Source organism: Anopheles funestus, chromosome X (assembly GCF_943734845.2).
Source record: "Anopheles funestus chromosome X, idAnoFuneDA-416_04, whole genome shotgun sequence".
Lineage (NCBI taxonomy): Eukaryota > Metazoa > Arthropoda > Insecta > Diptera > Culicidae > Anopheles > Anopheles funestus.
In genome coordinates, this window is record NC_064597.1 from 10,913,023 (window position 1) to 11,029,386 (window position 116,364).

Sequence of the window (116,364 nt, forward strand, 5' to 3'; positions counted from 1 at the left end):
GATCTTTATTCTGTCAATCAGCAGAACGAAGAGAATCTCTCTTGTCTACTGAAAAAGTTTCATTAGCTTATGCTGAGCCTTATATTTCCAAAATTTTACAGAGACAAAATATTGTCTCCCTAGAGAAAATTTGACCAAGAATTCTTTGACGAAGAGAAAAGAACATAAATAAAACATTTTCGTTAAAAACGATTGAAACTTTCATGAAGGAAAACGAAGCTCCTGAATATCGGTGGAGTTTGTCGGGATTACCTAAAAGTTGTAAGAATTTTAGACTATTTAAGAGAAGACATTTTTTGAGGCGAATGAAGCTTAGATATCAGAACCTTTTCAAATTAAATCATTTAACTAAATGCCACATGATCGAATCTGTCACCAAACCGTTAAGCGTCTGCGATGGGTTAAGAAACGCTGACACTAGGCTGTATCGAACTTAATTAAAGGCAATTTAAAGTAGAATTATAAAAAAGAACAAATTTAGTTGTAAGCAATGTTTAGGTATATAGGACGAATTATAAAAAAATAAATCAAGGTTAATTTGAAGCCTCATCGAAGAGGTTAGAACTCGTCGTCCTGACTCATTCTTGTTTTCGAACCGCCGACTTTCATCCGAAATACTTTCCTGACCGCCACGAGGCAAGGACCATGCCTATTTAAAGCGTTTTCCTACTAATGACAACAACAGCCCCATATACGCCTACATTTTCCACGCCAAAAATGTAAGACCGGATTTAAGAGAGGAGAGGAGAGGAGCGAAGAGTTTTTTTTCATTCGTGTCTCCAGCAGAAGCGAAGAGAGTGCGAAATATATGATCGGGCCGACCCCGCTTCGGCAATTATCGTTGTGTGGGTGTGTCGTGATAACGAAGCAGGAAGCGATAACGATCATTAGGAAAGGAGAAATTGTGATCGCAGTATCGATCGGTCAGCAATAGGTTAAAGTTATGAAAGAAAAGCACGCGGTACATTGACAATTTAGCAAAGCGTTGGTTTTTTTTATGAAAACAGTGATATCCTTTTTTTGAGTATATATTAGATATTAAGTGAAAAAGTGCAGATTTGTTGGTGGTTAAATTATTGCCGGCGTCGGCTTGAGTTTGTGGTAGCGTCACCTCTCCGTGAAGCTTGTTACCAAGTGTAAGTGAATAAAGAATGCCATTGTTTAAATGAAAAAAGGCCCAAAAATCATAAACAGTATTGTTTTTCTAAAGTAAATGCTAAATTTGATTTGCTCATTGCATTTTAAATCGATTTGATTTTCCTTTTTGTAAGGAAAACACTGTGTAAAGTTTGAAAAAACGATTGAAAATAGCGAAAGACGCTTAGAGTGCGTTTACCTTTTGTATGAACTCTTTTGTGATTGACTAATCCTCCATTGCAGTTTCGGAGCTAACGGTTTCGTGTTAAGTCGTGGTTAGTGGCGATAACACGATTTGTTCTATCTTTCGTGATTTGTTATCGTTGTGTGCGTGAGAGTAAGGAAATTTACAATCAAGTGCGTGTATTAATTATTGCAAATTATTTGTTTTGTGGAGTGAATTTTGTCAACGAGATGAAACCATGGCATAAACGTGCTCGGCTAATTCATAAAATTTCGAAAAAATATTAAAAAAAAACTTTTGGTAAATGTTGTGAAAAGTGCACAGAAAAAAAAAGTGGAAGTGTTGGTTGTTTTTTGGTGAAAAAAAGTGTCCATTTTGTAATATTTATTTCTCAATGAGCTTAGTGTTTATTTTGTGAAATTATTTATTAAGAAATGTGGCTATTTTAGGCCTCATTTTTTTAGTGGTGTTTAGCATTTAGCGCATTGAAGTGTGTATGTGTGTGGCTTTGTGCATAGAAAAAAGGAAATATTTGTTTTTTAATGAAAAAAAGTGATGTACTTTTCTCAATGAGCTTTATTTTAAAATGTGTATTTGTGTTAAATGTGTTGTGTATTTAAAAATGTGATCATTATAGGCGAGTGTTGTGTTTTAAAATGTGCCAAAGAGCATTGAAATGTGTACATGCTTTTGTGTAAAGAAAAAAAATGCAAGTGTTAGTTGTTTTTGGGTGAAAAAAAAGTTATGTCCATGAAATCGTGTATTAAAAAAATATTGCCATTGTTAGTGAATATTGTGTTTTTAATGTGCGAAAGTGTATTGAAGTATGTATATAAAAAAATGGAAAAGAAAATACTAGTGTATAAAACAAAAATGACCGCGAAGAAGCATCTTCTGAAGTAAATACTTTCCTGAGGTTTTTGGGAAGGAAAGTATCCTGCTTATAAACGATCGTTTAGCTGGGTAAGTAAACTACATTGAATTACTAAACATTTTTTAGAAAAAAACCATTACTTTTTCATGAACGAAAATTAAGTTCCTACGAAAGTGGAGTTTATTGCGATTTTCCAAAAGTTGTAATAATTTTAGACTATACAAGAAAGGCGATTTTTTTGGGCGAACGCGCCAAAGCTTATATGTATCTGATATAATTCGCCGAATTAATTACAATATAGGGTCGACCGGTGGTGCAAGTGATAAACGGCGGCGGTCCACACGGCCGGACCGGGTTCAAATCCCATCCGAACCGTTCCCCCGTAGCAAAGGCTGACTATCCGGCTACGTGGTAAAAATAAGTCTAGTAAGCCAGAAATGACCGGCGTGACCTTAGAGGTCGTTAAAAGCCAAGAAGAAGAAGAAGTATTATATAATATTAAAAAATATTTGTTTGTTTGGTTGTTTTTTTTATACATTTTTATTTATTTATTTATTTATTTATTTTTTAATCATTTGTTTGTTTATTTATTTATTTACTTATTTATTTTTTCGGGCGGGTCGGTGGTATATGTGTTAAACGGCGCCGGCCCACACGGCAGGACTGGTGTTCACATCCTATCCGGACCGTCTTCTCGTAGCAAGAAGTGACTATCCGGCTACGTGGTAAAATATGTCTTGATACGGCCAGGACGTTCTAACCGAGCAAAAAAAGGCGATTTTTTGGGGTGAATGAAGCATATATGTATCTGACATATAATTCGCCGAATTAATTACTATATAGGACCGATCTTCATTCTGTCAATCAGTCTATCGAAGAGAATAACTCCTGTAAACTGAAAGAGTCTCATAAGAAGATTATGATGGTTGTGAAGCTAAGCCCCCACGCTACCGTAACGAAGTAACCATAATCTATCAATGAGCTCTGTATGCTGGGCGATATTGAGAAAAGTTTGCCTTGTATCTCCAATATTGAGAAGAGTGGTCTTGTAATATTGGGTATTTAAACCATACCCAATATTGTCTCCAGAGAGTAAATTTGAGCAAGAATTCTTTGTCTCTTTTGGTAAATATCTCTTAAAACTATTATTGATTTTTCTATCCAATTACTGAAAACATTGGACTGGATATGAATTTAACCGGAATATGTAAAGCACACATTCCACACCTTGAAAGTGAACGCTTTGCAGTTAATCAGCACTTAATCGGTAATCCAAATGTAGTCCCCCATCTCGTGTGTCTACACACGAGAACATCTTACTCGGTGCATCAAAATCACCCAACATACGGGATGCCCTTCATTCACCGCATCGGTTTGAGCATGGTTCCACCAGATGTGGTGGATAAGAAGGAGTACACGGTACATCAACCGTCATCGTGATCGAGCCGGCATTTACACGTCTCCGTCTTTTCCATTGGAACCGGTGATTGGTGTGTGCCCCACGGGACGAAGGTACGGCATGCTACTACGGATTCCAATAAAATGCATTCTTCGCATGCTCACCGTGGCGTCTTCGTCGGTTTGCATGCTCGTGGCAGTTACCTATTACCTTGCTTTTCGTTCAGATTCATTCTTCGTGTTTCGATGTTTCGCATGCTGGAAGTGGGTTTAATTCTATTTAGGGCAGGTATTCGGATCACACCTTTGGATGACATTTGTATTCATCGTGTGTACCCATGCGGAGTGCAGAGTTGAGCCCGAGCTAGATATGGTTGATGTATATTGAAAAAAAAAGATAATCGTGGGATTGGCTTAATGGAATTAAAGCCAGAAATCAAGATTTAGTAAATAAGACATTATCGTTACATGCAGAACGCCTTCACAGGAAAGCATGCTTGATTGATAACTCTATTCATTAGATAAAACTTAACTCCATTGATTAGATTAGCATGTAGTTTTAAGCTACATTTATTGAAATTAACGATGCCTCACGACTCCGCTGGAAAAAAATATTTCCAATTGTTGAGGTTTGGTCAACATTTTTAAAACGCATTTTCCGAATGTTTTATGTTAATTAAAAAAAAATTCTTCGTTAAATTACAAGAAGCTTCCCAGCTTTATATTTTTCTCAAAAATTTAATTATTTAACCATCAGTATAATTAACGAAAAAAAGCATTTAAAAACTGATTAACGATGTGTGTAGTAAAAGTTTAAAATAATTAAACACTTTGCATTTAATCAGACATCAGGAATAATGCCTGTAGCATCGTTGTGAATAAAACTGTCGCTTTTCATAGCTATTAAGCAGCAAGAAGATTAAATAGCGTCAAAGTTTTGAACAAGTGTAAGTCTTCGCATAGCATGCTTGATTCTTACATGGTTCTTGGTTCGATTGAAACTACACGATTCACGGAACGCAACTGAAGAAGCCTAAACGTTGCTACTGGCAGCACCCAATTCAATAAAGAACCTTAAATGTCAAAGGTCTTGCTAGAAGCGAACGTACGAATCATCTCCCGGGACGTCTCGAACGTAGAGCCTTCGTGAGAAGTTGTCGTGCCGTGGGACCAAACCCCAGTTTAGGCTGCAGCAGTGAGCACCTGGGCTGGTGCAGACAGACTGGCAGCTGGAAAAGAAGGATTGGCAGATTCCATCCGACAACGGCACGATCGTCCTCCCTCCGAACACTGCCAGTCGGGAACGACCATTGGAAGGTCCTATAAATATCGCATCAGAACCAGTTGCCAGCATCCAGTGCATTCAAGGCATCCGAACAGCTTCTACGTCAATTCCTACCCGAATGTGTGTCTCGTAAGTTGTTCTAGCTTACTGTCAGAACTTCTCGCTCACCGTACCCGGCTCAGCTGTCAAACTGGTTCTACTGATCAACCGTCGCTGTCAGTTATCATGTCGATCAAGGTGCTAGTGTTGTTTGGAGTGATGCTGAGTGTGTGTGTGGTTTGTCTGCATGCGGCACCGCAGGCAGAGAAATATGAAGCTGTAAGTAGTACACCAAGTGATGTGTGAAACATTATAAGTAGTATAGTAACATTATAAGTAGTAGTGTAGTGTTTACTATAAAACAGTGGACAGATTCTTTCATTTCATAAATGAAGAGGAGTTAGTGAACTCCTAATGATCATCTGAACGGAATTGTGCAAATATAGGGTATCCCGCAATTTTTTGACACGTTCCCAAGGTTTTTTTGAACGCGTTCCAGAGATTTTTGATTTCGTCCCAAAATCCCCCATCCCGGGAGATGATACGAATTCAAAAATGTCTGAGACGCGTTCAAAAGATTCTGGAACGAATTCAAAAATTTCTGGGACGCGTTCAAAAGATTGTGGAACGAATTCAAAACTTTCTGGGACGCGTTCAAAAGATTCCGGAACGAATTCAAAACTTTCTGGGACGCTTTCAAAAGATTGTGGGACGAAACCAAAAATATCTGGGAAAGTGTCAAAAAATTGCGGAGATACCCTATACCAAACTAGAGTTTTGATTCATACTCGATTTTTTCCTCCTGTAGTACGAGTACAAGTACGAGGTGAAGGACCCCGAGAAGCAGCTATTTTTTGACAAAAACGAAGCAGGAGATACAGCTGGCAAGGTATGTGTGGTGATGTGTTTTGTCCTGACAGCTTAGTAAGACAATCGTATACTTGATTTTTTACCAGGTAACGGGACGATACTCCGTGTGGTTGCCAGACGGTCGCCTCATGACTATTAAGTACATCGTGGACAAGGAGGGTGGCTTCCAGCCGGAAGTCGATTTCCAGGACAATGCGAACCCACTCTCCGGTTAGTGACGATCGTTCCTTCATTTCGATACTATCAACCCTCGCCCCACAAAACCTCGTGTCGTGACGCTTGAAACGGATTGGTACTTGGATTCTACCTGGATTCTACCGGCTTACTGTAAGACGGTAGAAGGAGAGCATTTTAATTTATACTGTGAGTCGCTACGTTCACTATCGAACTAGATGTATAGGATATTGTAAATAAAGTTACCTTCTTAGTCGATCTGCCTGCAAGGTGTATAATGTTTCTCTCTTGCTCAATATTGTGTAGTTTATACAGTAAAACCCGAAAATTAATATCTGTCAGATAAGAGTTGGAGAACTAGACTATTTCCAGTTTTCTGCCTTTTATTTTTCATGTTATTTCAGCAAAGTTTGTTTAATCATAAAGTCATCAAAGCTTAGGTCTCTCCAATGGGGAAATTCTGAAAGGTTAATGCAGTCGCCTGTACCTTCCAACATTCGATAATATCTATTTCTAATTTAATTGTTCTGTACTAACCACCGGGCTACCCGGTGATGCATGTGATAAACGGCGCCGGTTCCACACGACAGGACCGGGGATCAAGTCTCACCCGGACTGAAACACCCGTAGCCAAGGACTGACTATCTGACTACGTGGTAAAAATAAATTTAGTAAGTCAGAAATAGACGACCAAGACCTCTTGAGCTTATAGTGTCACAAAAGACCAAGAACAAAGTGATCAAAAATCTCTCCATATGGAAAATCCGAAAAGTTTATATGACCTGCAATCGATCTTATCTGTTTGTAACCGTGCAAATAGACGTAGAGCGAAGCTTCTCGCCGCGACATACAAGCAAACTCATTTTTCGGCTATTTCACACGAGTTTTCTGATCAACTAATGTCCCGTACTAATAACTTATAGGTTGTACTCTAGCTCATATCGAACGTACTGATTTTTGGGATCATTTGTAATGCGTGGATAGCCTCCGATGAGTGCATCTTGGGCGCCGATGTACAGCGAGTTGTAAATTTTCCAGTACACATCGCGCACCTTCCGGGCCGGATGGAACAATCCCTGCAGCGTGTACTGCAGTATCTTGATCGGACCGAGCGCTACCCGCAGACCCTCGACCGCATCCATGAACGCCTGCACCAGATGGGGCGATGTTTCGAATATGTTCGGCCACACGTAGTTCAGCAGATGGATGAGCGCATCCTCACAACCGAACCCGTAAACACCGAGCGCCATGTGCTTGATCGCGGCACAGGCCGTCTGACGGTGGACTAGATCGCGATCCATCAGTGCGTCCTCCAGCAGCGGACAGACGGCGTAGATGTAATCCTTGCCCATCTCACCGATGTACTCGAACAGGAAGGACAGCGACTTGAGCACACCGTTCTGTACGTTCAGCTCCGGCACACGGTACTCGTTCATGAGGGCGGGCAGCACGGTGAATGGGCGACACGTTTCCGCCACGATTGCGATAGCAACGGTCGTGCAGACTCGGTTCTGACGCTCCTGCACCTTCAGATTGTTGAGCAGCGTCGCCAGCACATCGTGTGGACCGATTGCTTTTGCAATGTAACCGAACGTGTTCACCGTGGCACGACGGATCGCTTTCTTGTGTGCCTTTAGCAACTCCAGCAGCTCGAAGCAGATGCGCATCCACTCGCGAGCGGACACGTACTCCGGTCCACGATCCGCAATGCGTCCCACCAGATCGATGCAGTTCTCCTGCACCTTCTCATGTCGGTTCTTCAGGATGGGAGTCAGCCGGGGCAACAGATCCTTGATCGGCGGTGTCATCTTCGTCATACCGATCACGTTCACGATCGCCTTCAATGCGCCCAATATCGATCCGAGCACCTCCGGATATTCCTCGCCGAGGTACTCGTAAAGTACGACCCCGAGATGACCCATCAACTTCTCCTCCTGACACGTTTTCATCACCACAGCAATGCGCGAGATCAGATCGGCTGCCTGTTGGCGAACCTTGGCCGATTTGTTGTTGAGTCGCCAGAGGATAGTACCGCAGATTTGTGGTAGATACGGCTTGACGCGCTTGCTCAATTGATTCACAATCGTTCCGAACCCGTTCAACATCACCACATCTTCGGTCGTTTGCTCCTGGAACGCGTAAAGTATGCCATCGATTAGCTGCTCCTCGAGACGCGAATCAATATCGGCTGCACCGAGGTTCGCCATAATCTTTTCGATCGTTTCCATCACCATCTTGCGGTACTGCTCGTTCTCATCCTTCAGATCATCCACCACACGATTGATGATCTCGGATGCACCGACCTTGTTCGCAATTTCGACCGTTGTGTCGACCAATTGCCGATAGTTGCGTCGGTCCAGTGCCATACGATGGTTCCAGAAATGTTTAAAGAAATGCGGCAAGATCTCCTCCTTGATGTACTGTGCCTCGACACCGTCCGTTGCGCAGCACTGCTTCACCACCTTCAGCACAATCTTCTTCATCTCCTCGTCCGGTGACTGGAACTCGCGGATCAGAATCAACATCACCTCACGCGTGTAATAGTTCGCGTATTCTGCATCCATCAGCGGAATAAGATATCCAATAGCCTTCAGGAAGGCTGCCAAACCCTTGCCACGATGCGTCCTGATGCCCTTCCACAGCGGCTTCAGTACCGAATCAAACGATTCAATGCCGTACGGTGTGGCCGCTTCGGCCAATGCGGCCAACGCCAGTGCCGTAATAGTGCGCACCTTTTGCTGTTCGTCCACCAAACCATGCTCGATGATTTCGACCAGAGACTTCAGATGGGGCAAGATAGCGCAGCCCATCAGAATAGCTATCTGCTGCACGATTTTGATGCCGGTGTGACGCGCCTGCCACGATTTTTTGCTCTTGCAGACCGCCTTCAAGAACGGCAGCAGTGACGGAATGCCCAGTGCAGAAGCAACGACTGCAAATGCACGGGCCGTCGTATTACGCACGTACTCATCGATGTTGTCGATGTCGGGACGCATCGTCGAGATCATAGTGGCAAGTCCGGCCGCTTTTGCTAGGTTAGAAATGATTTCACGACCTTCCACGCGCGCGTAGTAATCCTCGTCGATCAGCAGTGGTTCGATCACAACCAGAATCTTGTGCACGTACGGACGGACCAGATCGTCCAGTTTGTACAGAATACGATCGATAACCTTCACCAGCAGATGTCGCTCCTGGTCCTCGAGTGTGGGGCTCATCAGCAGCGGCAGGATCTGGTTAAACAGGGGTCCCGCACCGAACTCGCGCGATTTGTCCGTAATCTGTCTGAGTGCCGCTTTGCGCATTGGAGGCGTGCCGTTCTTGATCTTCAACAAGAGCTTCATGATTTTGCGCTCCTTCTGCTCCTCCGGACTGAGCGAGTCTTCGTCCACCTCGACCAGCAGCTTATCGAAGTACTGTGCGTCCTCCGGCTTCATGAAGGGCAGATTTCCTTTTGGCTGGTTGTCCACGAACTTGGCCGATTTGTCCTCCGTTTGGATGAAAAAGGCGGCCGGTGTGCCGGCAATCGGAGTCGGTGTGGCAGTTAGCTTACGGGCCGGCGTTCGAATGGGAATGTAACCGGCCGGCGGGGGTAATATTTTGTATCCGGGCGGGAACATCACATCCAGCTCCTCGTCTGTAAACGGTCGGTTACGTTCGTCGATTTCCTTCTCCCAACGGTACGCTTGCAGTTGCTCCGGAGTCATGGAAGCAAGATGGCCCGGTGTCGGTGTTGCCATCGCCATTGCCTTGTGACCGACAGGCGTAGTTCCTCCTGGCGTGAGTAAGGGCGTTGCATGGCCTGGTGTCGTCGTACCGTGCGGCGTCGGTGTCATAGCAATCGATGGTGTCATGGCCGACGGGGTCGCATTGGACGGTGTTTCGTCCCAACGGGAACGGCGCTTCGAGGCGGGAGTGGTGGCATCGTGGAGCACCCCGTCGCTGGACACACGATCGGCACGGGGTGTTTCCGCCCACGAGTGTCCGGGTGTTTCACGTTCGGTTTTCGGCGTTTCATCCCATCGATTACGACGGGTTGACTTTTCTGCGGGCGTTTCCCGGCCTGGTGTGGTGGCTGCACCGGATATGTGAGCCGGTGTTGCATCCCAGATGCGCACGTTTGGAGTTGCACCGGGTGTTTCACTGCCTTTGTGTCCTGGTGTTTCGTCCCAGCGATGATCGGCAGGTGTTTTCTATAAAAATAATTAAAACAAGATGAAAGATGAACAATTTTGGCTACATTATGCAGCTCATAGCGGATCGCTCACTTACCTCAGCGTCCCACGTTGGAGTTGCTGGAACTGCGAGCTTTTTTGGTGCTACAAATTGCACATCGACTGCTTGATCCCACCTGCCACGCTTTTTCGCTTCAATCGGTGCCGGTTTCACTGCCTGTTCTGTCATATTAATTTTCAAAGATCCATTTTTCGCCTTTTCTTGGATTTTTTTGCGGAGCTGCACAAAGAAGAGAGAGAGATCGGCATCATTAGTCACTCACATTATACAAGGATATCGAAAATTTACAACTTACCTCCGCTTCTTCGCCTTTCAACATTTGCTCACGCATAATTTCCATATAAGAACGCGATCCGACATCTGGCGTTTTACCCCCTGGAAGTAGTTAATATGCGAAATACACATTCAAATTATCGATAGTGAACCTAGCTTAAACTTATACCATCGCCCAAATACATACCATCTGCGAACGGGTCTACTCGTTCTGGTGAAATGACTAATCTTCTCCGTTTTTGGCGATATTCATCTTCTTTTTCTGCAACCGTTGGTTTACGGCGTTCTGCAAATGGATCATAATCCTCGCCCTGTAAGCAAACGTTCGAAAGATTCGTTAATACCAACAAACTGTGTAAGACCTGCAACATCCGTCGTACCTGTCCCATCTCGTCCAGCAGCGCTGTTGGTGCCGTGTAGCCCATCGGACGATTGTTACGTCCGATGGGCATGCCTTCGTCCTCCTCATCGTCAATGTCATCATTTGGAGCGATCGATGTAACATATCCGTCGTATTTACTGCCCGTATCATCACCATCATAAAGCTCGCTATCGAAGTATCCTCTGTCGGCCAATCCTACCCCTTTATCCTTTACCGCTTCGGCGTTCAGCTCTTTCTTTTTTGCCTGCAAATCTCTGATATGAGACTCGATATCTACAACGGAACAAGATAATAGATATTTAGATCATCAGTTTCATTACACCGTTTCAGGCAGGTAAAGTTACAGTCCGGCAGCAGTTTCTTCAACATCCCTTAGATCCGCATCAAATCAAAACAAATAAACAAACAAATAAGGACGCCCAATGTTGGTAGGTCTACACACTGTCCACGTTCAGTAAAGTATTAATGGGAAGGGAAGAACCATTAAGCTGTATCTAGCAGCCCATGCAATATGTGAAATTCATAAATTGGACATGCCTACTGTATTTTGTTCTATGATTTTTATATTGCAATATGCCGCAATATGCGTGTTCCGGAACGATGACGAAGAAAGTGCACAAGGTGGCAGGACGCATCGGCACTAAAACGGGTGTAGCTTACCTTCGTGAGTTCTTGGATTGTTTTCCATTTTATTTTAAATATAACACTTTTAACTTATCAAACTATAAAACATGAAATATAAAATAAGTAATCACAAAAAACCTCGGAATTGTGTTCCAAGCTGTGTAGGGCTGCACGGTGATACACAGTCTGACAGTACACCTTTTACTCGTTGACAATGAGGCGAGCGGTAGCAATCAAATCAATTGCTAAAATCGGATGGATGGACACAAATATTTCGGTAGCAAAGCTGCCATCCTTTTTAAAATGTTAAAATGGAAGCTATTGAACATTCTCATTTTTACAATTGTTGGCCATTGAATGTGTTTCTGTAGAAACAAATTACCAAATGTGAAAACTAACCCAACTTTTGCTTCCACCTTATACACCGATGTTTGACAGCCAACGTGCGCCGCTGTATGTGAGTTATCCAACGTTTACAGTGCATACTCGAAGAGGCTAATGTAACCGTCGGATAATTCACATACAGCAACTCTCGTCAACTGTCAAACCAGTGTGACCAGAACTACCGATTTATCTGTATTCCTACCGATTTTTGATAAGCCTACCGATTCACAGACGAGCACCGTGAAACTACCGATTTTTCATGAGTTCTACCGAAAATCACTGATTTTTCTTAATATTACTGAAGAAGTCATAAATGTCATGAATGAAGTCAACAGACAATAAAAGACCGCAAATTTCTCTCGAGTTTTGTCTTTTTTTGTACCGCTGAGAAGGACAAAATTCACAACATTTCCACATTTCCTCACACGTTTTAGCTTACGCGAGAAGGCATACGTACGCAAGTATCTTGTTCGGAAAAGTGATGAAAATCGTGCGCTACCAAAGCCACCGCATTTGTTTTTCGAACAGTTTTATTAGTAAAATAGGAATGCGGTATAAACAAATAGACATGATAGACAAAATATACAAACTGACTGTTGGAAAAAGGCTCGCTTTCTCATCTCATATCACAGATCATTTGGCAACAGTTGCGTTTCACCCTCGGCGAGATGAATGAGCATCGCATATCACAGATCATTTGGCAACAGTTGCGTTTCACCCTCGGCCAGATGAATGAGCATCGCTTTGTACAGCAACAATATTCCAAGTTGCTTGCGCTTCTTCATTGGCCACGAAAGGCACGTCGAATAATAATCGCCCCGCTTCAGGTTAGTCAAATTTTGTAGCCCAAACGCGTCTATAATGGCGGCCTCACGTGTGTATGCCTCCGCCGGCATGATGTTGTGGAAGATGTGCAAACACACAACTCCCTTGCCAGCACACCAAATATCGATTATACGATTGAGCTTCCTGCTGTCAGCAGCGATTTGTTTGCGATTTAAAACCTTCCTGGTCTCGCAAAATTTGTTAACCTTTGTGACACATTCCTCTTCGCTACATCGAAACACAACTGTCTCTGCTGCAACCATCAAATCACCCACCTTTCGGTCACAATCGTCTTCCGACCGGCATTTCTTGTGATGGTAAAGCTTCATTGCATCGTACAGATGGCAGTAGGGTCGGCTACTTTTACCCTTACCGACGTAAAATACTGAGCTGAGGAAACGCTTCCATAGTTCGAGTGGCTCGAGAAGCGTTTGCTGTGCGGGCAGGTTGTTGCTTATGCGAGGATCAAGTAACAGATAAATAAAGCTCTTCTTTAGATGTCCCTCGCGGAAATTGCGAACCGCTTTAGCTGTGCTCGATTGAAATTCGGAGGCCATCTCCTGCTCCAGACACTGTTGCTCAACGATCCTTTTGAACATATCCTCTTTCCGTATCGTTGCCATCAACTCGACGGAGTAACCTAACAGAATAGCCGGTAAATATGTTAATGATTCGTGCAAAAATTAAATTAAACAAAAAGCTTACTTACATAGCTGGGTGTTCGAATCCGTCACAACGCCCGCGTTCCGGGCCAATCGTTCCGGATGGCGCTGGAATTTGACGAGCTTCCTTAGGTAAAGCTTTTTTGTACTTTTTGTAATTGGACCGGGAGCCTCACCGAAGGTGGTCAGTTCTGCACGCAATACATCCGTATCGTAATCCAGTGGAGGCAACGTAAGCGCGGTTGAAACACTAGTTAACGACGCAGTTCTTCCCGTTACTGATGGCGGATAGTTTAGTTTTTGTGCTGAGATAATTTCACGACCGTCTTCCGAGATCGCCCGAATCGACGCAGTGTTGGTCATTTTCTTCTCCCGAAACATCACACCCGCCTCATCGTCTGTGTGAATGTACTCTTCACTGATCTGTATGACGACTGTGTCCCCTGCCGCATCCAATTCTCCCTTACACTCGTCCAATTCAGGTACAGACGGATCATTTTCAGTTTTAGTTTCCAAACCTTCCAAGGTTGCCTCCGGATTGTTCATCTGGTCTGGTGCAGTCACGAACGTTTCGTCAATGATCGATTCCGCGTTCTCCGAGAAGCTGTTCAAAATCCTAGCGATGTCATCTAACCGTCGGCTTACTCGGGTTCTTTCCTTCATTTCCGTGATCTTTTCCCGCCAAGATTCTATGAAGGACGTTCTTCTACCCGTAGGCTCACTATCTCTTGCAAAGTTCTGCAAATTACCCTTGGTTAGTTCAAAAAGGTTCGTACTATTGGGAACTTCTACGGTACAATCTGGCTGCTGTTCAACTCGGTTCTCTGTGGCGGAGGGGAAAGATTCGTTGGAAGGCATAATGATCGCTTCTGCTGGTAGAATGTTTTCCACATTGCTATTGATGTCTTCGGAAAACAATGTTTTAAATCGATCCTTCCGCCGGTGCGTAATGTTCACGTAGTACGGACTGGTAGCGTCAAAATTGTAGTGAATTTTATTTGGGGTGAAGGCACGCTCTTCAAGCACCTTTAGGGAAGTTGCTGGATTAAGTAGAGTTGCCGGCAGCAAAAGATTGTTTTGATTCAGCTGCCGTTGCTGTTCGAGCAAGAGCTGTTGCCGCTTACGCTCCATCTTCTTTTCAAATACGTGGTTCTGTATCACCTCCAGCGCTTCGTAATGACCCTCGTCGATAGCATGCTGAATCGGTGTACGGCCTTCCTCGTCCTGTAGTTCCACATTGCCGCCCGCTTTCAGGAGCATTCGCAGGATTGTAACGCGCCCAAGATTGCAGGCCACATGAAGTGGGGTTAGCAACTGTTCGACCGTCGGCAGATTGGCGTCACCACCGTGCTCCAACATTAGCGCGGTGGCTGTTGCGGCAAACGATTCATCGTCCGCTCCGATCACTAGATGCATCGGTGCTACATCTTTGGCCAGCACGATCGTGTTCGGATTTGCACTGTGTTTAACGAGCAGTAGTTGCACGCCCGCAATGTTGGCATCTTCGATGGCGTCCAACATGCACAGCGCAAGATATTTCTCCGAACGCGACATAGCTTAGTGTTATCACTGTTTTCTTTTTAACAAACGCACACAAAACACCAACCAAACAAAATAACGGTAACGAAAATAACGAAAATGGCTGCTCTTATTTGGCTGCTACAAAAACGATAAATTCAAAATGACGGCGACCCAAAGTGGTTGTGCAAAGTGATCAGTGTGACCAGAACTACCGATTTATCTATATTCCTACCGATTTTTGATAAGCCTACCGATTCACAGACGAGCACCGTGAAACTTCCGATTTTTTTAAGAATCCTACCGAAAATCACAGATTGTCTACAGACAATCAAAAACTGCATATTTCTCCCGAGTTTTGGCCCGAGTTGTTACCGATTAATTTTTTAGCTTTCCTACCGATAACGAGGAAAACAATCTAGTCACACTGTGTCGAACATCGATGTATAAGGTGGAAGCAAAAGTTGGGTTAGTTTTCACATTTGGTAATTTGTTTCTACAGAAACACATTCAATGGCCAACAATTGTAAAAATGAGAATATATAATAGTTTCCATTTTAACATTTTAAACAGTATGGCAGCGTTGCTACCGAAATATTTGTGTCCATCCATCCGATTTTAGCAATTGATTTGATTGCTACCGCTCGCCTCATTGTCAACGAGTAAAAGGTGTACTGTCAGACTGTGTATCACCGTGCAGCCCTACACAGCTTGGAACACAATTCCGAGGTTTTTTGTGATTACTTATTTTATATTTCATGTTTTATAGTTTGATAAGTTAAAAGTGTTATATTTAAAATAAAATGGAAAACAATCCAAGAACTCACGAAGGTAAGCTACGCCCGTTTTAGTGCCGATGCGTCCTGCCACCTTGTGCACTTTCTTCGTCATCGTTCCGGAACACGCATATTGCGGCATATTGCAATATAAAAATCATAGAACAAAATACAGTAGGCATGTCCAATTTATGAATTTCACATATTGCATGGGCTGCTAGATACAGCTTAATGGTTCTTCCCTTCCCATTAATACTTTACTGAACGTGGACAGTGTGTAGACCTACCAACATTGGGCGTCCTTATTTGTTTGTTTATTTGTTTTGATTTGATGCGGATCTAAGGGATGTTGAAGAAACTGCTGCCGGACTGTAACTTTACCTGCCTGAAACGGTGTAATGAAACTGATAAGCTAAATATCTATTATTTTGTTCCGTTGTAGATATCGAGTCTCATATCAGAGATTTGCAGGCAAAAAAGAAAGAGCTGAACGCCGAAGCGGTAAAGGATAAAGGGGTAGGTTTGGCCGACAGAGGATACTTCGATAGCGAGCTTTATGATGGTGATGATACGGGCAGTAAATACGACGGATATGTTACATCGATCGCTCCAAATGATGACATTGACGATGAGGAGGACGAAGGCATGCCCATCGGACGTAACAATCGTCCGATGGGCTACACGGCACCAACAGCGCTGCTGGACGAGATGGGACAGGTAAGATGGCTGTTACAGGTCTTACACAGTTTGTTGGTATTAACGAATCTTTCGAACGTTTGCTTACAGGGCGAGGATTATGATCCATTTGCAGAACGCCGTAAACCAACGGTTGCAGAAAAAGAGGATGAATATCGCCAAAAACGGAGAAGATTAGTCATTTCACCAGAACGAGTAGACCCGTTCGCAGATGGTATGTATATGGGCGATGGTATAAGTTTAAGCTAGGTTCACTATCGATAATTTCAATGTGTATTTCGCATAATAACTACTTCCAGGGGGTAAAACGCCAGATGTCGGATCGCGTTCTTATATGGAAATTATGCGTGAGCAAATGTTGAAAGGCGAAGAAGCGGAGGTAAGTTGTAAATTTTCGATATCCTTGTATAACCTAAGTGACTAATGGTTCCGATCTCTCTCTCTTCTTTGTGCAGCTTCGCAAAAAAATCCAAGAAAAGGCGAAAAATGGATCTTTGAAAATTAATATGACAGAACAGGCGGTGAAACCGGCACCGATTGAAGCGAAAAAGCGTGGCAGGTGGGATCAAGCAGTCGATGTGCAATTTGTAGCACCAAAAAAGCTCGCAGTTCCAGCAACTCCAACGTGGGACGCTGAGGTAAGTGAGCGATCCGCTATGAGCTGCATTTTGTAGCCAAAATTGTCCATCTTTCATCTTGTTTTAATTATTTTTATAGAAAACACCTGCCGATCATCGCTGGGACGAAACACCGGGACACAAAGGCAGTGAAACACCCGGTGCAACTCCAAACGTGCGCATCTGGGATGCAACACCGGCTCACATATCCGGTGCAGCCACCACACCAGGCCGGGAAACGCCCGCAGAAAAGTCAACCCGTCGTAATCGATGGGATGAAACGCCGAAAACCGAACGTGAAACACCCGGACACTCGTGGGCGGAAACACCCCGTGCCGATCGTGTGTCCAGCGACGGGGTGCTCCTCGATGCCACCACTCCCGCCTCGAAGCGCCGTTCCCGTTGGGACGAAACACCGTCCAATGCGACCCCGTCGGCCATGACACCATCGATTGCTATGACACCGACGCCGCACGGTACGACGACACCAGGCCATGCAACGCCCTTACTCACGCCAGGAGGAACTACGCCTGTCGGTCACAAGGCAATGGCGATGGCAACACCAACACCGGGCCATCTTGCTTCCATGACTCCGGAGCAACTGCAAGCGTACCGTTGGGAGAAGGAAATCGACGAACGTAACCGACCGTTTACAGACGAGGAGCTGGATGTGATGTTCCCGCCCGGATACAAAATATTACCCCCACCGGCCGGTTACATTCCCATTCGAACGCCGGCGCGTAAGCTAACTGCCACACCGACTCCGATTGCCGGCACACCGGCCGCCTTTTTCATCCAAACGGAGGACAAATCGGCCAAGTTCGTGGACAACCAGCCAAAAGGAAATCTGCCCTTCATGAAGCCGGAGGACGCGCAGTACTTCGATAAGCTGCTGGTCGAGGTGGACGAAGACTCGCTCAGTCCGGAGGAGCAGAAGGAGCGCAAAATCATGAAGCTCTTGTTGAAGATCAAGAACGGTACGCCTCCGATGCGCAAAGCAGCGCTCCGACAGATTACGGACAAATCGCGCGAATTCGGTGCGGGACCCCTGTTTAACCAGATCCTTCCGCTGCTGATGAGCCCCACACTCGAGGACCAGGAGCGACATCTGCTGGTGAAGGTTATCGATCGTATTCTGTACAAACTGGACGATTTGGTCCGACCGTACGTGCACAAGATTCTGGTTGTGATCGAACCACTGCTGATCGACGAGGATTACTACGCGCGCGTGGAAGGTCGTGAAATCATTTCTAACCTAGCAAAAGCGGCCGGACTTGCCACTATGATCTCGACGATGCGTCCCGACATCGACAACATCGATGAGTACGTGCGTAATACGACGGCCCGTGCATTTGCGGTCGTTGCTTCTGCACTGGGCATTCCGTCGTTGTTGCCGTTCTTGAAGGCGGTCTGCAAAAGCAAAAAATCGTGGCAGGCGCGTCACACCGGCATCAAAATCGTGCAGCAGATAGCTATTCTGATGGGCTGTGCTATCTTGCCCCATCTGAAGTCGCTGGTCGAAATCATCGAGCATGGTTTGGTGGACGAACAGCAAAAGGTGCGCACTATTACGGCACTGGCGTTGGCCGCATTGGCCGAGGCAGCAACACCGTACGGCATTGAATCGTTTGATTCGGTACTGAAGCCGCTGTGGAAGGGCATCAGGACGCATCGTGGCAAGGGTTTGGCAGCCTTCCTGAAGGCTATTGGATATCTTATTCCGCTGATGGATGCAGAATACGCGAACTACTACACGCGTGAGGTGATGTTGATTCTGATCCGCGAGTTCCAGTCACCGGACGAGGAGATGAAGAAGATTGTGCTGAAGGTGGTGAAGCAGTGCTGCGCAACGGACGGTGTCGAGGCACAGTACATCAAGGAGGAGATCTTGCCGCATTTCTTTAAACACTTCTGGAACCATCGTATGGCACTGGACCGACGCAACTATCGGCAATTGGTCGACACGACGGTCGAAATTGCGAATAAAGTCGGTGCATCCGAGATCATCAATCGTGTGGTGGATGATCTGAAGGACGAGAACGAGCAGTACCGCAAGATGGTGATGGAAACGATCGAAAAGATTATGGCGAACCTCGGTGCTGCCGATATTGATTCGCGTTTGGAGGAGCAGCTGATCGATGGCATACTTTACGCGTTCCAGGAGCAAACGACCGAAGATGTGGTGATGTTGAATGGGTTCGGAACGATTGTAAACCAACTGCGTAAGCGCGTCAAGCCGTATCTCCCACAAATCTGCGGTACTATCCTCTGGCGACTCAACAACAAATCGGCCAAGGTTCGCCAACAAGCAGCCGATCTGATCTCGCGTATTGCTGTGGTGATGAAAACGTGTCAGGAGGAGAAGTTGATGGGTCATCTCGGGGTCGTACTGTACGAGTACCTCGGCGAGGAATATCCGGAGGTGCTCGGATCGATATTGGGCGCTTTGAAGGCGATCGTGAACGTGATCGGTATGACGAAGATGACACCGCCGATCAAGGATCTGTTGCCTCGGCTGACTCCCATCCTGAAGAACCGACATGAGAAGGTGCAGGAGAACTGCATCGATCTGGTGGGACGCATTGCGGATCGTGGACCGGAGTACGTGTCCGCTCGCGAGTGGATGCGCATCTGCTTCGAGCTGCTGGAGTTGCTAAAGGCACACAAGAAAGCGATCCGTCGTGCTACGGTGAACACGTTCGGTTACATTGCAAAAGCAATCGGTCCACACGATGTGCTGGCGACGCTGCTCAACAATCTGAAGGTGCAGGAGCGTCAGAACCGAGTCTGCACGACCGTTGCTATTGCCATCGTGGCGGAAACGTGTCGCCCATTCACCGTGCTGCCCGCCCTCATGAACGAGTACCGTGTGCCGGAGCTGAACGTACAGAACGGTGTGCTCAAGTCGCTGTCCTTCCTGTTCGAGTACATCGGTGAGATGGGCAAGGATTACATCTACGCCGTCTGTCCGCTGCTGGAGGACGCACTGATGGATCGCGATCTAGTCCACCGTCAGACGGCCTGTGCCGCGATCAAGCACATGGCGCTCGGTGTTTATGGGTTCGGTTGTGAGGATGCGCTCATCCATCTGCTGAACTACGTGTGGCCGAACATATTCGAAACATCGCCCCATCTCGTGCAGGCGTTCATGGATGCGGTCGAGGGTCTGCGGGTAGCGCTCGGTCCGATCAAGATACTGCAGTACACGCTGCAGGGATTGTTCCATCCGGCCCGGAAGGTGCGCGATGTGTACTGGAAAATTTACAACTCGCTATACATCGGCGCCCAGGATGCGCTCATCGCGGGCTCTCCACGCATCATGAACGATCCCAAAAATCAGTACGTTCGATATGAGCTAGAGTACAATCTATAAGTAGGGGAATTTGCATTAGTTCAGCTAGCATGTAGGGTTTTTCTATTCAGTTTTGGCTAGCCGCACACTTTTTCCCGCTCTGCGCATTTGATTTGTATGTGCGGCTAGCCAAAACAGAATAGAAAAACCCTGGAAGATAGAATTAATTGTCATTGGATATCACATCACGTAAGCGAACTAAGTGTACAGAATTACAATTATTTTTCAAACCAAATCATTTCACAGTAGCCGCTTAGGCCACAGGACATTGATTACTATGTAAATGTTATTCTTTTATCTGTATTTATGACCTTTAGATCGTGCATTCGTTCCAAACATTCAATCATTGGCCCATCAAATTGTGCTTTATTTGAAAAAGTTCAAAGGGTTAGGAGTAAGCGTAAAAAGTATGTTTCATTAATGTACTTATAATCATGCAAATTCTAAAAATTTTATTTCATACCGCGGTTTAGTGAACTTTACATTTTTAGGTTTAGATACATCGTGTGAAACAACCGAAGAATTAGGCCGCGTTTAGTTTTACGAAAGGATTGGTCGAAAGGAACTACTGTCTATGGACAACAACCCCGAGCGATTGTGCATCTCACCAGAGGGCGCTGTAATCATGAAGTAGAAATATTAAACTATTTGCCGTAGATGAATTTATCAGCAACTTTGCATATCCTTTTTACCTTTCCACACATAATGAAGTTTCTCAGTTCCTCAGTTTTGCTTGCGACTCATTACACTAAAGTCTCATTATTTATTCAGATCGTACGATTACATTACGTCACTATGTGTTCTTACATTGTAAATGCAAAAAAAAAACCACGCACACAAAACCAATAGCAGTGTGCTCTGAATCTGTTTAGCTCTACCACTCCAGCTCATCCGGTAGCCCGCCCGGGTAGTCGCCGGTCAGACAGGCGGTACAGTGACCGACCTGTTCCGGTTTCTTCACCGCCATGTTTAGCTGTACCGCCTTGATTAAACCCTCCACGCTCAGGTACGCTAAGCTGTCCGCACCGACATACTTCGCCAGCTCCTCCGCGTTCAGCTTGTTCGCGATCAGTTCCTCGCGCGTCGGTATGTTGATGCCCATGTAGCACGGATAGAGCAGGGGCGGGCTAGCTATCCGGATGTGCACCTCAAGCGCACCCGCATCGCGCAGCAGCTTGATGATCGGCCCGATCGTATTACCACGCACGATCGAATCATCGATCAGGACCAACCGTTTGCCCGCCACGTTCTCTGACAGGGCGCCAAACTTTTTCGCCACACCGAGCTGCCGGAGCCGTGTCGAGGGTTGAATAAACGTACGGCCAACGTACCGATTTTTGCACAACACCTCCGCAAAGTTGAGATTAGCCTTTGGAGATAAAAAAAACAGGGAAGAAATAGTGGATTAGTCTGGAGTGCATAGTCTGGATCAGGGATCTCCAAACTCTCCCGAGAAATTCCGAGATAGCGCCTCAGCTCCTTTGAGTGGAGTCCTCCATCTAAAAAGTTTGGAGACGCCTAGTCTAGATCATCGCGTTACCTCTCGTGCAAAACCGTGAGCTGCTGCCGTACCCGACTCCGGCACGGAACTGACAATGTCCGCATCGACACCGGCTTCACGTGCCAGCTGCCGGCCACACTGCAAACGCACCGAGTACACCATCTGACCCTCAAAAATGGAATCCGAACGGGCAAAGTACACGTACTCGAAGATACAGAACGCATGGCGCCGATTCTCCGGACAATCGATAATATCGATCGTTTTGATACCGTCACGCGTCAACTCCACAATCTCACCGGGCTGTACCTCCCGCACGTACCGAGCACCGATCGAAAGGAAGCCGCAGCTTTCGCTCGATATCACCCACCCTTCGGCGGGAAGTTTGTCGACTTTTTCTAGAACCAAAAAAAAAATTAATAAAATATTTCGTTTGCGGGCTTGACAGTCGACCACAACCTACCGTGACGATACGCGCCAATCGTAAGCGGTACAATCTTGCCAATGCACAACGGTCGATTGCCGTACGGGTCGCGCACACCGTAAATTTTATCCTTGAGCATGATTACGAGCGAGTAAGACAGTGGTGCAAGCTGCATCAGATGCTTGATGCGTGCCGGCCAGTCCGGTCCATCCACCTCCCCTTCGGGCGGGTTCAAACAGAGCGCCTGGGTGATCAGCTCCGAGTCACTGTGCGTCGACAGTCCAACGCCACGCGACAGCACATCCTTCCGCAGGCTCTCACAGTTCACCAGCTCACCGTTGTGTGCCACGGCCAGCGCACCGTGCGCCGTATGCACCACGAACGGCTGACAGTTAACCTCCTCCGATGCGGCCGACGTCGAATAGCGCGTGTGCCCGATACCGAGATTACCCTTCAGCTTCTTCATCGAGTCATCGGTGAAGATATTGTTGATCATACCCATGCCCTTGTGCACGTTAAAGTTTTTCGCACAGTGACCCTCGCTCGTCACGATACCGGCCGACTCCTGGCCGCGGTGCTGTAGCGCCACCAGCCCGAGACAGATGACCTGCGCCACGTCAATCTGCGTCGGCCATTCGCCCGTCGCAATCGCACCGAACACACCGCACTCGTGGGTGAGCCCGCTCGAGACAGCGCCCCGTCCGGCACGCTTCTTGCCCAAGCTCATTGATGCCGTTGGCCGGTGGGGAAGGATTGCAAGATTCTCCATTTCGTTTGCTAGTGGCGAACTATTGCTGCAGCTGCTGCTGCTGCTACTACTGCTGGAGGTTACCGGCTCGAGGACCTGTTCCATTTCCGGGTACTGCTGTGACGTGTGTTCCATTTCGCTGTTAATCTTGCGCGCAAGTGCTAAAACACAACAGTAAAAGAAAAAAGTTGAGCAAAACGAAAAAAAGGAAAACAACTCCGGACACGCAGATTCTTGTAATGAAAGTTATCAACCCGATTGCTATCGCCATTAAATCACTTTCTCTGGTTCTTTATCCCGCAACAAACACGTTTACTCCATTCCAAAGGACGACATAACAAAACAAGAAGGACAAAGAATCGCGTCAACAGGCACTGTTTCCGTGGGCCCAGGCCCATAGACCACACTGCTGGCTGTTTTTTGTTATTGTTTTGCCTCCCCCCTACCCCTCCCACCCCCCTCCCCTCCCACCGTTACGGGGTGACCTACTCGAAGTGGATCATTCCCAACCAAGGATCGTCACTATCACCATGCCCCGAGCCGTTATACGCGCTGTGTTACACGTTTTTCCACCAGCTTTCTTACGTTCGATGATTTCAGGCGTTATCAGCGCTGCGCAACGAACGTGCGGCGTTGACCGATCCTATCGGTACTGGATCGGACCCGATTCGCTCTGACGTCGGGTGCGGGTGCCGGGTTATAAACGAGGGAGTGAGAGAAAAGTGAAGCAAAACTTTATAAACACAAAACATTCCCAAACAGCACTGCCTGTTCCCTGATGCCTGTGTATGGATGCCTTTTTTTTTCATGTGGTTGATGGAAAGTTTTTTTCCCCAATGTTTTTTTAGTGCAAAAAAAAGAAGAAGCTTTTACGATCATCATCCAGAATGCTGATTAGAATACGGATCTTGGTTTCAGGTTGTTTATGTTTTGATTGCAAACAAAAAAATCCTTTTTCTAGAAGATATTAAACACTTTGAAGTTGAGGTTAATTTGATTCAGCTTCAAGTACATCAACTCCTGGTTTGGGTATTAAGCCTGAAATTATATCCCGTAACGGGCATCATACCTTTCGCTATCTTTTATACGCATCTCCTCAAACCTTGCTAAGCTTTCGGCCAAGTACCTTACACTCGACACGCTTCCAATTAACAGCCTAAAGCTAACCTAACTTCTACCATACCTGCACCTGATCTGCACCACAGAACTAAACCTAACAAATGGTTCACGTGCGCTGCTCCCAAGGCAATTCGGCGTTCAACAGTGTGTTGTCGCTCGGTGTACGAAAGACCGCTATTTGCATCACACTGACTCGAGCGAGACACAGGATGCGACGATCGTACGCCAACAAAAACAACGGTGGATATCAACTCAAGGCCGGCTTGCTGAAGTGAAGATCTCTTCTGCAGTAGTTACACTCTCTCACACTCACCTGTACGTTATGCGGGCAGCTGGCAGGAATCGTGTGTCGTCGTTCCCTTGCGGGGGTTTTTGGTTTTATTGATTGCAGTTTTTTTTGTTCGGTGTGGCCACTTTATTGCTCGTGTAACGCCGTGTAACGAGGCTGAACGTGTAACGGTAGACACTGTCGATCGTACAGTACCGGGCACGGTTACGAACCGCAACACGGCAGAGCCCTAAACTGGACGGCGGAGGAGGGATTTGGCAAGTAACCTGACAAGCGGTACAGCGGCAGCGGTAGTTGGGGAAGGAGCAAAAATAGTGAAAAAGCGATTGTGAAGATCGTGGCTTCCGATAATGCCGTGAGGATGCGGCAAGATGTGCGTTCGTACTGCTCTCACGTAGCCGTCCGCAATGATCAACCGTGAATAGTAACTGATTTATGAACGTTCCCATAGTCACATTTAATACTTACGAGCGGTGGGACCCGGGACCCGGGACCCCGGGGGGGTTTGCGAAGGCGCACCGGCGCTTGCACGCGGGCCCTCGGGAGGGTTTTACTGTTTAGGATGTTGATAGATCGCCCGCTTGGACGGAGCGGAGAATTGCTTCGTTGTTTGTGTGCCTTCGTATCGCTCCGTACTGCTCACACGTTCAGGCTATGCTTTCTCCTTCTGCCATCCGAGTTGGGCGGGGGGGGGGGGGGGGGGGGACGACGACGAGTCGTGCTCGTTTCTCGCTTCCCCATTCCGTAGCAGGCCGGCGGGGTCTTCCATTTAGCGCGCGGTCAGCAGATTCCTTGCATGCCGTCACAGACTCCACCAGGCGCAAAACGTCAAACGCACCGCGTGTAGGATAGCGCGCGTTCGCAAGATCCATTGCGGACACACCAACACATGCGTGTGTGCGCAACAACGGGTTAGCTTCACGTGTGATTCCAGCATCTTATCGCGGTGCGTTTGGTAGTGGTGCCGGAACCTGGCACGCTCTTGGTACCAACGTCTGCTATGCTCTACTTTAAGCGCGGATTGATCGCTTTGCTTGGGAGAATAAATCAAGAGATGGCTTTTTTTTGATAGATACATGCATACACCCATACACAAACATACAAATGCTCGATCGGATCCATTCATCAAATTCAACCAAAATCCAGCCAGTTATGATGGAGTTTAACTACACACGCATAATTCTGATTCTTCGTGGGTCACCCAGTACCCTAGTAACGTCGATTGTTGTGATCTTTTTTTTCTTCTTAAAGTAAGAAGATAGAAAACATGATAGTTACAGGATCAAAAGAATGAAGATTAGAAAATGACACACAAATTACTGGAACTCCAAGTTGAGAATCAAAAATAGGACCAAGATTCAATTAGAAATTCGAAATGTAACAAGAAAAAAACTTCAGGATAAAGGTGGAGATGTCGTTTGATATCTATGAGGACACTATTCTTAGTGATTTGCATCTCAATGCTTTTGCCTCAAGAGATCTTGCGTTAAGAGGTCAGTCCTGCGTACGGGGATTCGGTCCTGATGGGATTCCATGCCAAGTCCTGAGGTATAGACACTCAGGGCGCTACTATCTTAAGCGCTGGGTCACCTCTAAAATTCAGTATTTTTTATTGCAGATTGACCTACTTAAATCTTTACTTACATAGCAATTTATTTCAAGGACATAAGACGTTTAGTTGACTTTGGCTTCATATTGAAGAATATTCGCTACTTTAGAACTACTTCAAATGCGTGGTCTGAGTCAGAACCCAATCTGGAGGATGTCCATAAATGTAAAAACAGTAGAACAATAGAGCCCAACATTCCAAGCTGGCATTTGTTAGCAAACAACTGTTAAGAACAGCGTCATATCCTATTTATGTTGGTACTGAACTGAAATTAAACGCAAATACTCGTTGCTTGACCAACAAACAAGGGAGGAAAACAAACAAACAGCTTCTAAAAGATTGGTAAACATTTTCCAAAATGTTGATTCATGTTGAATATCCCTTTCCACACAAACCAACCTCAACACGTTCAAGTTCCCCAACAAAGACAATACAGAAACGTATTATTATTTTCACTTTCGATGCGTTATCAGGCGACCGAACTTACCGCATCGCTTTATTTAACCGTCGATCACAACAATACTGTTTGTTTGCCGATCGGGCTCAATCATTCAGCCCACTAGATGGGGGTTTTACAGTTTCAAGGCTACGCACTGGGGTGCAGTGCGTAACTAGGGATGAAAATGGAGGATGGTAAATCAACACGTAAATATTGTTGATCTGAATAATCTCTGAAGCTTGTTCGATTTGCTCGGAGGAAAACAAAAACATTAAGAAACGTTTAGATGACCTAAAATCGTGGAACGCGTATTAAAGCTGTAGGAACTAAAAAAGTGATAGGAACCGTGAGAAATGGGATAATAAAGGCTATTAGGGTGACCTAAAAAATATCAAGGGTACTTTGTACTTTCAGTACAGACATACGCCACTGACAACATGGGTTTTTGGTCCATGAAGAGATGATGCTCACCACATTCTTCAGGAAAATGGTATGAATTTAAGGATTATGAAGAATTATTTGAGTACGTGATTAATGTAAAGATTATTGAGCCCGCATATGTTCGAGATGATTCAAGCGAGTAGGGTTAAGCTGAGGAGATGGTAAGTTACAACAGATCGTGTACCTCATGCATGGCAATAAGATCCAAAGAGATTAGAACCTAGAATAGACTCTATTCACTTTAATTGACCAAAATAATCTCGACGATTCCAGAACATTGAGGTAATCTCTTAAAACCGTTCTACTGTTACAAAAGAAAATAAAAGGCGACCAGGTCGCGTGCAATGCACATGTGCTCTGTAAGGGTATTTGCGCCACGACAACGTGTGAGCAGTTTGGCAACGAGATTAGCCGCGATTGCTACACTTTCTCGAAACACGAATTTCTACCCAACGCTACCCTTCCTGGTGCTCGGCAGCCATGGCAACGTACCGTACCGCTAATTGAACCGTATTTCAGTATACGTCGGAGTTGGAGATTACATACCGGGACAGTATACAAAACAAGTTGTTGTTCCCAAATGCAAAACCCTCGCGTAGTTGACCCCGGCGTGTTAAATTGTTTTGATATAATCATGTAAAGGATGGGAAGCGTCGACAGCAGAGACAGCGATATGGACGTTGCCGGGTCGCCCAGCAATTCAACCATCATCAGCTCATCTTGACGTATGCCGGCAAGGGATGCGGAACCCATGCTGACAAGAAGCGATGCGATTTCCGCGCTAATAAACCCTCACACCAACACTAGTGTGGTATGCGGAGCATCACGCTAACATATTGTTTGTGGCTTAATCTCAAGAGATGACCCGCCATTACCACTACACGGTAGGGTTGAGCAAAAAAAAAAAGTCCAAACTGGTTGATAACAGGGAGATTCCAGCATGCGGTATGACGAACACTTGGGCATCGGTGCAAATGTGTTTGTGAAGGTGCGTTTAGAATGTGCGGCTCCCGGTGTCGGACGACGTCAGTATTTAGTGTGGTGAATCGTTGTACGCTCCCTATATTTGGTGACTGATCGTGGTTGAGGCAAGTTCACTTTGCAGCTCAAGGCCGTCGTTTAGAATCTCAGCCACATTTAAGCAAACCCTTCTTCAACCTCCTCCACCAACATGGCAACCGTTACGGAAGGTAAGTTAAAGTGATATTACCGCGTTTTTTTTATTTATTTATTTGTTTCGTATATTAATCCATTGTGCTTTCGGTCTGTTTCGCTTTTGCCATATTATCACACGCACACACACGCGCGTGCATTAGTTGGCGGCATTAAGACCGGTAAGTTGCTGATCGAGGGCAAAACGAAGCAGGTGTACGATGTGCCAAATATGCCGGGCTTTTCAATCCTGCTGAACAAGGATCGCATCACGGCACACAACGGTGTCCGGGCGCATGACCTTGAGGGTAAGGCGAAAATCTCCAATCAAACGAACGCGAAGGTGTTTACACTGCTGAACCAGGCCGGTTTGAAGACTGCCTTCGTACGGATGATTTCGGACAATGCGTTCCTGGCACGGAAATGCGATATGGTACCGATCGAGTGGGTAACGCGCCGTCTAGCGACCGGTTCCTATCTGAAGCGTAACCCTGGGGTGAAGGAGGGTTTCCGCTTCGCACCGGCCAAGGTCGAAACATTCTTCAAGGACGATGCGAATGATGATCCTCAGTGGAGCGAAGAGCAGATTGTGTGTGCCGCTTTCAAGGTGAACGGTGTGACGATCGGTAAGGAGTTATTCTCTCTCTCTCTTTCTCTCTTATTGTGATGAGACCAAGTGATGTTGATACAAATGCTTTGCCGGTTATTTACACAGGTCAGGATGAGGTGGACATTATGCGTCAAACTACTGCCATGGTGTTTGAGGTGCTGGAACGTGCCTGGGCCACCCGTGACTGTGCGTTGATCGATATGAAGATCGAGTTCGGTGTGGATGCTGACGGTCAGCTGCTGGTAGCGGATGTGATCGATTCGGACTCGTGGCGCCTTTGGCCGTCCGGTGACAAGCGCCTGATGGTGGATAAGCAGGTGTACCGCAATCTGGCTAATGTGACCGCTGCCGATCTGGACACGGTAAAGCGCAACTTCACCTGGGTGAGCGATCAGCTGGATGCGATGGTTGCGGCCAACAACCATCTGGTCGTTATCTTGATGGGAAGCGCCTCCGATAAGGAGCACTGCGAAAAGATTGCGAAACAGTGCAACGCACTTGGGCTCAACACGGAGCTGCGGGTAACGTCCGCCCACAAGGGTACGCAAACGACGCTCCATATGGTGAGCGAGTACGAGAGTGTGCTGAGCGAGCTGGTATTCATTACCGTCGCTGGCCGTTCGAACGGGCTCGGTCCGGTGCTGAGCGGCAACACCAACTATCCGGTCATCAACTGTCCGCCGGTGAAGCCGGAAAACGTCAATCAGGATGTGTGGTCTAGCCTGAACCTACCGTCCGGGTTGGGATGTGTGACGGTGCTCTATCCGGAGGCGGCCGCTCTGCATGCTGCTCAAATTATCGGCATGAAGAACTTTATGATCTGGAGCAAGCTGCGTGTGAAGCAGCTGGACAACTACTCCAACCTGATTATGGCCGACAAAAAGATGCGAGGCGTGCGTCAGAACTAAACCACCCTACCCAAAAATTAAAGCTCTTTCCGAGCTTCTCCACTATTATTGCTTTATGTGTACCGTGCACCAACTCTACTCTAGAATAAATATCGTTTAATGTTTATAATAAAACTCCGCATTTTATTTTTGTCATCGTCGCTAAAACACGAATCCATTTCTAACAACCAGCTGCGTTTAAAAGCAGGTAACCTCTAACGTTGCCCCTAATAATGAAACAGTTTTCCAATCTATTGGAAACCGCCAGAAGATAGAACTATTTAGCTCAAGGACAACGAACGTAACGAGTATCTTTAGAATACAATCCAGTTCGTAGCCTTAACCGGCGAGACAGCTGGAGGGAAAACAAATTGAATGAGATTAACGTCATTACTCCTGACTAGTGTTGGGTCAAGTAGCTCTTTTGCAAGAGCGTAGCGCACCGCTCTCCCTCTCTAAAGTGTGCGGTGCGCTTGCGGTAGCTCCACACGGAGCGCTGCACACAGGAGCGATTGTGCGATGCGCTCCCAGGAGTGAAGTTTCGTACCGCAAGGAGCGCGCACAGTAAGATGAGCGGAGCGATAGAAATACCTCTTTCGCTCTTGACCCACTAGCTATAGCCTTAGGAAATTTTCAACTTTTTACAATTTTTTTTATTTTTTTCTGATTTTTTATTCCTTTTTTTTATTTAAAGCATTATTTGAGTGAAAAGAAACTTATTTGAACCAATTGGCATTAAAATAAATCAATTTAAATATTTATGCAAAATTTCTCAAAAAAATGGCAAGCCTATGAAATTTTCGAGTTTAAATTTTTTTTTAAATTTTTTTCCAATTTTTTATTCTTTTTTTAATTTAAAGCATTATTTGAGCGAAAAGAAACTTATTGCAACAAATTAGCATTCAAATATATCACATTTATAAATTTTGCTACATTGCTCAAAAATGAGGAAAAATTTACATTTTCTCAAACAGGGTATGGAACTTGGTTCCTCGAATAACTCCTGGCACAGACATCTGATTGCATGGCCGTCCAAGAAGAAAATGTAGCCATTGTTGCCATCTATCGACCACGAGTTAAATATTGGCGATCCGTTGGATACCGGCCGAGTTATAGGCAAAACTTGATGCAAAAATGAGGAAAATTTTACATTTTCTCGAACAGGGTATGGAACTTGGTTCCTCGAATAACTTCTGGCACAGGCATCTGAGGGCATGGCCGTCCAAGAAGAAAATGTAGCCATGGGTGCCATCTATCGACCACAGGTTAAAGATTGGCGATTCGATGGATATCGACCGAGTTATAGGCAAAACTTGGTGCAAAAATGAAGAAAATTTTCATTTTTTTTGAATTTTTTGATTATTTTTATTATTTTTCACTCTTTTTTTTATTTCAAGCATTATTAGAGTGAAAAGAAACTCATTGCAACCCATTGGCATTAAAATAAAACAATTTAATTTTTTTTGCAAAATTTCCCAAAAAAATCGTAAGGGGTAAGCCTTATGAAATTTTCGAGTGGAAAATTTTTTTGAATTTTTTTTCTGATTTTTTATTCTTTTTTTAATTTGAAGCACTATTTAAGTGAAAAGAAACTTATTGCAACAAATTCCCATCAAAATATATCACATTTAAAATTTTTGCTACATTGCTCAAAAATGAGGAAAATTTTACATTTTCTCAAACAGAGTATGGAACTTGGTTCCTCGAATAACTTCTGGCACAGACATCTGAGGGCATGGCCGTCCAAGAAGAAAATGTAGTCATGGGTGCCATCTATCGACCACAGGTTAAAGATTGGCGATCCGTTGGATACCGACCGAGTTATATGCAAAACTTGGTGCAAAAATGAGCCTTATGAAATTTTCAAATTTTTATAATTGTTATATTTTTCTATTTTTTTATTCTTTTTTCATTTTAAAACACTATTTGAGTGAAAAGAAACTTATTGCAACCGATTGGGATTAAAATAAAACAATTTTATTTTTTTTGCAAAATTTCTCAAAAAAAACGTAAGGGGTAAGCCTTATGAAATTTTCGAGTTGAAATTTTTTTGAATTTTTTTTTTCGATTTTTTATTCTTTTTTTAGTTTAAAGCATTATTTGAGTGAAAAGAAACATATTGCAACAAATTCCCATTAAAATATATCACATTTTTCAATTTTAATAAATTGTTCAAAAACAGGGTAAGGAACTTGGTTCCCTGAATAACTTCTGGCACAGACATCTGACGGTATGGCCGTCCAAGAAGAAAATGTAGCCATTGGTGCCATCTATCGACCACAAATTAAAGATTGGCGATCCGTTGGATACCGAACGAGTTATAGGCAAAATTTGGTGCAAAAATGAGGAAAATTTTCATTTTTTTTAAATTTTTCGATTTTTTTTATTTTTTTTCACTCTTTTTTTTATTTCAAGCATTATTAGAGTGAAAAGAAACTCATTGCAACCCATTGGCATTAAAATAAAACAATTTAATTTTTTTTTGCAAAATTTCCCAAAAAAATCGTAAGGGGTAAGCCTTATGAAATTTTCGAGTGGAAAATTTTTTTTAAATTTTTTTCTGATTTTTTATTCTTTTTTCAATTTAAAGGACTATTTAAGTGAAAAGAAACTTATTGCAACAAATTCGCATTAAAATATATCACATTTATAAATTTTGCTACATTGCTCTAAAAAAGGTAAGGCTATAGCCTTATGAAATTTTCAAATGGGACCGCATTGCACAATCGCTCCTGTGTGTAGCGCTCCGTACGGAGCTACCTCTTTTTCGCTCGGGCTGTGCGGGAGCGCGCTCAATACGATGAGCGGAGCGTTTGAGGTACCTCTATCGCTCTTGACCCAACACTACTCCTGACCGTAAGGAACGTATTTTTGTGAAAGAAGTAAGATTTTAGATCAAGAAAATAAATAACTTGCCAGATGAAAGAATTTCCGTTGTCTCTAGGTATTTCCTAGCAATTGGAAAGAAATTGCTGTGCGCCTAAAGCTAGGCAAAACAATGTACACATACTGTTGAGAGTGGCGTTGAGCATTTTGAATCTTTTGACAAGAGTTATTCATATGAATCTTTAGTAAAGAGTCATTCAAATCGTGCAACGACTCCCCAAATATTAATGAATTCTCAAAGATGATTGGATCCTCAATTATTCACTCGCAACTAATCCTCAACTCCCAAGAAACTTATCCTTTCTGTTTTGAAAAGTGTTGACCGTGGACTAAAACCTCAAGATGTCTTGGAATGGAAACATTTGATCTTGTTGACCTCAGAAAAGTATAAAAATTTATTACACTTTAATAATATGTCTCAATTCCAACAGTACTCACTGTTAAACGGTGCGAAAGCTAAATGATTGATGAGCTTTTTTCTCGCAAGCGCGCGCGGTGTCATTAGATGCATACTTACGGCGCAAAATAAAGCATCCAGAACGTGACAGTGAGCGTAAAGTGTGCTGAACCTTTTTTGCCTCACAAGTAACACTAATAGTTTAATAATCTTTTCCTGTCTATAATTAACTTGCGAGAAAAGCTCCTTGGGGCGTACAGTTGTAGTGCGAAAAATAACGAGCTTACACCGTTACAAGAGTTTACAATTCGTCGCGAAGTCTACGGTTTATGTTACACTGTACCTAATCAGGCGTGAAATATCAGATTCTTGATTGCTGTACGACACAAACTACAAGCACGCCAAACGAAGGCCATTAAGTCTGCACGCAAACGAGGCAAGTGAATTGTACTGCGTGTCAAAACGTGGCCCTAAGTTGTGTTTGTTTTATATTTACCCATATTTACCTTATTGCCAACCAAGGCAACTGGCTGTTATACGTCTCACTCTACATCTTGGTATTCCAGATGCGACAACACCCTCGTTGGGGAAGATTTGCGAGACTTTGCTGGGAAATCCTTTAAAATTTTAATGATGCTCACTAGAACTATCAACTCTCACTGCAGAGTTGCAGATGAATATTGAGAGTCTATGAGCCAGAAACCAATGCTCTGGATGTCTTCGATATCTCTCGCGTCTGGACACAGGCACTGTCACTGTATGCTACCGTGATCGAAAGCTACCCACATTTCCCAAGCATCGTCAGTCGTTCCCATAATGACCACAGTACAATAGTTCGCTACATTGTGGCGAGAATTAATTGACATTGAATGGCAGTTACGGTGTTTATCTGCGGTATATACGTTCGCTTGATAAGATACACCGGGTGTTCGGGGTGTTTGTGTGCATTAAAAGCAACGGAAAAGAGCCAGGCTGTGGTGCAATAATTCAATGCCGACAATAATTAGAATAAAACAGCACTACGTAGCACATGTGGAGGCACATGGCTCCGTTACCTTGAGCCTCCTCTTAATTTGTTTGATAACAATTATTCTTCGGCGAGATTCAAGAACACTCTTGAACTTTGAGATTTCGGCAGCTCAAATAGCATGGAACATTAAACATACAAAGCGAAAGCAATCGTGATTGGCAAAACCGTTTAACGCGCATACCAGGCAAATCAGTAGCATCCTTCGCAGCATGGGGTAGCTAGCAAACAGAGGCTTTCCCAGCGACGCTGTACGTGTGCGAGACCGTGCGAGTCTAGTGGCGTGCAACAATTTAAGCTATAAAAAAAATACAGTCTCGCGCGTCCGTACGGACCGGCGATAAGAATCGCCATTGATCGAGCAATTAGTCAGTCATCTGTCGGTACTGCTGCGGTGCGGATATAGACCTGCAACAGAGTGCGTCCCAAAACGGCGATCTGTTCCTGTGCAGCTGAGCAGTCGATTGATCCTGATTTTTGAATTTCCGAATGTACTAAGTAGACGTAGTTTTACACGCAACGTAGATGGCGGAGAGTCGTTAGATTTTAAAACCTAGCAACACTACCAAGAAACCCTCGCAGGTGTTTGTGGATGGTTTGGTTTTGTTTACGTCGCACTCAAGTTCAGTGAACGGATACGCGAAACTGAAACAAAGAAATTTTCCTGCAAAAGCTGTAGAGCGTACACAGACAACCGGACAAAGAAGGCAAAACCATGAGGAGGAAGTTGTACATGCTGTGTGGTATCAACAGCGAACGTAAGCTGATTGTGGATCTGCTTGCCATCCTGTTTGGGATTGGATCCTGGCTCGGGATTAACTCCGTATACGTACAGTTACCGCTGCTCGTCGGCAGTGCACCGGAGGGATGGAATTTGCCCTCCTACCTGGTAGTCATCATTCAGCTCGGTAATATTGGACCGATCCTCTATACAGCGGCATTGCGCATCAAGTCCTTCCGTGACTCTTACCTCATCATAACGCTGCTAGTGCTTGGATCCTGCGCAGCAATGGCAACCGCATTCGTGTACGATCAAACGGTGCACGTGTTCGGTGCGGAACGGTCGGTGCCACTCTTCATCACCGTGTTCGGTCTGTCCCTGGTGGGATGTACCAGCTCGGTACTGTTCATGCCGTACATGGGACGATTCAAGGGTATCTATCTCATCACCTACCTGATTGGGGAAGGTTTCAGCGGGTTTATGCCGAGCATAGTAGCGCTGATACAGGGCGTCGGTGGAAATGGTGAGTGTGTGCTGGTGAACGGGACTGACCCGGCAAAGCCACCTCAGTACGAGAGCTATACACCACCGCCACGGTTCGGCACACGTCCGTACTTTATCGTGTCGTCTGTGATACTGGCGATCAGTATGGTGGCGTTTGTACTCCTCGACCGACTGACCGTTTGTCGCCGAGAGTATGCAGCAGTATCGATCGGGAACGGTAACAACTATGCGTATGAACCGAGCAAACCAACTGACGAAGAATGTAGATCACAGTCGGAGAAGACATCTTCACCGACGGAAGGTACACTAAACCGTACCAACTATCTACTGCTGATGGTGCTGATAAGCATCATGTGCCTGTTTGGTAATGGTTTCTTCCCTAGCATACAGTCATACTCCTGCTTACCGTACGGTAACGTAGCCTACCATCTGACGGTCACGCTTAGCAGTATGGCAAATCCTGCCGCCTGTTTTCTAGCATTCTTCGTCCAGAGAAACTCCATACGTTCGATAGTTGCGCTGTCGGTAGTGTTTGTACCATTCGCAGCATACGCACTAACTACCGCCATCACTAGTCCAGATCCACCACTAATGCACCACGTGCTAGGAGACATATTGGTGGTAAGTGTACCGTAGGCGAAGTTCCAATACCATGTCAATCACATTTCGCGATCTTCTTGCAGGTTGCCTGCTGGATATTACTGGTTGGTTTGGTAAGCTACATCAGACTAGCCATCACAACGCTACTACGCTGCGAAGGTGGACAAACACTGGTCTGGGTCGGAGTAGCATCCCAGCTCGGTTCCTTGGTCGGGTCGATACTGTCATTTACGTTGGTCAATTTTACAGATACCTTCGAGCAATACTATCCATGTTAAGGACTGATATTATTTTATAGCATTTAACGATGGCACAGAACGAAACAAAAAGAAAGCCAAACAGTTATTTGTATGTCTACGAATAATCATTACTGATTGTTTTAAAGCAGGGATCTCCAAACTACGGCCCTAGGCCCTCTCGAGAGATCCCGAGATTGACTCTCAGATGTGGCTATTCCACTCAAAGCGGCTCGCCATCTAAAAAATTTCTAAGGGCATCGTTCTAAAGTAATGTCAGAACTTAGTAATGTCAGAAGAATGGTAGGTGTACTATAATTTTCGTGATATTTAACAAAGAAAGAGCAATAAAATAAAAGTTTTAAAACTGTGACACTTAACAACTACATTTTTGTTTCTATTTTGTATTTTTTTAAGAAATTGTTTGCTCGCGCGAATGTACAACAGTAGGGCAGTATAATTAAGTAATTAGCTGTTTTTAGGCATTTTTAGTACAAGATTGATTTTTAGTACTGATATGATCAAATTCAACGTTTCTTTTGGAAGAACTCACACTTTCTGTCCATTTTTCCGGCCTTTTTTCAAATGCATTTGCACAAACGAGTGTGGATTATTGAGGTTTTCTATCAAACTTTTGAAAATTCCATTTCAGATTAGAAAAAAAACCAATATTTCATGTTTCTGTGTTCGGTCTAATACACCGAAGATCGTGATTCTGATTATATTTCAACATAATTCTAATAGATCTCATTTTTAATTAACAATAGACCATGGAACACGTTTTGTGATGTTCTAATGGAGCACCTCCATATATTTCTTATCGGTTTATTCTTGATGGAATGTCTCAGGCAATGGTGGATTATCCTTTGATTCGTCTGGAACAGTACAGTGGGACATTTGCTTGCTTATCGTCCGCCGGAGGTTGTGGCATATCACCCGCAGCCATCAAAGGTCACCGAGAGAGCAAACCGACGAAAGAAGACAACATTTTGATAGTCGATCGAAATTCGTTTCTTGTTCCAGAAACAAATGATTGGAGGGTTTTTTTTCCTTCCGTGCCCATTTCGGGCAAGTTATGTTCGTAGAGGGGGGGAATACAAATATTCGAGTATTCTGGAATGAGTATTTAATTGATGTGACGCTGAGCTGAATGTGCTATTTGTGTGTCGAGGTTTGATAATGCTCCGGATTGTTTTAGGTGATTGATGTTTAGAATTCTGTAACTTCCCTTCATCTCACAACGGCATGTTTTCAGGTTGATAGATCTCTTACTACGGAAAGCTTATTGGCACAACATTTACACCAGAGGGATTACATTACACGTGAATGTCATTCACTATCTACCCACGTTTCACGTAAACAGAGCAGCCGTAATCGTAACACGACGTTCAATCGCTGATAGCCTTTATCACTGCTGATATCCATTTACGTAGTCCGCCTACCCGTACGTATATGCTGGGAATGTCCAACCCATCGACGTTAGTCTGGAAAATCATTTAGAGCAGCATCAGTATATAGAATATTACCGATAGATGTCGATTACAAGATGTCAAAAAAGACGTATTTTTTTCTTGGTAAAATTCAATCAAAATCTTCCCCAGAGATTCTCCCCTCTGTCTCCCGGACTCTGTCACCACCTTTTGTAGGCGTATGAGTGCTTCGATTTGTTTTCATCAATAAGCATTCAAGCTTGCTCAGCTATCAGAACCACTTTACCGGCAGTTGGTCAAACGCTGCTTTAACGCTGTGAAGTTTGGACTTATATTAGCCCAGGGGAAATAGTCAATTGAACGGCTATCAAAGAGATAAGGACAGAGCGAATTGCCGCTGCTGGTGAAGGTAAATACGTACCTCCGTCTGAACGTAGGAGCGTAGCCCAAGCACGTGATATTTGCCGCGCACATTAGCAATTGCAGGACCTCCGAGCGTGCCGGTACAATTATCGTTGGAAGATTCCCGCGCGCAGAAGCTTTTCACTGGTAAGCGTGCACCGTACGGTCGCATCAGCTCGTTGCAGCTGTCTACACTGATCAGATCCAGTGGTTGCAGCCTGCTACGACTAACACGACCTGTCGACTCGAGACGCCGTTGGCATACGTGGGAGGATAGCTTGAAGTTCTCCAGCCTGTAGTCTTCCCGGGGCAAACAGATGGGCCGTATGAAGTCGGTTACCTCGCGTACACCTCCATCCGCCAGCCGGATCAGTGCGATGTCTTTCTTCTCGTGCAGAAAGACTGTTTCTATTCCGAACTTTTGCGTGCCGTTAGTACGCTGGGTAATGGGGTTGGTACGGTTGACGTTCGTTTGACGACGGGTTGGCATATCGCCCAACCTTACGCTGGTAACAACCCAGGTCGGATGTGAATTGTGTATACTCGACACAGTTGTGAGGACGTGCTGCCGATCAATCAGGACACCTTTGCTCAGGGTACGCTTGTGGGCAGCATTTGCTTGAGGTTCTCCGTGTTCCAGGACAGCTATCCAGGGAAATCCATCCACGCCGGGAGGAAGAATTCCACACTCATCCTTCAGCAACTCCTCTGGAGTGGAGTCTGTCACAGGTTGATCGACATTAGCTGATTGATGCGCAACACTTGCATTCGCCGGATTGTTGCCCTGCTTCTCCAGATGTTTGTCATTGGTATATTTACGACTCCACGCATACGATGGCATTGGGCTCGACGTTACATTCAGGCCCGACTGCACATCGGTGTCATCTAATGCCGAAATGAGTCGCTCATTCTTTTGCAGCGTGCGAGGATTGAAGCGACTTCGAAAAAATACTGGAAAGCTACTTGTTGCATTGTTGCTGTCATGGTTCACCGTTCGGTCGTCAGTGGAACTGGCTAGAACTGGGTACCAATTTCCAAAAAGAAAAAAGAAAACGACGAAGAAGAAAAGAAACCAAACATGAAACAACCAAGCACTACATTGTTGCGTTCCGGGGCTGTGTTTGTTTGTAAATAGTTTCGTTCCAGCACCACAACACAGTAAACTGACGTTGCATCCGTCCGGGGCACAAATTTAAAAAAAACAACAACTAAATGGCACCAACCATCGACCTTCAATTAATTTGTGTTTTTTTTTTAATTTCTCCCCATACACCAATGTTCAACCAGTTAGTGAACGTTACTAACCTAGCGAAATGTTCAAACACAACAGTACGGTAACGTAGCCCGGTAGTGGCCGTAGTGCCTTCATCGTTTCCTGGCGTTGTTGACGTCGTTCGCCGTATGCGGTATAGCTGGTACTGTGGTCCGCATGGGGCCAACTACTCCAAAACCGGGTGCCCTCTTTCTGTACCACCCGGGTGTTGATAAAGCTGCATTCCGGGACGCGTGATTAGATTCCACGTACAGCTGTCTGCGTGTCGATTCTGACGGCCCTATTGAAGCTGACCACTGTGACCTACAAACTTAATGCATCACATCGATCTAGTGGTAGACTTTCCAGTTTTTTTTTCTTCGTATTGCCATACACCTCGCAACATCCACCACTATTGTCTGTACACCACATCGCCTGACATTTGTGCTACGTAGCATAGATCGACTTGCGATAGAGTGCGTGTGGAGTCCAACAGCTCCAGCAAGATGTTCTTTAGAAGACAACAAAAAAACAACCTCAGATGTTGCTTTTGGACAACACTTTAATTATTGAGCAAATGTTTGAAGGAAGAGGAGATAGAATTTGTTTTTCACGAACTCGAAAGGCGAGAAAAAAAAATATTCCAAAATTCCTAGTCCACATAATTCAGTGTCCACGAAGGCAAAGCACGTAATGCGAGAGTAGTCCGATTCACGTCCCGAATCGTGTAAACTATATCCCCCGATCAGCCGCGTGAACCATGTGAGGTTAGGTACGGCTAAAGATTGAACTCTAATCGGGTGTGCTTTGTGGTCGGGACGTGTGTGCTCCATGCTGAATAATGCCTGCGCCCAGGCATCATGGAATAGGCCCCGCCCGGTGACCTCGTGGTACTCGACTGCTTGATAATAACCGTTCCCGTCAGCACACCAATCCCTTTCACACAGCTAACGCAGTGTCATAACATAACGTGCCCCGCCAGGACTGGACAATTGTAGCACCGAGGAGGTTTTTGTTTTGTCTCCAGCGGCAATAGTACACGCGGCATGTTGCTGCTACAAGTTGTCCAAAAGCCTTTCTGGCTTTGGATAGTTTTGATTGCGTCGGTCACTACCCTACCATCATTACCGCGACCGGAACAGGAACTGGAAATTGATCGTGACTTCACCGTCGCTAAAGGTATTGTGCGTTGCAGTCACTTTTGAAGGACTTTCGCTGCTACGGTTGGTTGACTTGGTTTGTTGGAAGGTATTGATGATGCATGCGTTTCTCATCCTAGCTGCCGTCAGAACGGTGGGGAAATGTTTGGAGACGTCTACGCTGATCTACGTGGAGACGGTGATCGTTGTGAAGGACGACCTGAATCACGTCAATGGAACAATAGAGGTGTGCTAGTAGGTTATGTCCTAGCGTGTACTGCTCAATAGCCTGGGAAGGTTACACTAGAAGGAAAGGGTTTTTCATTCAACACGCTGATGCGCTCGATCGCATCGGAAGTAGTAGCAATCATTCAAGGGCTACTGTAGAGACCTTAAAGCGAGCATTCTACAGTAATTCTTCAACTTATCTAGTTTTTTTACTTCTCTCTCTCTCTCTCTCTCTCTCTCTCTCTCTATTATATCTTCTATTTCCTTCCAACCAACAACTTCATACTAAATCACCTGTGGGCAAATTTTGTTTGTGTTACTCCTCTCCTTGCAGATGTCTTTTGGTGATCCCATACTAATCGATTGCGTGCGCCTTGTGGCCAAAACCGAACACGATCGGTCGTCATTGACTGAGTTTAAGCTTTCCGGTACGAATGTGATCGAAATAAGCGTCGCCGAACGTCAACCTTCACCGTCAAAGGCTCTCGAATACTCGGTGTACGTGTATGCGACGATCGAACGTAACCGGAGGCCGCAGCTAAAACCAACTTCAGCGTCAAACAAATCGGCGATAGATAGTGTAGCTGCTTAGGAGATGATTTATATTTACTGTAATAGTAAAATAAAAACAAGTTTTGTAATACATTCCACCAAGAAAAACTACTTTGTGAAACGTGTTGTTTGGTTTTGTTGAGGATTCTATCGGCGATACCTAATATCTTAAGAACTATGGAACTTTCATGGTTTGTGGTTTTAAAGATATTGCTATTTTTGCTTTATATTATCAATAAAAAAGAACTCGAACGAGTTTAATAAGATTTGTAACGCTTGAAGGTGCTGATAAACATATAACACCTCTAAGCTGCTTAAGTGCTGGTTAAGCGGTAATGGCGGTAACTTTAATGTCGTTTTGTTCTATTTCAATCAAATTGCATTTTGCTTTTGATTTTACCATTTATTTAGCTTCTTTCATGAAATATCACAAGATTTTGGTATTTATTTTTCTCAAAAAATAATTAAAATTATGGGTGGCAAAATTCGCAAAAAACATTCCAAGGTTTTTGGTCCCGAAAGACTAGGGACGGCGAAGATCAAAACCAACAGAATAGAATAATCGGATCGTCAAACGGATCGTCACGAAACCACAACAAAACCGTCACTAGAAAAGCACGAAGTGGGGCACGAAAAGGAAAACCGGCTGAACCCCTGTTTCAAGCACAATTGCTTGTGCAATGGTTTAACACATGCGTGCGGCGCAAAGCGCGGCGAAATCTGTTACAGCCGTGACTTTGACCGCGACTTGAAGCGCACCCGACAGCCAGCTGGTGGCTCTCTTCCGTGCAACCAAACAGAGGGTGGGATGAAGATGAAGAAATTATGAAGTCACACATTATGATTCAACCAGTGTGAGGTGGAAAGTGATGAAGAGCAACAACAACAAAAAGGTGATGTACATTTTCATCACTTGTTTCCTGTGGATTTTGCAATGATTATGAAATGATTTTTTGGCGCATCTTAAGCAATGCGTGGTGTGAGCTGAAATCATACGCACCTCGATGTGGATGGTACGGGGAGTCGTTTTTTTATACTTTTGCGATAGAAGTACATACACTGGAAGGAAATACTTTTCAAACAGTTGAAGAAAAAATATTTTTTTTACAGATTTTAAAAACATAATACAGAATAAACACAAACTGTGGAGATACATCTCCCTGTTTACACTAGTGGCAATAAAAATATGACTTTTTTTTCTAAAGCAGTAAGTAAGTTCGATTATTATTCGAAATATCAATAAAACAAAGTAGTTTACAGTCGCCAATGGTAAAAGGTGTGTTAATACTGTTTCGTTCTTTTTTTATTCAAAAAAAAAAACATTCAAACGTCATACGTAAGACGGAAGACGTATGAAAGCAAAAACACAGCACAGGAAACCTAGAAGTCGCTTCGGTCACCGTCGGTCAAAAAAGGTGAACGAGTAGCTGGTTCGATCTTAGTTCGGGCAAAATGTAAGCCATACATTCCAAAAAAAAAACAAAAAAAAGAAGGCTGCCCACAGCAAAAGATGATTGAAGGCAGGAGGGAAAAAAAGATTGACCCCTAACGTTACACCTAACCGATCACTAACGCCGTACATGACGATGACGCGTCCGAGGGAGGGGAATATTCTCTCCGCTCAAAGCCCTACGAACACCTACGGAACGGTAGGAAATGTTTTCACTTTGCTTATCATCTGCTTACAGGCGGGCTGATCGGGCCTACTCTTAATCAGCTGATTTTAAGTATCGTTGCAATAAATTAGGAAGGAAACGTGCGATCCGGCACAGTACATTGCAACCGCTGGTCGGGAAAAGAGATTTCGCCCGATAGTTTGGCGGTTTAAAGTTGGAACGTGTTTGTGTGTGTGTTTGTGTCTGCCGGTGTGTGTGTGTGTCTGTGCTTCCCAGTGTGTGCAATCGTAGATCAGAATTCCTGTTCGGCAGCAAGAAAGCAAATACCCACCATGGCAACAACGGTGTACAGCGGCTACTCAATAATGCAAAGGTACGTGCAAAGAAGGAGGATTGGTCTATTACCATGCCCGTTTCAAATGTCAGTTTTGTTGGCCCTTCTGGAATAGGATCGAACTCGTTCGCGTTACGTGCTAATAAAAAGGGCTTTTCATTTTTTTCTTTTTGGCTGAGGAACCTTTTCGGTTTTTCTTTCGGTGATCGCGAAGCAGTGGTAAAGAGCGAAAGCAAAACACTGCAAAGTTGGTGGTTACATCGCCTACCGAAATCGTCACGGATTGCGCCAAGCGTTACAGGGGTTTTTTTTGGGGAGGAGGGGGGAGGAGTGGTTAAGCAGAAGAGGGAGAGGGAGGGGGGAGGCGAGCAAAAGCAAAAAACCTCAAAAACAAAATTGCACAACCGAACCACCACAACCTTCCGGCAAGCACTGTAATGCAGAACTAAGAAGAAGAAGCAAACACAAATAATAAATTGTGTGAAAGAGTGAAACAGCGCAAAAACATTGCCCGACTGCTAGAAAAGGTTAGATAGTATGATCAGATGATCACGCCATATAGAAGATGAATGGATATGATTGCATTTGATTCGGGAGTTTTTGTTTTTTTTGTTTTGAAAATTTAAAATCAATTCTTCATAAATAGTTACAAATTATTCTTCCACACGATGTACTACTTTTAAATTAAATATGATTTTTTTTTTTTTAAAGTACATCGTGTTTGACGTCGACAAAAAAAAATTCACACCCATATTGTTTACAAATTCAACCACTCCATTTGGCATGTTTTTATCGAATGGGGGAAAATTGCGTAAGCCAACTGTCGAATGCTTGCAAAGCGGAAAACCAAACAAACCGAACAGAACCTCTCTGTGTTTGTTGTATGATAAGGGACGGATGTGCGCGGTTTTGTTGAATTTCTCTGACAAACTGATCTAAAATCACAAGTCACGGTAGCGTCTCCATGTGTGGACCGACCGCGTCATGTCACGGTGCTTATTAACTATTCAAGTGGTTCCCAGCTGTGTATCCCAGTCCCGGCACCGGATTCTCCCCGATCGGCGTTGCGACGGCTCCCTGGTTGGGTTGAAAAAGGGTGAAAAAAAGGGTCCGGGAAACAGGGGGGGGGGGGGGGGGGGGGAACGGGTATCGAAACCGCAAGCCAAAAAGCAAAAAAAACACACAAAGTAAACCGAATGTTCGCGCACCTAACGCGTGCTTTGGCTTGGGGGGCATCATCTGATGCTTGCGGACCCTGTTTGGTGTGCGTTTGATACACTGAAGGGTTTTTTTTTATTGCGGTCTGCGTGTGCGTCTCGGCTTTTTGTTGTTTGTTGCGAATGTATGGTACTATCGGCCGATAATAACTATACGGAGCAGGCAAACACACTGCACATGAGCATATGGGGTGGTGGAGAACCAAAAAAAAAAATAACACATGCTTTTCAGGGTGTTATCCACTAGGTTGGATGATATTTCGAAAATAACAACGTAAAAAGATGAAATGATATTTTTTTTTTTGGATTTCGGTTTTTAGGAGTGGATAATAACATATTTTTTGCATAGTAAAAATAGTTTAGAAATACAGTGGAACGCCGATTATCCGGGTACCTTTTATCCGGCTGTCCCATTATCCGTGCAGCTCGGAAATGACAGTTCCAAAGGCGAATTGACATATTACCTGCAAACCGGGGATGGCAGAAATAAAAGCCTCAATAGGAAATGATACAATTGCCTAAAGTTCGACTAAATAGAACAGATTTTTTTTGCAAAGTGTAAATAAGAAAATTAACATCTTGCTTTAGAAGAAAAAATTTCACCCATTACACACTAAACACTAATATTTATCAATAAAAAGAGTTGTGCCTATTATCCGTGATATTCGCTTATCCGGCAGGGATAATCGGCGTTCCACTGTATATGAAAAATTCCTTTAAAAAAAACAAAGTTTTCTATTTTTTGCTGTCAGTTGTTAGCTGTCAAAAGCTTCAAGTTGCAAGAATACAACTTATATGCTCTGTTTTGTTTTTTTTTGTATAATTTCATTTGCTTTTTTAAATGATGTGAAAGTGGTTTTGGCTTGTTTTCCCTTTCCCACCACATAAGTGGAAAAATCAATTCTTTCTAGTTGGGAAACGCGCGATCCGGATGAGATTTTGAACCGGTCCGGTCGTGTCAAAACCGTCACCGCTACCACATACACCACCGGGCCATTTTCGTTTCAGTGGTATATTAGCCCGTTTTAAACTATTTTTATCGGATAATAATTACCTTTTACCTAATAGAATATAAAAATAAATACTTATTTCGACAATTTCAGAGGAGGGAGGGGGGAGGGGGTGAAATTAAATTATTATAACAACAAAATTAAGCACGTACAAAACTATTCTAATGATTTTTCCTCTGAAAAAAAAATCTTTATTCGAAATAAATATTTTATATCGCCTGTTTTTTTCTTTTTCCGATTTTTTATTTATCTACCAGCAGCAGTAGATGTCAGCCTGAAATGGATAGCAAAGCAAAGCAGGCGAAGGAAAAACCGAACACAGCAAGCCGACACCGCGTAGTAGGTAATGAGCTGCAAAGCGTGAAACAACAATCGTCCCAGCGACAGCAGGAGCCTTCTTCCCGTGTGCCGGACCGCGCCGAAGCAAACGTAGTGCCGACACAGAAGCAACCAGGAGCCATCGGTGACACTAGCAGCAGCCGGACAGGAGGCACAACCGCAGCAACCAACAGCAACATGAGCGCATCGTTCAACCGTGACCGTCTTGGGCAGTGGCCCACCGGAACCGACGGCGAAATCGCGGGTTCAATCGCTGGCTTCGATCGACTCCGCAATGGAAAGTTCAATAAGGTAGGTTACTGGGCGAAATTGGTGGGCGCGCCTGCGCAGAAGTGAGACAAAACATTGCCGTTCTTCTTCTTTTTTTTTGGTTATTACCCGTGTGTAAACTGTGGCCGTATGCGTGTGTGTGTCTGTGTCGATTTCCTATATGTGTGTGGCGGTCAGTGCTATTTAAAAAAAACAAGAAAAGCAATTCCCCATCTTTCACGCCTTTCCCACCGAATGTTTGTGTTTCCCGCGCCTACCCGCGAAACCGACATTTGCGATTGCATCTGTCGCACAAATCGTGCCGTATCATCGTAGTTTTGTTTGATATCGAATTGATTTGCTTTGTTGCTTTAATGCGGCTTTCTTCTGTATGTATTCCGGTGGGAACTCTTCCCACAGGTGCATCCAAGTGTTGTCCCTTGATGTGCGCCTCCTCTTTGCTCTGGTGGAAAGCCGCATCCAAAAAAAAACCTCAAACACCGCACCGGTGACCTTTCCGCGCAGTTAAAGGTCATAACAATGATCAAACACTTGAGATGAATTGTTTTATCGTCGCCACATATTATGGTCACGATTCGCCCTAAATAGCTTGCAAAAAAAAAACAACAAAACTCCCACCCACCGTTTCCCCCCCCCCCCCCCCCCCCCCTCCGCAAGCCCGTCTTGCCATGTCCGTGCCAATATTTCCATCTGACCTGAAAGTCAGACACGGTCGACGGTCGGCGTAAAGGTGTCCGTACACGCCATTCGAACCATTCGGACGGCCACGGTCTCTCCCACCCTTTGCGCGTTTAAGCGAACGCAAGCGATCGAACGTATCAACCCCGCCAAAGAATCCATCGTCCTTTATTTGTCCGTTCGGTTAAAGGTTCAATTACGGTGTGTATAGGGCGAGACGTTGGTCTCTCGTGTGTGCGTTTTCTAGCTGACGACACAAACCTCCAGACCCGCGTTAGAAGAAGCTACGTATGACGCAAATAGCAGGAAAGATATTACCGCCATTATGCTCCAACGAGGTGCAGCAAAAAAAAAATCAACAACCAACAAGAACTGAGTACTGAGTACTCATCGATTAAATCGCCTTTTAAGCTTTAAGCGTCATCAAAGGTTGAGCGTAATGGTGGAAATACAAGCAGCAGACAGGTCCGTCTCTTATCCTCATGCTGAGTAATGCTTGGGTTTATCAAGCTCCTCAATATCTCACGGTTCCCCTATACTTCCTGGAAGCTTCCAACAACTCCGAAAAGTTGGATTGAAACTTTCCCCCCCGCTCCCCATCTAATGTTCGATACCACTTCCATCACTATTTACACCCCTCTGTCTGGGCTGATGAAATGACTCATATATTAGTATTAGACATAGTTCGCAATCGCGTCCGATGGTGAATCATTGACAAATCCAAAAAAGCTAATACGTCATGCCCTTGGGTTTACTAGAGCAGCACAACACACACACAGCAAGGCGTTAACCGACATACCTACACACACGCTAGGGCGCAGGTGCTGAACAGCTGATCCTACGCATTCCACATCACGTGTATCTAGACGGAATTTTGTGGTGGCACAGCACCGCGGCAATTCGACGCTGGAACTGCCGCGAGGGCCTATCGAACTGGCATTGAACGATCTATTGCTCGGGATTTCACAGTCCCCTGTCGCATACCAGTCGGCGATGTTACGGCAAAATGTGGGGAAGTTTTTTTTTTGGGGGGACTTTCCATACTTTTTGCCCACAACTCTCACAAACCAGTGGACGGTAGTTTTTTAATGATTATCTTCCAACTGAGTATGTTCTAGACCACCACCGCATAGATACTACAGCAACTCACTTTTGGAAATGTTTTTAATCTAATCAATACGATGCTCCTATCATTTCCAACATGTCTGGTGTATTCGCTGTATCTGCTGTGCATCTTCGCTTAGGAACTTAATGCCAAATTGTGACAACTGAATGGGAACAGTGAAGAATTGCTTCAATGTTGCGATTGGATTGTTTTGCTTTTAGATAATTCCCGCGTGTTTGAAGAGTGAGCTCTTGGTTACTTACATTTCTTTCCAAAACTGGTAATTTAGAATCTTTCCTAAATTACTTGCAAATATTGCCGAGTTTGAGTGATGTAATAATCACAATATAAAGAAGAAGAAAAACCTTGAAGTAATTCCCTATAGTCTTTTCAAGAGGAGCTGCAACTCGGCAACAATCTAGTTAAGAAAGGAGTTACATCCCCAAAAACCGGGGGATTTCATTGATTCGTTGAGATTGAAGAAAATTGTCTCAACAATTTAATTGGGAGTGTTTGCCGCAAAGGAGAAGCACATTCTTTCGCATTCCACTCGCAAAATAGCAATCGCACGGCGTACACGTATCTCTCCAAAGATTCGTATGTCAAGGCAGTCGAGGTACCACTCTCAGGTTGTTTGGAGAATTTCTGTTTTGCGTTGTATATTTTAGTCCAACGTTTTAGTGTTTTGCATTTATTGGAGTTGTTGCAAGGAGATAAAGTTACTCTAAAGTTAGTTAAAGTTCGTCTTCAGAGTTTGAAGTTAGACGTAGAGCTTTAAGGATTTTTAACGAAAAATTTCCCCTTTAACGATAATTGAAGAATAAAAATCTTCTGCAATTGGGGAATTAGATTAACGTTAAAACAGTTTTGAGGTTTGCTGATATAAGGGTCTCACCAAAATGAGGATATTACGGCACAATCGAGTCACAACAAGAATGGGGTAAATGAAAAATTGAATGTCTGGATTTCGATGTTCGAGAATGGAGTTGTGTGGTGAACGGTCCTGACCTCGCTTCAATTGCACGGCACGTCTCGTCTAAAGCTCTCCTTTTTTCTTTCACTTCAAATTGCAGGGTTTGTCCTTCAGCATCGAGGAGCGCCAGGTGCTGGGTATTCACGGGCTGATGCCGGCAGTGGTACGCACGGAAGAGGAGCAGGTAAAGCACTCGATGGAGCTGCTAAAGCACTATACCGATCCGCTGAACAAGTACATCTACCTGATGGGTTTGCTGGACCGGAATGAGCGTCTGTTCTATCGCGTGCTTGCATCGAACATTGGCGATATGATGCCGCTCGTCTACACGCCGACGGTCGGGCTGGCCTGTCAGAAGTACAGCCTGATCTACCAGCAGCCGAAGGGCATGTACATCACGATCAACGACAAGGGTCACGTGTACGAGGTGCTGAAGAACTGGCCGGAAAGTGATGTGCGTGCGATCGTGGTAACGGACGGTGAGCGGATCCTTGGATTGGGCGATCTCGGTGCGAACGGTATGGGCATACCGGTCGGTAAGCTCGCGCTGTACACCGCACTCGCCGGCATCAAGCCGAGCCAGTGCCTGCCGGTGACGCTGGACGTCGGTACCAACACGCAGAGCATCTTGGACGATCCGCTGTACGTCGGGTTGCGGCATCGGCGCGTAACCGGTCCCGCGTACGACGAGTTTGTGCAGGAATTCATGGAGGCAGCGGTCCGCCGGTTCGGTCGCAACTGTCTGATCCAGTTTGAGGACTTTGCCAACTCGAACGCGTTCCGGTTTCTCGACCAGTACCGGCACGATTACTGTACGTTCAATGACGACATTCAGGGTACGGCATCGGTTGCCGTTGCTGGGCTGTTCGCTTCGTTGCGCATCACCCGTACGAAGCTGGCAGAAAATCGGGTCCTCTTTCAGGGTGCCGGCGAAGCAGCGCTCGGCATTGCGGAACTGTGCGTGATGGCGATGAAGCGGGACGGGCTGAGCGAGGAGGAAGCGCGCCAACGCATCTGGCTCGTCGACAGCAAGGGGCTGATAGTGAAGGATCGACCGGCCGGTGGTATCAGTGGCCACAAGCATCATTTTGCGCACGAACATACACCGGTCGATACGCTGGTGGAAGCGGTCCGCGTACTGAAACCGACCATCCTGATCGGGGCGGCCGCCATTGCCGGTGCGTTTACGCCGGAAGTGTTGCGTACGATGGCGACGAACAACGAGCGGCCGGTCATCTTTGCCCTGTCGAACCCAACGAGCAAGGCGGAATGTACAGCGGAACAGGCGTACGAATATACGGACGGGCGGGCCGTGTTTGCGTCCGGGTCACCGTTCGCACCGGTGACGTTCGGTGATCGGACGTTCTACCCGGGCCAGGGCAACAATTCGTACATTTTCCCGGGCGTTGCACTTGGGGTGCTGTGTGCCGGTGCGTCCACCATACCGGAGGAAATTTTCCTACTGTCCGCCCAACGGTTGGCAGAAATTGTTACCGACGATGATCTGGAGCGGGGCAGCCTGTACCCACCGTTGGAAAACATCCAGGACTGTTCGATCAAAATTGCCACCCACATCATGGAGTACGCGTACGCGGAAGGGTTGGCCTGCACGAAACCGGAACCGGACGATAAGGAAGCGTTCGTGCGCACGCAGATGTACGACGCAAGCTACAAATCCGCCGTCCCGTCGGTGTACGCCTGGCCGAAGCTGTAAACAAGAAGAAAAAAAGAAACATCCCTCAAACGGGCTCAAATTAATGTATGGTTTCGCTACAACCCCCTCCTTCCCTTCCCCCCCCCCCCCCCCCCTCCCTCTTATGCTACGTTTGTAAAGATTTCCGTTCTTTTGTGGTGTTATTTGTTTTGTTATTTGTGGCGGTGTTAGGTCGTGTTTACGTTAGACGAAACTATTATTAATGTTTGTTAAACTTATTTTAATTGTTTTTCTTTTTTAAATGTGTTTGTGGTCTTTTTTTCTCCCTTTCCTTTTTTGTTTCTTTGTTGTTGTTTTTTTTTAAAACCCGTAAGCTTTATTTTTCACACTGAACATTAAAGCATTACGTGTGTGTGACTTCAAGGTGAAGAAGGAAAAAAACACACACACGAAGAAAGAGACACTCCTGGTAGTTAATAAAACTGTTAACTCAATACTAAATTAAGCACTATTGAATGTGGTGTTAAGCGGATAAAAAGGTTAAACACGTCTACAGCATCCTTACTTTGCGGGCCTATTTTACTCGTACGTTTTCTCGATGGAAAGTGTGCGCTTGTTATTGTTCTCGTGCACAATGCAACCAACAACAAAAACAAAAATACATAGCAAGATTAAACTAAAACAAGAACATAAAAAGAAAACAACACTATCCTGCAAGCCGGCCGGCCAACACCCTCTATATACATATACAAAACTATATCTCTCGTAAATGTTTATCGAAGTGAAAGTGATAATAAAATGTGTAAATTATATGGCTAAGAATGTTTTGTTCTGTCCCTTTTTCATTCCCCCTTGGTCCCTTTGATGGTTCTGTTCGGTTTTGCGTTCAAATGTCTTTGCATGCCTTCGTTCTTGTACCGTAAGTCGGCGATTACATCCGGCACAGTTTGTGCTGTGCGTTCATTAATTATGTTTGATCTAGGCGAACTTGAACATGAAGGTGTTTTTGAAGGTGAACGGTTCTGTCCGTGGGGGTATGGAATAGGAATCACATTCCATGTTTCGACTATAGGGAAAAAACCGAGTTTACGAGTAGGATTTAATCGAACAGACCAAAACCAGACGGTATTTGTTATCGGCTTATTGAGTATAATGGGTGTTTGTGTGTGTGTTTTTTTTTTTTAAAAGGTAATGGTTATTTTTGGCTTCTCAATATTGTATAGATGAAGGTGAGGTTTGGAATGTAAACAGCGAATAAAAATAATTATACTATTTTTTTTTTAGTTTCGTTTCTTCTCTGTTTTTAGTGAGGATTGTATTTATTCATATTATTCATCACGTAGAAGTAAGAAATACTATTTTAAAAGTAAAGGAAACCTGTTAATGTACGTTAAAATTGTGTTTTGTTTGGTTTTACGTTGCGTGTTGTAAATCACCGCTCAACATTCTTTACAAACGATTTGCTCACTTATGTTTTGATACCGAAATAAAAAAAAAGCATCAAAAGCAGTGGTTTTTGACTGCATTGAAAGTAAAATCCCATTGCAAATTGTTTAAACATTAATGGAATACCCGATAGAAGGGTTGGAGAAAAAAGAAATCGTAAAGCGTCTTATAATTTTTGCTGTATCGAGCGTGTTTCGATCAGGCGAAAAAAATAGATAATGTGATAAAACGGAAAAATATTACACAAAACCGTAGTTTTTAAGTTCTCTACAACTTTGTAGAACACCACTTTTGGTTATCTCCTCAACTTTTTCTTCTAACTTAAAAAAACTCAACGAGAAAACCGTTTGTTCACAAGCTTTTTAACAGAAGGTAAATTCTCACAATTGTAAAATGGTTATGAAATAAAATATAGCAACGTTTCTGAGAAAATTTCACATCAGTGGGGTTTGGTTTGTGTTACTTAACAATTCATTATTTATTGTTTTCTTTTATGCATGCGTGAAAAATGTCAGCTGTGGGTAAGTAAGATGAAAAGTGAATTATCATAAAATGATCGACCGGTAAAAACATTGAGAAATTATTTTTAATATGTTTGAAATTTATGTTTAATAAATATAGTTTCTGAATATTTGTGCTTTATTCTCTAACTTTGTTATTTATTTACATAAAACATAAAGGATCATTCATCTATTACGCACGATCCCTTCAACGATCCCCTGAAATAATTCATTAAATTGCTCCTGCGTTTTCTTTCGCAAATGTCCTCGTGATGCTGGTGTTGCAGAATCATTTTTCGATCCGAAACCGCTGACGGCTTAAAAATCAAAAATGATTTCTCGACACCAAGAGAGCATCCACCGAAGAAGGTATACTACTCGGATGGAGGGGAAATAATCCGCATGAAAGAGAGTATAATCCGCCACATGCGGAAGAGAGATCGCTAAATGAGGCACTAAGCTGGGGAAATGGGAGTGATAACACCTTTTACCTGCTTTGAAGGAAGCTCTCTTAGTGTTGAGAAACTACCGATCACCCATACTACTTCATACCGGCTAGTAGGAGCATCCATGGTAGAAGGTAACCTATTCGGATGGAGGGGAAATAATCCGCATGAAAGAGAGTATAATCCGCCACATGCGGAAGAGAGATCGCTAAATGAGGCACTAAGCTGGGGAAATGGTAGTGATAACACCTCTATATCCTTTGTAGGATGCTCTCTTTTTGTTTTAAACGCCAAAACCGCTCGTTTTCTGCGACAAAATCCTGAGAGAACTGGCAAAATTAAACATCCGAAATAACAAGAGAGCATCCACGGAAGAAGGTAACCCATTCGAATGGAGGGGAAATAATCCGCATGAAAAAGAGAATGATCCGCCACATGCGGAAGAGAGATCGCTAAATGAGGCACTAAGCTGGGGAAATGGGAGTGATAACACCTTTTACCTGCATTGAAGGATGCTCTCTTAGTGTTGAGAAACTACCGATCACCCATACTACTTCATACCGGCTAGTAGGAGCATCCATGGTAGAAGGTAATCCATTCAGATGGAGGGGAAATAATCCGCATGAAAAAGAGAATAATCCGCCACATGCGGAAGAGAGATCGCTAAATGAGGCACTAAGCTGGGGAAATGGGAGTGATAACACCTCTACATCCTTTGATGCTCTCTTAGTGTTGAGAAACTACCGATCACCCATACTACTTCATCCCGGCTAGAAGGAGCATCCATGGTAGAAGGTAACCTATTCGGATGGAGGGGAAATAATCCGAATGAAAGAGAGTATAATCCGCCACATGCGGAAGAGAGATCGCTAAATGAGGCACTAAGCTGGGGAAATGGTAGTGATAACACCTCTACATCCTTTGTAGGATGCTCTCTTTTTGTTTTAAACGCCAAAACCGCTCGTTTTCTGCGACAAAATCCTGAGAGAACTGAAAAAATTAAACATCCGAAATAACAAGAGAGCATCCACGGAAGAAGGTAACCTACTCGGATGGAGGGGAAATAATCCGCATGAAAGAGAGTATAATCCGCCACATGCGGAAGAGAGATCGCTAAATGAGGCACTAAGCTGGGGAAATGGTAGTGATAACACCTTTTACCTGCTTTGAAGGAAGCTCTCTTAGTGTTGAGAAACTACCGATCACCCATACTACTTCATACCGGCTAGTAGGAGCATCCATGGTAGAAGGTAACCCATTCGGATGGAGGGGAAATAATCCGCATGAAAGAGAGTATAATCCGCCACATGCGGAAGAGAGATCGCTAAATGAGGCACTAAGCTGGGGAAATGGTAGTGATAACACCTCTACATCCTTTGTAGGATGCTCTCTTTTTGTTTTAAACGCCAAAACCGCTCGTTTTCTGCGACAAAATCCTGAGAGAACTGAAAAAATTAAACATCCGAAATAACAAGAGAGCATCCACGGAAGAAGGTAACCTACTCGGATGGAGGGGAAATAATTCGCATGAAAGAGAGTATAATCCGCCACATGCGGAAGAGAGATCGCTAAATGCGGCACTAAGCTGGGGAAATGGGAGTGATAACACCTTTTACCTGCTTTGAAGGAAGCTCTCTTAGTGTTGAGAAACTACCGATCACCCATACTACTCCATCCCGGCTAGAAGGAGCATCCATGGAAGAAGGTAACCCATTCGGCTGGAGGGGAAATAATCCGCATGAAAGAGAAAATAATCCGCCACATGCGGAAGAGAGATCGCTAAATGAGGCACTAAGCTGGGGAAATGGTAGTGATACACCTCTACCTCCTTTGATGCTCTCTGGTGTTGCAGAATCATTTTTCGATCCGAAAACGCTGACAGCTTAAAAATCAAAAAAGATTTCTCGACACCAAGAGAGCATCCACGGAAGAAGGTAACCCATTCGAATGGAGGGGAAATAATCCGCATGAAAGAGAGTATAATCCGCCACATGCGGAAGAGAGACCGCTAAGCGAAGCACTAAGCTGGGGAAATGGGAGTGATAACACCTTTTACGTGCTTTGAAGGAAGCTCTCTTAGTGTTGAGAAACTACCGATCACCCATACTACTTCATCCCGGCTAGAAGGAGCATCCATGGTAGAAGGTAACCTATTCGAATGGAGGGGAAATAATCCGCATGAAAGAAAGAATAACCGCCACCTGCGGGAGAGAGATCGCTAAATGAGGCACTAAGCTGGGGAAATGGTAGTGATAACACCTCTACCTCCTTTGATGCTCTCTTGGTGTTGCAGAATCATTTTTCGTTATTTTAAACCGTCGCAGAAAGTGGCCGGTTTTAACGGTTGAAATAACAAGAAAGAGATAATTTAAAAATCCGGGAAAGGAATCGTTGTATGAAGTTCTAAGCTTTACATTCAATAAAACATATTTATGAACAGCTTGTGTAAACCATCAGCATCTGTTAATATCTTAGAAATATAGTAAATCTATGAAAAAAACCCCGAAATTGATCATTACTTAGTTCCGTACCAACTAAATTAATGTTTTGTTTTATTAGCAATATAAATCTACAATTCTAAAGTGTGGTTGTTCGCAAAAACGACGTACACTGGTTAATTTGTTAATTGAAAGCCATCTGCGATCCTTCTTTGAAGTTGACCCTTTTCGACACATCCATATTACTAGCGCTACAATCAATCGCAATCATAAATAGCTTATCTCACAGCAGGTGGAATGATGTGTTAATTATATTATTGTCATCGATATAATACTGTTACGATCGACATCTTTGTGACATCGTTTGGTCATGGCTTTACAGGTCTATGGCCTGATGTAGATAACATAATAACTTATAGATTTGCTCGGAACTGTTCCACAACTTTTAAGGCGTTTAGTAGTTCCCTAGCGGTTGGGCGGATGTTATCGAATTGTTCGGTACAAACGTAAAATATCTCAAACAACAATTCATACTCTTCCCCCAACGGTGCCATGCTTGGAAGTAGTGGTCTAGTACCAAGAGCCGCATAGTTCAGACAGTCAGGTTTCTCCGCAGGTCTCGGTTCCGTTTGTGTAGCCTTCGCAACTTTTCCGGCAGTCGATGTCGATTGTCCCTTTTTCTTATCGAGAGCCTTTATTATGGATTGAATGTCTCTGTTTTCCTGTGTACGCGAAGATGTTGACGGCTCTTCATTTGTTCGTTGCAGAAGATTCTCTTTCTGTTGCATCACTGTAGACTTCGGTTGGGGGCAATATGGTGCAGTTGACTTGCGTGCTACTGATCGCGGTTTGTTTCTTGGGTTTTGCGCTCTGTACAAAGCAGCCCGTTCTTTGTTATAGAAGTCGACCGTTTTCAGCAACTCCTCCGTTTCTAGTATGCCGGTGTCCTTGATGCCCGGAAACGTGTGAGGCGGCATGCAGGCTAACATTTCATACACCACCATTCCGAGCGAAAATATATCCACCTTGCAATTCAAGACTGTGCTAGTACTTAAAGCTTCCGGTGCAGTCCATAGACCAATCCCGATGTTTCGTGCTTCGTCTGTATTGAAGCCACGCTCGTAATTACCGCTGGAGTTTAGTACTTTGGACTTGGCGCCATATCCAGATAGCTTGATCATTTGAAAATCATTATCCATTATGATGTGGAAAGATTTCAAATCGCCATGAATCAGATGAAGGTTTTCGTGTATGTGCTGAAGTGTTTCCAGCACAGCAACGACAACTTTCATCGCTTTTGCAGGTTCCAGTGGCCCTTGTTGGTTCCGATATCGCTCCGACAACACGTCTGCCAGCGTGCGGGGCAAATATTCCTGCAGCATTCGTAAACGGCATAGTTCGCTCATCAGCAAATTTGGCGGAAATAAGTTTAAGCGCGTCAACTCCCTAAAATAGGAAAAATAATTTTAAGCATTTTCGGCAACGTAGATTCATGTAATATTTAGAACAAAAACGTCTCCTTTCTTTTCTTTTCTTTTTTAATTATTCACTGCACTACTTACCGTATAAGATCGGCTTCTTCGTCCACCATTCGGTTGAGGGCCCGGTGGTGATCAACGCGTTTACACAAATTTTTCAACTCCCATGGGGATCTAGCAGTTGTCGACGTAGGACGATTAATTGTGCACAGGAAAATCTGTGCTTTCCAGCCCAGCGCCGATCGTAATTTTGAGTCGTGCATCTCCATGGTTGCGATATCCGTGCAATTGATTGGATTCACAACATTCGATTGCCCGGCCATCTTTCTTCGTCTTGGTCGCTGTAATACAGTTGAAACACACATTACTGATGATGTAATTTTAGATAATCATAGATATTTGGAGTTAATTATAAAGAATGGTCCGATAGTACAGTGGTGCACGCGGTAGCAACAGGTGCAAAGCCTTTCCGAAGCCGGCTTCCCATACGATGGGCTAACAATCAACCCATGGCGGAACCACATAAAGAAAACCGAAAATTGAATGTGCAATACCTTTTAAGAGAATCTAATAATGGGAAGATAACACAAACCAAGGGAAATAGTTAATTTCTTACCACCACACTATGTACACAAAACACGACTTGTTACTGCTTTAGGGATTCGAGTGCAAATGGAAGACAGACTAGAGTGCAAATGGAAACTGATTTCAACGAAAACGGGCTGCTGAGATGAAAATTTAACCGTTCCCAGCAATCAATTTTCCATATAAATCTTGTCAGATTTTGCCAAGATTGCTGAAAGGTTGAGAAATGTCAAGCCGCAACAAATCTAAATACCTTGGTATTGTGTTGGCTCAACGCAGTATTGTATTTGCACGTTGAAGATCCTTCTTTGAGCGTCCAAAATCACATAAAATGGATAATTCACACTCTATTTTAAAGTGAGTTGAGAGGACGCAACAAGCCAAAGCAACATGCTTTCTCGCTTTGGCAGGTTTGATTGGTTTGATTGATGATAAGACAGAACAAGAAGGTATGTTGATTTTGCTACCCGTGCAATAGATGAAGTTGGACTGAACGTCAAACATGAAATATTTCACCATGTGTATAATATTTTCTTAAATATTTTCTGTGCATTAAAGATAGTTTTAATGCGATGCGTAATTTATTAAATTATCTCAGACTGTCATCTATTGCTGGCAGTGCAAACAGGTGATTTCATGCAAGATATGTGCCTTTAAAATCATAACTCGTACATTATGTGTGATGGTAAATAAATATAGAACATGCAGTACCTCACTGTAAGCATCTTGGTTGAATGAAATATTTCATCACCACTTCAAGTGAAGCATAATTATAATGCACTCTTTATTTCGACAAATTTCTTTTGTATATTATTATTTACATTTATCTGAAATCATCGGAAGATAAATAATTATATTCAAATTAAATTTGTAGAAAAAGGGATTGCATCATCCATTTTATGTGATTTTGGACGCTCAAAGAAGGATCTTCAACGTGCAAATACAATGCTGAGGTGAGCCAACACAATACCAAGGTATTTAGATTTGTTGCGGCTTGACATTTCTCACCCTTCACGCAGTGTTGTATAAATCTTGCAAGATGCGTAAGGAAACTTGATTGCTGGGAACGGTTAAATTTTCATCTCAGCAGCCCGTTTTCGTTGAAATCAGTTTCCATTTGCACTCTAGTCTGTCTTCCATTTGCACTCGAATCCCTAAAGCAGTAACAAGTCGTGTTTTGTGTACATAGTGTGGTGGTAAGAAATTAACTATTTCCCTTGGTTTGTGTTATCTTCCCATTATTAGATTCTCTTAAAAGGTATTGCACATTCAATTTTCGGTTTTCTTTATGTGGTTCCGCCATGGGTTGATTGTTAGCCCATCGTATGGGAAGCCGGCTTCGGAAAGGCTTTGCACCTGTTGCTACCGCGTGCACCACTGTACTATCGGACCATTCTTTATAATTAACTCCAAATATCTATGATTATCTAAAATTACATCATCAGTAATGTGTGTTTCAACTGTATTACAGCGACCAAGACGAAGAAAGATGGCCGGGCAATCGAATGTTGTGAATCCAATCAATTGCACGGATATCGCAACCATGGAGATGCACGACTCAAAATTACGATCGGCGCTGGGCTGGAAAGCACAGATTTTCCTGTGCACAATTAATCGTCCTACGTCGACAACTGCTAGATCCCCATGGGAGTTGAAAAATTTGTGTAAACGCGTTGATCACCACCGGGCCCTCAACCGAATGGTGGACGAAGAAGCCGATCTTATACGGTAAGTAGTGCAGTGAATAATTAAAAAAGAAAAGAAAAGAAAGGAGACGTTTTTGTTCTAAATATTACATGAATCTACGTTGCCGAAAATGCTTAAAATTATTTTTCCTATTTTAGGGAGTTGACGCGCTTAAACTTATTTCCGCCAAATTTGCTGATGAGCGAACTATGCCGTTTACGAATGCTGCAGGAATATTTGCCCCGCACGCTGGCAGACGTGTTGTCGGAGCGATATCGGAACCAACAAGGGCCACTGGAACCTGCAAAAGCGATGAAAGTTGTCGTTGCTGTGCTGGAAACACTTCAGCACATACACGAAAACCTTCATCTGATTCATGGCGATTTGAAATCTTTCCACATCATAATGGATAATGATTTTCAAATGATCAAGCTATCTGGATATGGCGCCAAGTCCAAAGTACTAAACTCCAGCGGTAATTACGAGCGTGGCTTCAATACAGACGAAGCACGAAACATCGGGATTGGTCTATGGACTGCACCGGAAGCTTTAAGTACTAGCACAGTCTTGAATTGCAAGGTGGATATATTTTCGCTCGGAATGGTGGTGTATGAAATGTTAGCCTGCATGCCGCCTCACACGTTTCCGGGCATCAAGGACACCGGCATACTAGAAACGGAGGAGTTGCTGAAAACGGTCGACTTCTATAACAAAGAACGGGCTGCTTTGTACAGAGCGCAAAACCCAAGAAACAAACCGCGATCAGTAGCACGCAAGTCAACTGCACCATATTGCCCCCAACCGAAGTCTACAGTGATGCAACAGAAAGAGAATCTTCTGCAACGAACAAATGAAGAGCCGTCAACATCTTCGCGTACACAGGAAAACAGAGACATTCAATCCATAATAAAGGCTCTCGATAAGAAAAAGGGACAATCGACATCGACTGCCGGAAAAGTTGCGAAGGCTACACAAACGGAACCGAGACCTGCGGAGAAACCTGACTGTCTGAACTATGCGGCTCTTGGTACTAGACCACTACTTCCAAGCATGGCACCGTTGGGGGAAGAGTATGAATTGTTGTTTGAGATATTTTATGTTTGTACCGAACAATTCGATAACATCCGCCCAACCGCTAGGGAACTATTAAACGCCTTAAAAGTTGTGGAACAGTTCCGAAATCTATAAGTTATTATGTTATCTACATCAGGCCATAGACCTGTAAAGCCATGACCAAACGATGTCACAAAGATGTCGATCGTAACAGTATTATATCGATGACAATAATATAATTAACACATCATTCCACCTGCTGTGAGATAAGCTATTTATGATTGCGATTGATTGTAGCGTTAGTAATATGGATGTGTCGAAAAGGGTCAACTTCAAAGAAGGATCGCAGATGGCTTTCAATTAACAAATTAACCAGTGTACGTCGTTTTTGCGAACAACCAAACATGAGAATTGTAGATTTATATTGCTAATAAAACAAAACATTAATTTAGTTGGTACGGAACTAAGTAATGATCAATTTCGGGGTTTTTTTCATAGATTTACTATATTTCTAAGATATTAACAGATGCTGATGGTTTACACAAGCTGTTCATAAATATGTTTTATTGAATGTAAAGCTTAGAACTTCATACAACGATTCCTTTCCCGGATTTTTAAATTATCTCTCTCATGTTATTTCAACCGTTAAAACCGGTCACTTTCTGCGACGGTTTAAAATAACGAAAAATGATTCTGCAACACCAAGAGAGCATCAAAGGAGGTAGAGGTGTTATCACTCCCATTTCCCCAGCTTAGTGCCTCATTTAGCGATCTCTCTTCCGCATGTGGCGGATTATTCTCTTTTTCATGCGGATTATTTCCCCTCCATCTGAATGGATTACCTTCTATCATGGATGCTCCTACTAGCCGGTATGAAGTAGTATGGGTGATCGGTAGTTTCTCAACACTAAGAGAGCATCCTTCAATGCAGGTAAAAGGTGTTATCACTCCCATTTCCCCAGCTTAGTGCCTCATTTAGCGATCTCTCTTCCGCATGTGGCGGATTATTCTCTTTTTCATGCGGATTATTTCCCCTCCATTCGAATGGGTTACCTTCTACCATGGATGCTCCTACTAGCCGGTATGAAGTAGTATGGGTGATCGGTAGTTTCTCAACACTAAGAGAGCATCCTTCAATGCAGGTAAAAGGTGTTATCACTCCCATTTCCCCAGCTTAGTGCCTCATTTAGCGATCTCTCTTCCGCATGTGGCGGATTATTCTCTTTTTCATGCGGATTATTTCCCCTCCATCTGAATGGATTACCTTCTATCATGGATGCTCCTACTAGCCGGTATGAAGTAGTATGGGTGATCGGTAGTTTCTCAACACTAAGAGAGCATCCTTCAATGCAGGTAAAAGGTGTTATCACTCCCATTTCCCCAGCTTAGTGCCTCATTTAGCGATCTCTCTTCCGCATGTGGCGGATTATTCTCTTTTTCATGCGGATTATTTCCCCTCCATTCGAATGGGTTACCTTCTACCATGGATGCTCTCTTGTTATTTCGGATGTTTAATTTTGCCAGTTCTCTCAGGATTTTGTCGCAGAAAACGAGCGGTTTTGGCGTTTAAAACAAAAAGAGAGCATCCTACAAAGGATGTAGAGGTGTTATCACTCCCATTTCCCCAGCTTAGTGCTTCATTTAGCGATCTCTCTTCCGCATGTGGCGGATTATTCTCTCTTTCATGCGGATTATTTCCCCTCCAGCCGAATGGGTTACCTTCTACCATGGATGCTCCTTCTAGCCGGGATGAAGTAGTATGGGTGATCGGTAGTTTCTCAACACTAAGAGAGCATCCTTCAATGCAGGTAAAAGGTGTTATCACTCCCATTTCCCCAGCTTAGTGCCTCATTTAGCGATCTCTCTTCCGCATGTGGCGGATCATTCTCTCTTTCATGCGGATTATTTCCCCTACATTCGAATGGGTTACCTTCTTCCGTGGATGCTCTCTTGGTGTCGAGAAATCATTTTTGATTTTTAAGCCGTCGGCGTTTTCGGATCGAAAAATGATTCTGCAACACCAGAGAGCATCAAAGGAGGTAGAGGTGTTATCACTACCATTTCCCCAGCTTAGTGCCTCATTTAGCGATCTCTCTTCCGCATGTGGCGGATCATTCTCTCTTTCATGCGGATTATTTCCCCTCCATCTGAATGGATTACCTTCTACCATGGATGCTCCTACTAGCCGGTATGAAGTAGTATGGGTGATCGGTAGTTTCTCAACACTAAGAGAGCATCCTTCAATGCAGGTAAAAGGTGTTATCACTCCCATTTCCCCAGCTTAGTGCCTCATTTAGCGATCTCTCTTCCGCATGTGGCGGATTATTCTCTCTTTCATGCGGATTATTTCCCCTCCATCTGAATGGATTACCTTCTACCATGGATGCTCCTACTAGCCGGTATGAAGTAGTATGGGTGATCGGTAGTTTCTCAACACTAAGAGAGCATCCTTCAATGCAGGTAAAAGGTGTTATCACTCCCATTTCCCCAGCTTAGTGCCTCATTTAGCGATCTCTCTTCCGCATGTGGCGGATCATTCTCTTTTTCATGCGGATTATTTCCCCTCCATTCGAATGGGTTACCTTCTTCCGTGGATGCTCTCTTGTTATTTCGGATGTTTAATTTTGCCAGTTCTCTCAGGATTTTGTCGCAGAAAACGAGCGGTTTTGGCGTTTAAAACAAAAAGAGAGCATCCTACAAAGGATGTAGAGGTGTTATCACTCCCATTTCCCCAGCTTAGTGCCTCATTTAGCGATCTCTCTTCCGCATGTGGCGGATCATTCTCTTTTTCATGCGGATTATTTCCCCTACATTCGAATGGGTTACCTTCTTCCGTGGATGCTCTCTTGTTATTTCGGATGTTTAATTTTGCCAGTTCTCTCAGGATTTTGTCGCAGAAAACGAGCGGTTTTGGCGTTTAAAACAAAAAGAGAGCATCCTACAAAGGATGTAGAGGTGTTATCACTCCCATTTCCCCAGCTTAGTGCTTCATTTAGCGATCTCTCTTCCGCATGTGGCGGATTATACTCTCTTTCATTCGGATTATTTCCCCTCCAGCCGAATGGGTTACCTTCTACCATGGATGCTCCTTCTAGCCGGGATGAAGTAGTATGGGTGATCGGTAGTTTCTCAACACTAAGAGAGCATCCTTCAATGCAGGTAAAAGGTGTTATCACTCCCATTTCCCCAGCTTAGTGCCTCATTTAGCGATCTCTCTTCCGCATGTGGCGGATCATTCTCTCTTTCATGCGGATTATTTCCCCTACATTCGAATGGGTTACCTTCTTCCGTGGATGCTCTCTTGGTGTCGAGAAATCATTTTTGATTTTTAAGCCGTCGGCGTTTTCGGATCGAAAAATGATTCTGCAACACCAGAGAGCATCAAAGGAGGTAGAGGTGTTATCACTACCATTTCCCCAGCTTAGTGCCTCATTTAGCGATCTCTCTTCCGCATGTGGCGGATCATTCTCTCTTTCATGCGGATTATTTCCCCTCCATCTGAATGGATTACCTTCTACCATGGATGCTCCTACTAGCCGGTATGAAGTAGTATGGGTGATCGGTAGTTTCTCAACACTAAGAGAGCATCCTTCAATGCAGGTAAAAGGTGTTATCACTCCCATTTCCCCAGCTTAGTGCCTCATTTAGCGATCTCTCTTCCGCATGTGGCGGATTATTCTCTCTTTCATGCGGATTATTTCCCCTCCATCTGAATGGATTACCTTCTACCATGGATGCTCCTTCTAGCCGGGATGAAGTAGTATGGGTGATCGGTAGTTTCTCAACACTAAGAGAGCATCCTTCAATGCAGGTAAAAGGTGTTATCACTCCCATTTCCCCAGCTTAGTGCCTCATTTAGCGATCTCTCTTCCGCATGTGGCGGATCATTCTCTCTTTCATGCGGATTATTTCCCCTACATTCGAATGGGTTACCTTCTTCCGTGGATGCTCTCTTGGTGTCGAGAAATCATTTTTGATTTTTAAGCCGTCGGCGTTTTCGGATCGAAAAATGATTCTGCAACACCAGAGAGCATCAAAGGAGGTAGAGGTGTTATCACTACCATTTCCCCAGCTTAGTGCCTCATTTAGCGATCTCTCTTCCGCATGTGGCGGATCATTCTCTCTTTCATGCGGATTATTTCCCCTCCATCTGAATGGATTACCTTCTACCATGGATGCTCCTACTAGCCGGTATGAAGTAGTATGGGTGATCGGTAGTTTCTCAACACTAAGAGAGCATCCTTCAATGCAGGTAAAAGGTGTTATCACTCCCATTTCCCCAGCTTAGTGCCTCATTTAGCGATCTCTCTTCCGCATGTGGCGGATTATTCTCTCTTTCATTCGGATTATTTCCCCTCCATCCGAATAGGTTACCTTCTACCATGGATGCTCCTTCTAGCCGGGATGAAGTAGTATGGGTGATCGGTAGTTTCTCAACACTAAGAGAGCATCAAAGGATGTAGAGGTGTTATCACTCCCATTTCCCCAGCTTAGTGCCTCATTTAGCGATCTCTCTTCCGCATGTGGCGGATCATTCTCTCTTTCATGCGGATTATTTCCCCTCCATCTGAATGGATTACCTTCTACCATGGATGCTCCTACTAGCCGGTATGAAGTAGTATGGGTGATCGGTAGTTTCTCAACACTAAGAGAGCATCCTTCAATGCAGGTAAAAGGTGTTATCACTCCCATTTCCCCAGCTTAGTGCCTCATTTAGCGATCTCTCTTCCGCATGTGGCGGATCATTCTCTTTTTCATGCGGATTATTTCCCCTCCATTCGAATGGGTTACCTTCTTCCGTGGATGCTCTCTTGTTATTTCGGATGTTTAATTTTGCCAGTTCTCTCAGGATTTTGTCGCAGAAAACGAGCGGTTTTGGCGTTTAAAACAAAAAGAGAGCATCCTACAAAGGATGTAGAGGTGTTATCACTCCCATTTCCCCAGCTTAGTGCCTCATTTAGCGATCTCTCTTCCGCATGTGGCGGATCATTCTCTCTTTCATGCGGATTATTTCCCCTACATTCGAATAGGTTACCTTCTTCCGTGGATGCTCTCTTGTTATTTCGGATGATTAATTTTGCAAATCTCTCAGGATTTTGTCGCAGAAAACGAGCGGTTTTGGCGTTTAAAAAAACAAGAGAGCATCCTTCAAAGGAGGTAGACGTGGTATCACTATCCGTTCCTCAGCTTAGTGCTTTGCTTAGCGGTCTCTCTCCCGCAGGTGGCGGTTATTCTTTCTTTCATGCGGATTATTTCCCCTCCATGCGAGTAGGTTACCTTCTTCCGTGGATGCTCTCTTGGTGTCGAGAAATCATTTTTGATTTTTAAGCCGTCAGCGGTTTCGGATCGAAAAATGATTCTGCAACACCAGCATCACGAGGACATTTGCGAAAGAAAATGCAGGAGCAATTTAATGAATTATTTCAGGGGATCGTTGAAGGGATCATGCGTAATAGATGAATGATCCTTTATGTTTTATGTAAATAAATAACAAAGTTAGAGAATAAAGCACAAATATTCAGAAACTATATTTATTAAACATAAATTTCAAACATATTAAAAATATTTCTCAATGTTTTTACCGGTCGATCATTTTATGATAATTCACTTTTCATCTTACTTACCCACAGCTGACATTTTTCACGCATGCATAAAAGAAAACAATAAATAATGAATTGTTAAGTAACACAAACCAAACCCCACTGATGTGAAATTTTCTCAGAAACGTTGCTATATTTTATTTCATAACCATTTTACAATTGTGAGAATTGACTTTCTGTTAAAAAGCTTGTGATCAAACTGTTTTCTGTTAGTACAATTTATCCGTTTGTCGTGGTCATGTCGCGGAAATGTAATGTCACAAAATTGATCTATGTTTGTTTGTTTTTTCTTCTTTTTCTTTAATTCGAATTCGGAAAACTAATTGCTGATTCGTTTAATCGTTGTGTACGAGTTAAGAAGGTGTTTAATGGGGTTAATATTTGTTACTAGCGTTTTGTTTTGTTTTTTTTCTTTATTTTTGTTTTGCGTAAAGTGGGACCCCTCCCTTCCCCTTTTTAAGTTGTTCTGCGCGACTTCCTCACGTCCGTAAGGAACTTGCCCTTTTGCTGGGTTCGTATACAAGTTTGGCGCAAACAGTGTGGCAACCACCAAGCTGCCACGTGTGTGTTTTTTTTTTTTTTGGGGGGGAAGTGGAGGAATGGGAATGGGGATTGCCCTATTTTCTTCTTCTCCGGGTTATTGAAGGCGGTATAATACCATACGTATTGGAGCTATTATTAGTTTGCATGGTTTGCAAGATCATGAGCAAGTGGATGAAAAATATACATATTAGTATGTGTATGTATATCAAATTTCATATCAGCAGCATATTTCCATCGTGACAACGAGAAAAGTGGTATTAATATAATTTTTAGGAAGAAAATGTTCTCGGTTTGTGAGAGGTTTTGTTTCCTTTCTTTCTCCTTATTCTGTGTTTTTTTTCTTTAATCTTTAAAACGCTACTAATCAAACCTGTTTTAAAACGCTTCAAACAAACGCGATGTACAATTAATAAGAGAGCAATAGAAGGATCAACGATTTATCAGCGAAAGAAGAAGGTAAAACAATGTTAAACATTTGCTAAACTGCCTATAATGCATTCTTGTTATTGCTGTGTCACATTCGTCCAGCTCACACTATAGAGTAAGGCTTAAGGAGAATTAATTTGTTTTCTTTTCGTATCATTCATATTACAATGTTTAAAAATAAATATTATTAATCAACATGCAGAAGAAAAAACAAAACAAAAAAACATTTTCCAATCAAATTGTGATTTAATCAAATGCAAACGGAATCAATCTTATCGGGCATACAACCACGGGCCTAAGCACGGAACGGTTTAATAGACTATTGCAGTAGCAGTGTAGTAGACCTGTTTGTAGTAGACTAGTAGTGTAGTATTAGTAGTAGTAGTAGTAGTAGCAGTAGATGGTAGTTGATACTAAATGATAGCTACACATTCTTGGGTAGCATTCGGATAAATGGGATTGAAACAGGGGGGGCGGGAGAAGGGTGGGTGGGGTGTGTGTGTGTGTGTGGTTATGATTAAAAGCATCCTGTCAACCGTTATCAAAACAGAACTCTAACTGACAGTTAGGCCTTAGCATACTTGAATTGATGGAAAAATTGTTTGCCATTTCGTTTTGGTTTTCTTTTTTCATTTGATCCTATTAGCTGAATTGTGCACCACCACCACCACCATCAATCCGGGAGGAGGGGGCGTGTGCTACCTAGATTAAATCTTCCAATATTTACAGCGGGATTTCGTTCTTGCTACATCCTTTTATTGTAGGGTTTACTTTGTTTTTTTTCTTTGTTTCTCCTTCTTTTATTATCACTGTCTGCGGCACCACCAAATGATAGTTCGTTGCATTTTTTTCTCATTTTGTTTTTTCTTCTTCTTCTTCTTGCTAGTTGCTTGCTTTGTTTCGGTTTGTGGGTTCTTTTTTTTGTTCATTGAGGGATTTTGACTGATACTTACAAATCTATTTAAGATGCACATAGATGGTGTTCACTGTAAAACGGCACTGATATTGTTTATCTGATGCTAAGTAATGGTACCTGAGCGCTATTGCCCTTTGTTCCTTTTTTTGCATTTCCATTCCTTTCTCGATTCTTCCGGATCGTTCACGCGCGGTTTTGCTGCTTCAGTAAAAAGGCGGAAAATTAATTGCTTTTTTGTTTGTTAATGGTACCGAAGATTAATACTTGTAAGAAATGTAGCAACCATATTGGAACTGGACTAAACTCAACTAAAGCGCTTCTCGATTTCTTCTCGTTTCGCTTCCTTCACACCTATATACGGGTAGTTATTTTATTAACGCGATAAACTAATATTTTGCACCTAATCAACTTTAAATCGGCAAATTTGCCGTTACAAACCACCGATGACAATTAACTAGAACAAAAAAAAAATGTACACAAAAATCAAAAGAAAACCACCAACCAATACTGAAAGCAAAACTGATACGGAATAACATGTTAGTTAAGAGTGAACGTAGAGTAACTGTCCATCTCTTGCAGTATCCTCTTCAAACGCAACATGATTAACTCTCTACAGTACAAACTGTTACATCAGGGGTGCACAGCGCGTCATGATGTTCTGCAATTGCTTATTCCACGTTTGTTTTGCGCAACATTACAAAAATTACGTAAATTACTTGTGTGTGTGTTCCTTTTTTTTACCCCCCGCTCTCTCTCTCTCTCGTAATACACTTTGTTCCTTGTTCTCTTTCCTGCTCGCCCTGGCAAAATTTCCCAATTAGCAAATGAACACTGTCAGGCCGTCCAACAGGTACCCGCGCAAAACCTAGAGCTTCCACTAACAAACGGAAAATCAGCCAAAATATTTGAGCATCAGTTTTTTTTTCTTTGTTATTTATTGCTTTCGTTATTGCATACGGTTCTTATACAGGATGCAATATCGCCTTCATCTTCATATGCCTACAAACGCCTTCTTTGCATCCAAGAGGAGCAACAAATCAAGCAAATATTTCACATTCTATCCTAATTGTGTGTGTGTGTGTGCGTGTGTGCTAGAGAGTGTTTATTTTCATGTTTTCCTTCCATTTGTTCCGCATCCAAAAAAAAAAAACGTCGAAACAAACACACCCCTAACACAATTGTACAACAATTTTGCTTTTAGTTTTCAAACTTTCGTTTTTTTGTTTTTCTCTTCCCCCTTAAAAACAAACAAATGACCAACAAATTCATTTTTACTACTAAATCTCTCAATATGGAGGCTTTCCTTTTCCGTCCTCCCAAAGCTAAACAAGTATGCACACACACACATACACACATCGTAAAGATTTTCTACAGACGGAAGGTTCGCGTTTTGCTGCGAACGCTTTTGAAAAAGTCTTTTCAATGTTATTAATTATTTAATTCATTTGTTTTTGCAAGATACTTTAATGCAGGTAATTAATTTCCTCAGTTTAATCTCAAAATTGTGTTAAGTATAGGGTATAATTGAAAAAAAGGTACATATATAAAAAAAAAACAAATGATGCAAATGACACGACAACGCGTCGCAGCACTACAAAAGAAAAAAAAAACGTCACAAAACCAAATAGCGCAATTACAAAGCCCAAAACTACCGTCTGTACAAAACGCTCTCCACAATATGTTCCTAAATTCTTGTTGATTTTTTTTATGTTTCAACCGTTCAAAATCTAAACGCACAACCATTTACAAACAAAGTTGTTTGCTTTCGTTTACCAACCAAAAAACAGAATGCAAATGTTCAAATTCAAATTGGCCAAATATTACTAAATACTACGAATTACTAATAGTGAAAAAGGGGATGGTGTGCCCCTTATTCGAGTTTTTTCTTTTAAACCATCTTCTTTCTGTGTGTGTGTGTGTAGTTACCCTCCTCACGCACGCACCCATCACAATGTTCACTTTTGCTGGTTGTTTTTTTTTTGTTTGCAGTCCATCATAATAATATAAAAGTAACGCTTACTAGCCCGCCCCAAAAATAAATACGTTAGACGATATACACTTTTCTTTCTAAACGTTTGCGAGATTTTGTAGTTGCCGTGCCATTCACTAGTCTTTAGTTGAATAAATTCGTCGTTAAACTAATTAAGTAATGCCGAAACGTAATGACTTTTTCGCCTTCACCGTTGGCTGTTTTTCAAATTCTAACCGTAATATAAAGTGTAATATGGACGTGGTAAGTGAGTAGTTGAAAAATTGGAAATTAATAAAACCTTTGTTACACGATATCATGTTTTACAAACTGGGACCGCCGCCGCTCTCCCGTTTCAATAATTTGTGTTCTTTGTCGCTTTTTCGCATCGGATCGATATGTATGATGCAGAGCTTCACAGTGATGTATCGATGTAAATGACGTTTCAATCTTTTTTTATGGCATACATGCGCATGTGATAACGTGTAGCTGTGTGTGTGTGTCACTAATTCGAATCGCAATGTCCTCTTACTATTCATACTGTTGTGAAGATTCGCGAGATTATCAAACGATCATTTGTTTATCAATTAATACAAATGCCTTTTTTAACGCTTTATCTTGAATTACAATGCAAAATGTAACTAATTTGGGTTTACCAAACAAAACAAAAAAACAACTAATAACAAGAAAACAAACATGAACAAAAGGTAGCATTTAAACATTATCGTAACGGTAATTTACGCTAAAAATACGTATTTGCGGTTTTTCTCCTGTTAACGAATACAAAACGTTGCATCACATAATGTTTTTCTTTTCTTTTGACTGCTTTTTTGCGATAGATGAGTTTAAGTTATTATTAATTTTTGTTGAATGGCATTAGTCCTGTTTATGCTTCATCGGGAGTGATATACAAAAAATGGTGTGTGGGGGGGTTGGGGGGGTTGGGGGGGGGGGGGGGCTTGGAAAATGAACGTTTGAGCTGTGCACGCAACACACGCAAAAACACACACGTTCTGTGCTATTTTAGCTTCACCTTTTATACATGTGTGCAAATGGATTAAAATGTAATCAATTGTACTTATATGGAGGGAGAAGGGGGTGGGAGAGGGATGGAGGGGGAGGAGTATACTAGTAAATTCGTGAAAATGCAACAACATATTTTACAATCTATATCAAAACGCAATTAAATCGCTATCTTTCGCTACAGTAAAAATAGGTTAGTTTTGTAAATGTGTTTGTCTGTGAGAGTTTGCATAGATATAGAGAGCGAGAGTACGTGTGTGTGTGTTTTTTTTCTCGTTTGGCTCTGTGTTGGCCTAATGGTATGGATTAATAAGAATGCAGGTAAATTATATGCATAGATGCACGCTAGAATATCATACGCAGGTAATTTTAAACAACTTCTAAAAAAAATTAAAAGGCATTGCCCACCTAATTCTGGTTAGTCGAATAAAATCATTCGCAAAATGGCCTGGGGGGGTGGTGGTTAGGGTTCATTTTCCTAATCATAGTTCATAATCATAATTATCATTGTAATAATTTGTAAGGTCTTACATGTTTATGCATAGCGCACCGGAAGGACGCTATATCCTGGGTTCGTGTAAATTTTTTGTTTGTTACGAAATCACAATATGGTAATTAAATTGTAGCCTAGCAAATATATGTCACTTGTCTTCTATCGCATGTTTTTTCCTCGTTATTTGTTTGTTTGTTTTTTTAAATCAACAGCATATACCTATCACTAATGTATCAGTAAAACATGTTTCATTCCCAAATCCGCCGTACGCAATCGTTCCTATTAACGCGAGGGGTGAAAAATACTATCTATCGCTATTATCAATATTAAATATCTGTGTACGTAGGGGGGGTAAGGGCTGCTGCGCATCATCTTTATCGATATAGCTTTGCTCATTGGTAAATAAAGCTGATGCACCGGATAAATGTTTTTTTTTCTTTTGGGGGAGACAAAACCGAGATGGTTCTTACTAATAGGAAGATTAAACGATATTATACAAAACGGTAAAACGGCTTCAAATTCAATTGTTACTTGTTCGACACGATTTACCGTCACAAAATTTTGCCATTAATATTTAAAATAAATTATTGAACAAAACCAGGTGTTATTCAATGTCCCTTTGCTTACGAAGTCTTTGCAATTAGAGAACAAACGCTTAATACTATAAATCAACGGAACCATGTAAAACAATTAAATCATACCATAAAAGGGAGAATAAAAAAAAACCACATCATCAAAAATACTTGCTCACAACACTCTGAAGCTTGGGCAGCTACTATAATCTTACTGCAAGATTCTTTTTTCTTTTTGAACGATAAATTTGATGCAACATCAATTAAAAAAATAAGAGAAATAAATGTTTAAAACAAAATTGAGATCGTTAGTGAAAAAAAATGTAAATAAAAATAAAGTTAATTTAAATTCTCCCTCTTTAACATCCTTTCACCGATTACTGTGGTGTGTGTAGCAAGCAAATGTTCTAGTTGGCAACGTAATGACCCTAAATATTTAGGAAACACTACTCTATATGTGTCCAAACAAAAGAAAAAACGCACTACTACCACGAATAATATAGAGAAGCTACAACCAGTCTCATTTGTCATTTTGTCTGACTATAATATTACAGACAAACTTCCTTTAAACTTTTCTATATACACACTATGCGGTACTATTTTGTTTAAATACCAATTCAATGGTAACGCAACAACACACACACGCACACACACGGACACGAGGGTCTCCAAAAACAAAAAAAGATCAATCGAAAATATATAAAATACGCGTGGAAAATAAAAATCGCCTAAAGGGTAAACCCAGCTTTTTGCATTGTCTCCTAACCCTGCCCTAAAGCGTGTTTTTTTCGTCGTGTTATTCCCCCGGTTATACACGACCACGCCGCCGCCCACATTTTCCAATGTCGTCACTGGCTAAGTTCTAAAGATTTCGAATCACAAAAAAAATATATATGTTGAACAAGCGGAACTAGCGTCGCTTAAACTAACTACCTGAAGAACTGCTAGAATTGTTATTACGCTCTACGGAAGTGTTGCTGCTAGCACTATCGATAAATCCTATCGCCGCATAGTTGCGCTTGCTGGCGAACTTGACATGATGTCATTTGGAGCTGTTGCCGATGGAAGAAACATTGCCTACGGTGGCGGCATTCGCATCGTTCGGCATTGGCACTGTTTGGGTTTGGTTAGCGTACGGTGGCTGTTCGCTGTCCTTCGCCACGATCAGCGTAAACTGGTCCTGCTCGATCGGTTTTTTCAACCATTCGCCCAGATCTTCCTTGCTGAACGCGGCAAACAGTTCGCGCTTTGCCTGCTGATACTCCGCGACGGACGTTTTCGTCTCGAAGTAGGTCGGTTTAACGTCGCGGCACGGTATACCGGGCAGCCGTGCAATGACGGTCGAGTAGCGCTGATAGAACGATTGCTTCGACAGCCGGGACATTTTGTTCGTGTTGGTATTGTTGTTGATCAGCTTGCCGGTGAACGAGTTTACGATCTCCACCTCGGTACCGTTCGTTATCCAGTTAATACTAAAGTTGGGTGGTTTCGTTTGATTCCGCGATTCGGCGGACGTCATCAGCGCGAGCTTCGGCTTGTTCAAACGATACGGTGGAGGAAGCCCTTGTATGGCACTCTCTATCCGTCCACAGATAGCTCTAAAAAATATAACGACATTTATTAGTTGAATTTTTTATACGAAATTCGGTAGAAGAAGCATACCAACATGGCATGGAATCGTAATGATAATAATCAATAAATATATATTTATTTTTTTTACGAAGCATATGCTTAATTCACACTTACCGGTACATGTGGGCCGGATGAAGCAGACTGCCCAGTACGATCGAATGCAGATAGATTGGCTCAATGATGGACGCTAGCAACGAACCCTGCAAACCAAGCACATTCCATCGTGAAATTTTGTCCGAACACGACATGGTCAGCAGACGCTGGCCCTGTAAAACACCGTCCCAGGTTTGTATACCGTCGCTGCTTTTCACCGGTATAGTGCCTTCGCCCGATTCGACTTTTGTGCGGAGTTGTCCGCGCGCTTTCCTAATGTTACAAGGGAAGAAAATACACATAAAGTGCGTTAAACAGTGCCCACAAACACTTAAAAAAGCATAATAATTACCGATTAGGATGCTTATCAACATCCATGCTATCGTTTTCATGTGGACTAAATACACGCGCATCACCGCACGGTGCTGTGTTGATATACAGATGGAAATAAATGCCCTCCTTCAGTGTGTACAGGGTTGAACCGTCACCGGGTTTGTTGAAGATAATTTCTTGCCGTGCCTGACGATCACTTGCACCCGGTTCGGTTTCGTTTCCGGCCACCGTATCGTGTACTGACGCCGTCGAACCCGTTCCATCAAGCTGTTGCATCGCTGCAGCCGTTTGCTGGCAAAGCAAATCGAGCTGACTGTAGAAAAAATCCATCAAACCGCGCCGGGCAATAATTTCCGCATGCGAATCATTGATAACGGAACCGGTTACGCTCATGTGCTCGCCGCTAACACACTTCGTGCCGGTCGCCAGTGAAATAACCCGTGCCGTTTTCACGTCGTACCCGTGGGTCATTACAAATCCGGCCAGCACCTTGCGTCGGCTGTACACGTCGCTGCCCTTCATCACCTCGTTGAACTTTTCGATGACCAATCTAAGGGTGGGGAAAAAAGGGGTGTGTGTATTAGAGATGAGAATACTCACTCTTTTTAGAGAGTTGAAATAGAGTGAAAGAGTCATTATTTATGGATTCAAGGATTTGAATCTTTTACTCACTCTTTTGAGAGTCATAAAAATATTACTGTAAACTAATCCTTTAATTACTCGTTGGAGTTTTTACTCGCACACTCTCTCTGCCGACTAATGACTCACTCCTCGGGATTTTTACTAACTCACTCTCTCTGGCGATTAATGACTCACTCCTCGGGATTTTTACTAACTCTCTCTCTGTGCTGACTAATGACTTACTCGTTTGCGTTTTTACTCACTCAATCTATGTGCCGGCTTACGACTGACTCTTTTGCTTGTTTACTCACTCACTTTCTCTATGGCGACTAATGACTCACTCACTCTCTCTGCCGACTACTGACTCATTCTTTTGCGTTTTTACTCACTCACTCTCTCTCTCTGCCGACTAATGACTCTGTTGCCTTTCAACTAACGCAATAAGAGTGAGTAAGTGTTTTGGTACTTTTTTTTGGGATTTTTGGGTAATTTAAATTGTTACTCATTAGTCGGCACTGAGAGAGTGAGTGAGTTGAAACGCAAAAGAGTCATTAGGCAGCACAGAGGGTGATTGAATAAAAACGGAAAGGAATAAGTAAAAGAGTGATAAAAACTCTTTTTGATGAGTTGAAAACATAAACTCCTTTGCGCGATTAAACTCACTCACTCACTCTTACTCAGTGTGCACATCTCTAGTGTGTACCGATAAAATTTTCTACAAACGGTTAACTATACATTTTACAGAGCCGATACTCACTTGCCTACCGCGTCCGCGAACGTTTGTGGCAGTTCGAAGTTTTTGTTCTGCGTAAAGCTGTTGTCACCGTTCAGTGCGGCACCGCTCGGTCCACCGATCGAACCATTGCTGGTACCGGCCGAGATCAGACCAAACTTAGACTGCTGCAGCGGGCTGAACGAGATGTTACATATCGACGCTAGTGCCGCCTTTGCCGCCGCATTCTTTGCCATCTTTTTCGACGGTCCGGTACCTTCGAAGCGCTGATTATCATGCACTGTAACGACGACAGTGAATTTCGAATGCTGAAGACCGTCGGACGAAACACACTCGAAATGCGCATCGGTAAAGAGCTCATGCAGAAGCATCACCGGTCCTTTCTCCGGTTGCGGTTTTGGATGATGACCGGTTGTGACATTCCCGCTGTTGCGCAGTGTTGTACCGGACGACACTTTCAGCTCTACACCCACACAGTCCGCGGGTGGGGGGAGGGTGGTGCGTGCGCGTACACGGAATGACCAGAATGATAACACAACACGCGCGCAAGCGAATGAGGACAATAGGCGGGAACGACAACAAACAACAACAAAATAGAACGAGAGAATAAGAGAGAAAAAAACATTATATCGTACGATGAAACAGCGGTACAGAACAAAACCGTCTTCCGGGGACACATCGACACATAGAACGAAATGAAGTATAAAGGAAAAAGTGTGTACGGCGGAAAAGGAAGTCTACTAACGGCAAAACACTATCAGCACGATAATTAAACAAACAGGTTGTGTGTTCGGTAAGATACTTAAAAAAGTTGGTTGGATATTTTTTTTTTGTTCTCCAAACCAGTGATAACAAAATCATGTCGATACAGTCTAACTACCGGTAATGGGAGGGGAGAGGGGAGTGTGGGGGGTTTTTAACCACCGATAAAGGCATTGTTAAAAGGAAAGGCAGGAAGACATATTTATATAGATAGCCCAGTAATTGAATTGAATTTGTTGAGTTTCATTTCCGTTTTCTGTAGTATTATATACCCAGTTAGGAATTTTGTAAATAGTTGAAGTTTTCTTTTCTACAAAAAGGCAGGGTTTCTAACCATAAAATGAGAATTTTTGCAATTAAGTGTGGAATATTTTCTTAAATGTTGTATGTTGAATTTTATTACAATAAGTGGTTATATATCAACAGACAATTGGTTAATTGGTCGTACAAAAATTCATTTCAACTAACCACTTTTTTCAAACTACTTAAACGTCAATATTCCAATATATATGGTTGAAACCCTGTAAAATATAAAGAAAAATATTAATATATTTAAAAAAAAGGGAAAATATTCAATAAAATTCCTTAGCATACCACTATAGCATTAGTATCTTACATGTTTCCTCTATCTTTTAATAAATGTTCTACACAACGCAATCAAATTCAATTCACAAGCAATACTGGTTTTGTGGAGGTGGGTGGGGGGTTATTGTTTTTTTTTTTTTACAAATATACTGCCCTCACTGGTCAGCGCAATAAGGGAGCCAAAAACCATAAACCATAAACATAATACTGAACCACTGCTGCACACACAGAAATGGGAAAATGGCGGGGGGGTGTGGGAGGGTAGGGGGCAAATGAAAACCAAAACCCAAAACAATCAAGGCGCTTATCACAAGTACATGATAAAGAAAGTAATACTGGCACAGATGGCAAATACATGAAAAGAAAACACAACAACGAAACAAAACAAAAAAAAAAACAGGAAAAACTGCACACAAAGGAACGGAAGGAAACAAATGGAAACGATAAAAAGAGGATATTCAATTTAATACTTGCTTTCGAAACGTTTCTTCCATGCTAGAGCCTTTTCATTCGTATTTTTAAATAAGTTTAAGCTTTGTTGAATTTTTTCAACCACTTGCCGATGACCGTTTTGTGCGTAGGGAGTCAGGTTGGGCGGGATGGCGGCAGTGTTCGGGAAGGGATAGCTAACCGTGTTGGAGCTGGGACAATCGCGCATGTAACCCTTGTCACCAGCCGGATGGGTCGTGATAACGGAGGTGGGCGAGGTGACGATCACAATGGCGGTAGCGGGATTGCTACCGTTCGCAATGGCGCTGGTGGCGGGCGTGCTGCTGCCAACAACGCCGGTGCTGTTCGTGGTGGTGGTGGTGGTGTTGGTGGTGGCGTTGGTGGTGTTGCCGATGCCGCCGACACCGGCAACACCACCACCACCGGTTGGTATGGTTCTGCCACTACCATCCTTTCCGATTGCTTTCGCGGCCAGTTTCGTGTTGGTGGTGGCGCTGGTCACACTGGCAAGATCGTTACGCACCAGGGATAGGTAAGAGTTGATGGGTGTGTCAAAGTTGCCGAACTTGTTAAAATAGTTGTTATGGCAGGATGTTTGTTTCTTCGTGCCGTTTAGCATAAACGAATCGTACTGTATGTAGTTGACGAAGCGATGAAAATCGCCCGCCGCCGACAGTGGACCGTTAGCGGCGAGTGCCGTTTTAGCGTTTTTCGCCTTCAGCTTCTTGAACGCACCGGCGGCCACCACCTCGTGCGGTTTCGCCTCCCTCGGTTCGGCCGTGGTGCAAAGGGTTTTCGCTAGCAACTGTTCGCTCGGTGACATTACGTAGCCGGCCAGCGGCAGCATTAGGATGGTGGCAGTAGTAGTGTTAGTGGCATTGGTGGTGTGGGTGGAATTGGTAAGGTTCGCATTACCGCTACTGATGGGTGGCTGTTTCGGTATGATCGCTTGGGTGGGGCGGGAGGAGGAGGAAGTGGACAAGGACACCGGTTCTAGGGGAATGATGGCAGCGGTGGAAGTTTTGAGGGTGGTACCGGTGGAAGCGGTGACAGTAGTGGTACCGCCGCCAGTACTAACGCTGATATACTGTTCGTAACTGTCGTTGTAAGTGGTTCCAGTAGCTGCAACTGAAGGACGATACAGCATATCGATGAACAGAAACAATTAGATTCTGGTGAATGGATCATGAAGTTAAAACACACACACACACACATACGCACACACACACACACGTGGACACGCGAGGACGTGTTCGGGGGAGTGGGGAAGACAGAAAGGATCAGTGGTGGGGATGGGATGGAGAGTAGGGGGAGGCGGAAAAGGGAAAAGAAAGAGAGAAAGGGTTACAAGGAGGACTTTTTAAAACTCGTTTCAAGTTAAAACAAACATGAATTTTACCAACAAAAAAAATGCAACTACCAACGCGGTTTGCACTTCAATGTGGTTAACAATTCGACAAAAACTTGGGAAATATAGCCTATCCATGAGAAAAAGGGGAGGGCGGGGGGGTGGGAAGATTATGTTTGTGGACAAAGGTGGGCGCGGAGGTTTTTGGGGGTGGGTGGGTGAGGGGAGGCGGGTTGGGATTGAGGGAGACAATTAAATTGTAGTATAATATAGCAATTACTGTTCGTTACGATACTGGATGCCGCTGCTGGGGCTGTTCGAACGGTCACGCTGCTGTTGACGTTCGGCAATGATGATGCTGCTGCCGCTGCTGCTGCTGCTGTTGCTCCTGTTGTTGGCTTTTCGACCGGTGGTTGTCTTTCACTGTCGGTAATGGAATGCACGCTGCCGGTAGCGATCGCTTCCTTTCGCTGCCAGTTGCTACCGTTGCTCGGTACAGCGGCACCTTTGCTGTTGGTGTTGTTCGCATGTACCGTCGTGTTGTTACCGCTAAAGTCACACTGGCGGTTGGCAATGGGCTTGATGCTGTTGCCTATACTATTGCCGTACGGGCTTTTGCCACTATTGTTGTTATGGTTGCTGTTGTTGTTAATGCTGTGTAGCGAATTGACCGTGTTGTTATCAGGCACAGATTTACCACCGACGGAAACGATTTTTTCCTGCATACCGGCCACGGTATCCGACAACGGAAAGATGCTATTCTCGATCATTGGATCGTCGCTGGTAAAGTCCACGTTTTGCAGCGGTTCGATCGGTGTTAGTGTTGCACCATCCTTAAACTGTATAAAGCTGCGCAAAGCGGATGCAGCGGCAGCGACGCGGGCTAACTTTTTGCTCGGCCCCGTGCCGACAAACTTCTGACCGTCAACCTGTAACAATTAGGTGGTTTTGTTTGATGATGTCAGACAGTGTTTTTTGTTTTTTTTTTGAAAAATGTTAGCGAAAACGGAAATAAAGGAAACAGAAAACAGAACGGCAGCAACACTAGGGGAGGCACGCTGTGTGTTTGTGCTTTCTTTTCTTATGCTTACCACTACCGATATTGTGAAGAGCGGTGCATGTACTGGACCAGTCTGTGATTCAACTTTATATACCAGATTGCGCTTCAGCTCGTTCAGCACGGCCACAGTGTTTTTCGTCTGTGGCACCTGCTCCAACCGGGACTCGCCAGATTTGGAGGCATTTTGTAGTTTGCGCCGTTTCCGTATTGCTAAAATTATGCACAAAATCATAATTAATTTATTTTTAATTATAAGATAAATTATAATGAAGACCTTAATAATAACAAAACAAAAAAAAAGAAAGAAAAAAAGATTAAGGTCCTATTACACGGCTTTAAGTTCGGCTAATCGGCATACAGTCAGTCCCCGAAATACACCGTACCTCTTTATACGCGGATTTTTAATAATTATATAGCAAAAAAAAAAAAGCTTAAACAAATAAGTTTAAATTTGATAGATAATAGCTTTTAATTCAATTAAATAATATTTTTTTGTTAATGTTTGTCTGCAAAAAAACGCAACATAATTTACGAGCATAGGAAGTTGATTCTAAAGCAGTTAATTAGAAACTGTAACGAACTATCTGCCTTTGCTTAAATTAATAGCTAGCTTAACCTTAACTAAACCATCGAGAAATAATCCTCGACAATAGTATTGATGAAATTCATTATACAGTGGTGTGCCGATTATCCGGGTACCTTTTATCCGGCTGTCTCATTATCTGATCCGTTATCCATTATCGGAAATGGCAGTTCCGAAGGCGAATTTACATATTTAATGCAAAACCGATGATGGCAAGAAATAAAAGCTTCAATAGGGAATGATATAATTTGCTCAAATTCGAAAAGAAGAACAGATTTACTTTACAAAGTGTAAATAAGAAAATTAACATCTAGCTTTATAAAAAAAAGTCCACCCATTACACAGTGAACACTAATATTTATCAATAAAAAGATTTGTGCCTATTATCCGTGATATTCGCTTATCCGGCAAGGGATTAGTCCCGATGAGGACGGATAACCGGCGCTCCACTGTATTTGTTTATTTCTCTATCTGTCATCTTTGACATGTATTTTCTTACTTTGTATTTAGAAGCTTCGTTAAAAAGCGCTTTAAACAATCGTTTAAAAATTAATGTCATATTAATAATGAAAACATTTCACTAATGGTGTTGACTTAACTCTGAAACTCTAAATAACAACGTTCCGTAAAAAACATGAAAACATGTACTTAAGCTATTAAACTATTATAAATTAACAATTTGTCAATCAGGTGGTCATAAAAAAAATAAAAAATTCTAGTAAACAACATTAAACTCTTTCTTACCTGTAGAAATTCCATTACCAACTACACATTCACAAACGGGAGCATAAAAAAAGGGAATACGAAAATAAATATTAAAAAAAAGGTTGAGTTGATTAAGAATATATGAGGCAAAACATTTAAACTATGTTAACGATCGGTTGATAAACAATTTGTGAAATGTGATGTATCGGAATGATGTATTTGATATTTGATGATATGCAAAAATGGAATTGATGCGTGCTACTTAACAACTTTTCCACTAATTCCATGCTTACAATGGTTGTTTTAAAACTTAAAAAAATGTTATTTCATTTCTTGCCTACTGTGACCAATGACGTTTGTATGAAAATGTAAAATCTGTACCCCGCAAAACCCTTCAGGAGGTAAAGCATATTGCAAAACCATAATTCAGGACTGCAAATAGATTGATGCAGTATAGTCATAAATTGGGGTTTTATCGCGATATCGTGCTTGTTAATGCTGTGCAATAAAGTATCCACATCAACCGTTTCAACAAATTTCAATAGTTGCTAAGGTAATATAAACACCATAGTAGGCAGAAAATTGGAGCAGGAAGCTAGTGATTTGGGGGGGAATGGGGGGGGACGGAGGGAAAAGCTGGTAACATAGTACCCTAAAACCTTTAATTAATATATTATATCTTGCGGACTTGTTTGCGGGTCAAATAAGCGAATACTAAAAGCGGCTGTATAGTGCGGGTTGGACGAATGAATGATGCCGTGATTTGCTGCAAAAGGTCAAGAGAGTTGGCGGGTGGGGTGTGGGTCGTGGTGGGTGGGCAAAAGGACAAACTCAAAACCCAAGCGACCGATATGCCGTAAGGTGGGCTCTCTAAGCTCTATGCGACATGTTAATAGCTATTGATGTTTTTGGGGGGGTTGATAAAGCCAAAAAGAAAAGCATCACATGAAGATGGGTAATAGAATTGAAAGTCGCTGTATGATATGACGATCGTTTCTAAAAAAAAAGAAGAAAAAAATATGCTTCAACAACTAAAGTACACAAGCGGTCAATTACCTGTCGCAATTTTACGCTTCGTTCCTCGTCTTGGCGTAGAGTTCAGCATTGCGGACGATGGACAGCTAGTGTTGTTTTTATCGTTGATCGCATTGTTATTGCTTATGTTGATTTTGTTGTTGGTGTTGGTTGTTGCACTAGTATTCATGTTGCCGTTGTTGGGAGATTTGTTGTTTTTTTCTTCTTCTTCTATTTTGTGCGGAAGTTGAACTTTTTTTTGTTGTTTTGCTTTTTGGTAGTTGATTTATACAAACTTCTCTACGGTAGCAACACACGGGCAACGTTTCGTTTCGGGGCTGCTCTAAAGGGGTTGGCGGCGGGTGGTTGGGGGTTTTTGGGGGGGTGGCGGTTAACACGCGAAGTTTTGATTAATAATTTTAGAACGTTGCATATTATCACAATTTTCAACACTTCTCGAGCATAATCTGATGGGTTGTTCAGGTGTTTCCCACCCCGCCCGCACGAACACGATTGGGTGAGAAAAGGAAAGACCGAAAAAAAACACAGAAAACTAAATACATGGACAAACAAACGCACACATTCCCATCTTAAGCACTAATTCTTATGCTCTTCGGATTCGTGCCTCGGAGAGGAAAATATATTTTCACACGAACTATTTCCACTAAAAAAAAAAATCCCCCCCCCCCTCGTGTGTATGTTTTCGGGTAATAGAGGTGAGCGCTGGCGCTTGCGCATCACATTAATTTTGTACCTTACTAGTTGGTGTGTAGCTGGACACAGAATGCAGTCACTTATGGATTGGGAAAGATACGTACTAAAATGGCACAACTGTGAACATCTCCAAAAAAAAGCAAAAAGGAAAAAGAAAACACAGCAAGGACCCTCTTTTCCCTGTAAACGATCTTTCCGGGGAAGGGGGATTTCTGCGAAAACAAATGTATTAGACGAACAAAAACCATAACAAAAGACCCCGAACCTCCCGTACGAAGAATGTGATTGGCTCCGCAGTACACAAAGGGCCAAAAAGCCCTACCGATGTTACGGTAGGAAGAGAAAGAACGAACTAACGCAAAAAAAGCGAAATGGCAACATCTTCTGCACGTTTCTATCTTCGTTTTTCTTTTCTTTTCTTCTTTTGCGTGTACTGGAAGTTGCGCCAATATATACACGGTTCCGGGAATTGACTCATTTCGTTGCCGTTTTTTTTTTGTAGGGGGGTAGACATTATTGGAACGATAGTGTTACAGTTGAAATTCCTTCACCGTGTGAAGGAAAGAAAACCGGCTAAAATGTTTTAATAAAAGACGAAAATGTTCCGTGTGGAAGGGATTCTTAGCAAACGGTGGTAACCTATTTTACTTCCATGCCTACTTGCTGCACTAATTCCCACTTATTAATACGTAACTATAGCAATACCGCGTACATTTGTCATTTGGACTTAAAAATTCCACCATTTGTGTTACGTTAAAACAAAACAAAAAAAATATACGCAAAAAGGAAAAACCGCACTATTCGCAATGCACCGAGAATTGTTGTACAATTGCTGCCTGGTATTACTTGTATTGCAAATGCGCCGCCATTCAGCACCAACCTTTTGCTAAAATTTCACATTTTCTCTCACATTATCCGATGTGTGTGTGTTGCCCCTCAAAAAACTCATTTAACTTCTTAACCCTGCAAAAACACTGCACTGTTGTTTTTTTTGTTTGAAACACAACACACAATAATTGTAACACTTGCTACCAATTAACACTGTACGGGGCCGGGAGGAGGGCCGGCTATATAAAAATTTTGTTTCAGCCACTGAATTCCAACCCGTTGTCGAAAAAATGCTGCTAAGAAAATAAACCACTTCGGTAAAGTGCTGCGTTCCGTTTGACAAGTCGGAATTGTTTGGGAGATTTTTATTGGTGTGTAGGTGCGTGTGTGTGTGTGAGTGCGCGTGTGTGGGAGAGATGGACGTTTCAATACCACAAGCAGGAGGCACGAATTCGAGCAGTTCTGCTCGACTGTCACCATTCGACAATGGTTGCAAATTGTTTTATAATAGAAATTATTCATTTAAAGTTTACAAAATAGCTTGTTCCATTATTAGCGTAGCTTATATTTATTTTTGAGAGATAAACAGCTGCTAAAATGTGTTACCCTCTTTCTTTATACTGTTTATACCAGTCAATTATATACATTAAAAAAAGTGATTTTGTTTTATATTTTCCACTTACTGTTTGTGGGATATGCTAAGAGTTTACTATTAACTTTAAAAACACTTAAAACAGTAATAAAATATAAGAAAATTGTTATCAAACCAAAACAATATTGAATTTGATCAAGAGGTTAGATCATAAAGTAAACGTTCAAAACGGCCATATTTGAAAAAAAAAACATGAAATGTTTATGAAAGTAAAATGAAAGTAGGAATATAATACAATCCTACGATAATAGAAAAATGTTTTATAGAAATAGAAAAAACAATGTATCATTACATTACATATTCAAGAAATTACAAATTGAAAAAAAATTGTATGTGCATACGAACTGTCAGATGTATCGTGTAAACAAGCAATAAGCTGTACCTTATCAACGGTGCAACTGGGATAATCCGTGCCCGCCCGAATGTTCGGTTTCATTTACGGGCGACCACGGATAAACGGAGCGTTGCAGTAAACACTTCGTAAGAAAAGTGATAGTTGTGCGTTGTATGCTGTTAGCCAACTTTTTGCATTTGCTAGCGGGATTAGCGTTGTTCTTTTTTACCGTTCATTACATTTATTACATCGTAACAGCACTGTATCGGTTTTCTGCAGGTGCACAGATGCAATCGGAAGATGCGAAATACATTAAAAAGTGAGTACACACACAGCAAACCTAAACAAACCCCGACACACGGTCGTCCCCGTTGAGGACGGGTGGATTGTATGTCGCAAAATGGTTGTGTTCGAGTGGATTGCGATTATCGATTTTTCCCTCGTCGAGGGATACATGCATTGAAACACATAGCAGTTTTGCATTTCGGTCTTTTGATCCTTGGTTTTATGTGACAAATGAAATTCAAAAATGACAATTTCAGTTTTAAAACATTATCGCAAGAAACAGACGTTTCCGGTTGGGAAAGGGCTTCAGTGTCATTGAACAAAAAACAACAGACAACAAAAAAAACACACACAGAATTGATTATCGGACGTTAAGCAACAAAACTGATGGATGAATGTTGAAATATGTTGGGGAAATAAAAACGGCTAACTATGTTTTCTCTTTGCTTTATCACAGACGATGGAAGGGTGGAACAGTCGAACCTCACCCTACCGAAAAAGCTCTTATTGTGAATTACAAGCTGGAAGCTGCTGTCTTCGGTGACCCTGGAGATCCGATGTTGGAGGACAAAAAGGTATGTGCTTGTTGCGGAAGTGCGTTGGATAAATATCTGCAGAAGATCTTACTTGAATCTTCTCTCTTGAACTATTTGTGTCGTACCGTTTGTTTTTGTTAGTTTTTAATTCATATTTCATTATAAAAAAAGGATCATTGTTTATCCTCGCTATGACAGTAATAAAATCGCCATAACGGGTTTCTTTTTGTTTAACTTAATTTCAGGATTGTCAAAGAATCATACGACTAAAGTCGTTAAATTCCAAAACCGATCCCGCCGTACTTGCACGCGAAGTGGTAGAAAAGTGTGATCTAATACACAAATCGCAACTGTGCGATATCGAGCAAATTATCTACTACTTAAAGAATCGCAAAGTGGTGGAAACGCCGGTCGTTGGGACGGGCCACCAGCGGTCCGTGTCGCGCATTTCCGATAAAACAAGCTCCACAATCGATACGGAAAAGGCTTCCATCCGAAATGTGGACGATTATATCGAGCTGCTTTACGAGGATTTGGCGGAGAAAGTGAAGGGATCGCGGCTGATACTGCAACTAGCGCGCGATCCGGATAATTTGGAGGAGCTGGAAAAGAATGGTATGTAACCGGTGAAGGTATACACGTTAAAAAAAGGACGATATCTTGCTTAAATGGAATATTTGGTTTAACATCTATTTTCTAGAAGCGGTACTGAGTGCGCTTTCCCGTGTGCTACGTGAAGACTGGCGCCGTTCGTTGGATCTTTCGACCAACATCATTTACATCTTCTTCTGCTTTTCCACTTACACGAACTTCCATTCGGTCATAGTGAACTACAAGATCGGTTCGCTCTGCATGGATGTGATCGATTATGAGCTGCGCCGGTACGATCAGATGAAGCATGACATTGATGCGCGCAAAAGCATGTCCGCTAGCTTCAGCAATGGTAGCGTGAAGGAAAAGGATGTTGATACCATCGGGGCAAAGAGCAGCAACGAGCAGCTGGACACCATTATCGATCAAGAAAAGCCAAAGGAAATGGAACCACCGAGGCGGCGCATACCGGAGCTAAAGCAACGGCCAAAATCGGGCAACTGGAGCAGCAATCTAACCGGCAGCGGTATCATTATGAACAGTCCGCTTACAAAAGCACACTCAATGAACAACAGCTATCACGAGCAGTTGACGAACGAATCTAGTCCGACAAACCATGGTTTCACCAGTCCAATCACTAGCTCTAACTCGACGGAGTCGATGAACGCTACCGGCAGTGTACCGCACACACCCGGCACAGCTGGAATGGACACGGCCGTATCGGAAAAGCCCGATCCACGCAAGCTGAAGGACGATTACGACAAAATCAACAAACAGTTCAAACTGTTCGTCCGCAAACAGGAGCAGCTGCTGCGTGTTGCTTTCTATCTGCTGCTGAACATAGCGGAAAATGTAAAGCTCGAGGAAAAGATGCGCAAGAAAAACATCGTGAAAATGTTACTAACAGCACTGGAGCGACAGAACTTTGATCTGCTCGTGCTGGTTGTAACCTTCCTCAAGAAGCTCTCCATTGTGCTGGACAACAAGGAGGAAATGTATGAGCTCAATATCGTGGAAAAGCTGCCAAGGTTGTTACAGTCCCAGAAGGATCTGGTGCAAATGACACTGAAGCTGTTGTTTAATCTATCGTTCGATGCACGCTTGCGGGCGAAAATGATACGGGTCGGACTGCTGCCGAAGCTCGTTACGTTTCTCAGCGACGATAAGCATCACGGTATAGTGACGAAGATTCTGTACCACATGAGCCTGGACGATAAAGTCAAGTCCATGTTTACGTACACCGACTGCGTACCGGTGGTCGTCGATATGTTGCTGCTGAATCTGAACCAAAAGTCTGACCCGGATCTTATTGCGCTCGGCATCAATCTCGCACTGAACCGGCGCAACGCAGCCATGATGATCGAAAACAATCGTCTACACAGCCTGATGTCACGCGCTTTCAAGTGTCAGGATACGCTAATCATGAAGATGATACGAAACATCTCACTGCACGACACACTGCGGCCACACTTTGTGGTAGGTTTACAGGATGTGGCAATGTTTTTTTTTGTAATGGTGATTTAATGTATAAACGCTTCTTATTTGTTAGGATTTTGTGGGTGATCTCGCTAAAATTTTAACCGAGTGTGATGAAGAAGAGTTCTCCGTCGAGTGTCTTGGTATTTTGGGCAACTTAGCGCTATCGGATTTAGATTATTCACAAATTATTCACAACTTTAACCTTATACCGCTGATTCGAAACATGCTTGTACCAGGTAAGCTAAGCCAATGTCATAAATGTTACTCTTATACTTTAATCCAATATTTTCCCGATTTTTCGCTAGGTAAATACAAGGATGATCTGGTATTAGAGATGGTTGTTTTCATCGGTACGTGCGCATTGGATGAATCGTGCGCTATGCTGTTATGCAAAGCGGATGTAATTCTATCCCTAATCGAGCTGCTAAAGGCGAAGCAGGAAGACGACGAGATGGTGCTGCAGATTGTGTTCGTCTTTCAGCAAGTGTTGCGCCACGAAAGTACACGCTGCTACATGATCAAGGACACCGAATCGCCGGCCTATTTGATCGATCTGATGCACGATAAGAACGAAGAAATACGACGTGTTTGCGATGTGTGTCTCGACATCATTGCCATCACCGACAGTGAATGGGCATCGAGAATAACGGTAAGCATACAACCCGGACCATACGGCAAACGGGTGTTTGCTTACGTTTTACCTGTTTACTTTTGCAGCTGGAAAAGTTTCGCAATCACAACAGCCAGTGGCTTAGTATGGTGGACTCGCAGGAAACGGCTGACGACATCCAAACGTACGGTCCGATCGAGGACGATGAGGCCGATCTGCCCACCTACCTTACGTCCGAGTATCTCGATCAGCTTTATCTGCTGGGCGGTGACGCAAACGATGATAACGATTGCAACAAACATCGCTCCGGCTCCTCAATGTCTAATTACAGTCGTCCTGTCAGCCGGTAAGTTTCAATATTATTTGTTTTTATTTATTTAGTATTTATTTTAGTTTTTATTTATTTGTTATTTTTTATTTATTTTTATTATTTGAGATCTAAATTTTATTTTGTACGTTCTTTTATGTACGTGTTTTGTACTTTTATTAAACTATATTTGTAGTACAGCGAACTTTAAAAAAAATAATTCATTTAATTATGACCATTTTTGTTATTACAAGCGAACACGGTGAACTATGCGCCATTTTCTATAATCTTCACTTAGTAACGAGGATAGTTAACACTAGAACTACTGAGCGTTTTGAGCGTTTTTCGTTCGTGGTTAATTTTTAAACAATTTTGAAGCGTTGAAGTAAATTTTATTGTTTATTGGAGATCTTTCTATATGTAAAATTCATGGTTGTTTAACCCCAAAAAATAATGTAATGAAAATGAAGCGTTTCAGTCAGAATGACTATTCCGATAGTTCTAGTGTTCACCCGATTCCTTACAAAGCGTTTTTACCTTTTTTTATTTGACGCGTGCACTGATCTCATGATATGATAGAACATGTCGAGCATATTTCTAACATTGTGAAAACATTCTTCCTTCCTCCCTTTTGCAGCTATAGCCGCGATCTAGAAGATATGGAAATTATTCATTAAATATGCGTCTTTTGCCGGGTGTTAAATGAAGCGTTGTACGTAACAACAGACAAAACAAGCAAACAAAACTCGTTCCCTCTTAGTAAACGAAATTCAATAGCACCCGCCTGAGCACAGTTCTTGCATGAAAAGCTAAATTCTGCATTTTGAATTTTCTGCAGGTTACTCCTACGCTGCCAGACTTTGGAAAAAAATACGAAAAAACGTGAACACTATCAGCAGAATTCATTAGTGTGTAGATTGTTTGGGAATGATGCTTGGCTTGGTGTGTGTGTGTGTGTCTTAGTCATTTACATTAATGTGCCTACCAGTGTAACCAGATCCGCGATTGCATGACTAACGCGTATAAGCATAGTAAAGGAAAATGAACGCGGCTAAAGAAGCTTAACTAAGAATAGGTATTTTAATTTTTGGTTTTCCCATTTTCGTTTTTGGTTGATACCGCAAAAACAAAGGTGGTACCAGTTTGTTTAACAACAAGTGTAACAAAAGTATTATGTATAATTATTTTTTTGCTTAGCGGCTAACGTGCGTGATTTCAACTTATATACATAAAAAAATAGTTTTCAAAACGCAACAAATAACACTAACTGTAGGAAAACGAACTCAAACAAAAAATTCGATTGTTTCTCGTTTTTTCCATTAATAAAATGTCACTCTTTGGTGCAGCAAATGGATTGTGTTTACTTAATTTTTTCTGTCAGTCATCTGTCAGTGTCAGTATGACGTATTCTCAAGTAAAGTAAAATTCTTTAAAAAAAAACAAACTAATCTAACACAGATACACATTCCGAGTGTTACGCAGTGGGCCCGTTCGATTTGTTCGACATTTTATCTTTAGAAGTAGTTTTTCTTCAAATCATGCATTGGCTACTGCCGTACTACATGATCGTTTTCTTTCAAGTATTCGCATATGTTTTCCGCACAAGGTCTTGATAAAAGCGTTTGGGGGTTACATAAATCCAATTGCGTCAGGTAAGCCAGACGGTTATCTACAGATTGGCGCCATCTTATCAAATCAAAATTTATCACTCAAGGGATATATTTCATAATATCTAGTGACATAACACCGACGTGAGAATTCCTGACAATTACACCTAACTGCAGGTAAAGTAGGACAGAGACGTATCCATTTCAATAAGTAGACGATACATTATTATTTAGAAAATATTGAGAAAGTTGAAAGCAAAACAATATGAAGATTTATAAAACAAAAATTTACAACAGATGGCGCTATAATCGTTTGAAGTTTCTCTTGTTCTTCCTCAGCTCTGGTAACATGTTTAGGACATACACCTTCTCTTAGTGAAGTCCCGTTGAGAATTTATCACGAAAGGGACGGACATTAAGGGCTATACTATATTATCAGCCCATTTGAGTTAGTTAAAACTAAAAAAAAGGCTTTTGTGCGGAATGACGTACTACCCTTGTCACCGGATAGTTCTTTGTTCCAGATGTTATTGAATGATTTCCTGTTTACTTTCAACAGCTTTGCGAATGTGAATGGCACGCGCCATCAGGGCTATTATTGTTCTCGACCTCGGACCATCTTGATGTTGATGCTGTTTCCTAGTAAAAGCTATTTATCACCATAGGGAATATGCCCGATATATATACAATTGACGCATTCTTGGTGCAATGATAATACCGCAGTGAAGGGAATAGATTATTACAAAAAAAAACAGAGTATAAGAGAAAAACAAATCACAAACTCAAATTGTTTGATAGTTTCTGAGCAGTAATCTGTGGGAACAATGGGTGTGCTTGTAGAAATGCTGGTTGTCCACATTTTTATTCTATACGTCTAAGTGAATTTCTAATCTTCCATTCGGATGCGCGAACGCAGCTATGACCTTTTCGGTGTTTATAACATGCAGATAATGTTATGTTTGTAAATATTAACGGTGAATGATTCGCATTAGAAAACGATTGAAATACGTCAATAATGGTGGATTTATTTTGCAATTACTGTTTGCAATTAATCGTGTGTTATTGATTCGGTAATATTAAACACAGCTTTTTAATCATCAACAGCGTATTGCTGATGGATTTTCCAATATTATTTGATCTCTTGAAATAAATATTATACTATTTCGTACTTAAGCATTGGTTTATAAGAGGATCAGGTATTTCTATGACTTGATGTCAACTTGAAGCGCCTACCTCCAAATTCTAGTGCATTTGAACAAGTTGTAATGTCTGACGGAATTACTAATCACCCTTATTGCGTCAGTTTCCAGACGTGATGAACTCTGGTGAACTTTTGAATGTCTAACAATGCTCAATCCATCCAGCCTCCAATCGTCTATTACCAACAGAAAAAAAACAGTATGACGTATTAGAAGATGTAAATTTCTTTCCCATTGTCTTTTCCCTCGCTCAGCCTGCGATAATGTTGGTTTCCAAAAAAAAAAAACAATTCTAGAATAATTCACCGCGTTTAAAAAAAAAAGGGAGGGTTATCAGTAGTGTGTAAATATTTCATCTCGCGATAATTTTCCTACCATGCCGAAGAAAACCCCAAAAAACCACATGACCCCCACACGCGGGGAGAGGGTGCATTAACGAACGCCACACGCCACGAGTCGGCGCAGTGTAAGCAACTGTCACGAATATGGCGCTCGTGAAACGGCGTTGGCCCGTAGAGGCGTTTTGAAAATGTAGTGGAAAATGCTCTGCTAAAAATCACATTTGGTGTAAATCGCGTTGGCAAACGATCCTTCGGTTTGTAACACGAATCTCGCTCTCACGTATATCCCCCATTACAATGTAAGGGTTTCGCTTGTTGTAAAATTGTGTTTTTGTTGTGTCGTCAAAAGGCAAAAAGGCAAAAGAAGTATACATTTAAAAATCGTTCTCTGATTCTACCATTCGAAAGTAATTGTTAAAACAGTTAACAACAACAGTAAATAAGTTATTTTCCGATCCATTTGTGCTTGTATATTGTTCTGTCCCTATGTGCGCGTGTGTGGCGAATAGAAAAAATAAATTGTTGAACATTTCTTTGCTTGGACATGTGGATGAAAAGTTGAAAAGAAGAAAAGTTATACGCTCAAACATTTATACAAACTTGAGATGAGATTTGGTTGAAAGTAAAACACTGTCAAGTTGAATGAAGTTTGTCCGCCAATCTGTTGAAATTGCTTGTTCTTTGTTTGGCTCACTGTACAAAAAAAGAAGAGAATCAAAAGAGCAAAAAAAAATACATCATCCCCCATCTCCCGCAACTCGCACACACGATCCTGTGTGTGTGTGAGGGCAAAATCGCCGAATTAGTTTTCACACATTGTTCGTTTCCAGGCTTCGGGCACCAAAGTAAATGGTGCCACCAACACCATTGCACCGTGCCGAATTTGATTGGAGTGTCCTGGCTCTGGGCGCTTCATATTCAGGTGGCAGTGCATCGTTTTCGTCAGTCTTTGTGCTTTCGTTACTTAGAGTAGGTTGTCTTAAGGGGGCCCCCGGCCATCACAGATAGTCATGTACGTCTCGCATTAGCGGACCTATAGTTGTAAAAAGTTTTCCAACTTTTTCGCCCCCCCTCTCCTCAACAGTGTGACATTTTTGTTGTTGTCAGTATTGTTTTAAAAAGCACGCTGTACTGTGTATACTCCTCAATAACTGTGTGGTTAGGATTTAGGTTCTCCAACTAAGCAAAAGGTGTGTATATCCTCTGACCGCATTCCGGTATTCTGGACGAAGATATTTGTGAAAGGAAGTGTGTATCAACATTCAGTTTTTTTATGTGCTAAAGTGATATTTAGTATTCAAAATTATTTTCAAAAAAAAAACAACAAAAAATACTATTTAGCATTAAATGTTGTGAGAAGATTTCTCAAACCTTCTGTTCTGGTGTGTTCTCAAGTAACACTTCTCCATCATCGTCTAGTAACAGGAACAAAATGACACCGCGTGTTTTGTGAGAAAATCGATAACTAACGTGTACTAAGCGTTAACACATACACCACCATGATAAATGGTCACGCCATGCGTGTGTGTGTATACATATTTATTGTTTTGTAAATTGTTTGCCTACAGAACACTTCTCTCTCTCTCTCTCTGTCTAGGTGTGGGTGTGTGTTTGTCTAGTCTGGTTATATTATTAACCACAAGTACAATAGTTTTGTGGCGACAAATTTTTGTTTAGTCTAGGGTGTTGAAGTGCAGCGCAACAGATATAGTGCGCGTATGAATATGCCAAGCCAGTATTACATTAATTTATATTAAATAGTCAAAATTGTCTTCTTGTCTTTTTTGTGTGTGTGTTTAATCCACTTCCACGTGGAACATTGCTTTTGATTTAATTAAAAAATTGTAATTAAAACTTTTATTTTTATTTTAGCAATCAAACTCTATCCTGAAACCTATTTGCAATCGTACCGAGCAACTAAAAACTAAAGCACGATGTCCTGGATCTATCGCTCATCCGTTTCCGAAGATGAAGAAAGAGACGAGTAAGTACCAAATACTCCATTTTCTTTTTGCGGAATTCCATTTGAAAATTGTTGATATTGAGCATGGACGGTGTACAGACACCACACGTCGCAGAGGCTTGGCTGCTTACATAACTCGTGCCATACAGGTTCGTTCATTCATATTAGGTCCTTTGTTTCGTTTTCTTGTTCCCCCCCCCTCCCCCCCCTTCTCCATTAACGGGCGTTTGCTAATCTTGACACGTAACCTTGACACGCTGATGATTGTACTTTTCACTAAAATGAGTTATAATTATTTACTGATAAATGCGTAATGAAACGAAACTAGATTAGTTTACTTCATTTGTGGGTTTTATTGCATTTTGCAATAAAACATTACTAATCTTATCATGCCTTGAGTTGACCGGTTAGAGGTTTTACCGCTTTTGTTTCAACTGTAGTTTAAATACCGGTCGTCAATAAATCAATATGTTATGTATATATTGTAATATTGATTTACAAGATATGAATCCGGAAGAATTTTTGAACAAAAAAATACAGTTGATTAGATGGTAAAATGAACATCGGAAATATATTTTTCATTGTATTAAGTAGACTGTATTTTAATTTAATTTTACTTTAGATTAAATGTTTAAAATGCTACTTACAATTATAAAATAAAAACTAGCTAACAAGAAATAAAACCAAACAATAAAAAAAAATAATCAACGTCAAATGCGTCCGACATTGTGTGCGGCACGCTGTATTTGTTTACATACAAGTGTCAACCGTCCGTGGCAGCGGGTATCAAGGGAATCAAACTAAAACTATCGATAAAGCCCCCGGACTGTAGGAGCCACGCTTCCGTCGCTGCGTCTAGTGTGTATTGTTAGGGTTTTCTCTGCTATAAAAAAGGGTGGCAGTCCGGTGCATGCCAATCATTAGTGCTGTCGCATTGCTGAACCACACACGCCCCGACCGGGGGCAAAACCAAAAGTGCATTCTCTAAGCGCTTGTTTCGTTTGGCCTTGCCTGTTCTGTGCCGTATTTCTCACTGCCGTGTTGTTGCTGGTTGTGATAAATTTGCGTGTGTCGAAACATAGCCCGAAGGCAGGCATTTGTTTTTTTAAATGTAGTGTTGATAAAATAAAACTAGTTGGCATTTCCCTTGGCGTTTGGCGATGCTTTGCGCGCCTTTTGGCGAGCGTTTCAAACCGATTAACACCTTTGCGAAACGTGCTATCGTGCAGAGTGGACGGCGTGCGTAAGCGCCTTGGTTAAACAGAAGAAAATAGATGAAAGACAGAGAAGGGACGAGATGCCGCGTGTTTTTTTTTCTTGATACCGGAATACGTGTCTTTCTAGGTGGCAAAGCAACGCCATAACAGCGCGGCTAGGAGCTTGTAAAACCGGTGTTGCGTATCTTAGAACAGTTGTCTATTACGCGGCTAGGTTCGGTTGGCTTCGATCTTTTATTTGGTTCTGCTTTGGTTTTAGCAACACACCCAAAAAAAAAAGAAATTGATAATTTTATTCTTATAAAGCAACCAAATTGTCGCGTGTCGCTGATCGGTTAGTGCCTGGAAATCGATTAACATTTGAATTTGTGTGTCCGTGTCCGAGTGGAAATTGTTGATCAAGATTTTAAGGGAAACAAAACGTTTCCAATAAAGTGGTCAAGTTAAACTTATTTTTTCCTTAAATTGAATAGCTTTTGTGGTGCAATAGATAGAAGAGAATTTTTAATTTTCAAATTCTGAAAAAAAAAACAAAATTTACTAACTGTTTTTACGCTAAATGTTTTGTTATTGAACTGTTTGGTAACTTTATTTAATTATTTAAAAAAAATATAATTTTTTTATCAGCATAATTTAAATCAAGCATGGCTCACCAAGGTGATCAAAAACGTGACAAAGACAATAGTTTGAATGTGAATAGTGAGAAAAATAATACCAACAGTGGGATGCATGAAGATGATCCCGACGAGGCACGTTCGACCAGGTAATTATGCCAAAATAACGAAAGAAAAATGTAACGCAACAATCGATCATTCAATCAACCGGGAAACAGATCAACCCAATCAATCAATCGCTTGTTTCAGCCAACGGGCCCAATCTAGTTAGGAATGGTGTTTAGTTTTTTCTCCGCCATTCACATTGCAATCGATTTTCGAACTGCCTGAGGTTTTCTTATTGATGTGAATGGAAGAGGTTACGGTTTGGATTAGTGTTGGGTGAATTTGATTTGGTTTCATGAATCTGAACGAATCTTTAAACTGAATGAGTGACTCTGAATCTCTATCATGAAGATTCATGAATCCTCATTGAATTGTGATTTCGCCTTTTTGTCCGCCCTTTTGGAATAAGACCACTCGCCCCCACCCCCCCATACCCCCCATCCGGTCAACCATTTTACTTTCAGTGTGTAGGCAGCAAATCGTTAAGGATTCATGAATCTTTGAGGATTCATTTGAAGTTATGAAAAATAATAAATATTTTGGGAGTCAGCTCACGATTTGAATGACTCTTCACTGAAGATTGATTCAATGATGAAATGAATGATTCTTTTCAAAAGATTCATATCAATGATTCTTTGCAAAAGATTCATATGAATGACTCTTTTCAAACGATTCATATGAATGACTCTTTTCAAACGATGAATATGAATGAATCTTTGCAAAAGATTCAATAAGCACAACACTAGTTTGGAACATTCGAAAAGGACAATTAACTTGTATCAACAATTTTCTAACAACCTAATCGACACATTAAATGTGTGAAAAATTCATTCTTTTTAATGTCTAATGCACTTTTCTTTTTAGATACAACGATGGTTCGGTTAAGCTACGGAATCCCAACATCGAACTCATGGATCAAGACATCCTCTACCATCTGGCGTTAGGTAGTGGCAGCCACGATCTGCACGAAATGTTTGGGGATGTAAAGGTACAAACTTTCCCGGAATTTCTATCAAATTATGGTCGCTCTTTGGGCTTATTTTACACTTCATAATTTTGTTTCTCCATTCTCAGTTTGTCTGCATGGGTGGTACACCGAAGCGTATGGAAACGTTTGCTCACTTTATTATGGAAGAAATTGGCTACAAACTTCCCGCCGGTACTCAGCTGCAAGATATCAGTGCATTTTCCTATCGCTACTCGATGTACAAGGTACGGCAGGCAGCGCTAAAACGTCTGGCTTACTTGTGACGCATTTCTAATCATTGCCTGCTTTTTTTTTCATTCCGTAGGTTGGGCCTGTACTCTCTATTAGTCATGGTATGGGGGTACCATCCGTCGGTATTCTTCTCCATGAGCTTATTAAGCTGATGTACCACGCGAAGGTAAAGGATCCGATCTTTGTGCGCATTGGTACATGCGGTGGTATCGGTGTTGAAGGTGGCACTGTGGTCATTACGGAAGATGCGTACGATGGTTTACTTAGGAATAGCTACGAATTGGTAAGTATAAACGAGAAGAAATCTCTCAATACTAAGTGTCAAACGCTTTTGACACAACCTTTGACGCGCTACGATAGTTCTGCTGATTTGACAGAAGAGGGCGCTACTAACAGTGGGATATAAAAGAGGGAGTAGTTGGAAAATGTTATCGAATGTAGCAATTGTTCAATCTATTCTTGCCATTAACGAGCGTCTTTAGTCACGTCTGTATTCATGACATTGTTTCAAGTCAACCCATGAGTCAGTCCTACTTTCGTTCGACGATATACGACACAAAATTCCTATAATAAATCCAACATTCTCATCGCGCGTCTAATAAATCACGTAGTGGTCAGCTCATAGTTCTGACGCTGGAAAAACCAGTAGCAAATTGTTTACTTTGTTTAAATAGAACCATTATCCATTTGACCATTTGGTGTGCCGTACGAAATCTAAAATCATTTTGCAATTTATCGATCGCCACGATCTTATCTGAAATATGTAGGCGAGATAATTTTCTATGCGATATCGATATGTGTTGTGCGACATGTGGCGGGAGTTTACTATACTATTTCGCTTTCAAGTTTCAACGTATGTATTTACACAAGTTGTTTGCTGTTTATTATGCTTCGCTTGGTTTCGCTTGTACAGTTGGGTTACTTTTGGGTTACGCATCCATCCCATAAAGCAATCGAAGGGGGATTTTTTTTTGACTGATGAATAGAGACGGCTCATGAATTTATTATTGCTTCTAATACAAAAAAAAATATATTTCAATTCGCATCCCCTTTAAAGAAGGGTAGAATATCCGCCCGCGATTAAATAAGGTCTAGCAATAATAAATGACATTAAATTGGAGCGACCCGGTTCCACACGACTGGACTGGGTATCAAATCCCATCCAGACTGTCTCCCCGTAGCAAGGACTACCCTACTACGCGTGGTAAAATAAGTGTTGATACGGCCTGGCCTTTCTTAAGAAGAAGAAGAGGAAGAAGAAAAGAAAATAAAGAAATAGAAGAAGAAAAAGAAGTAGAAGGAGAAGAAGAAAAAGAAGAAATGTCATTAAATCAAAGCTGTGGATCTATTAAGATGCAATTTTTATATATTAAACATTTGAATTCTACCCGTTTTCATTTGCTACAGGCTATTCTTGGCAAAATAGTACATCGTCCGGCAATTTTGGACAAACGACTAGTGCGGGAACTGAAATCATTAGCTACGCACGATGATCCATATGAGACGATTACGGGCAAAACGATGTGCACCTACGATTTCTACGAAGGTAAAAACCCATTTTCGATGGGCAGGTCCAAGTTGAAAGCGCACGGAAACTAATCGAAAATGTTTCCCCAAAATGCATTTTCAGGCCAAGGCAGACTAGATGGTGCATTCTGCGAGTTTACGGAAACGGACAAAATGGCCTATCTGGAGAAGCTGCGCGACTTCGGTGTGGTAAACATCGAGATGGAGTGTACCATATTTGCTGCGCTCACGCATTACGCCGGCATCAAGGCGGCGATCATATGCGTTACGCTGCTCGACAGACTGAAGGGTGACCAGGTGATGGCCCCGAAGGAGGTGATGAACGAATGGCAACAACGACCACAGATATTAGTGTCCCGGTTAATTAAGAAACATCTGGCCCAGATGGGCCACCTAAAGTCGCTGGCCTCGACACCGTCGTCGATCAAGTCGCCGCGCCGGTTTAAGCTGGTGCAGCAGGAATCGGAAGCGCACGAGTAAGAGCACGTAATAAGCTGCCCGATAATGTTTCATTCTGCCACATTTGTGTTTTTTTTAACATTTTACATCTAGATATTTCAATAATCATGCATCTAATTAGTGCATATCCGTAACATTAAAGCGTTAAAAGACAAATAAATTTAGCAACTTAAACAAAGTCCTAACAAAGCAAAGAAAGTGGAGGAAGAAGAAGAAGACGTAAGCAAATACAGACACATTCAGAAAGCATTATAAATATGGTGACAGTGCCTGCGTATAATTAGGTACCAATAGTACGGTCGCTACTACAGCTAAAGCAAATAATTTACCAGTGCTGCTAATATTAGCGTTCCTTTGTCGATTCAAGCGAATGCTTACATTATAGATTGAGCAAGATATAGATGTATGGCTTGTGTATAGAATTGCGTTTAAACACACCCGGTACACTTAAATAGTAATACAGTTCTAATACAGCTATTGGATAACGTTAAGAGGGTACTAATGCAAAACTGCTGCCGTGTAATGCCGTGTAATATGGAACTCGTTATTGCATCTAATGCATTGAACCGTTTGATATTTCCAGTATAGTTAAACCATAATACTAAACCTTCTTACCGTAAACGTTGTGAAGCTTTATGTTTCAGTGCTCGTCTCATCATCATAGTATGTTGTTGTTTTTTTTGCGAACTCCGCGTACCTCATCCTGAAACCAAAACAAATAGTACCATTAGTTTGAAGCTTTGTAAAAATAACTTCTGTGTAAAGGTGATAATTATCTCCCTCCTGCAAACCATGATCGTCTTTCCCCTTGCGTTTGGCGATAGTAAGCTAAAATTACTATCATTAAAGCTTAATTTTGATAATTGCTTTGTTTTTTGTTTTTTAATTGTTTAATATTGTGTGTTCCCCAAACCCCCAAAAACAAGTGAAGCATTAAAAATAAACACGTTGAACATCATGACGCAAATTAAGCAATCTTCATGAAACGATTCTTGTAACAGAAATCCTCAATGTAACGTTTTGCATATCGGTTGTAATATAAATCGACAGTGCGACAAAACCAAAAAAAAACACAAAACGCTGCATTGTAGATGTAACATCGAATATGCTACTCTACCAGTACGGATGTACAAATTCCATCATAATATAAGCACAGACGCACCTCATATCTTGATGTGTGAAGGCAATATAGAATAGTGTCTTGAAGTTAGATATTCACAAACAACGGAACGAATATCATTCAATAATTACTTGTCCATCTACTTACGCATGTTACAAGCAGAATGTTAAACTGTGCGAAAGAAACGAAACTGTTTTTGTTATGTTTCATACCGCAATTAGACGTAATTGACAGCGAATATATAGAACAATAAAAAAAAAACACTCCCGAATTACAATGCATTGAACCAAACAAGGCTGATAGTGGCAATTACAATTGTTTTTCATTTTTTTCAATTTTTGTTTTCTTTTTTTTTTCAATTAACTGATAATGATTGTTTGATTTGGATACTCGTAAGAAATAGTCTTGAAATTTGTGTGCTTGGCGAAAAGTTATTTACAAAGTGTGAAAAAGTATTGTTATTGGTAATAAATTATTTACCGAACATCGAAATATCTGTTAGGAATACAAATAAAATGGATTTTCTCTATAATTCGTACGTTCGAATTTATGAACACGTTGTCAAGACCTTCAGTTTCAGCAGCAGTAACCGTTTTGAAATATTTCATTCAATTTCATTTGAAATCTTTCATTGCAATAAGAACAAACATGGTGAGCGATTGTCAAACAACCGAATGACAAGCATGGTTGTAAAATTCGAAATAAAAATTGTGCACGTGCTTAGCAATGGATAAAATAGGAATAAAATGTTAGAATATACTGCATTTATTGTGATCAGATTTGTACATTGTCGTACCATGTGGTTTTTAATTCAACCAACAGCACTATTTTCCCAGCGTTGTGTGAAAGCGTTGTACAGCTGAATGACAGCTACGTCAAACCTTGTCCACACTGCGGTGCATAAACAACAGAGTTCACGTGTGTATGCGTGTTAGCCGATATTTGTTTGTTTGTGTGTTTGTGTGTGTTTTCAGGTCATAGTTGTGGCATCATTACTATCGATGGTGAAAAGAAAATCTATTTGCTAAACTTTATGAATTGTGCTGACAAAGCTGATATGCGCAAAAGAAGTGTTAGAGATATTTAATTAATATATTAGCGGGCTAAGCATTCAGCTGAGTGCCTCGTGTATAGAGGTACTAGCAAAAGAAATCCAAAATCAACAATATGAAGCTGATTGTTTTTTTAGTGTGAAGTATACAGTCAGAAGACGTTTCGCATCTAGATTGTAATCAATCTCTTATATTATTATATGTTGATCAAAAGAAGCAATTACCGTAAGTACATGGAAAATATACAAGCATGCACTGGTGCGAATGATTAATATTACGCGTCCCTTACAGATCATGTCTCAAGAGTACGCACAGCATGTGCTAAAGGTGGCCGTGGCACAAATTTGCCGAACTATCGGATGGCACTCAACCCATGCCTCGACGATGGACTTGCTGATCGATGTAACACAGCATTTTCTGCGCGAAATATCGCGCATTATGCACCGGTACTGTGAGCTGTACAACCGTACCGAGGCAAACCTAGACGATCTGGCACTGGCGTACAAAGAGATTGGTATCAATCTGGATGAGCTGATGGAGTATGTGCAGTTTGTCGATCCGATTCCACTGACACTGGAAGTACCGCGCTTTCCGTTGCCGAAGGAGTCCAGCCTGAACTTCTTGAAGCCCGGTAGCCGGGAGGTGTTGACGCGACCGGTACACATACCGGAGTACATGCCACCGCTTATGTTCGAAACCGAGGACGACGGTACCGAGCGATCCGCTAACGATGATGAGCGGCGTGCCGCATTTGGTGATGCAAAAAGTTTGCTAAACAGTGCTGCGATCGCGATCGCTTCGGTAGCGGCAACTATTTCGTGCGATGCGAGAGCAATCACGGATGGTGGTAGCAGTGGGATTGGCGTCCCGAAGGGACCGGTAACAACCATTGAAGAAGTAAGTAGTACGGGCGAAGGGGTAGATGATGGTTCTAACCTTCCTCATGCCGTTATTAACGAAGAGGTGGAAATACCGATGCAAACAATCGAGGTAAAGGAACAACCAACGAGCGTTGGCGATGAGGAGACTGCCACCGTAAGCAAACGAGCAGATGATACCGTGAAAGAGAAACCGCCACAGGTTGATGATGCGACACCCGGCGGTACGAAAAACGTCATCACGGCGGAAGAGGGACGTCCGACGCGTGAAATCAGTAGCGTCATAATGACGACATCGGGATTTATTTCACCGGCACGCGAGGGGAAACTGCCCGAGTCGCGCATTCCCATCATTCCGGAGGAACGACCGATTCAGCAACCAACGCCGACCGTTTCAGCTGTACCAGCGCTTGCCGCTGCCCACCTGCAGATGGCTTTACCGCCCGGTACATCCGTGCCCGGTGTACCAGCACTCGCTGGTTCAGCTCCTGTTTCATCGGCGGCACTACTCGCTTCTGCGGCTGGTAGCTACTTTCCTAAGCCGAACGCAACCGATGGTACGGTAGGAGTTGGATTGCCACCCGGTACACAGGGCAGCATTGGATTGGGTGCGCCGACCGATCCATCCCAACCACCACCGAAAGCCGTTGGAGAAAAGCCAACCAAAAAAGTGAAGAAGAAACCAGTCGATCGTGAGAAGAAGAAGGCGGAAAAAGGTTTAGCGAATGCGGCGCGTAAGCTGGAAAAGCAAGTTGCAGGTGAAAAGGGTGGAATGGTGAAACAACCACCGGTATTGGAAGCTCCCTTTGCGCCAGCGGTAAAGGAGGAAACGGATTTCACCACCCCGTTACCACCGGATGCGTTAGTAGCTGGGCGGGTTACGGATAATCTTGGTTTGGTAAGCAATCCGTTCTTTAAAAATAGTTCCATCAAGCCCGAAGGGAATGATGGTGTGAAACCGATGGATGGTGTACCGGGCTTCGGTTTACTAGCACCCGGGACCGTACCCGGTAAACCGGCAAAACCCGCCAAAGTAAAGGTGGTAAAGGAGAAGGCAGTGAAGAAGCGCAAGTCAGCCGCACCGAAACAGGTACCAGTGCCCGGGGAAATGCTGATGGACGATCCAGCAAACCTCAACAGACAGTTGCCGATACCAAACTTTCTACCATTCCCAACGCCAAAGCCAAAGAAGGTGTCGAAAGCGTCGAAAAAAGCGGCTAACCAACGTGGGCAGTTTGATGCGGTGGAGCTGCCACCGCCGCTGATAGGACCGCTCGGACTCGGTACGTCGGTGGGCAATCCGACGCTGGTCGGTCCGCTTAGTGCCGGCCCAATGCAGAATGTAAAGCCGGAACACTTGTTCGGTATGATGCCAAACGCTGGTATTGGTTCACCGACAACCGCTGCTTTATCGTTGCCGTTGAAAAAACCACCGGTCGGTGCATTTAAGCAGGAAGAGCACGAAGTGCAGCACGGAGGCAGTAACAATCCGTTGGTCGATCAGGCAGCACAGCTAAATCTGCTGCAGAAAATGCATCCGAGTCTGGAAATAACGGCTTCGCCGAGTATCACGACGCAGGAGATGCATGAAAAACCGCTAACACCGGGACGGATGTTATTCGACGGGAAGGGTATGAAACAGGAGACAGCGAATGATCGCGATGTGATCGTGATTGATGACGATAAATCACCACCGCACGTTGCGACGCTGCCCGTTAGCATGACGACACCCACGACGAAGAAGCAGAGGAAGCAAGCGGCCCACACTAATGCAGCGGCTGGTGGTGTGATGGGTATGCACGGACAACCGTTCGGTATGGGACCGGTCGGTGGTACGTACGATGGTGAATACCGTCCGGATGAGGCGATCCATTTTTCACCCCTAGCGAATATGCCGAAAACACCCGACATCCGGCTACATTCGTCCTCCTCCACCACGCCATCGTGGATGAACGAGTCACCACGTTTAGCAACGCCGAAGAAAACACCCGGAACGGGTAATTTGTTTTCCGACCTATCCTCAAAAACGCTAACGGAATGTATGGCCCAAAATCGACCGCAGGAAACAGCAAAAGCGACACCCCTCCCGATCGACGGTGGTAAAAAACCAAAGCGTCCGAAGCAGAAGCCAAAAACCGACGCCAAGCTGAGTAAGTTAGCCGAATGCAACAAAAAGTTGGAAGAAGCGAACCAGAAGATTGGCAACCTGGCCGGACAGAACCCGTTCGCGCTGTACCCGGGTTCGATGAACCCGTTCGCACCGGATGCGAGTGTGTACAGCAAATTTTTAAACCAATCACTGCAAGCAGTCGCTGGTATGCGCAATCCGATGCCGTTCGGTATGTTTCCTTTGCCGTCCGGTCCTGGGTTGATACCGGACAATCCACTTTTTCCCCGTATGCCACCGGCGTATCCGGGGCAGCATCGGCCAGGGTTTCAGCTGCCACCGAATCCGTTCGTACTGCCCGGCATTAATCCGATGAATCTACTCCGTATGCCAACGCTCGCGAACCGATTACCGGGCATGGCCGGTATGGGTGGACCGGGTGGTAATCAACGCGACTTCCTAGATGAACCGCTCGATCCGGAAACGAAGCTTGCCCAAACGCCGCTCGATCTGCAGAAGTCTACCTGCAACGTAGCACCGCTCGTGCCGCCATCACTGTTCCAAAGCGCCACGGAAAACATGACACTCGGCGGTGGTTCGAACGAGTTGCTTAACCTGTCCGTCCGATCGACCGTGTCACCGGCTGCTGGTCGGGATACGATTACGACGACACAAACAATTACCGCCACCAAGCGGGAAACTTCATCAGTGACTGTGGCTGCTACTGCTACTAGCAGCAGCATTAACTCACAATCCATTTTCGGTACGACGTCCAGCGTTATATCGACCGTAAAGGAGGGTAAACCCGAAACGGTGCGAGAATCGTACAAAGAGGATCAGGTGGTAATATTGCCGGCGGCAAGCGTACTGCCCGGTGCAAGTCCACCGCAGCGTTCCAGCATGCTGGTGGTGGATGTGGACGATTCGGATGGTAGTCAATCGACGGCCGGTGGCAAAAGCAAGGACGGTAAGCGTAAGCAGAAGGAACACAAAAAAGATCGCAAGCTAAAGGATGGTAAGATAAAGAAGAAGAAGGACAAGAAGGATAAGAGCAAGAGTAAGGATCGTGATCGGGAGCAGCTGAAGGAGCTGACCGCGGGTACAGCGACGTCACCGGGCGTTATGACGATGGGTATGATCGGTGCGGAAGAAGCGCTGATGGAGCAGCTACGCAAAGAGCGCAAGGAAAAGAAGGAAAAGCGTAAGGAAAAGATGAAGAAGGAAAAGCGCAAGGAAAAGGAGCGTATGGTAGCGATCGGTGGTACCGGTGGTTCACCGGCCGGTATCGGTGGTCCCGCTGGATCGGTTGGAACGTCGGCAGGCGCCGGTGGTCAACCGTCCGGTGAAACCGTGCCAAAGCTAATGCTCAAGATCGGTGGTTCCAATGCAACGCAATCGCCCCGTTCGGAAACGCCCGACAAAGCGTACATGGAGCAGCTGTTGCTCGGTGCCGGCTCCGTTGCCGATCCGAAGCGGGATGGTTCACCGGAACTTGCGCGTATATCGGCACTCGTAACACGCCCTCCGAAGCTAAAAGGAGCCGGCGGTACAGCCGTGCCTGGTAAAAGCAAGAAGGATGAAACCGGGAAAAATGTTCCACACGGTTCACCTTTGCCACCACCCGGTACGGAGCAGTTGAAACTACAGCCAACGATCGACGCGGACGATACGTTTGCCGCTTTGAAGCAATCGGTTAAGGTGAACTTTGCGACGAGTACGGTCGGCAGTACAACCACCGGCAGTGCGCTGGTAAACTATGCGACCACCGATGACAACAGTACCGGTGCGGCCGGTACCACAACCGGTCGCGGTTCCAAGGTGGCCCGCCTAGCGGACAGTGTAGGCGATCCGAAACCGTTCGCCGGCGGGGAATCATCGAAAAAGGCGGTAAAAGAATCGAAGGGTTCGAAATCGGTTCACCATCACCATCATCATCATGCAGTGCCGGATACGTACACGACACCGGTGCACATGACGGACGTGGACGGTAACACGGTGTGGATCTGTCCGGCTTGTGGCCGGGTAGACGATGGCACACCGATGATCGGATGCGACGGGTGTGATGCTTGGTACCATTGGGTGTGCGTCGGTATACAGGTACCACCGGACGATAATGAGGACTGGTACTGTCGGGTGTGCATTGCCAAGAAGCAGGACACACAAGCGGACGAAAAGCAGCGTAAGCGCAAAAAGAAGGATAAGAAAACATCGAAAGAATAAGCCTTACGACAGCAACGCAGTCAGTATGTGAGTGTTTTTTTATTTTCTTCAATTTTTTTTAAAATTTGTATTTAATCAATAATTTTATCTGAATTGTGTTCATTTTTTTTGTTTTTTGTTGCAGGATAAAAAACAATCGTGACATTTTCGGTTTAGTAAACCGAAGAATGTAGAAGTTTGTCGTGTATAGTAACGCGTTAGGTTAAATACGTTAAGCGTTACAGTTTGATGTAACACATACGATGGCAGAAACATTTATCTTCAAAGCAACAATTACCGCATGGGGCGCAATCCAGAGTGTTGCCGACTATAGTAACGCCTTCCCTTAGAAGAAGCGTTACTCCCAACAAGAACTAACTACTAATCATAATTGTGAATAACGACAGCATAACGACAGCATGCTCGATTTGTATTAGCATAACTAATGTTGAGGAAAGCACGACAAAACAGAACCCAATCATGATCGTGATCGCATGTTCGGTTTGACCGAGTAACACACACCATAACACTGTAATGTAACGCAAAATTTCATTTGAATGTGTAACACCTAGTGAAATCATCAAGCCACAATTATACAGTGCATTCTAGGCTTAGATGGAAAAGGAATTTAAATTCCTTGTCGCGTGACATTTTTAGAAGGTTCTTTTCTTTTGATAATATGTTATATAATAGAGAATATGTTATTTAAAGTGACGATATACTATTCGCCGTATGGCTTACTTCGATTATATACATACGTTCTTCTTGTGCATTTTGTGCAACATTTGGAGCGTTTTGTTTTTTTTTTAATAAAATTGTAGATTAGTTTTTACATCTAAAACAAAAAAGAAAAAAGGAAAAGTCCTTATTATAAATCATGATATAAATAAAATTTGAAGATGAGTTTTTGTTTTGCGCACTGCTACAACTATATACGATAGAAAAAAGAAGAGAGCGAGAAAGAGAGAAAAAGAGAGAGAGAAACATAGAAAGAGAGAGAGAAACATAGAAAGAGAGAGAGAGAGAGAGAGAGAGAGAGAGAGAGAGAGAGGAAAACAGAGAAAGAACAAAATTCTGGCTACTTCCAGAGGTGGTTGTTATATTTTTTAAATAAAATTTATTGTAAAATTAAGATCAAAGTTGCTTCGGTCAACTGTGTTTGTGGTAGTAATCTGTAAGTGCTGTATAGTATGTGGAATTGAATGGATGCGTAAGTGTAAAGAGCTTTCACGTTACATCTCATTCGGAATGGTGTCTAATTGCAAGTTTCATTACAAAAAAATCATCAGCTGTTAAATATGCTGCTTCTACCAACAAAAGTCAAAGTTGTCAAATCTCTAAAAGAAAAGAAAAAATAAAACGTGTAAATGTGGTGTCTAACAAATGGGAAAAAATAAAAAAAAAACTATTACAAACAAATCGGATGGCTTTGTTTTTGTGTATGTGTAGTTGTACAGGAGTGTAAATATGAAACCGCTTTATTAGATGCATTGAGCATGAACCGCTTTTTAAGTTTATATATTCACGTGCTTGTTGTATTAGCTACTTTTGTATAAGATTATGAATGTTTTAGGGTTTTAAAGAAAAAAATTGATATTTTTGGATTTTTTGAAAAATTGATATCCGTTAAAAAAATATGGAGATTTAATCTAGATTTTACGTGATACTATGTGCAATGGATTGTAATGGAAGTTATGCAATTTATGTTAAGTAAAAAATTTAGTAAATAAAATAATGTTTTAAAGTAAATGTTAAAGACAATGGACAAACGTTAATATGGAGCAGCGTGAGTGATCGGTAGTGGAAAAATGTCACTTATTTATTGTGGCATCCTTTATTGGTGCAGGAATATCCACGACACGCTCATAATGTTTACGATGCAAGGTTGATATTTTAGTTTTTTTTGTTTGTTTAAAACGAGTGACCCATTCCAACAACGCTGGCAGGGCAAATGCTCATGCATAACATATTTGTCCGCAATGTATGATTGTGTACGACAATGTGTGTGTGTGTGTGGGTTGGTGGTCGTTACGTTGCGACAATTTTTCCGCTACGTTGTACATTAATTTATTTACACTCGATGACAATTATTTAAATTGTTTTGGTTTTGGTGTCTACTTGAGCAGGATAAACCAGGATAGCAAAAAGGAGAGAAAAAAGGGAGGTATGAATGTACGTTTTAATTCTTTCTCGTTGCTGTTTCATCCCCCCCGCAGAATTCGATGACCAAGCGCAAAAATGTATGCTCGTTCATCCGAACTTATACCACCATGTGGCAACATAATTTAGCAGCGTGTTTCCGACCGTTGAGAAAAAAAAAAACAAAACGAACGTGTGGATGATGTTTTTTTTTTGCTTTAATTAGCAGTGGTTTATACAAAACAGTCACATTTCAATGTGATATTTTAAAGGTAGAAAAGAGAATTATCGATGTATTAATATTATTAAGATAACCTTTTTTTGAATTGCAAAAATATTAATCAAAAGATAAATAAATAAATAAATAAATAAATAAATAAATAAGTATAGAGAATAAATAAATAAATAAATAAATAAACAAATAAATAAAGAGAATAAATAATAATAGGAAAATAAATTAAGATTCATCCAGATAAAGTAAATTATAAAGCAATTTGAAGCAAAAGAGTATTTAACACTAGAGGCATCCAAGCGTTTTAAGCGTTTTTCGTTCGTGGTCCAAATATAATTAATTGTTTATATAATTTTATTGTTTATTGGAGCTCTTACTATAGAATAAATATCTAAAATTCATGTTTCAACTACCTTAGCATAGTTTAACCGCAAAAAATAATGTGCTGAAAATGAAGCGTTCCAGTCAAAATAACTCGTCCGTTAGTTCTAGTGTTAATTTACTTTTTAACTGTCAATCTGTTCAATGTAACATTTTTTTTGGCAACGTTTTGACAACAAATCTGCAAAAACAAAATGGCATTTTTGGGTCCATTTTTCGGAAGACATTTTTTTCATTCTGTTTGAAACAAAACCTTCTGGCAAAAACACCGTCGGGATGTTACAAAGCAAAACAGCTTTATTCGTCGCAAAACAAACCAGATAAAAAAGTATTAAAAATAGAAAATAGAAAATATTTGTTAAAAATAAATGAAATAAAAAAAATAAACAAAATAAATATTAGAATCTACTAAACATGATTAACTCGCAAACAAATAAACGGTCCTATTCCGCAACTGCACGAGTTTGCTTTTATTGACCAAATAGACACACTTCCTTACAAAGAGAGAGAGAGAGAAAACAGAAGAAGCGCGAGAGAACGTAAAGGAGAACATAAGACAAGGATTATAGAAGTAATTTACTTACGCTAAGAATCATAAATCCCCACCTACACTTAACCTCCACCTTCCACCAAAAGAATCTACCTCTCGCCTCCCCCCCCCCTGTTTTTTTCCCCACAAAGCTCCACTGTGGTCGGGATGGTGGATTGAAATAAAGTTGTTTTCGAGTGGCCCCATAACGCGATTTGTGCCAACATCAAGATTCCATTAAGAGGCAGACGTGTTTCACTGTGTAAATTAGAGTTTTGCCCGTGCCCGTGTTTTTATTTCGCTTGCTGCTTCACGTGCCACCATTTACCGGGGGGGGTGGGGGGGGGGGAGATGGTGGCTTCCAACGTGGGAAGAGGAGAAGGCGGGAGAGGACACACGCGAAAGATGGACCACCATCTTATTGGCTCACGATTTGATCACGTACTGTTTGCACGAGTCACGTGTACATCATCCAACCGGTGTTGCCCTTCTCGTGGGTGGACGGGGGGGGGGGGGGGGGAGGAGGAGGGAGGGAGGGGTTGGAAAAATGCAACGGGCGGAACGTTACCCCATAAATACTGTACTGCTGGTCTACTGGGTCCATTACTAATCGGTGTAAGGTGAGCTTCCTGGGTGGGTTGGGAAATTGTGGTAGATGAAGAGTATTGCTAAGAAAAATAGAGTGCATGGGAAGCCGTGAGGGAGAGGGAGAGAAATGAAAGAAGAGGAGAAAGTGTGACACAGGCAGGAATAGGAAAATTCGTGTTGCAAACACGTGCACGTCATGCGCTTCGCCAGTCGGCTTGCAGGGCGTCCGTGTGTAACACGTTAACCATTTTTAAATTGATTTTCACATCTCGAACGAAACCTTCTTCCTCCACCCGTAGAGCGTCAACTGTGATTGTGGAAGCAAAATTACACACATATTACATTTAATTGGCTTTTCCTTCCTGGGTTTTTGCGTGCGCGTTTGCATCCTTGTGCAGTGCAGGAAAATTATCCATATCAGCAATTTTTGGTGCATGCGAACCATTTTGCTGGCATGTGTTTAGCAATTACACGCCTCATCACGATACACGATTTGCGTCGTTACTTGTTACGTTTTATTTGTGCAGTATTTATTGTTTGGTGTTGGTGTTATTTAGCTCCTACCTAATGTGTGAATAATATGCATTTTTAAATATAAAAATACAGGAAATGTTTAATTATTTCTTAATTTGTTAATTTAAATTACTTATTAATCATTGCAAAAATTGGGAGAAAAAAAGAAAAAAAATGGAAGATGATATTTGATTCCATTAACCCTTCAGGTATTTGGGAAACACTGTCCAAGGATTTAATTGGCGGCAAATACTTCTTTTAAAAAAATTGCATAATTTTAGGCGCTCTATTTTTGCCGTTCGTCGCTTGTTACTGTGCGTCGCTTTTTTCCTGCTTCTTTTGAGTTGTGAATATGTAAAAGAATTAAAGAAAAGAAAAATATTTTGTTTTTACTTTGAATTTAAAAAACAATTTTATATTCTTCAAGTATTGGGCGATTATTTGCGATTAGCAATCGGAAGTTATTGAAAGTAAAGTCCTTTTGTAAAAGCTTTTACAAAAAAAAAAGTTAAAACATCAACAATCTTTTGTATGGTTTTTACACAAAACAAACAAAAAGGGTGTAAGATTTTCCTTCCACTTTTCTTTCTCATCACACACTTCAAGTACAATCGCAAACGAAGCGAATCGAGAAAATCATACACTTGTGCTTGTAGGAAAATGGGATTACAAAACCTTGGAAATCATCACAAATGTGAGCGGAGAAATCATTTTGCAGTAAAGATGCGTATCGGATAATCTAAAACTTATCATGTTTTGCATCGCAAACAGCCTTGGCTGGGAAGAAGGATGAAAACACGCGTCGGTAGCAAAAAAAAGAAGAAAGGGGGAAAAATAATGAGAAAGAGAAACGGGCAGGAAAGGAAGGAAAACAATATTTTCATAATATTTTTGGAATTCCCTCGACGGTGGCGGTGAATGCCCAATATGCCCACTGTCAAATTTAGGCAAAAGTGAAAGATAAACACATTCTGACAGGGTCCTCCCCCTCCCTCCCCCTCCCTCTCTCCCTCCCTGTAAAGCATGAAGTTCATGGCGCAGTCTGATTTCTCGGGTCACGTGCGCGTTCTATAATGCTGTTTGAAATAATTTTTCACACGAACGATTTGAACCGTTGACACTGTGTTTGGTTTGCGAGTGGGGAGAGGGTATAAAGCGCAACCAGCGCAACCAGTAAGAAAGGCGAAACGACAATCGATCAGGGTTTTTGTACAGTTTCCGTTTTACCGGCCCTTCATTATTAGGAGATTATTGTTGGGAAAGCAAAACAGAGAGAAAAAAACACTATGCAACAGTTTGTAACTGTTAAGAATAAATCAAAACGTTACAGAAAAAATAAGAATTTGAGGTTTGCAAAAAAAAAAGTTTGTTTTAAATTAAAAAAATCCTTTTAATTTATTTCTCCCTTAGTTTAGCTAATTTTAAACTAACCCAAATAGAATAGCTCCTTCCATAGTAAAACCTATCTTCGCAGTATAAACACAGGAAAGAGGCGTCTTCCGATTACCAGCCACCAAATAAACCTCCCATCACCTTCCCCCCCCTTAAACCCATCCAACGGGTCAGCGAGCGACACGTGCAAATCTATCAAAGTGGCAGATTTAAATTAGCTGAAATTGAAAAGTAAACATCCAAACACAGGATTGGCCAACGGTTTGGTTGGTGCGTGAATGCGATACACGGATGAGTTTTGCCACACTTCATCAATCGCATCGGATGGAAACATTATGTTATGGTAAAAGTGTGAGAGGATTGGGAGGAAGGTGGCACACGCGCCTCGGTTCGGGCTGTTCTGAAGAAATGGGGCGAGACAAATTTAGCACACGCAATGAGTACGCCCGTGGGTGGGTGTGTGTGTGTTATCTTTATAGTATTTGCTAGGCAATTCCTGATTGAAAACTAACCTGAAACGTCCACACGGAATCGGAGTTGTCAAATTGGCCGGCACGTGCAACGGTACCAGCGAGATGGAAGTTGTGAAGGTGAGGGTAAAGAGGGTAAAGAACCAACCAAACAAAAAAGAAAAGGGGTGCTTTTTGTCAGCCGGACCGGACGACAATATGAAAAGCAACATCGCCGGCTAATCCGGGGTTGACAGAGATGCTTCCGTTTTTGTTTTACGGGCGGCCCCGGAACCGCTGCACCCGCAGTGCCGTTGCAGAGCGGTAGTGTGTAGAAAGCAGGTAGAAAAATAAGAAAGTAATCAGCCGGGCCCAGGTTGGGCTGATAGATTTGTTCGCTTAACAGTGATGACAGGAGCGAATGGTGCATTATTTGGTGCGGTGAAACGTTTGAAGCGAGCGGAGAGAGCGCGGCAGAGAGGAAAGCGGAAGCCCGAGTGTAGCTGGTCGAGGGTTTTTTGAAGCACAGGTAGTTGGTGGTGGAGCTTATATAGAGGTTTTGATTGTGTAGTGTTACAGCGCGCTGCGTGGTGTAAGCGGTAGCGGCGCAGCATCCTTTCAGCGTGCCCCACCGATCATCAGTTCGATTCTTAGTTCAACCAATCTCAAAACGTAATTTGGACATCTTTAAAAAACTTTACTTCTTGGATTTTATTCAACTTTTCATTCAAGACTCTTAAGAGCAGGTGGATTTGACACGTACCGGGGGTATTTGATAAAAATGGCGGCGGTTCCAGACGACAGGACCGGGCATCAGATCCTCTCCAGACCGTCCAAATCCTTCTTAGCAAGGGGTGATTATCCGGCTGCGTAGTAAAACTAAGTCTAGTAAGCCAGAAAATGGGTCGCCATGACCTTTAGAGGACATTAAGCCAAGAAGAAGAAGAAGAAGAGGAAGAAGCGCGCTGCGTGGTGTAAGCGGTAGCGGCGCAGCATCCTTTCAGCGTGCCCCACCGATCATCAGTTCGATTCTTAGTTCAACCAATCTCAAAACGTAATTTGGACATCTTTAAAAAACTTTACTTCTTGGATTTTATTCAACTTTTCATTCAAGACTCTTAAGAGCAGGTGGATTTGACACGTACCGGGGGTATTTGATAAAAATGGCGGCGGTTCCAGACGACAGGACCGGGCATCAGATCCTCTCCAGACCGTCCAAATCCTTCTTAGCAAGGGGTGATTATCCGGCTGCGTAGTAAAACTAAGTCTAGTAAGCCAGAAAATGGGTCGCCATGACCTTTAGAGGACATTAAGCCAAGAAGAAGAAGAAGAAGAAGAAGTTTTGACAAGTACAATTGTCATGATTGTGAAGTAGTGAATGGGTACAATACGTCCAAATTGAAATCCTAACTAGTGTTTGGTGAATCTGATTTTCAGATTCATGATTCTGAACGAATCCTTGAACTGAATAAATGACTCTGAATCTCAATTCTGGAGATTCATGATGTCATAGAGCAGGGGCCTCTTAACTTTTAAGATGGCGGCCCGCTTTGAGTGGAATAGCCACAGCTGAGGGCCAATCTCGGGATCGCTCGGGAGGGCCTCGCGGGCCGTAGTTTGGAGACCCCTGCCATAGAGCATCGGGACAGTGCGATGATTTCTGTGGTTCCTCCTTTTGTCCGCCCTTTTGGAATATGTCCACCCGCCCCCCCTCTCGCTCAATCCTTTTGATTCAAATGTGTTCAAAATTCATGAATCTTTGAGGAGTCATTTGAATTTAAGAAAGTTGATTCATATTTTGGGAGTCAGCTCAAGATTTGAATAACTCTTCTTTGACTGACTTTGATGACTGAATCTTTGATTCATATGCATGAATCCTTTCAAAAGATTTAACAACCGCAAACACTAGTTCTAACAATTCTAACTAGTTCTAATTGTAACTTCAGGTCCGGTTAACCAGTGGAAATCTGACAATAAATCATCTGCATGTTGCCCGGATAATCGACGTTAGTAAAGTTCGACACACCTTAATAGTGTCTCGGTTTTTAGTTGTCTGCTTCATATCGTCATCTGAATTTATAGTCGATTCAAAATTTTACTAAAGCGTTTGGTAATTATTTGCAAATTAACTGAGCTATGTTTGCACTTTACAATAATATTTCCTTACTTTAAGGATTAAATAAATGATTAGAATTGAATTTACTGACTCTTAATGACTCAGTACCCCTCCAGGTTGTCCCAATTAATGCACGATAATAGAGTTAGAGCTATCTTGAATCTTACCAATAATCGTACTACCTAACCTTGTCCAACCGGTGCGGCCCGGTGGTGTATGTGATAAACGGCGCCGCTCCACACGGCAGGACCGGGTTCAAATCCCATCCGGACCGTTCCCTCGTAGCAAGGACTGACTATTCGGCTACGCGGTAAAAATAAGTCTAGTAAGCCAGAAATGGCCGGCGTGACCTCAAAGGACGTTACGCCAAAAAGAAGAAGAACCTTGTCCAATGCAAAGAAGAAACACAAGGATATCTTTGATTCATCCTCGAAAAATAAAATATTGGAAACCACATACACACATTTTTGGAGTTATTTTCTTTAAAAAAAAATAATTTTAACTCAAATATAATTGTATTAAATTGCTTTATACAGTGTGTAACATAACTATGTAACAACTAGCTCAATGAGAATAAAATACAAAATTCTACTTAGGTTAAAACCTACTTAAAAGTCGACAAAAAGGGATATTCCACATTATAACAAATTCCGTTATCAAAGCTCATGAAGCGTTATGAAGCGATATTTTTATCAAATTTATTTTTCCAAAGTTTCTAATACTCCTCAATATCTTAAGGGTATCATTCACTGAAAAAAACGCATATTTATGTTTTAAAATGTTTATTATGATACAAATAAAGCTCCAATATGTGATTGAAAACAAAAATAATATAATAATTGACCATGAGTAGGAGAAAAAATAAGAAAAAGAAGATAATTTTTAAGGATATCATCTGTTTGTGTGAGGGAGAGTAGAGCATAAAATGAAAATAATTTTTAAAACAAATATTTTACGAGTAAGCGTTACAAGCAACAAAGTAACGTTACAAAGTTGGTTGATACAAACATAAATATTGTACACACACACACACACACACACAAAATGTTTTGTTTACATTACTTGCAAACAAAGCAAAACAAAAGCAATCCCTTAGCGCAGTGTAACGTAAAATATGTCTAAACATTAAACGACTCGCGGGCTTCTAAGAGGCGTGACTGGCAAAAGGCGCCATGGGTTCGATATCTTTCACTGCGTAATTGTGTGGCACACAAAAGCTAATAAAACCGAACAAACAGCCGATTGTTTTGGGTTGCAAACATTGCAATGTTCCTTTCCTTTTGTTAGAGGGGGTTTGTGAAATGAATGCACACACAGAGATTTATCAAAAGATCCGAAAAACGGAAAGGAAAAAAAACCCCTCGAATGGAAGCTTTTCACCGGGGTTTTACTAACGCTTGGTTGACCACTTTTCCTCGCCAAAGGTTTTGCAGGACGTTACGTTTGCGCGCACACACACACACACACACACACACACACGAAAAGGGACACGAAAAGGAGGGACGTGGGATCGATTACGTGGTTGGGTTTTGCCCCTAAATGTAGGCCGCTCGCAAACACAAAAGGACCCCGGAAACGGTTGTACGACGAGACCCCAGGACAATGGGATTTTTTTTGTTGGTGTGTGGGCAACAGTAAATCCACCTATGCAGCAGCCACCCGGGTGTAAGTTGATTCGTATGAACAAATGGACCCCGGGTGAGTGTGTGGTTTGTGCAGTTTTCGGAGTGTTTGCGCACCGACACACCGTCATTTGTTGAAGGGGTGTCGATGCGCCTAAATGTTGGCAGAGGGGCGAAGGACGAAGACAACAAAAAAAACCGGAGCATCATTTATCATCAGCCACACGATAAACAAACAAACAAATAGGAACGATAGTGCAATAGGTGAACAATTGTGGAATGTGAATCTGGTCTCTCCACACACACACAGGGCGGAAGTTTACACTCTGCTGCTTCCGAACGGTTCCGCCAAAAAATCCACAGGGCGGAGTGCGTGTAACAAGGAGATACAGAGAGAAAGAGAGAAAGAGAAAGAGAGAGATACCGAAGATGCCTAATGTGTGGTTTTCCGAAGGGGCGGGTGGTGGTGAGGTGGTAGGAAAAGGTTAGCATCATAAATAATGACTTTTATGATCGCAAACTACCATAAGAGTCAAATAAATTAATATATATACACACACACAAACAGACACACACACGCACAAAAATACCTAACATCGAAGCGAAAGCGCTGGTTCAGGCGAAATCATCATCGATGGATGACACGCAGGCAGGAAGAAGCGGGAAGATAAAATGATAATGTACCATATCCAGTGCCTAAGTTAGTCGGTGATTCGGTTTGCAAGAAGTTTGTGATGGATGTTGAAGAAAAATAGCTTTAAACGTCACGCCTTTCCCCATACAACTACAACACCGGTGTGTGAAGAAGGGATGAAAGTTTTAATGTTTCACTCATTTACTGATCGCAAAACAAATGAGTTATAAAAGGGGTTTCGCTAGAGGTTAAAAAAAGTTAAAAGTAGTTTAAAATCGATTTAAATAAAAATATTATTACTTCTAATTGAGAATCAGCACTGAATGAGGTATTTAGCGTTTTGTATAAAAATAATTGTACTAATAATTAGTTCTCTGTACTAATTAGTTAAGTGAAAAAGACAATTAGATTTAAATTTAATTTGTTTTTTTTTAAATATTTATCCCTATAATGGTTGACGGAATACGCCTTACTAATATGTATGTACTAAACAGTAGTACATACAAAATGTACTAAATTGGTGTACTAAATTGTAGAAGTAAGATGTACTACAGCAGAACGTCGATTATCCCGGGGGCGGATTAACCGTGCTCTGAAAATTTACTGCTGTTCAACCGTGGTGAACATTTGTACTGATGTCAGGT

At 42.6% G+C, this 116,364-nt stretch overlaps 16 protein-coding genes across 32 annotated transcripts; 10 read left to right on the forward strand and 6 right to left on the reverse strand.

The window, feature by feature from the left end:
• The first annotated feature begins 4,935 nt into the window (after positions 1–4,935).
• Positions 4,936–6,239, forward strand: LOC125767941 (pro-resilin-like). The gene is made up of 3 exons (XM_049434931.1): positions 4,936–5,196; positions 5,726–5,806; positions 5,874–6,239. The coding sequence occupies exons 1-3, from the start codon at positions 5,104–5,106 to the stop codon at positions 6,000–6,002; spliced, it is 303 nt and encodes a 100-aa protein (XP_049290888.1). The 5' UTR covers positions 4,936–5,103; the 3' UTR covers positions 6,003–6,239.
• Positions 6,240–6,326: 87 nt separating this feature from the next.
• LOC125767796 (splicing factor 3B subunit 1-like) lies at positions 6,327–11,898 on the reverse strand. Its single transcript, XM_049434697.1, has 6 exons — positions 11,510–11,898; positions 10,848–11,122; positions 10,655–10,778; positions 10,490–10,569; positions 10,231–10,413; positions 6,327–10,151 (listed from the first exon to the last, which is right to left on the reverse strand). Exons 1-6 carry the CDS (start codon positions 11,535–11,537, stop codon positions 6,879–6,881), a joined length of 3,963 nt encoding a protein of 1,320 aa, XP_049290654.1. The 5' UTR covers positions 11,538–11,898; the 3' UTR covers positions 6,327–6,878.
• A 178-nt stretch (positions 11,899–12,076) lies between these two features.
• Positions 12,077–15,134, reverse strand: LOC125767831 (uncharacterized). The gene is made up of 2 exons (XM_049434751.1): positions 13,392–15,134; positions 12,077–13,322 (listed from the first exon to the last, which is right to left on the reverse strand). The coding sequence occupies exons 1-2, from the start codon at positions 14,896–14,898 to the stop codon at positions 12,544–12,546; spliced, it is 2,286 nt and encodes a 761-aa protein (XP_049290708.1). The 5' UTR covers positions 14,899–15,134; the 3' UTR covers positions 12,077–12,543.
• A 370-nt stretch (positions 15,135–15,504) lies between these two features.
• On the forward strand, positions 15,505–20,607 carry LOC125767798 (splicing factor 3B subunit 1-like). The gene is made up of 6 exons (XM_049434711.1): positions 15,505–15,693; positions 16,081–16,355; positions 16,425–16,548; positions 16,634–16,713; positions 16,790–16,972; positions 17,052–20,607. The coding sequence occupies exons 1-6, from the start codon at positions 15,666–15,668 to the stop codon at positions 20,322–20,324; spliced, it is 3,963 nt and encodes a 1,320-aa protein (XP_049290668.1). The 5' UTR covers positions 15,505–15,665; the 3' UTR covers positions 20,325–20,607.
• Positions 20,608–21,046: 439 nt separating this feature from the next.
• On the reverse strand, positions 21,047–25,010 carry LOC125767864 (amidophosphoribosyltransferase-like). 5 transcript variants are annotated; one of them, XM_049434837.1, is made up of 4 exons: positions 24,850–25,010; positions 22,265–23,134; positions 21,844–22,199; positions 21,047–21,672 (listed from the first exon to the last, which is right to left on the reverse strand). In XM_049434837.1, exons 2-4 carry the CDS (start codon positions 23,106–23,108, stop codon positions 21,178–21,180), a joined length of 1,695 nt encoding a protein of 564 aa, XP_049290794.1. In that variant the 5' UTR covers positions 23,109–23,134; positions 24,850–25,010; the 3' UTR covers positions 21,047–21,177. The 5 variants fall into 5 exon arrangements, with proteins under 5 accessions (XP_049290794.1, XP_049290756.1, XP_049290766.1 ...); XM_049434799.1 differs by lacking the exon at positions 24,850–25,010 and adding an exon at positions 24,406–24,798; XM_049434809.1 differs by lacking the exon at positions 24,850–25,010 and adding an exon at positions 24,157–24,391.
• A 2,825-nt stretch (positions 25,011–27,835) lies between these two features.
• On the forward strand, positions 27,836–29,654 carry LOC125767887 (bifunctional phosphoribosylaminoimidazole carboxylase/phosphoribosylaminoimidazole succinocarboxamide synthetase). Its single transcript, XM_049434849.1, has 3 exons — positions 27,836–28,060; positions 28,187–28,648; positions 28,738–29,654. Exons 1-3 carry the CDS (start codon positions 28,042–28,044, stop codon positions 29,538–29,540), a joined length of 1,284 nt encoding a protein of 427 aa, XP_049290806.1. The 5' UTR covers positions 27,836–28,041; the 3' UTR covers positions 29,541–29,654.
• A 4,382-nt stretch (positions 29,655–34,036) lies between these two features.
• On the forward strand, positions 34,037–36,276 carry LOC125771192 (riboflavin transporter 2). Its single transcript, XM_049441586.1, has 2 exons — positions 34,037–35,675; positions 35,738–36,276. The coding sequence occupies exons 1-2, from the start codon at positions 34,545–34,547 to the stop codon at positions 35,930–35,932; spliced, it is 1,326 nt and encodes a 441-aa protein (XP_049297543.1). The 5' UTR covers positions 34,037–34,544; the 3' UTR covers positions 35,933–36,276.
• A 394-nt stretch (positions 36,277–36,670) lies between these two features.
• LOC125771200 (phenoloxidase-activating enzyme-like) lies at positions 36,671–39,589 on the reverse strand. The gene is made up of 3 exons (XM_049441599.1): positions 39,028–39,589; positions 37,742–38,742; positions 36,671–37,374 (listed from the first exon to the last, which is right to left on the reverse strand). The coding sequence occupies exons 1-3, from the start codon at positions 39,089–39,091 to the stop codon at positions 37,279–37,281; spliced, it is 1,161 nt and encodes a 386-aa protein (XP_049297556.1). The 5' UTR covers positions 39,092–39,589; the 3' UTR covers positions 36,671–37,278.
• Positions 39,590–39,732: 143 nt separating this feature from the next.
• LOC125771209 (uncharacterized) lies at positions 39,733–41,004 on the forward strand. The gene is made up of 3 exons (XM_049441610.1): positions 39,733–40,153; positions 40,254–40,360; positions 40,676–41,004. The coding sequence occupies exons 1-3, from the start codon at positions 40,021–40,023 to the stop codon at positions 40,931–40,933; spliced, it is 498 nt and encodes a 165-aa protein (XP_049297567.1). The 5' UTR covers positions 39,733–40,020; the 3' UTR covers positions 40,934–41,004.
• A 1,622-nt stretch (positions 41,005–42,626) lies between these two features.
• On the forward strand, positions 42,627–50,911 carry LOC125771174 (NADP-dependent malic enzyme). 2 transcript variants are annotated; one of them, XM_049441567.1, is made up of 3 exons: positions 42,627–42,882; positions 45,331–45,700; positions 48,536–50,911. In XM_049441567.1, exons 1-3 carry the CDS (start codon positions 42,842–42,844, stop codon positions 50,147–50,149), a joined length of 2,025 nt encoding a protein of 674 aa, XP_049297524.1. In that variant the 5' UTR covers positions 42,627–42,841; the 3' UTR covers positions 50,150–50,911. The 2 variants fall into 2 exon arrangements, with proteins under 2 accessions (XP_049297524.1, XP_049297533.1); XM_049441576.1 differs by having other exon boundaries at positions 45,334–45,700.
• Positions 50,912–55,373: 4,462 nt separating this feature from the next.
• LOC125761900 (lymphokine-activated killer T-cell-originated protein kinase-like) lies at positions 55,374–56,666 on the reverse strand. Its single transcript, XM_049423472.1, has 3 exons — positions 56,482–56,666; positions 55,497–56,365; positions 55,374–55,384 (listed from the first exon to the last, which is right to left on the reverse strand). The coding sequence occupies exons 1-3, from the start codon at positions 56,664–56,666 to the stop codon at positions 55,374–55,376; spliced, it is 1,065 nt and encodes a 354-aa protein (XP_049279429.1).
• A 1,859-nt stretch (positions 56,667–58,525) lies between these two features.
• On the forward strand, positions 58,526–59,818 carry LOC125762291 (lymphokine-activated killer T-cell-originated protein kinase-like). The gene is made up of 3 exons (XM_049424214.1): positions 58,526–58,710; positions 58,827–59,695; positions 59,808–59,818. The coding sequence occupies exons 1-3, from the start codon at positions 58,526–58,528 to the stop codon at positions 59,816–59,818; spliced, it is 1,065 nt and encodes a 354-aa protein (XP_049280171.1).
• A 5,611-nt stretch (positions 59,819–65,429) lies between these two features.
• On the reverse strand, positions 65,430–83,728 carry LOC125769810 (double-stranded RNA-specific editase Adar). 8 transcript variants are annotated; one of them, XM_049438733.1, is made up of 10 exons: positions 83,001–83,728; positions 81,225–81,525; positions 80,208–80,228; positions 78,912–79,090; positions 78,101–78,749; positions 76,497–77,600; positions 74,700–75,138; positions 73,341–73,871; positions 73,010–73,261; positions 65,430–72,861 (listed from the first exon to the last, which is right to left on the reverse strand). In XM_049438733.1, exons 2-10 carry the CDS (start codon positions 81,370–81,372, stop codon positions 72,306–72,308), a joined length of 3,879 nt encoding a protein of 1,292 aa, XP_049294690.1. In that variant the 5' UTR covers positions 81,373–81,525; positions 83,001–83,728; the 3' UTR covers positions 65,430–72,305. The 8 variants fall into 8 exon arrangements, with proteins under 8 accessions (XP_049294690.1, XP_049294663.1, XP_049294655.1 ...); XM_049438706.1 differs by having other exon boundaries at positions 81,225–81,520; positions 82,777–83,728; XM_049438698.1 differs by having other exon boundaries at positions 82,777–83,728.
• Positions 83,729–83,794: 66 nt separating this feature from the next.
• On the forward strand, positions 83,795–92,643 carry LOC125769841 (kinesin-associated protein 3). Of its 2 annotated transcripts, none has more exons than XM_049438775.1 (8): positions 83,795–84,029; positions 84,453–84,570; positions 84,777–85,146; positions 85,232–86,598; positions 86,672–86,837; positions 86,907–87,250; positions 87,319–87,557; positions 92,538–92,643. In XM_049438775.1, exons 1-8 carry the CDS (start codon positions 83,884–83,886, stop codon positions 92,554–92,556), a joined length of 2,769 nt encoding a protein of 922 aa, XP_049294732.1. In that variant the 5' UTR covers positions 83,795–83,883; the 3' UTR covers positions 92,557–92,643. The 2 variants fall into 2 exon arrangements, with proteins under 2 accessions (XP_049294732.1, XP_049294723.1); XM_049438766.1 differs by lacking the exon at positions 92,538–92,643 and adding an exon at positions 88,156–88,868 and having other exon boundaries at positions 83,797–84,029.
• Positions 92,538–99,198, forward strand: LOC125769851 (uridine phosphorylase 1). 4 transcript variants are annotated; one of them, XM_049438807.1, is made up of 7 exons: positions 93,474–93,495; positions 94,473–94,608; positions 95,429–95,552; positions 95,639–95,776; positions 95,857–96,066; positions 97,191–97,329; positions 97,414–99,198. In XM_049438807.1, the coding sequence occupies exons 2-7, from the start codon at positions 94,490–94,492 to the stop codon at positions 97,788–97,790; spliced, it is 1,107 nt and encodes a 368-aa protein (XP_049294764.1). In that variant the 5' UTR covers positions 93,474–93,495; positions 94,473–94,489; the 3' UTR covers positions 97,791–99,198. The 4 variants fall into 4 exon arrangements, with proteins under 4 accessions (XP_049294772.1, XP_049294764.1, XP_049294755.1 ...); XM_049438798.1 differs by lacking the exon at positions 93,474–93,495 and adding an exon at positions 93,527–93,678; XM_049438788.1 differs by lacking the exon at positions 93,474–93,495 and adding an exon at positions 94,119–94,179.
• A 596-nt stretch (positions 99,199–99,794) lies between these two features.
• Positions 99,795–106,509, forward strand: LOC125769806 (uncharacterized). The gene is made up of 3 exons (XM_049438675.1): positions 99,795–100,166; positions 100,233–105,173; positions 105,271–106,509. The coding sequence occupies exon 2, from the start codon at positions 100,236–100,238 to the stop codon at positions 105,144–105,146; it is 4,911 nt and encodes a 1,636-aa protein (XP_049294632.1). The 5' UTR covers positions 99,795–100,166; positions 100,233–100,235; the 3' UTR covers positions 105,147–105,173; positions 105,271–106,509.
• The last annotated feature ends 9,855 nt before the right edge of the window (positions 106,510–116,364 follow it).

What these genes read in the sequence shown, in the direction of transcription:
- LOC125767831 (XM_049434751.1), bottom strand. Translation starts at nt 14,898, where the DNA reads ATGTCGCGTTCGGAGAAATATCTTGCGCTGTGCATGTTGGACGCCATC. An exon ending in GGATTCGAACACCCAGCTAT is followed by an intron (nt 13,323 to 13,391) that starts GTAAGTAAGCTT and finishes CTATTCTGTTAG; the next exon opens with GTTACTCCGTCGAGTTGATG.
- LOC125771209 (XM_049441610.1), top strand. Translation starts at nt 40,021, where the DNA reads ATGTTGCTGCTACAAGTTGTCCAAAAGCCTTTCTGGCTTTGGATAGTT. An exon ending in TGACTTCACCGTCGCTAAAG is followed by an intron (nt 40,154 to 40,253) that starts GTATTGTGCGTT and finishes TTCTCATCCTAG; the next exon opens with CTGCCGTCAGAACGGTGGGG. An exon ending in ACGTCAATGGAACAATAGAG is followed by an intron (nt 40,361 to 40,675) that starts GTGTGCTAGTAG and finishes CTCTCCTTGCAG; the next exon opens with ATGTCTTTTGGTGATCCCAT.
- LOC125767864 (XM_049434837.1), bottom strand. Translation starts at nt 23,108, where the DNA reads ATGGAACACACGTCACAGCAGTACCCGGAAATGGAACAGGTCCTCGAG. An exon ending in GATTGGCGCGTATCGTCACG is followed by an intron (nt 22,200 to 22,264) that starts GTAGGTTGTGGT and finishes TTTTGGTTCTAG; the next exon opens with AAAAAGTCGACAAACTTCCC. An exon ending in CTCACGGTTTTGCACGAGAG is followed by an intron (nt 21,673 to 21,843) that starts GTAACGCGATGA and finishes TTATCTCCAAAG; the next exon opens with GCTAATCTCAACTTTGCGGA.
- LOC125767798 (XM_049434711.1), top strand. Translation starts at nt 15,666, where the DNA reads ATGGAAAACAATCCAAGAACTCACGAAG. An exon ending in TGCTGGACGAGATGGGACAG is followed by an intron (nt 16,356 to 16,424) that starts GTAAGATGGCTG and finishes GTTTGCTTACAG; the next exon opens with GGCGAGGATTATGATCCATT. An exon ending in CTCCAACGTGGGACGCTGAG is followed by an intron (nt 16,973 to 17,051) that starts GTAAGTGAGCGA and finishes TTATTTTTATAG; the next exon opens with AAAACACCTGCCGATCATCG.
- LOC125761900 (XM_049423472.1), bottom strand. Translation starts at nt 56,666, where the DNA reads ATGGAGATGCACGACTCAAAATTACGATCGGCGCTGGGCTGGAAAGCA. An exon ending in GAAGAAGCCGATCTTATACG is followed by an intron (nt 56,366 to 56,481) that starts GTAAGTAGTGCA and finishes TTCCTATTTTAG; the next exon opens with GGAGTTGACGCGCTTAAACT.
- LOC125769851 (XM_049438807.1), top strand. Translation starts at nt 94,490, where the DNA reads ATGGCTCACCAAGGTGATCAAAAACGTGACAAAGACAATAGTTTGAAT. An exon ending in ATCGCTACTCGATGTACAAG is followed by an intron (nt 95,777 to 95,856) that starts GTACGGCAGGCA and finishes TTCATTCCGTAG; the next exon opens with GTTGGGCCTGTACTCTCTAT. An exon ending in TTAGGAATAGCTACGAATTG is followed by an intron (nt 96,067 to 97,190) that starts GTAAGTATAAAC and finishes CATTTGCTACAG; the next exon opens with GCTATTCTTGGCAAAATAGT.
- LOC125762291 (XM_049424214.1), top strand. Translation starts at nt 58,526, where the DNA reads ATGGAGATGCACGACTCAAAATTACGATCGGCGCTGGGCTGGAAAGCA. An exon ending in GAAGAAGCCGATCTTATACG is followed by an intron (nt 58,711 to 58,826) that starts GTAAGTAGTGCA and finishes TTCCTATTTTAG; the next exon opens with GGAGTTGACGCGCTTAAACT.
- LOC125767887 (XM_049434849.1), top strand. An exon ending in GGTGAACGGTGTGACGATCG is followed by an intron (nt 28,649 to 28,737) that starts GTAAGGAGTTAT and finishes TTATTTACACAG; the next exon opens with GTCAGGATGAGGTGGACATT.
- LOC125767796 (XM_049434697.1), bottom strand. Translation starts at nt 11,537, where the DNA reads ATGGAAAACAATCCAAGAACTCACGAAG. An exon ending in TGCTGGACGAGATGGGACAG is followed by an intron (nt 10,779 to 10,847) that starts GTACGACGGATG and finishes GTTTGCTTACAG; the next exon opens with GGCGAGGATTATGATCCATT. An exon ending in TGAAAGGCGAAGAAGCGGAG is followed by an intron (nt 10,414 to 10,489) that starts GTAAGTTGTAAA and finishes TTCTTTGTGCAG; the next exon opens with CTCCGCAAAAAAATCCAAGA.
- LOC125769841 (XM_049438766.1), top strand. Translation starts at nt 83,884, where the DNA reads ATGCTGTTAGCCAACTTTTTGCATTTGCTAGCGGGATTAGCGTTGTTC. An exon ending in GGAGGAGCTGGAAAAGAATG is followed by an intron (nt 85,147 to 85,231) that starts GTATGTAACCGG and finishes TCTATTTTCTAG; the next exon opens with AAGCGGTACTGAGTGCGCTT. An exon ending in TCGAAACATGCTTGTACCAG is followed by an intron (nt 86,838 to 86,906) that starts GTAAGCTAAGCC and finishes ATTTTTCGCTAG; the next exon opens with GTAAATACAAGGATGATCTG.
- LOC125769810 (XM_049438733.1), bottom strand. Translation starts at nt 81,372, where the DNA reads ATGAATACTAGTGCAACAACCAACACCAACAACAAAATCAACATAAGC. An exon ending in TTCGCGGACGCGGTAGGCAA is followed by an intron (nt 73,872 to 74,699) that starts GTGAGTATCGGC and finishes CCCCACCCTTAG; the next exon opens with ATTGGTCATCGAAAAGTTCA. An exon ending in CATCCGGCCCACATGTACCG is followed by an intron (nt 72,862 to 73,009) that starts GTAAGTGTGAAT and finishes TATATTTTTTAG; the next exon opens with AGCTATCTGTGGACGGATAG.
- LOC125771200 (XM_049441599.1), bottom strand. Translation starts at nt 39,091, where the DNA reads ATGAAGGCACTACGGCCACTACCGGGCTACGTTACCGTACTGTTGTGT. An exon ending in GTGTTTGAACATTTCGCTAG is followed by an intron (nt 38,743 to 39,027) that starts GTTAGTAACGTT and finishes ATTGGTACCCAG; the next exon opens with TTCTAGCCAGTTCCACTGAC. An exon ending in GCTCCTACGTTCAGACGGAG is followed by an intron (nt 37,375 to 37,741) that starts GTACGTATTTAC and finishes ATGATTTTCCAG; the next exon opens with ACTAACGTCGATGGGTTGGA.
- LOC125767941 (XM_049434931.1), top strand. Translation starts at nt 5,104, where the DNA reads ATGTCGATCAAGGTGCTAGTGTTGTTTGGAGTGATGCTGAGTGTGTGT. An exon ending in AGGCAGAGAAATATGAAGCT is followed by an intron (nt 5,197 to 5,725) that starts GTAAGTAGTACA and finishes TTCCTCCTGTAG; the next exon opens with TACGAGTACAAGTACGAGGT. An exon ending in CAGGAGATACAGCTGGCAAG is followed by an intron (nt 5,807 to 5,873) that starts GTATGTGTGGTG and finishes ATTTTTTACCAG; the next exon opens with GTAACGGGACGATACTCCGT.
- LOC125769806 (XM_049438675.1), top strand. Translation starts at nt 100,236, where the DNA reads ATGTCTCAAGAGTACGCACAGCATGTGCTAAAGGTGGCCGTGGCACAA.
- LOC125771192 (XM_049441586.1), top strand. Translation starts at nt 34,545, where the DNA reads ATGAGGAGGAAGTTGTACATGCTGTGTGGTATCAACAGCGAACGTAAG. An exon ending in TGCTAGGAGACATATTGGTG is followed by an intron (nt 35,676 to 35,737) that starts GTAAGTGTACCG and finishes ATCTTCTTGCAG; the next exon opens with GTTGCCTGCTGGATATTACT.
- LOC125771174 (XM_049441567.1), top strand. Translation starts at nt 42,842, where the DNA reads ATGGCAACAACGGTGTACAGCGGCTACTCAATAATGCAAAG. An exon ending in GGCTACTCAATAATGCAAAG is followed by an intron (nt 42,883 to 45,330) that starts GTACGTGCAAAG and finishes ATCTACCAGCAG; the next exon opens with CAGTAGATGTCAGCCTGAAA. An exon ending in GCAATGGAAAGTTCAATAAG is followed by an intron (nt 45,701 to 48,535) that starts GTAGGTTACTGG and finishes TTCAAATTGCAG; the next exon opens with GGTTTGTCCTTCAGCATCGA.